General features: G+C 40.6%; 1 protein-coding gene and 1 long non-coding RNA gene across 5 annotated transcripts; one reads left to right on the top strand and one right to left on the bottom strand.

Annotated features, from left to right (window-relative positions):
* Nucleotides 1-12488: 12488 nt before the first annotated feature.
* Nucleotides 12489-100452, bottom strand: LOC139452509 (transforming acidic coiled-coil-containing protein 1-like). 4 transcript variants are annotated; one of them, XR_011652375.1, is made up of 19 exons: nucleotides 100335-100452; nucleotides 97592-99013; nucleotides 97112-97187; nucleotides 95823-96174; nucleotides 95586-95638; nucleotides 94667-94742; nucleotides 60036-60090; nucleotides 31460-31631; nucleotides 30796-31029; nucleotides 27558-27632; nucleotides 26318-26338; nucleotides 22213-22391; nucleotides 21277-21320; nucleotides 20230-20390; nucleotides 19658-19764; nucleotides 18516-18636; nucleotides 17777-17864; nucleotides 12754-15066; nucleotides 12678-12711 (listed from the first exon to the last, which is right to left on the bottom strand). XR_011652375.1 is itself a non-coding variant. In XM_071234013.1 (18 exons), exons 2-17 carry the CDS (start codon nucleotides 98941-98943, stop codon nucleotides 17799-17801), a joined length of 3144 nt encoding a protein of 1047 aa, XP_071090114.1. In that variant the 5' UTR covers nucleotides 98944-99013; nucleotides 100335-100452; the 3' UTR covers nucleotides 12489-15066; nucleotides 17777-17798. The 4 variants fall into 4 exon arrangements, 3 of the variants coding, with proteins under 3 accessions (XP_071090114.1, XP_071090115.1, XP_071090117.1); XM_071234013.1 differs by having other exon boundaries at nucleotides 12489-15066; XM_071234014.1 differs by lacking the exon at nucleotides 26318-26338 and having other exon boundaries at nucleotides 12489-15066.
* On the top strand, nucleotides 80987-101466 carry LOC139452510 (uncharacterized). Its single transcript, XR_011652376.1, has 7 exons — nucleotides 80987-81126; nucleotides 85817-85968; nucleotides 88784-89154; nucleotides 94553-94763; nucleotides 95741-96098; nucleotides 97356-97424; nucleotides 99968-101466. It is a non-coding gene; the product is annotated as an uncharacterized lncRNA (long non-coding RNA).
* Nucleotides 101467-106131: the final 4665 nt, after the last annotated feature.

Genomic DNA, 106131 nt, shown 5'->3' with positions numbered 1-106131 from the left:
GCTCGGAATCAGTATACTATGTCTGAGTGGGGTATTCGTGTTAAACTGCGGCATGGTATCTCAGTGAGCTAGCACTATAAATCGGCATCAGTCCGGACTAGTACAAGCAGCCACACACACACATACACGTGCATGCACGTCGCTATATAAGTGCAATAATCTTGGACGCGACGTTAAACCCAATTTCACCTCACCTCACCTTATTTGACTTTGTAGAATTTGTAAAAAATAGTTGTATTGAAGATGAATGTCACTTTTGTGTACGTCCAGCGCACAATGATTTAAGAGAAAAATCTCTAAATAAATATTTCCCCCACAATGCAGATGTTATTTTTAAAATTAAAAATCAGACATTTACCTGTTTACTTATCAAGCTGTGAAACTAAGAAAGTGTATAAATGTGTAACCTACCCCAGACAATGTTGCATTGGCCTTCTGCCTCATTAGTATCGTGAATTGATTGATCGATCGATCGGTCGGTCGGTCGGTCGGTCGGTTGGTTGGTTGGTTGGTTGGTTGGTTGGATGGTTGGTTGGTTGGTTGGTTGGTTGAAGTAAAGGTCCATATTTGGTGATAGGTATATACATGATCTGGAAAAAAATACTTTCATATTCACTTCAGTGTCTTAATAATTTACTTACCAATTAAAAACATTGACAATTGTGACTTATAACTCCATACTAAGTAAACATTTATATCAAAATAGAGAAGAAATATAAATACAACAATAAACTGTTCCCTGACCACGTCCTTTGATACAAATAAATGTATTTCGATAGAACAGTAGAAATATAGTCTAACAGAAACACTTCGTATTGATTCATTAGAAAGAAGCACTGCATATCCCCTTTGTCTTTCAATCAGATTCTTCTATTACTACTACTACTGCTGCTGCTGCTGCTACTACTACTACTAGCACTGCTACTACTACTACTAGCACTGCTACTACTACTACTAGCACTACAACAAAGACCAGGCTAAAGCAATTGAGAATACTTTTAACTGGTTATGTAGGGAAATAGTACTATGTCGAATAGTTTCTGAATAATTACAGAACGGTTGCAGCTGAGAACGGATATCTATCACTGAATGGCGGTTAACCCACCGCGATCTTATTTTGGCACGATTGACATTTCTGAAATTTCCAAGGTAAAAGCAATATATCGTTGTATCAAGAACCATGCTATATACTCTATCAACCAATCAGCCACGTGCCACACCTAGATCCTCTGCCGTGAGGTTCAGGTACTGTAGATGTATATACTTACAGATACAGTAAACTACGGTTATAACGAACACGCTTATAACGAACTTACGGATATAACGAAGTTACTTTTTTGGTCCCGACTATTTGCTGTAGTTATGCTGTATATATGCTTATAACGAACTACGGTTATAACGAACTAAAATTAGTAGTCCCTTTGAGTTCGTTATAACCGTACTTACAGATATTATTAAACACAAATCGCTCGGCGACTAATTAATGCAGTGTAAAGTACAAAACATTTACATTGCTAAAAAGTATTCAATTTCACTTGATACACACATTGTTCCAAATGTGGCATGTTCTGATAAGGATGCTGTACAACGCATTATGCTATCTACGCATGTTCCAGTTGCTGAGTCGGATTACAACCTATAAGGGATCATGGTTCAACACACAACATCATTACAGCCGGATGTGGACACGAGTGCCTGATCTGGCAGATTTGCGTCGTAGATGTCGTCCATGTCAAACAGCGTCGTATTTGTCGTCCGCGTTAGCCATGATGGTGTTACTAAAGCTGCAGCCTAGTTTGTGAAGGTCTTCGTGGGACAACCTGTTGAGTCAGTCGTGGTTGGAAGGATGCATTTTATGCGAACCATGATTTTCGTTACTTTGAGAGGGTAAATGTACTTTAAGAGAAACAATTGTTTATTGTGCGTATCTGTCAACGAAACCTCTAATTACGTGTCCTTCCCAGATTAACCTTTGATAAATGTGTGCTAAAATAACTGTTTATGTTCAAGAGTTGAGAAAGCCAACGGAATAATGATACAGAAATTACAGCATGGTGAGTCAACATGGTGCCAACATTTGAAATGCAGCTTTCAAGCCAATAAACGGGTTTAATTTATAAGCCTAATTCCTATTACAATATGGCATGAGTGAGTGATGTTTTATGCCGCTTTAAGCAATATCCCACCAAAAATAGGCTTCACACATTGCTATCATCTTCGGATCTGTGATCACCACCGAAGCCAGGACGCTGCGGGACACCTTCGAGCTGCTGATGCTGGGAAGGATGCTGGGGGAGGACCCAGGCAGCCATAGTGGCAGTTTGAATCCCTTCATTAACCCGTAGCTAGAATCCGGACTTTCTTGGGGCTCTATAGCTTTCCTGATAGGTAACTTACCTTATGGTCTTGTTGCCATTGGTCTGGGTTTTTTTTACGCCACACTCAGCAACAGTCGAGGTATATGAAGGTTGCTTGTACATAATATAGTCCGAACCAGACACTAGTGATTGATATTACGAACAACCTCCCATGCCCTTTGTACGATGCCATACACTCGACCAAGTCATCGAGCAAGATCACCCAGTCCATAATGTTGCCTCTGACCACTGGAAATAGATTGTTTGGACCTATTCTAACCAGAATCCTCTGTCGATGTTACCATTTAGAAGATATGAAGAAATTAATTTAAATTGAAAACACATTATTATTGTACATTGTAATGAAATGGAATCTTTACCGGCTTTTCTATGTTCGCAGAGGAACATGATCCACATTCGTGCAGTTTATTGATAAGAAGTTTATAAACGTAATTTCAAAATCTAATATTTGGTGAATAGTTTCCGTCAACGTTTTGTGTAGTCTGAGTATATTTTGATACCCTTCCCCCAAGCCTATTTAATTGTGTGTACTTTATAAATGAAAATGACAATCATCAAATATTTTTTTCCAAATGTTTATTCTAGTCTGTGCATATAATTAAAATAATAACTTTATTAATTTAGCAAGCAAATAAAAGGTTTGAAACTTAGTTTAACGGATTTGTCAAGGATTGGTTGTAGCCTGTGAATAGTATTACCGCCAGGGCAGTTTGTTACCTTCCCTGAAATATCAGTACTTGTGGGTAAGCTGATGACGAGGCGTGTTCGTTGTGAAGGCTTACATGTGCCTTCAGCGGCTCAGGAGCTGACGGATGATGATTCCAGTCATGGTGTCTCTGAGACTGGTCACAGGAATGTAATCCGATTTTAAACATGGTCGCCTTGGCAACCATATTGATATAATGTTTGCCCATAGGCCAAACATCATTGACATTCATTTGCAGTGAATAAATGGTATGCGAAATAACAAATGAGACGGGTGCATATTCACTGCTGGGCCTGTTTCCCAAACCAACATTCGGCTTCATATACCCTAATTCAACTTCAAATAGCCCTTTTCAGCTTCTCACACCTTCATTCAGTTTCACATATCCCAATTGAGCTTCACTTGCCCTAATTCAGCTTCACAAATCTTCATTTAGTTTTCATGCCAACATTTAAGGTCAAATAACCCCATCCACCTTCACACAACCCAATTCAGCTTCCCACAATCCAATTCAGCTTCACACAACCGAATTCAGCTTCACACAACCCCATCCAGCTTCACACTACCCCATCCAGCTTCACACAACCCCATTCAGCTTCACACTACCCCATTCAGCTTCACACAACCCCATCCAGCTTCCTACAATTCCATTCAGCTTCACACTACCCCATCCAGCTTCACACAGTCCCATTCAGCTTCACACTACCCCATTAAGCTTCACACAACCCCATTCAGCTTCACACAACCCCATTCAGCTTCACACTACCCCATTCAGCTTCACACAACCCCATTCAGCTTCACACAACCCCATTAAGCTTCACACAACCCCATTCAGCTTTACACAAACCCAATCCAGCTTCACACAACCCCATTCAGCTTTACACAAACCCAATCCAGCTTCACACAAACCCATTCAGCTTCACACAAACCCATTCAGCTTCACACAACCTCCACACAACATCATTCAGCTCCACACAACCCCATTCAGCTTCACACAACCCAAATCAGCTTCACACACAGCTTGTTTTACGGCATCAACTTCTTCTCTGGATGTATGAAACGGACACATATTGTGAATTACATTTAGGTCTAACTACTCTAAAATGGTAGGTCAACCCTAAGATAAAAGTTGGGATCTTTAAATCCACCTTGTCCATCCCATTCTCCATTGTTCAGATCTTTGTCTGCAGGTTGCCTTGTCTGTCAGTCACTAGTCAAACATGTAGAAGTATCTTCTAAGAATGAACAGAATCACAGAATTCGTTGGTGACCGACCCTTCTTCAGCCTTACAGTCACATAGTTAATGAACATGAACACACTGTACCATGTGCAGGAAGAGGGGTTCAGTTTCAACACTCCAGATCATGCGACAGCCAGGGTGTGCTTCATGTGGGGAATCAAACCCAAGACTTGATTTCTACTACCCAATTGTCCCTCCAGATCCTGGAGACCAAGAGAGTAACTGATAGGGCTCATGGGAATAACACTTGTTTGGTATTGTCATTGACATTGGTACTTATCTTCATGACGGTCATACTCCAGGACTTTGCTAGCAGTTAATAATTGTTATTTTTTATATCCAAGAACACGAAATGCCATCAATCTTTTGTAAGGTCCACTCTTAGGACTTATACAGATTATTATTGGTTAAAATATATATTTTCAGACTTTGGGAGATTCTCAAAGAATGTGAAACATAGATTGAAAGTCACGTGCTAATTGGAGTGTTTCTTTGTGTGCTTGTGGCAGTCATTGAGTGAGAGAGTTGATTTAACAATGCTGTCAAAAGCATTGTAGTTACAACAGATTGTATCAGCTTGAAGTGATGCAGGTCACATTCATTGATCACAGAAACCCACAAACAAGGGATAGTGCTGAAAGTCGTGGAAACTTGATCATGGTACATATAGCCTTCAAACCCATGGTCATGTTTCTGGCGGTGAATTGCGGCAACTTTGATGACTGGACCAACAATGCTTTCTGATGTTGAAAGAAGTACAACACATTGTATTGATCATAACTTAAACTTGTAAACAGGTTGAGAGGGGGTAGAGAAGGAAACGTCGGCATACATTCCTGCAACATCTGTGGTAGAGGACATCTTGGATCAAGTCTTCGATAGGCATTTAGAAGTTGAAGGTGAGGTGAGGTGAAATGGAGTTTAACGTCGCGTCCAAGATTATTGCACTTATATAGCGACGTGCACGTACGTGTGTGTGTTTGTGTGGCTGCTTGTACTAGTCCGGACTGATGCCGATTTATAGTGCTAGCTCACTGAGGTACCATGCCGCAGTTTAACATGAATACCCCACTCAGACACAGTATACTGACTCCGAGCCGACCAGTCCTTGTTTTAGCCCCTTAATGCCAAGCGCCAGACAGGGTAACAACAAGTACGGTCTTTTAACGTCTTTTGGCATGACGCGGCCTGGGATCGAACCCCGGACGCTCTACCATTAGACCACGGAGGCGGTCTTTAGAAGATGGAAGGACATGTAGACATTAAACTTTTATTGATAATAACTTCATTATTGTTTGTAACAATGTTTCAGGGTTCTCACCCCTTCATCAGGTGAATACTGAGTAAGTGTATTGAATTATGCTGTTACTCTTTATACAGATATGGAACACAATCATTCAAGGCCTTTTCAATGCTTTTCAAGGCTGCAAACTTTCATTTTCAAGGCTTTTTAGTAGGGTAAGAGCCTTAGTCTCTCAATATTTTATTAAATCCAGCATACTATATATTGGTTGTAAAACCTAAACAAAAGTGTGACCATCACATTTTCCAACAAGATTTATTTTTGGCACACAAATCTACCACTGTGATAAATCTTTCTTGAACATCTTTGGAACACATTTTTGTGTGCTTTAATACTTTCATAAACAAGTAAAAGCCATTTAGTACAAATTCAAGGCTTTTAGGCCTATGTGGGTGATTTTCAATGCTTTTCAAGGCTGACACTATAAATCAATGCTTTTCAAGAGGGACCTTAAATTTCAAGGCTTTTTACAAGCCTGTATGAACCCTGATAAAGTTTTATGTCTTCATGGTTACCTTGGATGCTGGTTTGACTTGCAGCAAATCCAGTTAAGGGCAACTCTCATCTCATGGAAAGCACATCAACACAATCAATAGGATAAATGCAGTTTATTTACATATGATATAACTGTTTATACAAGTTCCTATGTGCAAATAAATTAGATAATGTAATGTAATATGATGGATACACTTCATATCTCACCCAGCTCATATAGCACTAGCATGCCAGGTCTAGCTACAGAACTCAAGAACTCAAACCTAATGCTGATGTAACAAACACAAATAGAAACAAATATATAACAGAAAAGGAATATAATAACTTAATATTTTTGGTTAGCAATATATTACTTATTATATTTATTTCATCAATTTATTTTCCAACAGCTGTAACGTTTAGAACAAGGTTCCTGAAAAGTGGTATTTTATTTCTTCAGGTCAAGCTTTATTATTGGCCCACCTAGGCCCAAAATACACATTTATCACTTTTAGTGCAGAAAAATAATAACTTTTTTTAAAATTACCCACAACTAGTTTTTTCTTAACAATGAACATTGCTTGTCATGGTTGTATATACTGAATAAAAATCATGATAACATAAGACCAATTTGAATCAATTTAAAGCATGCTGATTCAAAACAAACTGAATTGTTTGTTGGTGGCCTGAAATATTGTCTTTAACAAGGTTAAATTCAAACAACATGTTGCAATCATCATCTCACAACCAAGGCCCAATACATATATTCCCAGTAAAGGAAAACATCCTACCATACTTATTACATGTTTTCTTGCATGTTATTTCACTCGAGTAAAACATTGAATTTATGTTTTCAGAAAAATATAGTATTTCATCACTGTATTCATAATAAATCTATAAACATCGACCCTTCCTCAACCCAGCCCATAGCCTCATAGCATGATCACACAGCTTCATAGCATCTTCATAATATTACATAATATTACAGTACAACAGGGTCCACTTGCACAAAGCGATCTTAGCGCTAAGATGATCTTAACTCCCATACTTTAACACAGGCTTACAATAGCTGTAGTGCTAAGATCGCTAATGGGCCCTGGTCTTCCATGATACAACTTGTAAGTAATATCTCACTAAAATAAAACCTTCAACTTTCAGATGTCATGGGAGGGGGGCAGAAAATTAAAAATTGCATATTTTAAGCAAAGTAAGCAACATGCCATCCATTCGTAAAAAAGCCTTAAAAAATAAAACCTATAAAAACCCTCAAAGAATCAGTTCTTTCATGCATACCCATCTAAAATAATCAACAGATCATATATCACAAAATAAATGCAATCATTTCAATAACTTCAGATCAAGAATAGCTAAAGAGGTTGATAAATATCGTTTCTCAATCTACAGGGATAGATTCATGATTTAACAACACTGATCATTGTAACCATGGTAACATTGCTCTGGGCACAAGATGATGACTAGTCCATGACGTGCATCAGGATGCCATGTTGAATGTAGATTTGATCACCGCATTGACATCTGTCTATCCTCGAAAGAAAATCAAGCTTAAATGAAAAAGCAAATGAAACACTATTTCTTTAAAAAGACACTCATGTGGTACAAACATTAGACATGATATAGGCTGTGTCAGTTTAGTTCTATCAAATAGAATTCTTACTCATCAACAAAACATTATTTTCTGAAATATCGCAAGGGAAATAGCTCCTCTTTAGAAACATTTTAACAACGATGTAAATTTAAACAAATAATTTGAAACATGAAACTAAATCATTTTTTTAGTTTATTGTTAGATAATGAAATATATATACACAAGTATAGTATATATTATATCATACATCATTATTTTGTAATATACCGTATTCGACGTAATAAGCGACCAGGGTGCTCTCAAAATTAGAAATAGGGGGCTTTTATTAGAATATAATTTTGGTGAAAGGGTCGAAAGTTCGCAAGTTTGACGGTTTCTGCCGACAGCTGTGTATTATACACGACAGATATATTTTTCCAGAATTTAATTGCCCGTAATTAAGGGTGCATATAACACACGAGTGTGTATTATACATGAATAAATGTACACAAAATTGTGTACATTGATCAGTCCGAAGGGTGTTAATTGGGATTGTTCACTCGCCAATGTATTGGCAAATATCCCTGTGCCTGCTTATGAGAGCAGGCGCTTATTACGTCAAATATGGTAAATGATTTTAATATTAAAGAAATTTCAATCAAAATTTAGATTTTTTTGTCAAATCATGAATTGGCAATTTATTCACTGTGTGAAATATTTAAAGACTTAATATCACGTGGGTTAACTGTGGCGCTGTACCTGATGCTGTGTGACACGGACACAACACACAGCTATAAACAGCATATATCACAGATGTGCACACCACAGCCACGTCACCCTCCGCTGGTAAAAATAGTGCAGAGTAACGGGAAAACACAGCAGGGGATTTTGTGTGCAGCGACACTGCTCTACAGGAATCAACACGTAACAAGGCAGGTCACACCAAGCCCTCACTCATATAGCTGGCAATTGGGAGCAGAATTTTTGAAACTGTTATATACAGAGTTTGAAATTAAGCATGAATGTCAGGGGGTCCATATCAAATATAATGTTAACATATGGCAATTAGGAGTAAAATTTTTGTAACTATTATTTACAGTATTTGGATTTAACCATGAATGTCAAAAGGTCCTTATCATATATAATGTTAACATATGGCAATTAGGAGTAGAATTTTTGTAACTATTATTTACAGTATTTGGAATTAACCATGAATGTCAAGAGGTCCTTATCATATATAATGTTAACATATTGCAATTAGAAGTAGAATTTTTGAAAATATTATTTACACTATTTGGAATTAACCATGAATGTCAAGAGGTCCTTATCATATATAATGTTAACATATTGCAATTAGGAGTAGAATTTTTTAAAATATTATTTACACTATTTGGAATTAACCATGAATGTCAGGGGGTCCTTATCATATATAATGTTAACATATGGCAATTAGGAGTAGAATTTTTGAAAATAATATTTACAGTATTTGGAATTAACCCACCATGTCAAGGGGTCCTTATCGCATATAATGTTAACATTTCAATATTTAGGCTGTCCCTAGATTCAAATAAAGAAGACGTCAAGGACCCCACAGCCTTCTTGGTTTGTCACTGAATAACTGCTACAACAGGTTCTGACAAAGTCTAGTTGGAATGACGTTTCTTTTAACGAAGATGCATCTGTTGCACTTAAATGGTGATTGTCATCTGAAAGGGAACTATTTTCATGGCAACACATTTTATATAACAGTTTTGAAATCATCATGAATTTGAATAGGTACTCAATTGATGTACAATGCTTGGATGAACACTACCAAACTGAAAGTAGGAAACAGCTCACTTTCATCTTCAGAGTGGTTCCATTGTTGTCAGTGATAAAAAATGTCAATGTGTCTACTTCTTCAAGCATCCTCATTACCAGACAGGGAAATCAAACAGTCATGTCTCTTCATATCAAGCATAGCATAGGTTCACAAATAACATTGTACACAAGAAACTAAAGGGTAGTGATAATCAACCTAATAAATTAACTACCCTAATCTTAGCTGAAACAAACTTTACTAACATCCATTAGCAACCCACACACCTTACATCATGTTCAATCATGTAAACTGTAAAAAGTTTTAAGTATAGATTCAGAAGTATTGTATTGATTATAGAAAATGAAGCATAACTGACTACCTTGATGGAAACATATAATTAAGACTTTGTTTAAAGGGGAAGTGTACACGCAAAAATCACTTTCTTTCTTTTTCTAAACAAAACGCAATTTTAGAATTAGTTAGTATCTGTGTTTGAAAATATACACTCATTTTTTTTCACAGTGAAAGTAGGAAGCTCACAATAGTGTGAAAGTGATATGCCGTTGTGAGGCCTTCGTTTTACGAGCGAAATAGGCCTGAGTTATCCCCCTTAGATTATGACGTAATTGGTGCCAATTCAACTGGGTCCCTGTCTATTCTCAACGCAAAAGTTATCAAGGACCAGTTTGCGGTAAAACAACATGGTCTACGACACACTCCGGCGCAGTGGTGACTCAGCATAACACAATTCTGGCTGGCATCTGAGAGTGCTAGAATCACAAAACTGTACCTACACCACGTGAAGCGGTTCTAACAAAGCATGATGACGTCATAATGTTTATCAATTGGCACCAATGACGTCATATTGCAAGGGGCATAAGCCATGGTGTTTTTGTTATGGAAATAGAACACTTGGTAAATGTGAAAAATGTAAATCGTTTTAGTGCAATAAATATGTTAATTAAATATGATGTTTTTATATTTTTGTCTATGACACTTCTATGTTAACACTTTTAATGTGGAAAAAGTACAAGAAAAAATGGTTCATTTCCGTGTGAACTTGCCCTTTAAGATTTGACTATATCACACACCACCAAGCCTGTATACAGAGTGACCATATCACACACAAGCAAGCCTGTATATAGAGTATGTACATGGCACAGTAGACAGAAGGCTGGACAGCACACCTGAGGTAATGGTACAGTCGTCTGGTGTACAACAGCTAATGAAGACAAAAGCTCATCCACTGGTTTGAAGTACTTCATGAATAAGAGATCCATCTGTAAGTTAGTCGTGCTGTAGGTAGTATCATCCATCCGGGTCGGACCCTTCGATACTAGACACGGTGGTATACAAGACAGTATAGTTGACCATCTCTGTGATGACTCAGACAGTGTTAGCTTATTGCATAAATATATGATGGTAGGGCTCGAACAATCTACTGCCTCATGACAAGTTTCTGACACACTTCGTTTCTCATGATTAATATCTGCCAGAAGGTTCACAACAAGAAACAGGAGCATTGTAAAAGTTCACTTCCGAGGACTGATCACAGCAATGCCAATCATCCAAGTGTCTTGACAACCTCTATAAGGAACAATGCTACCCATCCAGGCATCTTGATAACCTCTATAAGGAGCAATGCCACTAATCCAGGCATTTTGATAGCCTCTATAAGGTGCAATGCCACTAATCCAGGCATCTTGATAACCTCTATAAGGAGCAATGCCACCCATCCAGGCATCTTGATAACCTCTAAAAGGAGCAATGCAACACATCCAGGCGTCTTGATAACCTCTATAAGGAGCAATGCCACACATGTAGGCATCTTGATAACCTCTATAAGGAGCAATGCCACCCATCCAGTTGTCTTGATAACCTCTATTAGGAGCAATGCTACCCATCCAGGCATCTTGATAACCTCTTTAAGGAGCAATGCAACACATCCAGGCATCTTGACAACCTCTATAAGGAGCAATGCCACACATGTAGGTGTCTTGATAACCTCTATAAGAAGTAATGCCACACATCTAGGTGTCTTGATAACCTCTATAAGTAGCAATGCAACACATCCAGGCATCTTGACAACCTCTATAAGGAGCAATGCAACACATGTAGGTATCTTGATAACCTCTCTAAGGAGCAATGCCACACATGTAGGTGTCTTGATAACCTCTATAAGAAGCAATGCCACACATCCAGGTGTCTTGATAACCTCTATAAGTAGCAATGCAACACATCCAGGCATCTTGACAACCTCTATAAGGAGCAATGCCACACATGTAGGTGTCTTGATAACCTCTATAAGAAGCAATGCCACACATCCAGGTGTCTTGATAACCTCTAGAAGTAGCAATGCAACACATCCAGGCATCTTGACAACCTCTATAAGGAGCAATGCCACACATGTAGGTATCTTGATAACCTCTATAAGGAGCAATGCCACACATGTACGTGTCTTGATAACCTCTATAAGGAGCAATGCTACCCATCCAGGCATCTTGATAACCTCTATAAGGAGCAATACAACACATGTAGGCATCTTGATAACCTCTATAAGGAGCAATGCCACACATGTAGGTGTCTTGATAACCTCTATAAGGAGCAATGCAACCCATCCAGGCATCTTGATAACCTCTATAAGAAGCAATGCCACACATGTAGGTATCTTGATAACCTCTCTAAGGAGCAATGCCACCCATCCAGGCATCTTGATAACCTCTATAAGGAGCAATGCAACACATCCAGGCATCTTGACAACCTCTTTAAGTAGCAATGCCACACATGTAGGTGTCTTGATAACCTCTATAAGGAGCAATGCCACACATCCAGGCATCTTGATAACCTCTATAAGGAGCAATGCAACACATCCAGGCATCTTGATAACCTCTATAAGGAGCAATGCCACACATGTAGGCATCTTGATAACCTCTATAAGGAGCAATGCTACCCATCCAGGTGTCTTGATAACCTCTATAAGGAGCAATGCAACACATCCAGGCGTCTTGATAACCTCTATAAGGAGCAATGCAACACATGTAGGTGTCTTGATAACCTCTATAAGAAGCAATGCCACACATGTAGGTGTCTTGATAACCTCTACAAGGAGCAATGCCCCTTATCCAGGCATCTTGATAACCTCTATAAGTAGCAATGCCACACATGTAGGTGTCTTGATAACCTCTATAAGGAGCAATGCCACACATGTAGGTATCTTGATAACCTCTATAAGGAGCAATGCCACCCATCCAGGCATCTTGATAACCTCTATAAGGAGCAATGCAACACATCCAGGCATCTTGATAACCTCTATAAGAAGCAATGCCACACATGTAGGTGTCTTGATTACCTCTATAAGGAGCAATGCAACACATCCAGGCATCTTGATAACCTCTATAAGGAGCAATGCAACACATGTAGGTATCTTGATAACCTCTATAAGGAGCAATGCCACACATGTAGGTGTCTTGAGATCTGTATATACATACAGAGCAATGCCATGCATCAAGGTGTCTTGACCACCCAGTTGATGTATATTGACCTCCCTGCTGCAATAAACTCTATCAAGCTGATGTGGAGCCGTCTCATTGCTTGTACCTTATACTTCACATGGTACACTGGAACAAGCTTTTCATGGTCCCTATGTCTGTTGCTAACTCACAATGCATACATTCATTCCACATGGTACAACCTTGCAAAGTGCTGGCACCAGTGTCTGCCAATCAACTTGTTACATGACATATGGTAATTATGATCAAGTGTACACGCTACACATGGTACAACCTTGTTATGATACTGGCTCCAGTGTCTGATGGAGCCTGATACAACCCACATCCATTCCTATGGTACACAGGTACATGGTATATGATACATGATACAACTTGGTTGATGGAACAGACACTCACTGAACATAACGGGCTCACATGACACTGTTGTGATAGAAACTGTGGTCCTCAGGAGCATTTCCACTCCCTAACTCCCTGATTAAGTCCAACACTGTTACTCTTGAGAGGAATACACACATTGTCAACCGATCCTGATAATTTCCACAAGTAATCAAACCAAAGGAACACACACTTGAGGAAACCTAGAAGTTGTGGTCAAATGTACATGGTGAAAATGGACATTCCAAGTCACATCACAAGGGCATTATCCCCCCAGGATTCTGAGTCCCTCACACACAGACCAACTAATGATGACAAGACTGGGAGTCCTGAAGCTGCTGCTTGTGTTGATGTCAGAGTTGGACCGAGGAGAGAGACTCAACCATTACTTCCTTGATATGATCCACACAGAGTATTCCACACCAAGATCATTTCAGCATTATCAACTGGCCAGTCACAAGACACACCTCAGGAGAAACATGCTTGGAGAAACATCCAGTCAGTGATGACAGAGTACAAGACACACCTCAGGAGAATCCTACTTGGAGACACATCCAGTCAGTGATGACAGAGTACAAGACACATCTCAGGAGAATCCTACTTGGAGACACATCCAGTCAGTGATGACAGAGTACAAGACACACCTCAGGAGAATTCTACTTGGAGACACATCCAGTCAGTGATGACAGAGTACAAGACACACCTCAGGAGAATTCTACTTGGAGACACATCCAGTCAGTGATGACAGAGTACAAGACACACCTCAGGAGAATTCTACATGGAGACACATCCAGTCAGTGATGGCAGGTTCTGTGAGGGAGAATGGATTTACACAGCTTTAGCAATAGTCCAGCAGTATCACCAGGACCCATGCTTGGAATCAAACTCAGCATGACGAGTGGACACTTTAACCACAAGGCTACCCAACCTTTCCAGTCAACGATGAAGTAGAACACAACAGATGATTCCAACATGCCACACTTCTCACAAGCCATCTCTCCTACAGTGCAAGCAAGACCATAACTGATCCCACAATGTGAGACCTGTCTGTCTGCCACACTTCTCACCAAGCATCTCTCCTACAGAGCAAGCAAGACCATAGCTGATCCCACCATGTGAGACTTGCTGTCTGCCACACTTCTCACCGACCATCTCTCCTACAGTGCAAGCAAGTCCATAGCTGCCCATCTATGTCCCATCCTGGGTAAGCAGTAATTCATATAATTGCCTTATAATTTTCATGAACTTTCCATAAAATGCAATGATGACTCCACTAGGGCAATGTTCAGTGGCAAACCATTCTGGTTGAAAATTCTACACAACGTGTCAGTTCGAACATCCAAGCCTCTAGGCCATATTGGGTAGAAAAGCAGATACATACTCGGATGTTCCTGAAGAACCAGACACATCACATGATGGGACACACAAACTCTTGGCTGGACATGTCTGAAACGTCCACACTGTCTTCTCATGCAACACCTCCATGTAGACACACTCCACACAATGTTTCACCTCCACATGGAGCAGGTCCAAAGTAGATATGGCTGAAGAGGATGATAATGAACTCCTTTGGTGTCGATTCCAGACTATATATGACTGACTGAGTGATTAAGTACTTCCAACAGTGTGTGATCTATGTGTGATATGACAGCCCTCCTCCATACGGCAGCACCCTGTGGTTTGATTACATCTCTCTGCAACATACGAGTGTTTACATCTTTACCTCCAGTATTACTAGCAATCATGTATCAAAAATTGCAAGGAATGTTGGAAAGCATTAAAAATATCCATGTTAACATATTTTGTATAGTGAGTGAGTATTGTTTTACGCCGCTTTAGCAATATTCCTGCAATATCACATCGAGGGACACCAGAAATGGGCTTCACACATTGTACCCATGTCGGGAATCCAACCCAGCTCTTCGATGCGATGGGAAAATGCTTTAACAACTAGGCTACCCACCCCTATTTTGTATAGAGAGTGAGTGAGTGAGTTGGGTTTAATACCGCTTTGAGCAGTTTTCCAGTTATATCATGGCATGTCAGCTTAATGTGGGAGTAAAGACCGAAGTGATGCAGGACGGATACATATTTCACAGAATTCAAGACGATAAAACAGCATGAAGACGAAGATTATGATCAACAGTTAATCATTGGTTGTGAACATATAGTTTATCGTTACGATCCACTTGCCAATATCACATGTAAAGCTTAAATAAGTGGAAGAGAAATACACACACCAAAAACATGTCCAGAATGTTTGTTCCTGTGAGTTATAATCAATGGATTGATTCCTCCCTAATTGTATACAAGAGATGGAGAAACCACAGACATAATGTTATGCCTGACAGAGTTGCCTCCCTTCCCTAGTCAAATAAATTGTGTCCTTGCCTGTGGTATTACATGTTCTTCAGTTTCAACAGTGCTCAGTGCTACTAGTTGTTTGTAACCCATTCTGCCCAGATTTCAGTACAATCTCTTCGATCATCACCATACATGATCGTTATCTTTACATGCTTCATAGAAGCTAGTCAATTGTCATCTAAATTGGGTAAAGGTCTTGTAATTTAATTTACTTTTTAATCAGATATTTTGCAGAAATGCTGCCATGGGGAACAAGCACATCATTTTTGACAATCAATATTACCAATCAGTGTTTCAAATAAAGCATGGACATCAGAACCCAAATGTTACTGTGACCAAGTTAAGTTTTAAGTATTTGTACATATTAGTTACTGTTAGATATTTTCATCTTCCCGAGGCAAGTGAGTTAACTGACTGTAAAAGTCCAGTTTCCATCCTTGCCGAACTAGGCTGGTATTATGGAGTTACATTTTGGCTGGACTACTAGTCTATGCATAGTCCAATCAAAATCGCGAAATGGAAATCCGGTTCGTAAAGTATCATGCATAGTTCGGTCGACTGCAGGATTTGCAAAGCATGTGCACCACTAACTCGTTGTCAACAAATATTTTCTATATCTTTTCATGTTTTTAATCAAGGTGCTCACGTGATTTGATGCACTTCGCGATGTAAGACTCGTTTGACACAATATAGATCTTGATTATCGATCAGATCGTCTTGACTGGGCGCCACTGTTTTGTTTGAAGCAAATGCTAGTGATACGAGAGGTGGAATCTGATTGGTCCATAGGAGAGGCATAGAAAGGACATTACTCGTAACATCCACTGGTGGCGCTACGATCGAGCCCAGGAATTCCAACTCACTTGCCTCGGGAAGATGGATATTTTAGATGTTTCATTTCAGCTTTTAACTTTACATAATGTACACTACAAACCCTTAGTTAGAGTTATACAAGCCCTCAATACAATAAGCCTTGCCCTATTGTATTTCTTAAAACGTGTTAGATTAATGCATCAGTGTATAATTAAACTATAGCTGGTGGTTAATGTAAAGTCTGTATTTCAACCATCAGTACAGATGGTTGTATGTGGAATATAATTCATTTAAATCTAAACTGTATCATATAGCATCAATACAATATGTTATCTAGTTAAATACTCTATTACCAGTATAAACTTTACTGAACTAAATTATTATTTTAACCAGTGGTAGAAACTAACATTTTAGTTCACTACTACTTATAATGATAACATATAGCAAAACCCTTAAAATGTCACATTTCTACCTGTCCTTATGATACCTTAGCCATTGGGCAGTTTTGTAAGGACTACAGGACTAGTGCCAGTTTTTAAAGCTGATAACCATTTCCTAAACCTTTAACTGTATAAATGCGGTATGGAATAACATGTTGTTTTATATGGCCATTATTAGTAATAGTATTGTCAAGGTTTATTTCAACTTCTTATAGAATGACGTGACCTTAACCAACCCTTGAACGTGACTCATCGTCACACAGTGAGAGAGAGAGAGAGAGAGAGAAAGAGAGAGAGAGAGATTCACATAGTGTTCACAAATGGTAATTTTATATAGTTATTCAGAAATAGTTTACAACCTTATTTAACCTACCGTATTCGACATAATAAGTGCCCTCGGTGATATTTGCTAATGTATTGGCTAGTGAACAATCCCAATTAGCACTCCTTCCGATTTATCAATGTACACAAGACTTATTTATTTGCGTATAATACGCACTCGTGTGTTATATGCATTCATAATTATGGGCAATTAAATTCTGGAAAAAGGTAGCTGTCGCATATAAACAGTTCAGATTGTCAGCATAAACCACGAAATTTATCTTTCAACTCTGTTTTTTCCACCAAAATAATATTCTAATAAGAGCACACTATTTCTAATTTTGAAAGCGCCCTGGGCGCTTATTACGTCAAATACGGTATTTAACCTATTTAAGAATTTATTCATGCTGGTGCTTATGTGCTAGACCCCTGACCCCTAACAAGTCAGGCATGGGCAGGTACAGACCTCTGAGACGTCATGGACACAGCTACTCGACGCCAACTTTGGATATCAGCTCATCACAAATTGCTGTCAATTCCTGATTTTCCTTCACCTGTAATAAAGATGGATTTAAACAAATTACCGTATTTTATACACGAAACTGTCACAGCACATTAGAACAACTCAATTTCTAGATAACCAAGCAAATGTACTTGTGACATATTCTTTCACACCCATTACCTTTCAAGAATGTTGTTGCGTTAACATCTCACAGACCTCACTGAACAAAAAGTAAACGTAATATGTTGATGTGTGAGTGAGTGAGTTGGGGTCAACTCTGCAGTATTCCAGTTATATCACGGTGTGTCAGCTTAATGTGGGAGTCCGAAGTGATGCAGGTCTTACACATTTACCGCTTCGGTGAAACCCACGAGCACAGGTATGGCGCTGACTAATCGGTCATGCCTAAGTGATGCAACACAGAGTATTGCGGTGCCTTAGATGGCTGGGCCCCTAAAATGTCAATAAAGTTATTGTTTTCACGAAGAGCTGAGACAGTTTTACTTGAAACTTTTCTGTGAGGGGGAAAGTGTGGCCAAGGTTATCTGAGATATGTGTCAACTCCGGTGTCAGGAATGTCTTCAGCTCCCAACTATGTAACCTATTTGCCTTCTTTTTGTTTAATTATATCACAACACATGCAACGTTTTACAGAAGACAACTTCTCACTCTCCATGTCAACATATGTTTCTGAATGTCCCACCTTTTGTTCTAAGCTCTTTTCCAGACTTGATATCTGCAGTTCGGCCTTCTTGAGACCGGCCTGTAGCCGCGCCATCTCCGACATGTGGCCCTTCCTTTCCTTCTCGATCTCCACGTTAGCACTGCAAGACAACAACCAGTCAGTCAAGGAGTTTCGATAAGTCATGGTGTACGTGTCAGCACTATGGAAGTAGGTCAACAGTTAATCACCTTTTTGGAGCCACTAACACAAGCATTGTTCTGACATACCAAAGATCATAATCATTGTAATGTGGCCATTCCAACCCATGACCATCTACTCGACACTCTTCAAGCAAAGAAAAGATAGAGAAGGGACACAACTCTGCATGCAGTAGACAGCTAAAGGACATAACTCTGCATCCACTAGATGACAAATCTGCATGTGGAAACAGCGAAGGGACACTTCCACTTGCAGTTGACAGCTAAGGGACATAACTCTGCATGCAGTAGACTGATGGGACAACTCTGTATGCAGTTGACAGTGAAGGGACACAACTCTGCATGCAGTAGACTGATGGGACAACTCTGTATGCAGTTGACATTGAGGGGACACAACTCTGCATGCAGTAGACTGGTGGGACAACTCTGTATGCATTTGACAGTGAAGGACACAACTCTGCATGCAGTATACTGATGGGACAACTCTGTATGCAGTTGACAGTGAAGGGACACAACTCTGCATGCAGTAGACTGATGGGACAACTCTGTATGCAGTTGACATTGAGGGGACACAACTCTGCATGCAGTAGACTGGTGGGACAACTCTGTATGCATTTGACAGTGAAGGGACACAACTCTGCATGCAGTAGACTCATAGCCATTTGTTGGATAACATGTAAAAAGGGTATTTTGTTCAACTATTGAAAATTGCTAACAACCCGTGCACACATGGAAGATGTCTACTTCTGGGCAATGAACAGCCGGGTCAGATTATATTATTTGGACTGGTCTATAACATGCTAAAGTAAATCCTCACTATGTAATCCTCACATGAAATCATGATGAGATGTCTAATGAGAACAAGTCAGAAACCAGGAGCACACAATAATGCATTAACATTCGCTGATAATTCAATCATGAAAGCAAGTACAATGACATGGCAAAGATCCCCAAAATACTTACTGGTCCAACTTCTCTTCAGCTTGCTGTTTTAACAACTGTAACTTTTGTTCTGACTTTTTCAACTTTGCTTGATAATCTGACACACACTTTTTCAAAACCTCTTCATTCTGTAAACAAATTCAGTAAAGCCAAGTCACAACCTGCTATTCAGCACATCAAAACTGACAGCAAAACCTATGCTTGTTGTTACCAGACCAGATAACATGTTGCCAGTAGAATTTTCTAGACTAATAAAAAAAAAGTAACAAAAGGGTTAACATAAGAATAGTACTGTTTAATGTTAGTCCTTAGAAAATAACAATGAACTGGTGGACTGTCAACTTAAAACTTTAACTCCTGACCATTGGGTTTGCTATATTTCAAAACTGACCGTCCATCGGCAAAATAGACCATGTCGGACTGACTTGGAGGCGGGTTTTTAGACACTGTTAGTAATAAAACCTATCTTCTACTGACATAATTAGTCTCAGAAGTGGCAGCATTTCAGTCCAGTTTTCAACAATGGCTTTATCAATTTGGAAGTTTGTTAACTCAAGATTATCTTAATCAGTATGAACATGCATGGTTCCTACCTGTTTGAATCCCTCCACAACCCCTTTCGTCTTCTCGTAGCGCTGATGCAGGTTGGAGAAGGCCGTCTCCACGGAGTGAAGGTCATCAAGCACCTGCTCCTTCTCCCGCACGATGTCCTGCAGCGACTGCTGCGATGCGTTGCACGTCTTCTCCTTCTCCGCTGTAAGATACATGAAACATATAGACACATATGAAGACACATGTACACCCGTATACAGCCCGCACATGTGTATGTGTATATGACACATACATAACACATGTACACATACATTTAACACACATTTACAAGCATCTATACTACAAGGATGACACATGTACACTAGGGCTGTTACAATTCACTCGCATATTCGGTGAATCGAACCGTATCCATTCATGAATTGAATTTCGTTATTCATGGCCACTAGAATCGAATATTTATGAATATGCAATCATGTGCATTTACATACCCTGTACCTAAAAATATCCATAAGAACATATTATATGCATAGATGTCTTCAAAAGACAACACTCTCATAATATTTAATTTGACAGTATTGTGGTCACTGGTCATTGTTGCATTTGTGCAGGTACTAGTTCCTGGATAAGTGCAGTATATAAATGTATAATATATTAATAATTAACAAACCATGTCAGATAATTTATGTTGTTATTGTTTCACTGAATATAACAAATAATACATCAACTGCTGACTTGTTATTGTATTCGTGAATTGCTATTCGTATTCGTTACCCTATCTTCTTGATAAGAATCGTATATTCGTCTCATCGTGTATTCGTTGCAGCCCTAATGTACACTACAAGTATTAATCAAATACACCTACATACATGTGAATGAGTGAGTATGGTTTTACGCTGCTTTTTGGAATATACCAGCAATATCACGGCGGGGGACACCAGAAACGGGCTTCACTCATTGTACCCATGTGGGGAAACTAGTATGATCATTTACATCTGAAGAGAGTCTGTCGGATTAACATATCACTAACAACCATACCAGAACTTCTCAATCCCTTACTCAAAGTCAATCTTACTTAACCTTCAACTTACCTTGCAGTTGGGAAATTGTCTTTTCAAATTCAGAAACAATTGCTCTGTAACAGAACAAAATAAGCTTATAGTCACATGAAACATCTTAATTACCATCCACTATGGAATATAGCAACCACCTGCACTGCTGCCACAACAGCACAACACTGGGCCGGAAGATTCATTCATCAGGGTACTGGCAGTGGTCACAGACAAGCGATATGCATGGGGACAAGTTTCAAAATGTCCATATGTGTAAATAACATGTCAGCATTAGAAATAACACTAGTTCGAAAGTCCTTGCCAAACTGCCCAATAGTTTTGCTATATGTCCTCATTATAAGGACTAATGGATTAAACCTGTTAGTTTCTATTGCTACATGATGTTATATTCTACAAGGATTTGTATCAGGTGGATCCTCCTTGTTGTGTCCTCAAACATGTGGAGTGAGAAATGGGTATTTTAGCAATATATGGAGGCCAGTAAAAGCAAAGCAAGCCAGTTGTTGACAGCATTAGCAACAATCCCATCAGTTGGTTTGGTTGGTTTGTTGTTTAACGCCGCACTCAGCAATATTCCAGCTATATGACGGCGGTCTATATAATCGAGTCTGGACAAGACAATCCAGTGACTAAAGTCGGGATTGTTGGGATCGATGACATGCATCAACCAAGTCAGCGAGCCAGACCACCCGATCCCATTAGTCGCCTTTTACGAGAAGCATAGTCACCTTTTACGGCAAGCAGGGGTTGCTGAGGACCTATTCTACCATCAGTGTGGGAACGAGAACTAAATCTTCCGTGTCACACATCGTAACAACCCATTCCTCAATTCTCACACCCAACATGGAGGGACCACCCAATCCTCAAGTCTTAAACCAAACACCAAAGGATCAACTCTCTCCTCCCTTACAAGAGATAGTCAACATGTCCCAAGTGTTTCCCTGCACCACCTACTTCATTTCCTCATTGGTCTGCTTGAGTCCACGGTTATTTTCCTCGACGTAGCCCATCTTCTTTTCTCGGTCGCCCAGCTTCTTGCTCCACTCTTTCTCCTTCTGCAGCAGCTGGGCCTGGAAACTCAACTCCAGGTCCTGCTTCATCTTGTTCCAGTCGGTCTGCGAGTACTTCAGCACCTACACAACAACACTCAGTTAACTCCCTTGATACACCTGCAGAACACTCAGTTACCTCCCTTGATCCACAACTTGTCACTGGTCAAGTCTGACAGAACTGCCTGCACAGTCTGTACAGTCATACACAATCCATGAGCCCTATCTTGTTCCTTGTAAACATAATATCTGATGAGAGCACAAGCCTATTACCCATTTCTATCAAAAACATAGTTTACAATTACTGTCTAGCTCAGATCAAGTCTAATTTTGCTGTCTTTCACATATGAAGTGTGCAGTAAATGAGAATTCTGGATTACTTGACATAGTTCCATGGATAGATTGGTTGGTTGGTTTGTTGTTTAATGCCTCAGTCAGCAATATTCCAGCTATGTGACGGCGGTCTGTAAAGTATCCATGGATAGAGGTGAGGTGAGGTGAAATGGGGTTTAACATTGTGTCCAAGATCATTGCACTTATATAGCGATGTGCATGCATGCACGTGTGTACGTGTAGCTGCTTGTACTAGTTCAGACTGATGCCGATTTATAGTGCTAGCCCACCGAGATACCATGCCACAGTTTAACATGAATACCTGACTCAGACACAGTATACTGACTCCGAGCTGGCCAGTCCTTGTTTTAGCCCCTTAATGCCAGACAGGATAACAACAAGTACCCTCTTCTAACATCTTCTGGTATGACGCGTCTGGGGATCAAACCCCGTACCTTCCGCTCTCCAGGCGGACGCTCTACCACCAGACCACAGAGGCCCCCATGGACAGAGAATGTAGACTAGATGACTAGCATCAAATTGACAGATCTGTGCTGACTTGTAGTGAATAAGGAAATCAACTATCAGCCAGTGACACAAAATCTTCCCAATCAAGGACGATCTGATGCTGCTGATGCATGCCCTACCTGGATGCCCCTTCATCAACAGCAGGTTCAACCGTTTCTACTGATCACTTACAACCCCAACACAATGGCACAGTCAGCTCACATCCAGTCTAACATACATACATATACTGGTGTAAGCTGCTGACTGCCTTGTCAGTGTCAGGCATAACTAGAATCAAGGCTATTTCTTGCATAATTATCACTGATTGACTGTCTAATGATGCAAAACATGCATGCAGTAATTATGCAAAGTAAATGGTATAAGTATAATAGGAACATACTTGTGACATCAATCGAAATATCTTATACTACTTTCCCTTTGACTGATGAGAGTATCCAGACTTGTCTGTCCAAACAGGAAGTGTAAACTGAGAGACTTAGTTACTTTCCTGTGTAAATCACTGGAGAAGCCGGAAAAGTACTATTTCTTTGAAGCAAACTTCATTATAATGAGTGTTCTGAATTTTTGCATGATAAACATGCTGACATTTTGTCTCAAATAATCTAGTCTTGCAAATCTCCATTGATGATGATGATGATGATGATGATGATTATAATAATAATGATGATGATGATGTACAATAGCCTTTGCTAAACGATATATAGGATATATATATGTGTCATACACACCAGTGTTTACATCTCAGACACACAAGTATTTATATGTGTCATATACGGGACGTATTAATAAACATTGTGATATTGCTACAACTTACAATAATACTATATGTCCCTAACAGTAGAGGAGAAAAGTGTGTGTTTTAAACAAGTCCTCCACTCCCATGCAGACTAATCTAAAGCAAACAATGCATAAAGAAAGCATAAGAAAAAAAAAGGAAAAAAAATAAAGAGCAAGCAAATGCACAATATAAACTGTTTAAAATAAAATGCATAATATGAAAAATAGAATTACATAATCAAACAGATGGAGTACTCATAACTATTGCTCTAACATTTATCACGGCTGAGGACAGAAGGTTGCACAGCAGGTGGCAGGTTTGGCTTAACAACGTAACACAAGTAAATGTAGTTCCACCGACAACAGTCTACAACAAAAGTCTATAGACTCCATACAAATGCAAAAACAACAATTTTCATGGAGAGTGTGTGCTTCATCCAAACCACACGTCCTGAAACACAAGTGGGAAAAACCAAAATTGAAATGAATTAGTGGGATGCAGGTACTAGTGACGGGGAGGTAGGGGCGGGCTACCTACAGGACACACCCACCTAGCTACAGGACACACCCACCTAGCTACAGGACACACCCACCTAGCTACATCATTCTCAACACATGGGAGGGGGAGACATACAAATTCACTGGCTTCGAAGTACATTTGTTTGTTTGGTGTTTTATGATGCTGCATATTCCAGGGTGGGTATAACAGGGTGGTCTGTAAATCACTGAGTCTGGTGTTTTACTGACATATTACTGGCATATTACAGGTGTAGTACCAGCGTATTACCAGTATATTACCAGTATATTACCAGTATATTACTGATACATTACTTATACATTACTGGTACATCACAGGTGTAATGCCGGTGTATTACTGACATATTACTGACCTATTACCAGTGTATTACCAGTGTATTACTGATATATTACTGATATATTACTGATATATTACAAGTGTAGTACCAGTGTATTACCCACCTATTAACAGTGTATTACCAGTGTATTACCGACCTATATTACCAGTGTATTACTGATATATTACTGATATATTACTGATATATTACAGGTGTAGTACCAGTGTATTACCCACCTATTAACAGTGTATTACCAGTGTATTACCGACCTATATTACCAGTGTATTACCAGTCTATTACTGATATATTACTGGTATATAACAGGTGTATTTCCGGTGTAATACAGATGTATTACCGACCTATTACTAGTGTATTACTAATATATTACTGGTATATTACAGGTATATTACAGGTGTAGTACCGGTGTATTACCGACCTATTACCAGTCTATTACTGGTATATTATTCTGAGCCACGAGGCACGGGTGGCCCAACCTTCAAGATGCTGCAATTCCCTGTGCAGACTTGCATCCCTTGCAAACCTATCATTGTGGGTTAAACCCAACTCACTCACTCACTCAGTCTGTGTCAAAAACTTTTGAGTCTACTGGCTCAAATCCGTCACTTGACAATAATTGCTGGTATATAACCGGTATATTACTGGTACATAACTGGCATACCACTGATATATTATTGGTATATCAATGATATATTACTGGTACAGAAAGATTTATTCTGTTTTGTATCCTCAATGTTCATGTCTTGAGTACAATCACATGTCTGATTATAATGTCAGATTATTTGCAATACATCACATCAGGGCTCACAGAAGATACTCCCATGTGCCATCCCACAAAGTCTTCAAGATTTGTCCAAAAAGAAGTTTTAATATTAGCAAAAGCAACAAAACCACAATTCCACTATTTCTGCACACATCAAGCAGCACCATGTTATACGGCTACACACAAAAATACAAGGACAGACTTTCACGATAACTTTACACATGCTCACCATTCCATATCTATGTTTACAACCAATAATTTTTTTATAATCCTCTTTCAATTTGTTTAATAGCAACTGAAAGGTGATAACACTAAGACATATTACCTCATCTTAAGAAAACGTAAACTTTCTGGAAAACAACTTCGAGTTTATTCCACTAACCAAAAGTTGTTGTCCAGAAAGTTGTACATTTTCTTGATTACTAACCAATGCCAATGAAACATTTACCTCACCTTGTTTATATGAACACAAAAAAGCCACATGTCTTCAATATGTAGACTGAATTCCCAAACCCTTATAAAACTAGTTGTCAACAAACACAATGCAATTAAGTTAGTGGTCATTCAATGTTTCAGCTGCAAGCCAGTGTATCTGTGCTGCCTGGGTGCTTGCCTTCCCTCGGTGACCCTCCCCCACACACTACCACCTAGACACAGGGACAACATCGGCGGTGAGGGGCGGCGCCATCAACAACAACCACAACAACACAAGACAGGAAGTGAAACAACCGCATTACCTGGACACTCTCAGTTTTGCCCTTAAAGCCGGCGGGGAAACAAAAGAGATAGGTTAGTTCATGTGGTTCGGGAGTCATGTCTGGCGATGATGCAGAAGCGTGTCTAAATCCGAAATTACAAACATCTGCGGCCCAAAAAAATCGAAATAAAGAGTTTCACAGTACGACCAGATTAGTCTTAATATATTTGTGAATTTGATTTAATGTCATATGTCTCAAATTTGAATCACCAAACACTCATGTTGGGTATTTGACATAAGTCTTCAACAATTGATGACACTATTATATGTGCACTTTATGGTTATAACCCAATTTATTTTTATTTTCAATTATTGTTTAAGGCAAAACTAAAGACTTATGTCACATATTTCCTACATATGATATAACACAAAAATGTAGGCACCCAAAATAAATCCTGTTAAAAAAATAATACAACAGTCCATCAAAAGGGTTTGACAATCTTGTCCCATATGATCTTACTATTCAAATGATATCTTGTCATAAGTATGTAAAGCAGGATCTTGTTATTTCCATCATTTTAATTTACACATCAATCAGCATTATTCTTGTCAGTGGATTAATGATTTAAGCAAAATAAGGAAAAAAATATAATTTCATGTTTTAAAAAAATCATCAGGGATTTTCTAGAGGACGTAAGTTGACAGTGAGTTTCCCTATCATGCAACAACAGACAAATCATGGACAAATGAATATACTTCATATGATGCTATAATCATATACATTCAAGTGGAATTTAGGAAACGATGCTTGTACAGTAGTGTATAGAGGATGGGCAGTATGTTGGTTTCCCAGACACAAGACTTGCATATCAGACTGAGAGTGACAGACATCAGGCTCATTCTATGCAAACAATAATTACCTAATGTTCATATTTGATGAATTACAAGGACAAGTATAAAAAACCCAATTAGACTTGCCAATTGAACAATCTAAGTGTAAAAGCCAGATTTAAAAATATGACAAAATAATATATATTACGGTATATATTTCCACAAGCAGATATGAAGTTAAATTTAAGACAAAGCATCTGCATGCATGCTTCTTTTCCCATAATATTTAAGCAGAAAAGTAAAGCAGTAATCCAAAGATTTATCGCATAAAATTTCACGTTATGACAAAGCCTATCAGTGTTACAAAGACAGGAATGGTCTGTCCTCAAAGTTGGTGTAAAACCCTGTCACATGACTGTCACCTGACTGTCACCTGACTGTTAGCTCACCTGCACCAGCTGGACCACGGCCTCCTTGGTGGAGTCCCCCATGGACTGGTTCATGTCCGCTAACCCGCTGTCACTCTGTGAAGGGAGAACAGAAGCTGGTTAGTCCAAACAACACCGTGTACAGGAACCATGACAGTTAACACATTTCAAGATGATATGGGAGATGAGTTTACAGGACAAATGGAGTCGAGGAATGAGGGAGTGAGTGAGTTTGGTCTTAATATCACTTTGGGCAGTTTTCCAGTCATATCACAGCTTGACGTTGACCGAAAGCCCAAAGTGATGCAGGTCTCAGACATTGACCACTTTGGTGAAACGGGTATAGTGCTGACAAACCTAGAAACATAATCAGGGCAAACCAGGATTTGATTTGTCTGTTTTTTAACTCTGCACTCTCTTCAATATTCCAGCCATATGGCAGTGGTCTATAAATAATGGAGTCTGGACCAGACAATGCTGTGATTGATAACATGAGCATAGATCCACGCAATTGGAATACGATGACATGCATCAACCAAGTCTGTGAGCCTGACCACCTGATCCCGTCAGTCGCCTTTTATGGCAAGAATGGGTTGCAAAAGACCTATTCTACCACGGATCTTCATGGATCTTCATGGGTCAAATCAGAATTCAAACCAACAATCATAGGTTTCCAGCATGGCCAAGGGAATCAACTCTGCACAGAGAGTTGAGGTGCCCCGAGACAACAGGGCAAGTTGTACCCCAAATAACAACAGCAGCTGTACTTGATGCAATACATGACCCCTGACACTCGCCATGTTGACGAGCTGTATTTAGTTAACCTTGGGAATTACACTGAAATAGTGTCTGACAAAAAGCCTCGATGCTGCATTCCAAAGTTAGATACCTCTTTCCACAGCTGTTTGAATACAAAACAATCTCATTAAAATCAGATCTTACATCTCGCTACTGCTAAACAAAGATTTGAGGACATCCCATTACGGGTCACGTCAGAATGACCTTTCATCCAACCAATCACACCGTCTTACGAGATCCTGAAAGTGACAGTGGGAATGTGTTTTCTAATTATGCAACCTCGAAATATTTAACAGAGGGTATTCCAAACCACAGTTATGGGTTTTATGATTATATCCAATCTAGGCCATCTATAAGCCATTCTAGAATGTTGTTTTGGTCAGTTTTAACTTTTGTAATCGAGAATACGTCAAAATATGTTTTGAAGCATAGGCACCAGTTTGAAACTAGTGCCGTAAAGCTCAAGAAAGCTGCCTTCTGATTGGCTAATGTCGATTTCTTGTCAGTCATTTCATAGGTCGGTCAATGTCCATGAAAGGTCCATCTTACGTGGCCCGTAATGGGATGTCCTCAGATCTTTCGTTAGCGGTAGCGAAAACTAAGATCTGATTTTAATGAAATTGAATACAAATACACAGAAAGTGCTACCAGTGAGTGAGTGAGCAATTATTGCTTAAAGCCACATCAGCAATCTTGGAACGTTATACCAAAAAAACCATTGATATTGTGTGTATCTCCACTGTGGGTTGTTATTGAGTATTTGGTATTCAGACTCGGGATGACTTCACCTCATCTTGATTACACTTATAACACTTGTCATCAGTGATGCAGAAGTCACGGGGAGGGAAATGTGTCGGAGATTTCAGGAGTAGGATCCGATAGTCTGATGAAGTGGAGGAGGGCCTGAAGTAACGTCATCCAGGTGGAACACGTGCAATGTACACGGTACACTGCATCAAACTGTGCCTAGAGTTCTAGCAGCATGTACTTGGCTGAGAGTGAATATTGTCAGTGTTTGAGGACATAACTGAGTCTAGACAAACCAGAGCTAGACAGCACAATCCATGTCATTGGGGTACCATGAAACACATGCACACTGTATCTCATTCCACAAACAATCCTAGTGCTACGGCTGTTGTAAGTCTAAGTTAAAGTATGGGAGTTACAAGTCTTTGATAACGCAGAATCAAGTGACCACACAAACAGTGTACCGTAAGTGAATGGTATCTTATCTGTATCTCCACTGCTTATCCAAAATCAAATCCAACGCTGGTTGATCGAACATGCATCAGCCCCCGTAATCAGGGTTACAATTTGAGGAGAGTTTTACCTGACATCTCACGATATGATACATATCACGATACCGACAGACCATATCACGATACCGACATACCATACCACTGGTATCATGATGCTCCATACAAATAGTAAGAAATGAAGAAATCCCTGCAATACAAATCTTAAACCTCTGCATACAACCTTTTTTCTCTTGGAGGACTTTTTGAAATCAAACTTAAGACTAAATGCAGCGGGCGCGTGCACAGTTACCACTACATCCCCGTGCTCTGCCATGGTTACAGGTGTTGCTATGCTACCTCTGTCGTTATGCCATTGGTTCTTATTCTGTTTATAGCGTATCGCAATCTCACAAAATGATGATAAAAGTATCTTCTGTAACTACGTACCGATGACATCATAGGTATCGGTGAATCATTACAGCCCTAGTTACAATGATATACAATACTGGAATTGTTGCTCTCTCCGAATATCATGTGACAAGGGTCACGCTAAAGGACAAAATGGCTCCTGTCAAACACATAGTCGAGTGATCTAGATACACACATGTACCGATAGTTATATATATCATAGTGATATATTGATAAGTATAGTCTACAATCCCGATTACCAGGTGGTCACTGATAGAATGGGAGTCAATCCTCGTGCGAAAGGGGTTGCGTTGCCCTGTTGCCCTGTGCCACGTGACACCTGGTCAGGTTTCAGCACTGTAATATTGATATCCTCTACATGCTGAATTGCAAAATGACACATACTACTGACAAGATGTGTTATTAATTCAAACATTTAACGAGAGTTAATCCAGCAGCAGGCATATTGATTAGTGTACACACATTCATACGAAGGTTATAGGGTTAACCATACCAGGGCCCACTTGCACAAAGCGATCTTAGTACTAAGATGATCGTAACTCCAATACTTTAACATAGGCTTACAATAGTCTTAGCGCTAAGATCACTTTGTGTAAGTGGGCCCAGATGCCAACAAAACATACAAACAAGGGGAACAATCACACAGCTAACTCTACGAACTAAACAAGCCGATTAGCATGGGCCAGGCTGCATGGGAAGGACTGTCCCGATGTCACAGAAGCTGATGGCGGTGGTTCACACACGATGGGCGACCATGCTGCAGTACTAGGCATGCTGGGTAAACCATTACGCACATCATTATCTAGATTCATTTGTGTGTCCCCGCTGTGCGGTAGCAAATCGCCTGCATCTGCTTCATCAGCGTGGCACCATGGGAAGGCGTCTAGAGAATCTTGGGACAGTCCCGGGTTTGAGTCCTCTATTTCTGTGTAGTTGTGGATCTGCTCCACCCATGAGTCACCCATGGCAACGGGGAGTGAGGATGCATCGTGGAACTGAAGCTCGGGCACTCTCGTTCCAAAACCAAACTGGAGGGGCCCAATTAGTGAAAATGAATATTTGTCTCAAGTGCATCTTCATCCCAAGAAATCTTGGTAATGCCAATGAAGGCTACAGATATAGAGATTTACACATGGCTCGGAAACTCACTCGGAAAGTAGTCAATCATTTTTTCGGTCCAAAACTCAAATATTTACATCAATATTACAGCATGGAAAATACCAAAACAAATTCCAAACCAAAAACATTCCTAAAATGGTTAAAAAATTACTTGACACAAAAAGAGTTTATTAATGAATTAACCAAAGTCCAAAATATCCCTCAATAGCCAATAAACCTCTGATTCTTAGCCCAAGATATGAAATGACAGTTAGTACCAACAGGACAACTTGCAAGTTGACATAAGCGCAAGAGCTGGTATATACAGGACTATGTACAGAGTAGCCTCCCCTTGCTCACCTTCCCCGGACTACACTTGAGGATGTTGTCTACATTGTTGGTGTGAGTGGTCTCCCCTGCCGCTCCGTCCAACTGTTCCGCCAACACACGGGCCGCGGGATGTTTCTTCACCTGTCTGTTGCCAGTCTTCCCTGATGCAGGGGGAGTATTCAAGGACATAAGATCATCCTCACTGAAAAGATAAATTCATTCATTAAAGCCGAGTAACATTCTTCATGCTACTTTTATTCTAACCAGTTGTAGAATTAGAGGACCAGGTTCTGGCAAATTGGGCATCTCGGTAAGTTTGAATCAAGTCTTTCAAACCTGGGTCTAGACCAACCCACAGCTCCTCAAGTGAGATAGTTACCAGTTTTGGGAAGTGGGTGGAGTTAATATAGTACTGGCAATTATCAGAGCAAAGATATTCATATTGCTAATAGTAGTGTATATTTGCAAGCCAACACACAGAAAAAAAGAACGTCTTTTGACATCTAAGGCCCTTTGCAGCATCAGTAGGCCTGTAACTATGTTATGTAGGTATTTTTCATTGATCAATAATTCAAAACACCAAGTGAACTGAAGTGCCTGTTCTTTGGACAAAATGTGAATTGGTCTGGAGTTTGTTGTGTGAGGAAATATGTACCTGATACTATGACTCAACTTCAGTAACGATTACAGCATCCTAGCACGTCCAGTGATAAGCAAAAACATTGCTACTGGAAATACTTAGTCAACTCCCACAGGATGTCTTCAATCTCCTCTAATCTGACATCACATTTTTACACTATACAGTACATAATCAGATATATAGGATTTCTCTGCAGGGAAAACAACTTCAATTTCTTCCCATTTGTGCAAAGTATGAGTGAATGAACCGAGTTTTACTCTGCAATATTCCAGCTGTATAATGTTGGGGACATCAGACATGCACCCTCTGTACCCATGCAGAGTTTCCGGTGGCTGTCGGTCACCAGTCACTGACCGATAACATTTTAATTTGACAGACAGTTTGTTTCAGTAGTCAGACTTTTGACAGATAGAAATGCTAAACAAGTGTCACATGTGTCATAATTTCGTAAATTTAAAGTAAATAGTAAGGATTAGTCCTACTTACAGTATTGAGTAAATAACACTGCACAGCCATCAAAAGTCATGATTGAAATTGTGAGCAGTGTGTTGTTGCATCATACTTTCTGTATCATAAGGAAACGATGTCAGTAGCTATTATGACTCAGTCATGTGCTTTTCTTCTCTCGAAGTTGAAAGACCAGATCGTACAAATTCATCCGATCATGAACGGTATTGCATTGATTTGTTATCGCTCATCTTTTTTAACTTTCAGACTTAGTGACTACTGCCACTGACTTTTTACATTTCCAGGGTCCGAGTCATTGACCTATACAGGTTTTTGTGTCAAAATCAGTACCATGTGGGAAATGAACCCAGCGTTCAGCGAGAGCAGTCAACACTTTAACAACTGGACCACCTGGACAGTTCTTGATCAAATACAATCATATGAGAACAATATTCAAGATAAAAACTTCTACAGGCTTGAAGATACATCTGAGAAGTGGTGTGACATCCTACTATTTTCCCTGCAAGTGAGATACTATTCACACAACATGAACATCACACAGCCACTATAACAGTTCACCACAAAACAGAAGTCCGTCTCACATTCCCTGGATCAGATTCTTTCCCTTCCACCCAGCCTTTACTGTAATGCTATTGCTTTGAATGAAGCAAGACTAGATTTTTCACAGGATTATAATCTTCCATCTCAGTCATTGCCTCCTTTTCAATTTAAATGTTGTTGCTTGTTACTATAAATATAATATATTTTCAGAGACTAAGGGTTAGTCTGAAGGACAGCATCCCTTTGGTTTACCTGATGAGGAGTGTGATGACAGACATAGTTACAAGTCGTGCTGTCGGAGACGATGCCAGTCACAAGGAGCTACTATACCAGTCCTGTAGAGCGGTCGGTCAGTGTGCCGGTGTCTGACCCAGTGACAGTGGTCAGTGACAGGCTGGTCATGTGACACAGCCGGAGCCTGGGGCTTACATAACTCAGTGCTTCATTCAGGCAGTTCATGCAGAAAATGTTAGGTAACTTAGATATTACCAGTCATGGCCTCATGGACACCCAAGAAATATGTTATAATCAGGTGATCTTCTATTTTATGTGCTTTATCTGAAGGTTTCAAATACTGTTTATTTGCCAGTTAATATTTCCTTAAAGAGGAGTGAGTGAGTATGGTTTTACGCCGCTTTTAGCAATATTCCAGCAATATCACGACGAGAACACCAGAAATGGGCTTCACACAGTGTACCCATGTCGGGAATCAAACCCGGGTCCTAGGCGTGACTTGCGAACGCTTTAACCACTAGACTACCCAACCTCCCCTATTTCATTAATGAGGAAATAATGTGACTTCAAATCTTAACTTTACTTTAAGCAATACTGAAGCAATTTACAGCACAAACACCAAGAATGGACTTTACAAATGATTATAACCCACAGGGGAATTGAACGGTGGTGAACACATTAACCACTAGGCTACCCGCACACTTCAGAACTATAGAGGGTTAATATTCTGGCATTAGACTAATATTTAGTATCTGAAAAGAAAAGTAATATATGATTTGGTTAATATTTTATAATATATAATTTTTTACAACAGGTAGGTGCCCAGAGATTCACTTCTTAAAATGAAGACATCTAGACTTGCTGAAATACTATAGACACATTGAAACTGTCTCGATACTTATGTTTCAGGGTCTGAGGCTATCCTGGTATATTAATAATGGTCAGTGGGCCTGACTAATTGGGCTGGCTTGGCTGTCAGACTTGAGGAGTTAGTGACCAGTCCAGCAGAGCCACCACCCAGTGTTGGCAGTGGACCGTGACAATCTGGACATGACTGAAGGCTGATTACATCGCTAACCTCCATCACAGATATAGCTGGAATATTTCATAACTAACTAATTAGGAAGTTGAACTGATACTGAGACTGTAGACTTGAACCGATGTTCATAAAGAAGTTGAACTGATACAGCGACACTGTTAGCTTGAACTGATGTTCATTGAGAAGGTGATCTGATACAGCGACACTGCTAGTTTGAACTGATGTTCATTGAGAAGTGATCTGATACTCAGACACTGTTAGCTTGAACTGATGTTCACTGAGAAGTGAACTGATACAGCGACACTGTTAGCTTGAACTGATGTTCATTGAGAAGGTGATCTGATACAGCGACACTGCTAGTTTGAACTGATGTTCAATGAGAAGTGATCTGATACTCAGACACTGTTAGCTTGAACTGATGTTCATTGAGAAGGTGATCTGATACAGCGACACTGCTAGTTTGAACTGATGTTCATTGAGAAGTGATCTGATACTCAGACACTGTTAGCTTGAACTGATGTTCATTGAGAAGTGATCTGATACTCAGACACTGTTAGCTTGAACTGATGTTCAATGAGAAGTGATCTGATACAGCGACACTGCTAGTTTGAACTGATGTTCATTAAGAAGGTGATCTGATACTCAGACACTGTAAACTTGATACTATGATTAATCGTTCATTGCATGGTGACTGTAAAGTTGCTGGCATTTAAATTATTAAAATGATATTGCATTTCTTTTACATTTCATTTTACCATGACAACAGCCATTATTGTAAGACAACTTCATGGAAAAAAACTTTTACATTCAAAACAAACTAAAAGAGAGAAACAGATAGTTGAAAATTGTGAAAAATAATTAAAGATGATTGATTTTCCACATTCATCACCATCATCACAACCCAAGCTTATTGCACTTGTTATTTATGACTGCCCAGAGCACTGTGTCAGGGTAGAGGAGAGAACTTGACACCCTGAACTGAGACAAGCATCAAAATTGATTTCTACTCAACACTCAACAGGCTCAATTAATTTTCTCCAGAAAAGGCCATTTCAATATTGCCATATTTCTCTATCTGAAGCTGCTTGCTACTAGCAGACTTACGCTAAAATATATAATCTTGATAGAAACTGAGAGCTACATCCAAATTGAAAAGGAGCTCCAGTGAGATGGGATATTCCTGAAAATGCCCAAAATCTAGACTTGCTTTTGTTAGGACTATAGCATTACAGTAAGAGCTGGATGGTAGGGAAAATAATATGGTTGAGGGACCGTGAGACAGACTGAAGCTACACGCTGTGCCAGTGGATGTGACTTCAGCCGCAAGGAGAGGAATAACCGTGCTGGCGAGATAATATTAAAGTCCCCAGTCAAGATGAAAAGAACTTTCAGTCAGAATTTCCTTGTACGAATATACCAGACATATACTAGTTTCAGCAACACAAGCACAAGACATATGACTGCCATTACCTTATAATACCTTTATTTAGACCCAGAAATAAAGTTAATAATCTTATTTGAAAATATAAATCTACAAAATAAAATCCAAATGGAGCCCAGAACGCAGCTTCATTGCTGAGGCTATCTAGACTTGCAAAATGATTTTAGACTTGAGTAGATTCTTTTTATAAATGCATTTTCTTGGGTCTGGGAGACAATTGTAGGTGTCTAAATTCACCAAAGTAAGAATGCATCACATATGTACATCTGACACTGCAACACAGGACATGCCTACCTAGATCAATTCATTTATTAATCATGTTATTTCTTTATAAATTTTCAAAAATTATCAGTTTAAAATTTTGCAATAACCCTTTTTGACAACCATTCAGGCCAGCACATCCTTAATGCAGAAATTTAAAAAACAATATGCCAAATCTGATTGGGTATCATTTCAAGACTGATTCCTGGTTTGAAAAAGTGATAAGTGAATAATGATTGCTTATTTATGTTTGATCCTGAATTTAGAACAGGAAATTATAATTTAATAGTTCATTCTTTGTCAGTATCCTTCATGTAAATAAGACTGCCTCCGTGGTCTAGTGGTAGAGCGTACGCCCTGAGAGCAGTCCAAGGTCTGGGGTTCGATCACCGGCCACATCATACCAAAAGACATTAAAAGATGGTACATGTTGTCACCCACCTGGTGCTTGGCATTAAGGTGCTAAATTAATGTGTGGTTGGTTCGGAGTCAGTATACTGTGTCTGAAAGGGGTTTTCACGTCAAACTGCATCATGGTATCTCAGTGGGCTGGCACTATAAAATTGGCATTAATCCTGACTATTACAAGCAGTCACACACACACATCAGTATATTAGTCGCACATCAGTATATATAGGTACAATAGTCCTCACCTCATGTAGATAACAAGAATTAAATTAGCAAAAATAGCAAATGATATCTGTGTTGTCATGATAGTGTTCAACATAAAGGAGAACCACGGGGATCCTTAAGTTTTGCTCCCTTAATATTATTAGAATCAAGTTACCCCCTTAATTCTAGACCCATGAAGATTCCGGGCTAGAATAGGTCTTCAGCAACCCATGCTTGCCGTAAAAGGTGACTATGCTTGTCGTAAAAGGCGACTAACGGGATCGGGTGGTCAGGTTCACTGACTTACTTGATGCATGTCATCGATCCCAATTGCGTGGATCGATGATCATGATATTAATCACAGGACTGTCTGGTCCAGACTCAATTATTTACAGACTGTCGTCATATAGCTGGAATATTGCTGAGTGCGGCGTTAAACAACAAACCAACCAACCAACCTCAATTCTAACACTCAACACAGGGTTATGACAAGGACTCCTCGACTTACATGCTTTATAAGTAATAGCATTACCACCCTATTAATATCAAGAGAAATGAACTTATATGATTGGAAATATCATAAATTTATGATCAATTTCTTGGTTTGAAACTAAAAGCAAACAATAATCAATGACAGATTAATTGGAACAAGAGTACTATGGACGTCTTCCTTAGTGGTTGAGATGGACTCAGCCGCCTCTGTAGACTTACACTGTTTACTTTCACAGTCTAGCAGTCACAGATCAATTCACTGTAAATACAAAGAAGTGGAGGTGCAAAACCTAATTAGATTTAGTGGATCTGTAAGTTTGATAAAGGGAATGGCGGCTTGTACAGCTCATGAATAAATACCGTATATGACCGCAGATATGGAAACATGTAGGAGACCATTGGCATCAACTAAGTCATCAAGCCTAACTTTTTAATCCATAAGTCACCTTTAACAACAAGCAAGATTCCTCTGGGGGACCGACTCAACCCTGACTACACTCAGCCAGGCTGTGGTTACAAGAACATGGAACTGCTATAAACCATCAACAGGACACGAGGGTGAGTCAGTGAGGATGGTTTTACATCACTTTTTGCAATATTCCTGCAATATCATAGCAAAGGACACAAGAAACAGGCTTCACCAGCTGCATGCGGATGGGAAATCGGACCCAGATTTTCGGGTTGAAGAGCAAACGCTGCAACCACAAGGCAACCCCACCGCCCCAACCTGTCATGGTATCCTTTGAAGGAATACTTGAGAGACCTCTGAGTACTTGAGTGTAGACAAAAGTTTCATTACAAGATATTCTCCGACAACAATCAGGTCAGATGAAAATGCAGATCAGCATCAAGTCTAGGTACATACCATTAACAAAACATAGGATATCAATGCATGATCGGCATCAAGTCTAGACATGTACCACCAGACATGAAACTACAAGATCAACAAAAAGTCTAGGTACATACCACCAACAAAACTTGGATATCAATACAAGAACTGTATCAAGTCTAGGTACACACCTTCAACAAAACAGAATATCACTACAAGACCAGCATCAAGTTTAGGTACATACCACCAACAAAACATAGTTTTACTACAAGACCAGCATCAAGTCTAGATACACACCATCAACAAAACATAGACGTCACTACAAGACCAGCATCAAGTCTAGGTACATACCCTCAACAAAACATAGACGTCACTACAAGACCAGCATCAAGTCTAGGTACATACCATCAACAAAACATGAACTTTACTACAAGAACAGCATCAAGTCTAGGTACATACCCTCAACAAAACATAGACATCACTACAAGACCAGCATCAAGTCTAGGTACATACCCACAACAAAACATAGACATCACTACAAGACCAGCATCAAGTCTAGGTACATACCCTCAACAAAACATAGACTTCACTACAAGACCAGCATCAAGTCTAGATACATACCCTCAAAACAACACAGACTTTAATACAAGACCAGCATCATGTCTATGTACATACCCTCAACAAAACATGAACTTTACCACAAGGCCAGCATCAAGTCTAGGCTGTACCCCCAGCATACACAAGGATTTCACTGAAACAACAGCATCAAGTCTTCAGCAGTTCCGTTACACAATCAACGATTTCTTCACACCATGGATTGTCAGAGGCATGTATTTCCCCACAAGTCAGTATTCCAGCACATATTTCTGTCAGCTGATCTGCCGGTTCCTCATTCCACCAGCAGCAGCACAGACAGACAGGCAGGGAGGATGTGGAGGCAGGCTGAGCGGCTGGGGCATCTCGCCTGTACCTGGTCCTGTGTCTGTGAGGGCATCTGCTGCTTCACAGTCAACGAGGGAACGACTGGCAATCATTAAATGAATCACACATCCTTGTTGAAACCTTACATAAATTTTTCCTGAACACCCTACTCATATTCTCATTTCTGTCGAACACATAATGACGTAACAAGCAATCAATTATGACTTGGAATAATGTTTACTGAATCCATTAATTTTTGTCCCACATAACACTAGGTAATCATGTTGCTAGTCACTTGAATAACCTTGTTACTAACTTGTAGAATCTTGTCGTTACTAACTTGAATAATCTTGTTACTAACTTGTAGAATCTTGTCGGTAGTTACTTGAATAATTTTGCTGTTACTAACTTGTAGAATCTTGTCGGTAGTTACTTGAATAATCTGTGTTACTAACTTGTTTAATCTTGTCCTTAAGTAACTTCATAATCTTGTCCCTAGTAAATTGTACAGTCTTGTTCTTAGTAAATGTGATCAATCGCGCCACAATTACTTCAGCTTCCTGTTAACAAGAGCATGAATAACAGCCAAGGGTCCCCTATCTTAATGAAGCCTTATCCCCAGAGACACAGTAGTGCGACAGCCACTGACAAGGGTCTGGCAGATGAAGTGGGAAGTAGTTAAACTCTGGAGAGTGTTGAAGCTCATCACCAGACTGTCTTAATCACTGCACCTGACTAGGTTCACACATTGCAGACACCTGATACCGACAACAGTCCTGGGGGGGACAGGGGAGAGTTGTAAACTGGACATTGATGACACTCTCAGCTACCAGACAGCTTTGTATATCAAACTCTAAGAGATGATTAGGAAGAAAATCAGACAGGAGTACCTCATGAAATCATGGATAGTTTGCAACATTCAGTCCTAAATTTCTTGTACCTAAACTACCCTTTTCACCTTTGTATAAAGTTGGTTTATTTGTTGTTTAACGCCGCACTCAGCAATATTCAAGTTATATGACGGCGGTCTGTAAATAATCGAGTCTGGACCAGACAATCCAGTGATTGAAAGCATGAGCAACAATGCCCGACATTAGGTTGGTACCAGTGATTGAAAGCATGAGCAACAATGCCCGGCATTAGGTTGGTACCAGTGATTTAAAGCATGAGCAACAATGCCTGGCATTAGGTTGGTACCAGTGATTGAAAGCATGAGCAACACTGCCCGGCATTAGGTTGGTACCATTGATTGAAAGCATGAGCAACAATGCCCCGCATTAGGTTGGTACCAGTGATTGAAAGCATGAGCAACAATGCCTGGCATTAGGTTGGTACCAATGATTTAAAGCATGAGCAACAATGCCTGGCATTAGGTTGGTACCAGTGATTTAAAGCATGAGCAACAATGCCTGGCATTAGGTTGGTACCAGTGATTTAAAGCATGAGCAACAATGCCTGGCATTAGGTTGGTACCAGTGATTTAAAGCATGAGCAACAATGCCCGGCATTAGGTTGGTACCAGTGATTGAAAGCATGAGCAACACTGCCCGGCATTAGGTTGGTACCAGTGATTGAAAGCATGAGCAACAATGCCCGGCATTAGGTTGGTGTGATGACATGCAGTCAGTCAAGTTGAGGTTTGAGTCTGACAACCTGATCCTATATATAGCCTCCTATCACCAGCCAGAGAGTGCTGCTCACATATTCTAACCCAGTCTCCCTGGGTGCATCATGATGACAGGTATTCACAGGGGTAGAAACTAACGTTTTTAGTCCACTTTTTAAGTCCTTATAATGATAACATATAGCAAAACCCTTAAAAATGGCAAATTTCTAGTAGTCCTTATGATACTTTAACTATTGGGCAGTTTGGCAAGGACTACAGGACTAGTGCCAATTTCTAACGCTGAATTCAGCCAGTATGTGATTTCAAATCTACAAAGGGATTTAATTGGATCTATCTATAATTGAGTCTAGGTGACTCTGAGTAATAAATTCTGGGCGTCTTCACTTGATTTCCAAGAACTTTATCATTGCACTTACATAAAAGCATGTTACACATGTAAGATAAATTGAAGAAAGTCACACACAGAACATGCAGTGTACAGTAATTTTGATAAATTAAATGCTTCAAACAGCTAAATAAATTTGGCAAAATTATTTGTGTCCAAATCTCAATTTGTATGCATGTAGGACACAATATTTTGTGTCCAATAAATACTGCTAAATATGTTTTTTAAGTAAAGTAAACTACGGTTTTAATGAACACAAAGGGGACACTAATTTTAGTTCATTATAACCGTAGTTCGTCATAAGCATATGTACAGCAAATATTCAGCAAATGGCCAGTACAATAAAATAAGTTTATCATATCCGTCAGTTCATTATAAGAGTGTTCTTTACAAACATAGGTTACTGTTAATTGCCAAGACCTCTCAGTACTGATGTTGCCCCTGATCGAGGAGTGGCTCAGTTAGAGAGGCAGCAGAGACTCTACTCTGTGTGACATGACTTTTACAACCACTGGGGCAAGTCGACTGTTTCATAATGAGAAACACAAGGATATATTTGTTTAGTGACTCAGAATATTTAAGTGGATAGCTCAAAAAGAACAAAATAATTCAGATTGACTTTTCGGGCATGTGGACCCACAGTCACCAGTATTTGCATTATAATTGCTATGATACTGATAGAAACCTTTGACTTATAAGACACAATAAATGTTCACTCCTGAAGAATTATTACTGTAATGAATCTAAAAACTAATGTATTTGTTAATTACACTCAGATTTGGTAGCAGTCACAATGAGATCATGTACATAGGCTTGTCTCAGGCCCTGTCAATAACAATGTCCTACTGCACTAGATAGAGCTGCCCAGTGCAATACATTAGACCCCATCAATCATACACTGTCAGCACAAATCATGGCTAAAAGTAGCCTGCAATCTACAGGGCTCAACTAGCAACCTCTAATCAAAAGGTCATTAAAATTCCACGCCTGTAAACGACACCCCCCACATATATACACCTGAGAGAGCCCCACTGAATGACATGCCTTTCTGCTGGCTATTACTAATTGAAGGGTCATTAAAATTCCATGGTGCCAACCATCAACTGCTCTACACATATCAGCCCCATAGACCCCAACATTACAGAAAAATAGCTGGCCATCGTTAGTTCAAAGAGTCACTACAAATCCCTGGTAGTAAACAATGGGCGACACTTATGCATAATAATAGACAGCCCCCTTACATGTTGATCAGCGACATCTCAATGCAGTAATCAGATACGATTTGTCAGACGATCCACTACATCAACAAACAGTCAAATCATGCACATTATACATCGCCATAACCGATCATCACACAACACGATCATCAATACCTGAACCCTGTCGCATTGTTTATGCCGATATATTCCTGGCAGCATTCCACTGTATTCACCAACACCTACATTGTGAACATCGGAAACATACACCATGGTACATCCATTCACCATCCCAGCGGTTCACCAGGCAACTACAACAAGATCCATTCAGCTCCAACTAGACACAGGGCTGTGTAAGGGACCCACCCTGGATGTCAGCCAGCCATGCATAAAGCTCTACTCTGTTACCGTGTGGGTGGTGGTCCTGTCGGTTCGGTCTCCCCACCCTGGTCGAGCACAACTCCCCTCCCTGCTGCCACCATACATTGCTATGCTGGCTTACCGTGGATGAGTCAGGGATGGAGATGGCAGAATCAACAGTACTGTAGGCTGATGGCCGGCGTGCACTGTAGCTAGCCATGGAAACTCTCTCCATCTTTATTGATCAGGCCCAGGAACATTCTCCTGTTGTGGGTTCACCAGTTGCTGGTGGTGTAGTGTGTGTGTGATCGGTGTAGTAGAATCATCCTGCCCTTCATCCACTCATGGGTAGACTGGCAATGAAGTGCTTGTCGATCCGGATAATTTATTGGGCCAGGGGCTCATTTCACAATGGGATCGTTGCTATGACTATTGTAAATCCCATACTTTAACATAGACTTCCGGCAGTCAATGCGCTAAGATCGCTTTGTGGAACAAGGTCTGGTGGTGCTACAGCTTACTCCCACTGGGACAACATAGACAGAGCAGTCTGGATCAATGATGCATACTCCAACACAACAAATTCACTCTTTGACGATAGATTATCCGATCACCTCCCTGTAAAATTCCATTTTAACTGGATAATCTATGAATGTGACGTTTTTCCTCCTTGACCAGCATCACAGTGGGAATCTCTGCTTCACATTAACTAGGCCATTGACACAATCAAATTCAAATGAGTCACTTGATATATCCAAAATATGAAAAGTATGCACATTTCAAAGGTCGTGATTAAATGTCACTTCAAGCTGTAATAGAAGTATGCACTTTTCAATGGTAATTTTTCAAAGGATAATCTATTTCTGAAACATTAACAATTATTTCTATCAATAGCTGAAAGAGTCACTGCAACTTCCGAAAAGTTATAATATTGGACGGAGGATATCAGTTATGGTGTTACAGTGTTGCGTTTTCCTGTAACTTGTTACTTGTAGCACGGCTGTACAATAACTAACTGCCTCACAGCTGGGGTATAACGACACAATCAAGTGATATTTCCCACTACTTGAACAACACACACTTCAAAGGTCAAAACAGAACAATGTAGCAGAGTATAAAATCATTCCTCCACCTAAGTAAACCAACAGCCCTCCTTTAGTTTAATCAATCAAGGGCCCTCGTCCCAGTTTAGTAAACCAAAAGCCCTCCCTGTATTTCAGTCAACCAAGGGCCAACTTCCAAGTTCAATAAACTAACAGCCCTCCCTAGGTCAGTAAACCAAAGGCCCTCCCCTTAGCTCAGTAAACCATGAGCCCTCCTTCGTTCAGTAAACCAACAGTCCACCTTTAGTTCAGTAAACCAAGAGCCCTCCCTAGTTCAGTAAACCAAGAGCTCTCCCTAGTCCAGTAAACCAACATCCCTCCCTCATTCAGTAAACCAACAGCCACCCCCCCCCCCCCCCCCCCCCCCCCCCCCACACACACACACACCCCTGAAGCTCAATAAACCAAGAGCCCTCCTCAGTTCAGTCAATCAACAGCCCTCCGTAGTTCAGTGAACCAACAGCCCTCTTTTAGCTCAGTAAACCAAGAGCCCTCCCTTGTTCAGTAAACCAAGAGCCCTTCCTAGTTAAGTAAACCTACAGCCCTCCCTGGCTCAGTAAACCAAGAGCTCTTCCTAGTTAAGTAAACCAACATCCCTCCCTCATTCAGTAAACCAACATCCTTCCTTCAGCTCAGTAAACGAACAGCCCTCCTCAATTCAGTCAACCAAGAGCCCTCCCTAGTTCAGTAAACCAACAGCCCCCCTTCAGCTCAGTAAACCAACAGCCCTCCTCAATTCAGTCAACCAAGGGACCACCCTAGGTCAGTAAACCAACAGCCCCCCTTTAGCTTAGTAAACCAAAAGCCCTCCTTTGGCTCAGTAAACCAACAGCCCTCCCTAGTTCAGTAAACCAACAGCTGTTCTAATGTTCAGTAATTAGGTGAGAAGTGTCTGTCATTGTATTACACCTCTGACATAGTGAGTGAGTGAGTGAGTTGGGTTTAATGCCGCTTTTAACAGTATTCCAGTTATATCACGGCGTGTCAGCTTCATGTGGGAGGAAAGCCCGAAGTGATGCAGGTCTCAGACGTTTACCACTTCGGTGAAACCCAGGAGCACGGGTATGGTGCTGACAAACCTAGAAACATAATCGGGGCGAACCGGGATTCGAATCCACAATCATAGGTTTCTGGCGTGCCCAAGGGACGCAACTCTGCACAGCGAATCGCGGCGCCTTAGACGACTGGGCCACCCGTGCCCCCACCTCTGACATAGAGCAAAGTCCAGCATTCAGTCATCACCCCCCTCTCCCCTACCAGGTGCCCTCCTTCTGCACACACTGTGTAGTCATAATGTACACCCCACAGACTCATCAGCTCATTTAGCCATACACCATCACTTTACCATCATGTTTTACAGCTAACTGCACAATATAACATTAATCCTTGAAACAATGTTACACATAAACATACACAGGTTACTAAAATGTTTTAAATTGTTTCATAAAAGAACATTTATAATAAACTGATGACATTTTGTAAGCAGCCATGTTACTTGCTATGCTAACGTGCTGCAAAGAAGCTTAACTTCTGTGTGTTCAAGCCACACAACAACCAGGTTTGCTGCAGCTTCTTCACACACAGATGTCTATCTACCAACAGCCGTCAAGTAGAAGGCTTGTGCCCCTAGCTAACTGCCTATCTGAACAAGTAGAGTAGATTCTCTCTGAGAAACAATATCTATATGTATCTGAAGGGTCCTTGAGGTGAGCCTACACACTTCCTATCACAAGATCCATGAAGGTCCGATTAGAATAGCAACCCGTGCTTGCCGTTAAAGGCGACTATGCTTGTCATAAGAGGCTACCAACGGGATCGGGTGTTGAGGTTCACTGACTTGGTTGATGCATGTCATCGTGTCCCAATTATGTAGATCGATGCTCATGATGTCAATCTGCGGATTGTCTGGTCCAGAATCGATTATTTACAGACCGCCGAATATTGCTGAATGCGGCGTTAAACAAACAAACAAATCCTATTACAAACTTTTTCAAGGTTTTCTACACCTTATCCGACTATGTGGCTGGTTTATGCTGACAACAAACCTGTCCTGCCCATGTCCTGCCCATATCCTGCCCATGTACTGCCAATATCTCACAACACTTACTTCAGGATCAACAGGACATCATACTTTCACTACTAACACCTGTGCAATTTCTCAGGAAACAGTACCCTGCAATTAACACCATATAAATACATTGCAAATGATTCCATGTCATTTGATTGGCTTACCAAGCAATTATTTTTTGCATTATGCTTCCATTAACCTAAAAAATATGCCATCCCACTTGCAGGCAATATGAGGGTCCTGTTAAGTAATGAAACGATGTATTGTACTGTATGTTTTGATATTTACTTTAGAGTCTGGAATGAATCAATGATATGTGGACAGTGGTCCTGATTGATGGATGAAATTACAGACAACCATAACTGTTCTTCATGTACTGTAGGTGCAGTGAATATTATTGTTCATCCCTTGGGTTGGTTGGTTGGTTGGTTGTTTAATGCCGCACTCAGAAATATTCCAGCTATATGACAGCGGTCTGTAAATAATGGAGTCTGGACCAGACCATCCAGTGATTGATATCATGAGCATCGATCCACGCAATTGGGATCGATGACATGCATCAACCAAGTCAGCGAGCCAGACTACCCTATCCCGTTAGCCGCCTTTTACGACAAGCATGGGTTGCTGAAGACCTATTCTATCATGGGTCTCATCCCTCGGGACGCAATATATTATTTTCTGCGTCCAATCTCAACATTTGTGCATACTTGCATGACGCACATTTGTGTGTTGTGGAAAACCCTAATGTCACTGATTTTGTTTCTTTGTCTACAGTTATTTTGAATTACTGATGAAATAAACATTCTGAGAAGTTCTTATTGTTGACTTTCATATTTATAAGGATTGACTTCATTACTTTTGCACTTATGGAGGTGTGAATGTAAAACACGTTTCTTAAATTCATATCTCCAAAAAGTATTGAAGTCAATTCTGAACTACCTGTGAAATATCTCAGGTTTTGTTTGTTTGTTAGTTTGTTTGTTGTATAACACTGCACTCAGCAATATTCCAGCTACTGTAAACTACGGTTATAACGAACACGCTTATAACGAACTGACGGATATAACGAACTTACTTTTTGGTTCCGACTATTTGCTGTAGTTATGCTGTATATATGCTTATAACGAACTACGGTTAAATAACGAACTAAAATTAGTAGTCCCTTTGAGTACGTTATAACTGTACTTTACTGTATATGAAAGTGGTCTGTAAATAATAGAGTCAGGACCAGACAATCCAGTAATTGACATCATGAGCATCAATCCACACAATTGGGACACGATGACATGCATCAACCAAGTCAGCGAGCCTGACCACCCAATTTTGCAGGTGATACCCAGTGCACTAATACTAAACTACCACCCTATATCTTCCAGCAGCACTTAAGTGAAGATGAACCACTTTATCTCAATACACCCTCAACACAAACTCCCGACAAGCACTATCATATTGCATACCCATAGGGCACCTGCATCCCTCGACTAACATTTAGTCTATGAAATCTTATATTACACAATACCCGTCTCGACTCTAAAAATAAGAAAATAATTTTCCCCATGCTGATTTCATAGAATAGAGCAAGCTAGAGCTGGCTAGACTTGCTTTTGTATACGTTTGTAGATTGTTTCTTTTTTCATAAAATAAATATATTCCACAGTCATGGTGCAGGACTTCTACATCCCCTCTGATCCCTTCACTCTCTCCACCTTCCATGACAGTCACTGCAGGTTATCACCCCATATAGCATCTACATCCCCTCTGATCCCTTCACTCTCTCCACCTTCCATGACAGTCACTCCAGGTTATCACCTCATATAGCATCTACATCCTCTCTGATCCCTTCACTCTCTCCACCTTCCATGACAGTCACTGCAGGTTATCACCCCATATAGCATCTACATCCTCTCTGATCCCTTCACTCTCTCCACCTTCCATGACAGTCACTGCAGGTTATCACCTCATATAGCATCTACATCCTCTCTGATCCCTTCACTCTCTCCACCTTCCATGACAGTCACTCCAGGTTATCACCTCATATAGCATCTACATCCTCTCTGATCCCTTCACTCTCTCCACCTTCCATGACAGTCACTCCAGGTTATCACCTCATATAGCATCTACATCCTCTCTGATCCCTTCACTCTCTCCACCTTCCATGACAGTCACTCCAGGTTATCACCTCATATAGCATCTACATCCTCTCTGATCCCTTCACTCTCTCCACCTTCCATGACAGTCACTGCAGGTTATCACCCCATATAGCATCTACATCCCTTCTGATCCCTTCACTCTCTCCACCTTCCATGACAGTCACTGCAGGTTATCACCCCATATAGCATCTACATCCCCTCTGATCCCTTCACTCTCTCCACCTTCCATGACAGTCACTGCAGGTTATCACCCCATATAGCATCTACATCCCCTCTGATCCCTTCACTCTCTCCACCTTCCATGACAGTCACTGCAGGTTATCACCCCATATAGCATCTACATCCTCTCTGATCCCTTCACTCTCTCCACCTTCCATGACAGTCACTCCAGGTTATCACCCCATATAGCATCTACATCCTCTCTGATCCCTTCACTCTCTCCACCTTCCATGACAGTCACTCCAGGTTATCACCCCATATAGCATCTACATCCTCTCTGATCCCTTCACTCTCTCCACCTTCCATGACAGTCACTCCAGGTTATCACCCCATATAGCATCTACATCCTCTCTGATCCCTTCACTCTCTCCACCTTCCATGACAGTCACTCCAGGTTATCACCCCATATAGCATCTACATCCCCTCTGATCCCTTCACTCTCTCCACCTTCCATGACAGTCACTGCAGGTTATCACCTCATATAGCATCTACATCCTCTCTGATCCCTTCACTCTCTCCACCTTCCATGACAGTCACTGCAGGTTATCACCCCATATAGCATCTACATCCCTTCTGATCCCTTCACTCTCTCCACCTTCCATGACAGTCACTGCAGGTTATCACCCCATATAGCATCTACATCCTCTCTGATCCCTTCACTCTCTCCACCTTCCATGACAGTCACTGCAGGTTATCACCCCATATAGCATCTACATCCTCTCTGATCCCTTCACTCTCTCCACCTTCCATGACAGTCACTGCAGGTTATCACCCCATATAGCATCTACATCCTCTCTGATCCCTTCACTCTCTCCACCTTCCATGACAGTCACTCCAGGTTATCACCCCATATAGCATCTACATCCTCTCTGATCCCTTCACTCTCTCCACCTTCCATGACAGTCACTCCAGGTTATCACCTCATATAGCATCTACATCCTCTCTGATCCCTTCACTCTCTCCACCTTCCATGACAGTCACTCCAGGTTATCACCCCATATAGCATCTACATCCCCTCTGATCCCTTCACTCTCTCCACCTTCCATGACAGTCACTCCAGGTTATCACCCCATATAGCATCTACATCCCCTCTGATCCCTTCACTCTCTCCACCTTCCATGACAGTCACTCCAGGTTATCACCTCATATAGCATCTACATCCTCTCTGATCCCTTCACTCTCTCCACCTTCCATGACAGTCACTCCAGGTTATCACCCCATATAGCATCTACATCCTCTCTGATCCCTTCACTCTCTCCACCTTCCATGACAGTCACTCCAGGTTATCACCTCATATAGCATCTACATCCTCTCTGATCCCTTCACTCTCTCCACCTTCCATGACAGTCACTCCAGGTTATCACCTCATATAGCATCTACATCCCCTCTGATCCCTTCACTCTCTCCACCTTCCATGACAGTCACTGCAGGTTATCACCCCATATAGCATCTACATCCTCTCTGATCCCTTCACTCTCTCCACCTTCCATGACAGTCACTCCAGGTTATCACCTCATATAGCATCTACATCCTCTCTGATCCCTTCACTCTCTCCACCTTCCATGACAGTCACTGCAGGTTATCACCCCATATAGCATCTACATCCTCTCTGATCCCTTCACTCTCTCCACCTTCCATGACAGTCACTCCAGGTTATCACCTCATATAGCATCTACATCCCCTCTGATCCCCTCACTCTCTCCACCTTCCATGACAGTCACTCCAGGTTATCACCTCATATAGCATCTACATCCTCTCTGATCCCTTCACTCTCTCCACCTTCCATGACAGTCACTGCAGGTTATCACCCCATATAGCATCTACATCCTCTCTGATCCCTTCACTCTCTCCACCTTCCATGACAGTCACTCCAGGTTATCACCCCATATAGCATCTACATCCCCTCTGATCCCTTCACTCTCTCCACCTTCCATGACAGTCACTGCAGGTTATCACCCCATATAGCATCTACATCCTCTCTGTCTCCAGCTGGCTCCACTCGCTGCTAAGATTCAGCAGCTGCACCCTCACACATACATTAACATATGCTCAACCCATTGACTGTGTCTATTTTAACTCTGAACTACAAATAACGCCCAGCACAAATCACTGACTTCAGTCCCCAGTCCCCAGACCCCACCATGGACAGGTTCAGGTTTGTACAGTACTGAATGTCCCACATGATTACTTCATATTGCATTACTTATTTAATAAAACATCAATTTGTATTATTCTTCCTCAATGAAACTGTTGAAAAAACAACCTTCAAACTTGAGCAGCTGACACATACCGTATTCTACGTAATAAGCACCCTGCTCTAACAGGCGCCCACGGCGATATTTGCTAATATATAGGGTAGTGAACAACCCCAATTAGCACCCCATCCGATTGATAAATGTACACAAGATTATTTATTCGTAGATAATACATTTGTTATATGCACCCTTAATTATGGGCAATTAAATTCTGGAAAAATAATATATGTCGTGTATAAACGTTTCAGGCTGTCAGCATAAACCACGAAATTTACGATTTTTCAATTCTGTTGTTTTTCACCAAAATAATATTCTTATAAGAGCCCCCTATCTCTGATTTTGGGAGCATCCCGGGCGCTTATTATGTCAAATACGGTAATTAGTTCTGAATGTCTGGTCCATAATCAAATATATTCTTCCAATTTACTTCCGAGTGATTGTAGGTTATTCCACAAACTCAGATGATAACTACTGAATCAACTACTGAATCAATACAACTGACAATAATTCAAGACATCATGTCTCAAGTCTTCAAAAGGAAGAGAGAGTGGTTGTGGTTTTACGCCGCTTTTAGCAATACTCCAGCAATATCACGGCGGGGGACATCAGAAATGGGCTTCACACATTGTGCCCATGTGGGGAATCGAACCCGGGTCTTCAGCGTGACGAGCGAACGCTTTAACCACTAGGCTACCCAACCGCCCCCATAAGGAAGAGGATATATGGAAGTCAACTTCTTTATTATGAGGAACACAACCTTTCAGAGTATATACTTACTCCTTCATCAGGTGAAATGATGAAGGAATAAGCATATATTCCAAAACGTTGTGTTCCTCATAATAAAGAAGTTGACATCCATAAATTCTCTTCCTTATCATGTTTCAAGATCCGACAAATGAAAAACATTTATCTTCATTTCTCATTCTGCCTAATCATGCTCAACTCAACTTGTGTAAAAAATTGTTTAAAAAACAAATCACTCTAATTGTGACTTTGGATATTTGAATTATCATTCAAGATAATGATTGGACCATGATTCATGTTCACTCACTTGAAGCTCCCACAGGAACACGACTTGCGACTTAATGTCACACAGCAGAATCTGACAAATGTCAATCTTGGCGCAAAACCTGGAGTCAATTGCTTCAATTACTCCATACATAATCAAACTTCCAAAGCCTCTTAGCCTGTGTCAAATCCCTTAAATCTGATGTGGACCCCACCCACTAAAGTGAGAGGTAGAGGTCTGGGAGGGCCCCTGCTTCTAATCCTGCCCACTGAGTATATCCAGGGAAGTATTGTCTGGTAACATGATATTTATTAAAGTTATTTACAACCCCCAAACCCAACCCAACCCCAAAAATACAAATAATTTACATTTTTAATATATGTCCACTTTTGTCTATGTCATTGACCAAATTTGCTTTTTAACATCCAGAACAACAATATGTATAAAAAGTCAACACATCAATTATTTGTATAATCCCTTGTCACTGTGAACACAAAAGCCTCTAGGACAAGCATCATAAGCTGGGAAATTAAGATGTCACTGTAATAAACAATCAAGATACCTCTAGGACAAGCTTTACTTGGAATAAAATAAATGTCCGCCAACACAATGTGGTCACCTCTAGGACGAGCTTGACTAGAAATACAAATGTTTGTCCACCCAAAACACAATCCGGTTACTTGTACGACAAGCCTAACTAGGAAAAAAAATGTATCCATCAATACAAAATCTGGTAACCTCTAGGACATGCTTTACTAGCAATATACTGTGAAACCACTCAATACACAATCTTACATCTTGGGCAAGCTTAACTTAAACAAAAAAAATATGTCCATCCAATACACAATCTGGTTACTTCTAAAGCAAACTTACAAGGAAAACAATATGTGTCCATCTTATACACAATCTAGTTACATCTAGGGCAAGCCTATCTAAAAACAAAAAAAATATGTCCATCAAATACACAATCTGGTTACTTCTAAGGCAAGCTAGCTTATCTCTTGGACTAGCTTAACCAGGAAAACACTGTGTAATAAATACACAATCTAGCTGCCTTTCTAGGAAAAGCATAACAAGAAATATAAATTATGTCACCCAATACACAATCTAGTCTCCTTGAGGAAAAGAGGAATAATTTTTGTGTCCACCCAAACCATCTTCATTGCTGACATAATAAAGTTAGCATAATGCTGTCTTACACATTGCATACAGACCCATATATAAAACTAAACATCAAAATAACACAATTTCTAATCTTAAATCTGACACTGAATGTATTGTCATGAAATGCTGATACAAGGTCTCAAATGAAAGCCACTTGCATATTTCCCCAGTTATGTGATGATTTAAAGAGTTGGACGTTCATGTTTAACCAAACTAGAGGAATATCTTAATTCTGATTTTGCCCCTTAAATAATCACCTGCGTGTACACTATACAATGCATCTGGTCAGGAACACCATTGATCAGAACGCCTAAAAAATTGTTCATTATGATTCATGCTTGGCGTGCAAGTGGATTTGCTCATGGGGGAGGCTATTAAAAGATGGAATTACTGGAATCTGATTGGTCTAATGCTGCTGGAAGTAGCTGAGACACACAGCATCACTTGATACCCTTAGGGAGCCAGGCAGCAAAAACCTGAATTTGCTGTCAGTAATATTTCAATCCCACATGGAATTCTATCCAGTTATGAATAGGTCTTTAGCAGCTCTATTCAGTGTTATAGATTTTATCAAAAGCTTTGGGCTTTCAGAAAGTTATTTAACTTAATTAGATTCACTTTAAGAGTTGATTGTAAGGGAAAGGTTTAATACACTTTCTCCTCATCTTCCTCCTCTTGGTTCATGCTGTGCCAAGTCTGAAAGTCCTTTATGGAAATGTAGAGTCCAATAATGGGTGGTGTGTGGAGCGGGGCTGGGCGGGGCGGGGCGAGCGAGTGAGTGAGATGAGGTGAAATGGGGTTTAACGTCGCGTCCAAGATTATTGCACTTATATAGCGACGTGCATGTACGTGTGTGTGTTTGTGTGGCTGCTTGTGCTAGTCCGGACTGATGCCGATTTATAGTGAATACCCCACTCAGACACACTATACGGACTCCGAGCCGACCAGTCCTTGTTTTAGCCCCTTAATGCTGAGCGCCAGACAGGGTAACAACAAGTACCATCTTTTAACGTCTTTTGGTATGACATGGTCGGGGATCGAACCCCGGAACTTCCGCTCTCTGGGCGGACGCTCTACCACTAGACCACGGAGGCGGACGCTCTTCCAGTAGACCACGGAGGCGGTGAGTGAGTGAGTGAGTGAGTGAGTGAGTGAGTGAGTGAGTGAGTGAGTGAGTGAGTGAGTGAGTGAGTGAGTGAGTGAGTGAGTGAGTGAGTGAGTGAGTGAGTGAGTGAGTGAGTGAGTGAGTGAGTGAGTGGTTTTATGTTGCTATATTCCATTTGTTTGTTTGTTGTTTAACGCCGCCACATTCCAGAATATCCCAGCTATATGACGGCGGTCTGTAAATAATCCAGTTTAGACCGACATTCCAGTGATTAACATCACGAGCATCGATCCATGCAATTGGGAAACAATGACATGCATCAACCAAGTCGGCGAGCCTGACCACCCAATCCTGTTAGTCGCCTCTTACGACATGCCTTGCAAAGTAATGTGGGAGGAAAACCTGAAGTCATACAGGTCTCAGACATTTTCTACTTTGAAACCCATGAGCATTAGGTTAATGGTGCTGACAAACCTAGAAACATACTCGGGATGAATGGCATTCAAACCTACGATCTTAAGTTTCTGGCAACTCTTGGCTCCTTGGAACCAAAAGAATACACCTTCTGCTCAATTCTGTATATACACATAAAAGTTGGCAACTGTTGACAATTTTTTGGTGTTGGCAAAAGAACAGATATTAATTAGATCATCCTCTTACGTTAACATAAACGTTCACATTGCAAAATATACACACATTGCAAATTTACATTTACATTTGCACCTGCTCCAGACATGGTGCAAATTTGCTCCTGGTGTAAATATAACACATGAGTAAACGTGTATACTCACATATGTATTTTTACACACGTATGCATATACACACACATATGTACAGAAGCGCATGTGAACGGGGCATTAGATGACTTGGCCACCCTTGCCCTCCTTCACACTTGAAGCTGACTCTGTGATAGTACTGTTATATGTTGTCATTACAGTCGTGTCCCTTCACTCATCATGTAAGACAGGCAGGGGTCATAAGAAATCGCTTCTGTGTAAGACAGGCAAAGCATGCCTTTATGAATATTTCATCACATGAGCATTGACATAAATGTTTCCTTTTATGGGAAGTGAGAAATACATAGTTGTGAAAAACAGTTAGCAGTGCCTTGATGAAGTAGCATGGCTGACTAGTCTGCTGCATGTCTAATCAGGTATCACACTCTTCTCACTGGACATACGATAATATTATGTTGGGGAGTAACAGGCAAGCGCCATGATGTAATCTCCACCCACAATCACAAGTGCCCAGTCTTGCAGTACAAATTGTCCATTTTATAATAATTTCACAGTTCACAGAATCTTTATCAGAATTTATAGTTGGTGAGTTTGATTTGGCAGGGATTTTAATAACCTACAGCGGGGTCACTAAAAGAGGGCTTTATGTGTGTTCAGATGCATTATAATTTAAATAAGGCAAAAGCCTTAATAACCAGATGGCTTCCCCAACACCCAGAATTCATAAGAATGTCAATCTGTATAAATCCTCAGTCCTGATCAGGTGTGTGTATTTACTTCTAGTACTATACCACATCACTTCAAGCGCCATTAGTCAAAATTTTGATTACCGGTATGTGTTTCCTATTTCAGCCCATCCAAATATTGTTGGCGTTGTTACATTTTTCTTTTCTTTGAAAAACGGCACTTTGCAGTAAATTAGTAAAAAACTCATTCAAAATGAAGATGCATGATGACTGACTTATCTATAGTGAAGCGCAACAAAATTACTCTGGCATTAACATGACAAGAAAAGGACTCAACCAGGATGGTGACTAAAAGTATGGTGCAACTCGCAAAAAAAACAAGAAAAAAGGTTCAGGTTAGGGACTCCATATTAAGGTCAATCAAAAAACCAGAAGCAAACACATTTTTGTTTTTGGTCCAGCTAGCAACATGACCAACATGTAGTCCCTGGGAGCAGTTATTGCACGAAAAGGGAGCAGTCATTTATTGAGGACTCCCCTGAAAAGTCCCTTTAAACGCCTTCACTGATCAACTCTATTACGATACTCACTCTTCATTGTGACTTGGATCCTAAAGGATCTCATAAATATGCCAAGCCAATTACATGCAGCCAATGCAAGTGCTGAGCAGCCAATAACTGTCTTTACCTATCATGCCTATTCCCCTATCAGATCTTGAATAAGACTGCATAGTTTAATGCTTTCTCTGGGGAATGTCAAGACCACAATGAACACAGTGCCTGAGCTGACAAGAGGCTAACCCGAGATTGTCATAAACAGGTCGAACTGTACCCAGTAACACCTCTAGGTACAATGAGATACTGTTATGAAGTTTCAATATACATTTTAATATACAGCGAGGAGAGGTTTACACTATGTCTTCAGCCAACATCATGGAATAGGAAGCACATGGACACCCAAATAAGGCATTGTGGTAGTGTTTCAGATTGCAGCACACATGTATTGGGAAAATGTGCCTACAGAGTGTCTAGTTACCAGAATTGCATAACAGTACATAAAATATCAGTGTTACTAATCAGTGAAGGCCTCATGTGACATGAGTTATTGACAATGTACAGCTAGGTATTCCTGTATCCAACTACTCAAAATCTTCCCGAGACAATAGAGTTTTAACCTGCTTTAACTGCTTTAACCACATCCATCCACCACCCCTTTAATACACAGGATACAATACATCAAAAACACGGGAGGTGAACTGCATCATGAAACCATGGCGATGACATAAAGGAAATATGGAATCGGTCAAGGTTCTGAAAATCCCAGACAAAAAATGCAGTAAAATATAATGAAAATTTAAGCATCAGGTAGAACAGAAAGTTCATGCCACTACAGTGCTCAATTCAGACCGCAAGAAAACTTTCAGCTAATGAATCTTTTCAATCTACATAATTCTGACAATAACATCTTCGGAGGACAGGATTAATACATTTCATTGAACCTTGAACATGTTATCATACATAACTTTTGGAGAATAAAAAATATTCCAGAATATTTAATAAACAAAAAAATATTAAACACCGTCCAGTTTCTACGTATATGTATGCAACAAATTCAATATGTTTAAATCCAATCTGTAAAAGAGATGCAATTAAGGTATAAAGTGTTGATTAAAGAAATGAATAATAAAGAATGACTAGGTACAATATTTGTGTAGCACCTTTGTACATCAGGCGGTGCTGTGCGGACAATTGCTCTACATGGCATAGGTATCCCCCACAGATATGACCAGATGACTCCCATGCTTCATGGCGGCCAGACGGGCAGGTGGGAGGAGCAGACGTCAACAACAGCAGAGGTCAACACGAACAGATGTCAACACCATGGACAATCAAAAACAAAAGTTGCAGATCACATACTGATGGTAGCTGCCATCACAACTAATAATTGCATGTCAAATTTTGATCAGAAGTCACATCAAAGTCTGTCACAGTTGCAGCAGACGACTTGTTGCTGGCTTTCGAAGCATATTGACCTCACAAAGGTCTGTCACGCACACGTTTCTTAGACATTGTATCGAAATATGTGGAAATCAATACACAGTTGGTGTTAATGCAGAGTCTGCAGACGGCATTCAAGTCTTAAGATTGTCACTCTGCTTTGTCACATTATTATCCTAAGGTCGATCCATAGAAAGACAAAACATCAGCAGACTGGCACCAGCTTATCCTGTCTAACCACAGATTCATTCCATACTGAATATGATGATCAAAACTTTGTCCAAACAAGCTCAGCTGATATATCACCCAAACACGTTAATATTCTGTAACCAGAGCAACAAAGGATGACACAGTCACAGCAACTCGTCTGTGTTTGCGAGATGAAATCCAAACATAAAACAACAGCCTCTGTCACCCTGACCTAACATGTGACACACCTATATCTCCGCGTCGTGGAAGGTATTCTGGAAATAATCTTCCACTGCATGCAACAAGGCTATCGATCCAGCATCTCCTGTCACCAACAGCATCTTGGATGTTTGTCCAGCACAAAGCTCACAAACTACAGTGAACATCTTGCCATTATGTTCTGAAAGCCTCACTCTATCTGTCAAACGCATGCTTAACTTCATCAACCACATGTCTCAACATCCTCCCTACTTGACCCAACAAATTCTCACTATTCAAGGTCATAGAATTGACATCAAACCCCTTGACAATACATAGCAAACTGGACACACGGTCGCTGCTGATGAGACAAATCTGAGGGGTGATGAAAAAATAGATGTAAATGTTAATTATAAATTGTTAATTGTTTCTTTCGGGCTTCATCCTGCTTTGGTCCACAGTATGACAAAGAGCACAATAAATTCCAGTCACAACTAACACAGGACAAAGGGCAGGTTCATGAAATAACTACATCAAAATATAAATCCACAAGAATCCTTCAAACAGAAGAAGTAGGCAAAGTATCCCAAATTCTTAAAATCCAGACAAAGACTGACAAAAATTATATTCCACAGAAACCAAAGTATCTCTGAAACAACACATTAACATTGACATCCGCCACTACGCAGTGGACATCCTGCACAATGGTGCTGTGTCCTTCCTTCCGTGAAGTAGAAGGAAAAGTGAACTATCCTGTCTGTGGATAATATTTATATTCTGGGTCAGCATGCAATGTGGTGAGGTCAAGTGTCACATGCAGGTTCACAGTGCGGGTGGTGACGGATGTATACACACATGGTCCAGCTGCACTCACAGACACCCAGATGAGCTGGCATCACATTGGGTCATATCATATAATACCCTTGACTGTCCCTCCACCCTGGTGACCTGATGATACACGATGATACACGATGATACACGATGATACACAATCACCCCGCCACAGGTCCCGACATTTAAAGCAGTTTTGAAGTACACTTGACTGACACTCTTCAACAACTAGATCTGATGAGCCTCTCAATCTGGTGAATATTGTTCACATCATTTTATCCATTCCATATCAACTTCAAGACATAAATAATCACTGATCTGTCAACCGTTATGAAACACTGAAAAAGAATTAACCTGATCTACGCTGATTTGATCGAATCAAGTCACTTCAATTCTAACAGGACGTTGATGACAAATCTTCCTTATTTATTTAACTTTTATTGAGGTCATATGACCTTTAATGTGAAACTCATACCGTAGTGTCCCAGAAATATGACCATCTTCAAGCATTTATTAGACAACCCCTATGTTGCCTGGTTGAGTAAAACTGGCCACTTTGCAAAAATGTTGCTTGATCAGTGAGTCATGAACATGACTCACTGGGACCAGCCAAGTTGACCAGTAACAATTAGCGTCTCACTAGTTTGATTAGGGATTTTAGAAGTATGTTGTCAATATGTGAACACAGTATTTGATATGTATAGGTGATCGGTCTCACGCTATGTTCGAATGAAAAGGTTTCGGAAACATGACATGACAATGGAAAAGTTTATGTAAAACTAAGAACCGTATTTTGATGTCACTAAATTTGTGAGACAGATTTTCAAAACATTTAACCTGATGTAGGTATGTCTCGCCATTAAATAACATATTTCCCTCTTAACTTTGATTTGTCACATTGTGACCTGTTTCTTTCTGCTTTCTAAAGTTTGCAAGGGTTCATCATATCGAACAAAGGTCAATTTCAACCAATGAATTCATGCCCAATGAGGTGATAATTTGCATAAAGCATAAATCCAACACCTCAATAACAAACACGTATGTAAGCAATCTCTATTCACTAAAAAAAATGGTGTTCTAACATTCTGTTCTTATGTGTAAAGATCTTCCCGATGCAAGGGCCACCAGTCAATATTCAGGTTAAGTCCCTTCTATGTCCCGACTTTTACAGTGTGTTAACTCCCTTGGCTCAAGAAGATGATGTAGGAACCTCAATATTGTAACTATTGCACGTGCTTATGTATGTAGGACTGCGGTAAAACAATTCCCAATCAGACATATTGTTCCCAACTCTTGAGACCTGCAGTGGGTACCCGGGTAGGGTCGGGTAATAGGGGGTGGGATACCCAGGTAGTAAATTTGGACTCGTCCCAGCCCTAATACCAGAGCATATGGTATTATTTTATTAAGTAAAATTCTGCTATGTTCTTCGTCTGTTGACTTAATTTTTTTTAAAACATAACTTTGGATATACAAACAGGACCCATAGGCCTATACCTGTGACACTACAGCATATTGTTACATCATTCTATTATCTCAAATCTACATTATTTTTCAGGAATGGAGATGTTTCTTGTTTGATTGTTCAGCAGTCAGCAACAGTCCAGCTAGTTCAGGTCAATAAGAATGTAATAATCAGTCACTGAATATGCTGTGTTTTCAGGGCAATCAGGCTGTAATATTTAATAGCCAGTGACTGAGCATGCTGTGTTTTCAGGGCAATCAGGCTGTAATAGCCAGTGACTGAATATGCTGTGTCTTCAGGTCAAAGAATGTTACATTCTGCTACACGAGTATGCCATGTTGTCAGAAGTAGTTTCCGCGTGTGACTGCAGTGAGGATGGACTTACTTCCCTGCAGCCGACTCCTCCTCCGCTCCTTCTGGCCCTCGACACTTCTCTTGCTCTGGAAATAGAAACAGCTTGAGTCAAGATGTAGCCACACAATCACACAAGACAATCAGTGTCATGGTTCACAACATGAAGATTTCACAGCCTCATGTTACGCTCAATCTGCTAAGCTGTGCTCATGCATTTTCAGCGTGCAGCAACACCTGCTAAATAAGTCAATAATACCTGGGCTAACAGTTACATATCATTTCAGAAAGATGAGCACACATACAACTATCAAATTATGCATGTTTATGAAAATCAATATGACAAGCTGGCTCGACTTGTCAACACAAAAATATACTAAGAGTGTGAAGAAATGTCTCCTGACTTAATGCACAGGACCATGTAACTAATAATAATAAACAAACTCAAAGACGAGGTCGTCTGCAAGTTTGTTATTATTTTAGTTACATGGTCCTATGTTAAGTGGTCGATAACATGTACATACCAGTGTTCAAAGTTTAGCATGGAAGTCAAGGAGTCCTTTGCATAATCCTTATGTTAAAGCGAAATATATATAGGCCCTAAGAGACTCAAACACCGTGGTAGGACACATGAAAGATTGCAAGGAACCACTATGAGTGGGAACACTATAATACCATGCATTCATAAAACAAAAAAAAACAATGACAAAAGACTGACAATATTGAAGGCAGCAACTTCGAAAAGTTTTAGCTTGAAGTAGTCTGGACAATGCACAGAAGTAGAAAGTATACCCTGTACACAGTTTGACCCGTCATTGAGTCGAGGAGTGGTCGGAACAAACCTGAACAAACTCGGCCTGTATCAATCTATACACCTGGTGACAGTTGGTAGAATCAAGACTGATTCAAACGTCAAAGAAACCCATAGAAGCACAACCATAACACCTTTCTCCTATCATCTCAACCCAGCACATACCTGTCGTCACACCAGCGGTATGAAGAGATGTTGACACAGAAGGTGTCTCGGACTCTCCCCCAGTAGATAGGTAAGCATGTACCTACAGTGCACACCCCACGTGACAGACGGAGTATGAGGACTCCACAGCAAACATGCTAGCTAGGTCCACAACACACAGCTCACCGACCACTGGCCCCTGATCAACAGCACTTACTTCAATCATTCAAAGGGGCACAAAAGAAAGTGACAGCTCTGTAAATTGGCCAAGTCGGACAGTAGGGGCTGATCTACAGAATCAACTTCTTCGTCTACATTGACTTGTGGAGAGAGTTTGGATTGACATCACAAAAAGAGTGAGTGCAGAGAGAGGAGAGTGATGGGACACTGGTGTAAACAATGCTCCTCTGTGAGGTGTTGCCAACACCAACGTTATCAACCCCTATGGCCTTGTCTGACACTGACTGGGCACAGTAGGACCTTGAAGGCATCCAGGGTTCATTCGTCAACAGTCCTAAGGTAATTACTTACAGATCTTAAAAACCAGTGGAACAAAATTGTTTTGAAATTTTAATATTTGTTTCACAGATATTGACACAGGGATAATTCTAGGGTTGGGCCTTGTGCTTTTAGCCCCTAAATTTGAAAAAAAGGCCCATATTTTCAAATACAGTGGGGCATTTTAACATTGTGCTGTATGGGCAAGTGTAGGTGTACCTGGCATATTTGAAATTTTCACATAAAGGGCCCATGTCAGAAAATTCCTAGCGTGAACCCTGAAGACATAATAGTGATAGAATAAGAAAATAGTTAATAAAGATTACTTCCTTCTTCTTTGGGGTGGGGTTGCATGATGAAGATATTGATGTAATGGAATGTGTTGTCACATTATATATGTATCTTAATACAGTGTTTCTAACCCTGGTCATATGTAAGAATTGTTGTCAAGGCTGCCATATTGTTATAGGATCCTTGAAGATTTAAATACTCCAGCAAAAGGTATGAGCCTGTTGGTGAACCATTGTGATATGATTTATGATATGATCAGCCTGGTTTCTGATTAGTTCATGTTCTAGGACACTGACTCATTGTCATCCAAAATGTCCTAAAGATGGTTTTCAAGTTTATTAATGATATAAAAGAATGACCAATCAAAAAGTGATAAATGATGTAAATGTCCACAATGCCATGAGTCCCCATGAACATTAAGGTATGATACATACAGAATAACTACAGAACCTGATGCTCGCTATTTTGTTCAGTCAACCTGGGTCTGCCATATTTATACACGCCAACATGCCCTCCTTATGAAAACAGGTATGATAGTGTACCGATGCATGACCTCACAATATCATACTTGCATCAAGAGACAATTTGAGCTGTGTTGAGCTTATTGAGTGTGTGAACATGGTCCTATAAGTACACAGGGTTAACAACCACATTTAACAAAATGACTAGAGTTAACACAGTAACCAGAGCAACAAGGTTTAACACAGTACCCAGAGCAACAAGGGTTCACACGGTAACCAGAACAAACAGAGTTAACATAGTAACCATAACAACCAGCATTAACATAATTAACAGGGCAACCAGAGTCAACACAGTGACCAGAGCAACCAGAGTTAACATAGTAACCATAACAACCAGTGTTAACACAATTACCAGGGCAACCAGAGTTAACATAGTCACCAAAGAGAGTAACCAGAGTAATCAGATTTAACACAGTAACCAGAGTAACAGTTAACAAAGTTAAAACAGTATCTCCAAGCACTTTCATGATTCCTATCACCGCTATAATGAGTAACTGAAACAGCTGCATGATCTAGATTCAATGATTCAAAGAACCCCTTAAGTCAAATTCCGGGTCCTAAAAGAACCTTTCAGTCAACAAGGTCCTTAAACAACCGCTTCTGTCTACTCCAAAGCCCTTTACTCCAAGAATCCCTGAGGTCGCATTACTGTAAGAACCCCTTCAATCTACCCCAAAGCCATTTACTCCAGGAATCCCTCAGGTTACTGATTACTGCAAGAACCCCTTCAATCTACTCCAAAGGCCTTTACTCCAAGAATCTCTGAGGTAACATTACTGTAAGAACCCCTTCAATCTACTCCATAGCCATTTACTCCAAGAATCCCTGAGATTACATTACTGTAAGAACCCCTTCAATATACTCCAAAGCCATTTACTCCAAGAATCCCTGAGGTTACATTACTGTAAGAACCCCTTCAATATACTCCAAAGCCATTTACTCCAAGAATCCCTGAGGTTACATTACTGTAAGAACCCCTTCAATCTACTCCAAAGCCATTTACTCCAAGAATCCCTGATGTCACATTACTGTAAGAACCCCTTCAATCTACTCCAGAGCCCTTTACTCCAAGAATCCCTGAGGTTAAATTAATGCAAGAACCCCTTCAATCTACTCCAGAGCCCTTTACTCCAAGAATCCCTGACGTTACATTACTGCAAGAACCCCTTCAATCTACTCCAAAGCCCTTTACTCCAAGAATCCCTGGGGTTACATTACAAGAACCCCTTCAATCTACTCCAGAGCCCTTTACTCCAAGAAACCATTAAAAATTAATGCAAGAACCCAAGTTCATTCAACTTCAAACCTCCTTTACTGCAATTGAACCCCTTCAGACTTTTTTATTTAACCTCCTGACTAAAAAAAATTCCAAGTGAGTAGCCAAACCTGCATGAACACTGACCTTACATGAAGCAGTGCCCCCGCCTCAATCAAGTCATGTCCCAGGTACAAAACCCCTACAGCCGGTGTAAACTCCATAAGATATAAAGTACCCCCAACCCCCGTCTACAGGTGTGTGTAACGTGATCCCCTTTTGTTCCACCTGAGTGACCACAGCCAGGTATCTGCACCAAAGGTCACAGATATACTCCCTTACCTGGCCCATAAATGTCTCCATTCACCCCCGACACAGTCATACAATTGTGACAGGGACCTGACAAACACCTTGTAGAGGTTGGATAGTACCTCAGGTGAATGTACACAACCTTGACCTTCTAAAGACTTATTGCTAGACTTGATATAAGATATCAGGTACACCTCTCGCAATGAATGCAACAATTAAGGGGATCAAAAGGAACTTCATTTCAAATAAAACATAACTATTACAAGCTACTAAAATTCAATTTTATTGTAAAGTGATCAATCTGCCATTAAATCTAACCCCATCTGGGAAATCAACCTGGTCAGTTTTCAGCATGACAAGCTAATGCATTAACCATTAACCTACATCCAAAAAACATGCAGGGAGCCTATGTTATTTGTCCAATGCCATTTGGATGTCAAGGGTTAATAATGACATATTATGTGTTGCTTGACAGGACTTTTATCATGTACAGCAAGCAATATTAAAACATTGCTGATAACTCTGAGCGGCTTAACTCCTATGGCTTGTTTACATTAACTAAATTAAGAGATATTGTGGGCAGTAATATTTATAATCATATCATTCAAATATGTGTCTGGACAGTATTAAGCTGCTAGGCAGTGACAGTTTTTATTATATCATTTAAATTAAACCCACTGGGCAGTAAGTTATAACTATATCATTCAAATACGTTGCTGAGCTCCAAGAGTGATTGAGTGCGTGTTTGTTTGCACTCAGCAATATCTCAGCTATATGACTGCGGTCTAAATAATCGGGTCTGGACCGGACAATCCAGTGATTTACATCATGAGCATCGATCCACTCAATTGGCATATGATGACATGCATCAACCAAGTCAGCGAGCCTGACCACCCGATCCCGTTAGTCGCCTCTTATCACAACCATAGTCGCCTTTTACAACAAGCATTGGTTCCTGAAGACCAATGCTACCCCGAATCTTCACCGGTCCGTGAGTGAGTGAGCTGTGTTTAACCATGCTTTTAACAGTATTCCAGTTATATCACAGCATGTCAGCTTAATGTGGGAGGAAAGCCCCAAGTGATGCAGGTCTTAGATGTTTACCACTTCGGTGAAACCCACAAGCACGTAAATGGTGCTGACAAACCTAGAAAAATAATCGGGGCAAACCGGGATTCGAACCCACAATCAAAGGTTTCTGGCGTGCCCAAGGGAAGCAACTCTGCACAGCGAGGCACAGCGAAGCGCAGCACCTAAGACGACTGGGCCACCCGTGCTCCCCTAAGCTGTAAGAATGGATTATGTACACCTATCATTCAAATAAATTGCTGGACAGAAATAGTTATACTTATATTATTTAAATTAAAGATGATGGTCAGTAAGTCATAATTACATCGTTCAAAAGATTGCTGAGCAGTAATAGATATAATTTTGTCATTCAAACAAGTATCGGGGCAGTAATAGTTATAATTATATCATCAGTCAGGTAGTGCTGCTTTAAGGGGCTAATTAAATGTCAAATAAATATGTAGGCAAATTTCAGGACAAACTGACAGATCCATTTATTATTTAAACAAAAAACATAACTACAAAACTCTCCAAACTAGCTGATGAAATGAGCCCATATCACTGAGTGCACTTCTCTAGATGTGCTGAAGCAGAAATCTGAGTTTTTTTCCTAGTCTCCATTTCCCTGTGAATGAGCAGTTCCCCAGCTGTCACAGACTGGATTCAAGATAGGACAAAGATAGATATTGATACTTTCTTTATTCTCAGGAGATCAATGCATCTGGCACAGTGCTGTCAATACCTTCATCTGCAGAGCGCTAGCATGGACATTTAAGGGGCAAAACATCTGATACACACTCAGAGAGAAATGCAATCCACTCCTCCGCCTGACACTCATCCTTCTGCCGAATCAAATACAGTTAGTCATCACCAGACCTCAGACGAACTAGTCGCAACTGTCCAAACCTCACATCCATAACCACATGGCAGGTATGGATACCCACTTGCACTTTGTCATAAATTTACTACAAACGAACATAAAAGAAAGTAGTCCTTTGGGCTCTCTTGGTTGAAGAATGGGTCCCCAGTACTTTCTGATTGTTGTAAACTTGTGATTGGGTGGTGAGGCTGCATGTCACTCTCCTACCCAGAGTTCCTTGCGGATAACCTAGACCCTCTGCCACAGGCCAGCAAAGTGTGAAGATTTGTCATAGTTTACACAATCCATTTGACAAATTGCATATGTTTTTTTATCGGTTTCATTTTGAAAGGTATACAAATTTAGATAAACACATTTCAGGAAAAGTTAACATTAATTGAGAGAACATAAGACGTAAAAAGCTGTTTACATTTCCATAAGTATCCCTTGTATATGTATACAATGGTTGTACGCTCCATTAAAGCCCTACAGATAGTTGATGAAATAATCACATTGGATGTGTAAAGATATATTGTCATGGTCCTCACTTGTTTGTTTGCTTGTTTGTTTGTTTGTTGTGTAACGCCGCAGTCAGCAATATTCAAGCTATATGAAGGCGGTCTGTAAATAATTGAGTCTGGACTACTGACAATCAAGTGATTGATATCATGAGCATTGATCCATGCAATTGGGATACGATGAAATGCATCAACCAAGTCTACAAGACTGACCATCCGATCACATAAGTTGCCTTTTGCGACAAGTATAGTCGCCTCTTATGACAAGCATAGTCACGGGTCTTCGGCGTGACTGTAATTGTTGAACAAGACATCTGTAACATGATTTGATAAAATGCGGACAGTTGCAAGACATTGGAGCACAGACAAAATGAAAACATTTGATTGATGTCTCTACTTCAAGACTGTTGTAGAGATTTGTAATCTGGATTTGTCTTTACTGCTACTTTTACCAAATAAAAACAGAAATTAAGGGAGATAGAGTGGTAAGCTAATTACCCTAGACGGTACACATCCCATCCAAGGTGAGGCCAGCAACTCATACGTGGGAATCAATAAGTTACTGCACCAATACGTATCGTGTTTCGAATTACTGCATTAACAACTAGCTCTCTCCCCCAAGGAGCCTTCAACAAACAGTGATGTACTGGTTTAAGTTATTGACTGTATTGATTTCAGAATGATACTGACTGTACAAGACAAAATTATGATAATGAATAAAAATTGCAGCATTCATCAGTTTTGAAAGACTAGAACACTTGCACAAGTCTCTTAGGCAATAATTATTAACTTAAATCATAATTTCTAGATTATGTAAATAATAAGAACAAGTTGTCCCTTTAAGAGACTGGAGTTCTTCCTGTCCACATATCTAAACTTGCCTTTTATGAGGATAGGATTACTTCACATCCATGGAATTATCTTTCAAGGAGCACAAGTGTTGCCAAACACTTTTTTAGAATAAAATCTAAAAAGTGCAAACAAAAGACAGAGAGCAATATAATTTAAAGGTGAACACCCAGATCTCCATATTGTTTGCTAATTATGCCCAAGTATTGTTTTAGGGCATTCAAGAAGAGAAATCTATTGCAGACTAATATATACCTTCAAAGCAATTGTTTCATTTAATTCTAAACAAACCCATTCTTCTTCCTTGACATCATTGTTTTGCATTTTCAGCACCTTTCCAATACAGTGTTATCTGTCAAGACTGGACTTAAGCCAGATCGGTCTAAAAATTACCAAGTTAAATTACCATTGTTATCTCGTAAACATGTTGATACCTATAATGATGCTTTTAGAGTTAAAATAAAAGTAAATACTGTCTCCCATCTTGCATGTTCAAATTGTTGCTATACTTCCGGTGCCATCCAAGTTAGGAGCAGACAAATTCCTCTGCATCCCTTTAGTATCATATCATCCTCTACTAAGACAATAATGAGAGTCACACACAATGCAGCACTCTGTACACAGACTCATCGCAACTCATCCCCTAAGGCACAGTAGAGTAGCCTAGTGGTTAAATTGCTAGCTTGTCACGGCAAAGACTCGAGTTCGATTCCCCACATTAATAACATGTGAAGCCCTTTTCTGGTGTCCTCCGCTATTGCTGGACTATTGCTAAAAGCGTCGTAAAATCCTACTCATTCACTCGTCTTCTAATAAGATAATAATGAGTGTTTGTCCCACGCTGATGCATCACTCAGAAGACATGTTCTCGGAATTATTCAAGCAGTTGCACTGCTGTGCTGAGGTCAATTTTCAAACTAATAATGAATCTAAACAGAGCTAAAAGCCCAGATAGGATTGCCCTTTAGTTCAACATTCAATATCTTCACACAGAGAAATGATTGTCACATATGGGAAAAACAAAACGATAAACAATATCTGGTGCATTGATTAAGCACACTGAAGCATGTGGCTTACAGTGTAAGAAATACAAGTACCTCTGTATGTAAACTGTCAAACCTTCTACAACAATACAATACTAGCATAGACGCATAGATTGAACACATAAACCTGTGCCTGAGACTAGAGTACCTACAGAGTTACTTCCCCTGATACACCACCAAATCTGCTGCACACATCCAGCCTGATCCAGTCAGGGTGACCATTGACTGTGCAGGAGACAACATGGCAATAGGAAGTTATCTCATCATCTTATATATTGAAAAGAATCTTAAATACATTTTTATAACAATCAGTCAGTATTCTGGAGTTTTACCAAACTGAAACCTTAGGTGACAGAGGTCTTGTGTTCATCTGCGGTGCCCAGCTCAACTATGGTGAACATATCACTAGACTGTACTTCCCTTTAAAAAATAATGTCATTCAATTATCGACATCATTAAGTTGCGAGTGAATGTTCGAATCTCGAGAAATGACGTCATGATAGAACACTGTCTCATCGTGAAATAAACCACGCTCCATTCTTCACTGTTCTTTGCAATTTATCGTGTAGCTATCTTATATTACAAGTTTGAATGAGAGTAATATTAACCCACTTGCAGTGTTAGAATTCGGCACTAGTCCTGTAGTCCTTGCCAAACTGCCCAATAGTAAAGGTATCCTAAGGACTAGTAGAAATTTTCCATTTTTAGAGGTTTTGCTATGTTTTCATTATAACTGTTATTTTCTAACCCTGACTTGTCATGAATCATGACACAAAGATGATGGAAAGAAAGGACCTCATACTCATGATAATGTTTGTATCTAAATCAATCGTTACAAAATGATTTAATGTGTTGTCAGTTGTGAATGTTGAGGGTTCACTCTAGGAATTTTCTGACATGGGCCCTTAATGTGAAAATTTCAAATATTCCAGAGGTACACCCACACTTGCCCATACAGCAAAATGTTAAAATGCCTGATTGTATTTGAAAATGTGGGTCTTTTTTTAAATTAAGGGGCTAAAAGCACCAGGCCCCACCCTAGAATTATCCATGAATGTGTTATAACGATAACAGCACAATTGTGTCAGTAGGTTGAAAGACTGCATAAAACCAATAGGTTCCAAACAATGACATAATCCCTCATGATAATAATTATATTACAGGCATTTTTAAAAAAAGCTGATTTCTAACGAGTGAGATCAACTGACAAGAAGACAGGTTATAATTTCCCACTGTGTGCACTGAAAACAATTAGCAGGAGACTGGTCAGGTGATGTGAAATGGGTGATGATGAATTGTGAGATTTTACGTGCACTTTCCAACACGATCCATACGTGAAATTGGGTATACGTCACGTTTATACAGGGACATGTGAGTGAGGAAGGAATGGGTGTGGGTGGCGGGATGTGTGCTAACACACTGCGATACCATGCCTCAATTGTAAGATGAATACCCCACTCAGACACAGTATACTCCAAGCCGACAAGTTCTTGTATTAAAATATCCCTTTTAACCTTTCCTCTCTCCGGGTAGACACTCTATCCACTAGACCCTCTATGGCACATCCATTACCAGGAGACAATGGTCTCATTGTGCCAGGTAACCGTGATACCTGCATTAATAATTGACACAGCCCCCACCTGTCGACCTGGCCCCAGTCAACAGCAACTGCTTCATGCTCAAACAAAGGAAGTGCAGTACCACTTAATGAAAACGATCTGACCAATTAGCTTGTCAAAAACACAAAAGAATTGTCTAAGGTTACCCTAAGCACACTAAATCCAGATTCAAACTCTTACTCCTGGATTAACCAACACAATTACATTCCACAGATTCACAGAAACCTGTAATTCATTGAAGACACAAGTATGCATGTTTGAAATAGTCAAATACTGTTATACTGATTTTATTTTGATGGTACCAAGGCATCACATTTTTATAACCCTTCCTTTTCAAGAAAAGAAATTTAGTGTTCAAGACATAAATTTACTGAATTTGAAAATTATCGGTCTGTCCCAAACACTTTGGAGGCTATTTGCCCAAACTTGGTGAAAGCATAATTTTCTGTAGATTATTTTATTTTTAGACTATTATGAGCTGAGATGTGCTTAACTGAATTTCACTAGACCTGGGCTTTGGACTTGTGGCTATAAAGTCACAGACTGTAATATATCTTTGATTAACTTTAAATGCCCTCCCTAATTACAAAATCAATTTAACTGGAACACAACCTTTCTTCCACATATATCTTGAAGCACTATCTGCAGAAAGCCAGGTTTTTAAAGCACTTTCAATTGGAGTCGATAACGGAAGCAGACACTGGTATCTGGTTAAAGCCTGAAATAATCGATAGATCAATTATAGCAACAGCCAGTATGTTAGACTGAGCTCAGACAAAATAGTCTGGCTATATCCTGATACAAGTCGTTGACAGACAGTATGTTCAACATTCCTGGCTCACCGCTATACTGCTTTCTCAAACAGCACAACACATGATTGCATCTTGTACTGCCTGGCAATAGGAATCGCAAAACATCTTTCCCAAACACAATCAAATCTCAAACATAGTTTATATCACAAGCTGTGACCAATTTATATGTTTGTCCGAAGTTGACATTTTCTATAAATGACAATATCCTGTACTTTTGCATAGGCTGTAGATGGAGCCACGCTTGAAATAACACTGACATAACAAACCACTAGTCACGGTTGATGGGCACTGAAAAAAAACATAAACTCGTTCATGCATGACATGAACACTTAATTAAGGTCCACATAACAGGTGATGAGATGACAACAGGTCTGCTTCGCACCTTCACAACAACAGATTGTCAATAACACACCCTGTGACATAAAACCCGCTCACAAGGCAAACAGACATGACAAGGCTATTATTACGACACCAACAATTACCTTTGTCCATAGTCATTTTAAATCACCACAATGTCCAAAAATAATCCAATATTCTCAGTCCATTTTTCAAGAAGGTTAGTGTCATAAATATCCCTGGCAGGTCCGCACATCAGTGTTGGCTGTGGCCTTGTGTGTAATCACAGGTAGCTGGCTGTCAATACCCGGCCGACTGGCCGCGACAATGGATTATACAGGCAGGCATGTTCGGACACAGCCAGTACATGCACCCCCCAGTTCCTGTCTTTGGAGCATGCTCAGAGCAGAGATTACCTATATCACAAGATCACAGCCAGGGGTTCAGTGTCGAGGACAATTATTCAACAATTGGTGAGTAATTGTTCTAATTTTGGGGGATTCAACATGTTTCTGGGAGATTGTGTGTCTTGTAGAAGGGAACCTGAATGGCATGTTGATCTGTGTGAGGGAACAAACTCCTCCGTTTACATGTCAATATTTACAATTTTTCACGTCCTGTATTTGAAGTAGAGAGACAGCTCTGCATTGTGTCTTAGCTGTGCAAGCTACCACGGAATATCGGCAAGTAATTGACACAGTGAGAGGTGGGGACAAGCTACCATGGAATATCTCCCAGATAATGACTTGGTGATAAACTACTGAATCTGATTCTTTGTCACTGCCTGTCTGTAGCATCATCATTGTCACTGCCTGTCTGTAGCATCATCATTGTCACTGCGTGTCTGTAGCATCATCACATGCAGCAGTGGGTATTACAGCCCTTCTGTCACTGGCTTTGGATTAAGAAATGTTTTGATAATATTTCCCATCAGTGTGCAAAGAGCAATGTTAACTTGCCGCTGCACTACTCGGTATTTTCAAATACCAGCACTGTCACTACTGGACAGAAAGGCTAGCAACATAGCTAAGGTGTCAGGGTAGATGTGTTTCTTTCAAATAGCTTTTCCCAGTGTTAGGGCTCTCACTGTGTTCCACCTGTGTTACAAGAGCCTTGAACATGTTGAAAGCAGCATAGTGAGTGGGTTTGGTTTTATGTCGCTTTTAGCAATAGTCCAGCAATATCACGGCGGGTGACACCGGAAAATGGGTTTCACATATTTACCCATGTCAGGAATCAAACCCAGGTCTTCTGTGTGACGGGCTAAGACTTTAACAATGAGGCTAATGGATAATGTATTGTATTTGATTTTTCAAATTCTTAAAATGAAAGCATCTCGTCCCCCTCTGCGGTCATATCAATCCCAATAGCCGTCTGCCAACACTTCTTCAATAATCTTCATGCGATTCTGGGAGATCTCAATATCCACGCAGACATCTGTCACAGAAGTATTTGTATTTTTATGACCTGTTTGATCATATAACAGCCTGTTTACACTTTTTATCTAAGAATAATAATACCCTCCATCTGTTTAAACTAGAAATAGATTGGTTCTCGGGCCATTACTGACGTCCACAGAAAGTCCAGCAATATCACTGATGTGTCAGGGTAGATAGATGTTGACCAGCACAAGGAGTGGGTGAATGCTGTTGTAAGTAGCAGTTAGCAGTATTCCACCTATATCACATGACTAGGATATAACTGAGTCTTGCCAGGCAGTGGTTGATAACATGAGGAAGGCTCCACTCAGTCGATATCACACTTCGTAAGCACCAGATCCTCATTAATCAGCTCTCATTGGCATTGGGTACAGAGATTGCCCCAGGGTATGAGGTATGTCCACAAGCATGGAGTATGGAGGTTGCTTCGGAGTATGAACGGATATGATCACAAGCATGGGGTAGTGAGGTTCCCCCGGAGTATGAACAGATATGTTCACAGGCATGGGGTACGGAGGTTCCCCGACGTATGAACGGATAAGTCAGCAAGCATGACACGGCACATAAAGCACAACTGCAAACATGGCTAAGGATTATGTTTCATGTTCATTAACCTAAATCATAAAATGAGGTCAATGCAAATATGTACTTCACCAAAGGCCACATTTTAATACTTGCCAAACATCCCGAGTTACATCGCTAATACTAGTTAATCCAATAAATAATCTGTACTTACAGGTTTAGCATGTGAAGCAATTCGTCCGGCAGCAGTATCTACTGCACACACATATCTACATGTATGGCAATGTAGACACAGCCTGCAACTCTTAGCAATAGCCTCTAGTCTGAAGCAAGTGTCTAGTACAATTCTGTTTGGATTAGTTATAAAGCTCAGCAAACAATATTAACATAATAACACTAAAATCTACTGCAAATGGAGAAGAATTTCCAAAGTTATTGGCACAGGCAGTAGATAATATCAAGATGCCTAAAATATGGCTTTATCTGATTGATTATAGTCAAAGATTTCAGTTGTTTTGCTTTTTCCCTTTTAATGCAAATAAAGAAGAGAAATGAAATAAACTTTTGATTGAACATAAGATCAGGATCATTTCTGTCTGATCACCTTAACTCGCTCCTCACAACACATCTCTTCTATTTTGTGTGTGACACTGAGGTAACTTTAGCACAGGATATAAGGGCTAGATATTAGGTTTTGATTTTATCTTTGTGTGACACTGAGGTAACTTTAACACAGGACATGAGGGCTAGATATGAGGTTTTGATTCTATCTTTGTGTGACACTGAGGTAACTTTAGCACAGCATATAAGGGCTAGATATGAGGTTTTGATTCTATTTTTGTGTGACACTGAGGTAACTTTAGCACAGGACATTAGGGCTAGATGTGAGGTTTTGATTCTATCTTTGTGTGACACTGAGGTAACTTTAGCACAGGACATTAGGACTAGATGTGAGGTTTTGATTCTATCTTCGTGGGACACTGAGGTAACCTTAGCACAGGACGTTAGGGCTAGATATGAGGTTTTGATTCTATCTTTGTGTGACACTGAGGTAACTTTAACACAGGACATGAGGGCTAGATATGAGGTTTTGATTTTATCTTTGTGTGACACTGAGGTAACTTTAGCACAGGACATTAGGGCTAGATATGAGGTTTTGATTTTATCTTCGTGTCACACTGAGGTAACTTTACCACAGGACATAAGGGCTAGATATGAGGTTTTGATTTTATCTTTGTGTGACACTGAGGTAACTTTAACACAGGACATGAGGGCTAGATATGAGGTTTTGATTCTATCTTTGTGTGACACTGAGGTAACTTTAGCACAGGACATTAGGGCTAGATATGAGGTTTTGATTCTATCTTTGTGTGACACTGAGGTAACTTTACCACAGGATATAAGGGCTAGATATGAGGTTTTGATTTTATCTTCGTGGGACACTGAGGTAACTTTACCACAGGATATAAGGGCTAGATATGAGGTTTTGATTCTATCAATCAATCCAACAATGTAACAATTCCCTGGTATAAGATGATAGCTTTAGACACAGGCACTGTGACTGGGGAAAAATAGCTAGGACAAGTTATTTCATAAGGACAACTTGTTTATAAATAATGATGTTAATAATGTTAACCAGCTGGTGCTCCCACAAGCACTGAAGCATTAGAAACATGCCTGTTATGATCAATGCTTACAATTGTTATATTTCCTGCACAAACAAAGTATCTATGGCAACTACAGACTAATGAAAGCCTCCTTCACTTAGCTCCACAGTTTTAAACTGTTTACCTATGGGATAAACCAACAAAGGCTAATCTCCCAGCCACCATGGCACACACGTTTAGCATCCTAACATGTCATGACCTTATTCAACACTGCCTGCTCCCAGCCTCGTTCCACACAGCCTCAGCTCCAGACCTTATTCCTCACAGCCTCATGTCATGACCTTATTCTCACAGCCTCATGTTCCAATCTTATTCCTCACAGCCTCAAGTCCTGACCTTATTCCTCACAGCCTCATGTCTTGACCTTATTCCACACAGCCTCATGTCCCGACCTTATTCAACACAGCCTCAGCTCCAGACCTTATTCCTCACAGCCTCATGTCATGACCTTATTCTCACAGCCTCATGTTCCAATCTTATTCCTCACAGCCTCAAGTCCCGACCTTATTCCTCACAGCCTCATGTCTTGACCTTATTCCACACAGCCTCATGTCCCGACCTTATTCAACACAGCCTGCTCCAGACCTTATTTCTCACAGCCTCATATCATGACCTTATTCTCACAGTCTCATGTTCGAATCTTATTTCTCACAGCCTCATGTCCCGACCTTATTACTCACAGCCTGCTCCAAACCTTATTCCTCACAGCCTCATGTCATGATCATATTCCTCACAGCCTCATGTCCCGACCTTATTCCACACAGACTGCTCCAAACCTTATTCCTCACAGCCTCATGTCATGACCTTATTCTCACAGCCTGCTCCCAAACCTTATTCCTCACAGCCTCATGTCCCGACCTTATTCCACACAGCCTGCTCCCAACTTTATTCCTCACAGCCTCATGTCCCAATCTTATTCCTCACAGTCTCACGTCCCGACCTTATTCATCACAGCCTGCTCCCAACCTTATTCTACACAGCCTGCTTGTGACCTTATTCCACAAAGCCTCACATCACTACTTCATTAAAAGAGCTAGATACCCATGGAAGAAATCATTGAAAGAGCTAGATACCCATGGAAGAAATCATTAAAAGAGCTAGATACCCATGGAAGAAATCATTGAAAGAGCTAGATACCCATGGAAGAAATCATTAAAAGAGCTAGATACCCATGGAAGACTTTGTTATAATTAAGAGCTAGATACCCATGGAAGAAATCATTAAAAGAGCTACATACCTACGGAAGAATTCATCATAAGAGCTAGATACCCATGGGACACTTCATTGTAGAGTTAGATACCTTGGGAGACTTCATTTTAGAGCTAGATACCATGGGAGACTTCATTTTAGAGCTAGATACCATGGAAGACTTCATTTTAGTGCTAGATACCATGGGGGACTTCATTCTAGAGCTGGATGACATGGAAGACTTCATTTTAGAGCTAGATACCATGGAAGACTTCATTTTAGAGCTAGATACCATGGAAGTCTTCATCATAAGAGCTAGATACCCATGGGAGACTTCATTTTAGGGCTAGATACCATGGAAGACTTCATTCTAGAGCTAGATACCATGGAAGACTTCATTTTAGAGCTAGATACCATGGAAGACTTCATTTTAGAGCCTGATACCATGGAAGACTTCATTCTAGAGCTAGATACCATGGAAGACTTCATTTTAGAGCTGGATACCATGGAAGACTTCATTTTAGAGCCTGATACCATGGAAGACTTCATTTTAGAGCTAGATACCCATCGAGGACTTCATTCTAGAGCTGGATACCATGGAAGACTTCATTTTAGAGCTGGATACCATGGAAGACTTCATTTTAGAGCTAGATACCCATCGAGGACTTTATTCTAGAGCTGGATACTCTAGACAGATATAAGATAAACACGCTCCTCAAGCCTTTAGACAGTAAAGTAGAGGTGTAGTGCAATTTTCTCACGAGCCTCTAATCGTCCAAAACTCGAGACAACTTCCCCTCGCCTGGGGTTACAAATACAGTTATCATGACAAAATATCTTGAAACATAAGTGACAAGAGTTTTTACCACCTCTGTTTCTAGATTAACTTGTTTCACAACCCATCCATGAGGCATTAACTCCTTAGGAACATACAGGGGAACACCTCACTTAGGAGGGAACATGCAGGGGGACACCTACACACAGGAGGGAACATGCAGGGGAACACCTCACTTAGGAGGGAACATGCAGGGGAACACCTCACTTAGGAGGGAACATGCAGGGGAACACCTACACACAGGTGGGAATATGCAGGGGAACACCTACACACAGGAGGGAACATGCAGGGGAACACCTACACACAGGAGGGAACATGCAGGGGAACACCTACACTTAGGAGGGAACATGCAGGGGAACACCTCACTTAGGAGGGAACATGCAGGGGAACACCTACACACAGATGGGAACATGCAGGGGAACACCTCACTTAGGAGGGAATATGCAGGGGAACACCTCACTTAGGAGGGAATATGCAGGGGAACACCTTACTTAGGAGGGAACATGCAGGTGAACACCTACACACAGGAGGGAACGTGCAGGGGAACACCTCACTTAGGGAGGGAACAAGCAGGGGGACACCTACACACAGGAGGCAACAAGCAGGGGAACACCTACACACAGGAGGGAACGAGCAGGGGAACACCTACACACAGGAGGGAACATGCAGGGGAACACCTCACTTAGGAGGGAATTTGCAGGGGAACACCTCACTTAGGGAGGGAACAAGCAGGGGAACACACACAGGTGGGAATATACAGGGGAACACCTACACACAGGAGGGAATATGCAGGGGAACGCCTACACACAGGAGGGAATATGCAGGGGAACACCTACACACAGGAGGGAATATGCAGGGGAACACCTCACTTAGGAGGGAACATGCAGGGGAACACCTACACACAGGTGGGAATATGCAGGGGAACACCTACACACAGGAGGGAACAAGCAGGGGAACACCTACACACAGGAGGGAATATGCAGGGGAACACCAACACACAGGAGGGAATATGCAGGGGAACACCTACACACAGGAGGGAATATGCAGGGGAACACCAACACACAGGAGGGAATATGCAGGGGAACACCAACACACAGGAGGGAACATGCAGGGGAACACCTACACACAGGAGGGAATATGCAGGGGAACACCTACATACAGGTGGGAACAAGCAGGGGAACACCTCACTTAGGAGGGAATTTGCAGGGGAACACCTCACTTAGGGAGGGAACAAGCAGGGGAACACACACAGGTGGGAATATGCAGGGGAACACCTACACACAGAAGGGAATATGCAGGGGAACACCAACACACAGGAGGGAATATGCAGGGGAACACCTACATACAGGTGGGAACAAGCAGGGGAACACCTCACTTAGGAGGGAATTTGCAGGGGAACACCTCACTTAGGGAGGGAACAAGCAGGGGAACACACACAGGAGGGAATATGCAGGGGAACACCTACACACAGGAGGGAATATGCAGGGGAACACCTCACTTATGAGGGAACAAGCAGGGGAACACCTACACACAGGAGGGAATATGCAGGGGAACACCTCACTTAGGAGGGAACAAGCAGGGGAACACCTACACACAGGAGGGAACATGCAGGGGAACACCTACACTTAGGAGGGAATATGCAGGGGAACACCTCACTTAGGAGGGAACAAGCAGGGGAACACCTACACATAGGAGGGAACATGCAGGGGAACACCTACACTTAGGAGGGTTGGTTGGTTGGTATGTTGTTTAACGCCGCACTCAGCAATATTCCAGCTATATGACGGCGGTCAGTAAATAATCGAGTCTGGACCAGACAATCCAGTGATTGATATCATGAACATCGATCCACGCAATTGGGATCGATGACATGCATCAACCAAGTCAGCGAGCCTGACCACCCGATCCCATTAGTGGCCTTTTACGACAAGCACAGTCACCTTTTACGGAAAGCATTGCTATGGTAGCTGTGAGGCTCTGTGTCTTTTCCCCCCAATCCCAGATTACACCACTGCTGTAGAGATGATAGCCCCAGGTTTATCTGCTGCGCACTGCAGCAGGATGCACAATGTAACACCTGACATTTGGCAAGGGAGCTAATCTCTAACACCAGCCACTCATGTTGGTATGACATTTCCAAGAATTGAATTGTACCTAGCAATTGGATTTAAACCTTTCTCTCATGACCTTTACGTGTACAAAGCATTGATGATTTTATCCTGGGTGACAGTTGAGTACTACAGCTGACACCATAAATAATACCCTAAATATCTTAAAAGAAATATACATGAATTTCAAGACAAGGACATGTACATGACAAAGATCTGTGTCTGAATGATTGTCTTTTTATGCAAAGAAATGTTCTCCATACATATCTGTCCATCTCTCTTGTTTGCTTAACTTATATATAATACTCTAGCTCTTGATGAAAACATGTTTGCCAATGTCCAAGACATCTGCCTGAATAGACCTACATCTAGTCTCTGAAATGAACATATCTTACAGAAAAAAACTTTTGATAAATTATCCTAATACAAATTCAATAAAAAGGATCCCAGAGACTCTCTTCATTTTCAGCTACTGCAGTAATCTAGACAAGCCGAACATCATTGACTTGCATGGGCTATATTGAATATATTTGTTTTAGGGTTTGTATGACTCATGGCTGATGTCAAAGGTATTCTTCTGTCAAGAAAATAATTCCTGTAATAAATATTTTTCCTGTACGTCATGATTCAGGAGAGTTCTGAGAACAAATGTTCATTGACTGTGTTTCTGTTATCATTGAGAAGCAGTGTGTTTTCCAACTGTATACGAAACTAATATACTGGACAAGTATACCTCATCAGTCTGCAACTCTATCCATTAAGTCCAAACTTCTTTTGGTGTTGTAAGACAAGCTGAGGTGGTGAAATGGGGTTTAACGTCGCGTCCAAGATTATTGTACTTATATAGCGACGTGCATGTACGTGTGTGTTTGTTTGGCTGCTTGTACTAGTCCAGACTGATGCCGATTTATAGTGCTAGCTCACTGAGATACCATGTTACAGTTTAACATGAATATCCCACTCAGACACAGTATACTGACTCCGAGCCGACCACTCCTTGTTTTAGCCCCTTAATGCCGAGCGCCAGTAAGGGTAACAACAAGTACCATCTTTTAACGTCTTTTGGTATGATGCCGCCGGGGATCAAATCCTGGACCTTCCGCTCTCCGAGCGGACGCTCTTAACCACTAGACCACGGAGGTGGTCTAAGACAAGCTGTACCAGTTGATCGCCAAGGAATAAAGGTGGCAGGAGACGTTTGGGCACAGAAATTATGATGACATCACATTAGCTGCATGATCTTTAACTCCGACCCTTGGGTCACAATGACATGACCTCACCCACAGTAAAGTGTGGAGAGTCATCTGTTCCAGTACAGCCCCTGTGGCAGTATAGAAACAGGGAATTTCAAACAGGGAAGTAGATCACAGAAATTATGAAAAAACACAACCAGTTAACAGAGAAGTCGAATGACATCCATTACAGGTATTTAAAATATCACTCAATCATCATCAAATTTTACGAGCTGTGAATCAAATGTTTTTCTTTAGTCGGAATCTTAGCTGTGTCTATACTTAAATAAACTTGGAATACAAGCATTAAACCTGTGGTGAATAGAGAGTGAGTGAGTTGGGTTTAACGCCGCTTTCAACAGTATTCCAGTTATATCACGGCATGTCAGCTTAATGTGGGAGGAAAGCCAGGAGTGATGCAGGTCTCAGACGTTAACCACTTCAGTGAAACCCACGAGCACGGGTATGGTGCTGACAAACCTAGGAACATAATCGGGGTGAACCGGGAAATATGCTACTTTACTATTGACATAGATGATATTGAGACATGTCATACTTTCACAAAACCCATAGCCAACAACTTATGAAATAATTTATGTTTATTTTAACTTATAATACAACAGAAAAGCTCCAGTTCCGTCCCAACTAAGATGAAGTAATATTTTCATGTCAACATATCAAAGCAATTAGTCCCATTCAGCCCCGATCTTGACACACATAATATCCCTATAAAGAGTTGGGTAGTATATATTAAATATCCATGATACTTGCATCCACAGTGAACACCTTTTGATGCTCTGATCAAGTAGCAAAGAGTGGCTTAACTACCCTACACAGCCATTATTTCAAGTTACACATGATGAGAATATGATGCTTTTCATCAAACCACATACTCCCTCCTCACAGCATCACTAACTCAAGCCAATATACTTCCACCATAAATCCACAAATCAGCATGCCGGCAATGATTCATGTCATCGTCTGCAAACCAAAACTAAGCATGTTCTATTTCAGTACACCCCGTCCATTTTTTCAAAATAAAATTCTTTTACTACAGAACAGCTGGTTCCATGTCAATCATGACCCCGACCCTCCTGGCTGATTACGGAGTGGGCGTGTCCAGCTCCCCATGTGCTCCTCACTTCCTGGTTGTGGCTGCATCTGGAGGGAGCATCCATCTATCTCCCTCCTCACCAGCAGGGTAAGTTGATCGTTCCTTCCTGTCTCAGCCTAGTTAACCCATGGTACGTGCAGAATGTCCTCAAGCTGTGGAGTTTCTCAATATATGCAGCTATTATCAGTCTATGCATGCCATCAGGACGACTCTGCATGCATTGAATGTATGTCCCCAGACATCCCTCCCCCAACCCCCCACAAGGCAGGCTATTTAGGCCTTGCTAACACTACTTGCCATGAATAGTCACACTGCTGTACTGAGTGAGTGAGTGAGTTGGGATTAATGCAGCTTTGAACAGTATTCCAGCCTTATCACGGTCTGTCAGCTTAATATATATGTGGGTCAGAAAAGCCTGAAGTGATGCAGGTGTTAGATTTTTACCACTTTGGTGAAACCTACAAGCACGGGTATGGTGCTATCAAGCCCATAAACATAATCAGGGCGAACCAGGATTTGAACCCATACGTTTCTTGCTTGGCCAAGGGATGCAACTCTGCACAACAAATTGCGCCGCCTTCAACGACACCTTGAAAGACTGGGCCACCCGGAAATTTTTTCTTTAGCTTAAATTAATTATTTTTAACTGCATTGGAAATTGCAGTGTTTCAGAGTATGGTGGCAATTCTAATCCATATCTTTAGATTCTAAACAGTCTGGTTTTCCGATTGTTTTGTTTTTCAAATTTTACAAAATCCCTATCCCACTGAGTCAACAGGAAACCCCATGAGGGAGTAAGTGCACATTATCACTGTGCCAGCTGGTCCATAGCTATGGTTCACCATCCTAACAGGAAGCCATCTTCACATGGTCTGACATGACCCACAGGAACTGTGTCACCTGATGGTACAGCAATGACACACAACAACCCGCCACAAGCTAGAAATCATTCACTTGCTGTCAACACAATATTGCTTTTGAAAAGAAGCAGCTCTAAGCATGATCCTGATCACTATCATTATTTTTACATACAGGTTATCAGATCTTCTTCTTGTAACCTGCAACTCTAAGAGAGGGGTAATCCATCCAGTCTATTCAAGTAATGCTATATTTTGTTGTGTTTAACCCCTTATTTGACATGTTTTCTCAAAGTAAAATCCTAGGAAATTATCTGTCTCAAAATAAACAGAGGGAACACCTGACCTTTTGTCTACTGTGCTACAGCCTACTGTCTACTGGGTTACTGTTACTATCAGCCCTATATGACATAAACACTTCACCTGGGTTACTAGATCTACTATCTGGGGTCAGCCCTTCATGACAAACACTTCACCTGGGTTACTAGATCTACTATCTGGGGTCAGCCCTACATGACAAACACTTCACCTGGGTTACTAGATCTACTATCTGGGGTCAGCCCTTCATGACAAACACTTCACCTGGGTTACTAGATCTACTATCCGGGGTCAGCCCTTCATGACAAACACTTCACCTGGGTTACTAGATCTACTATCTGGGGTCAGCCCTATATGACATAAACACTTCACCTGGGTTACTAGATCTACTATTTGGGGTCAGCCCTATATGACATAAACACTTCACCTGGGTTACTAGATCTACTATCTGGGGTCAGCCCTACATGACAAACACTTCACCTGGGTTACTAGATCTACTATCTGGGGTCAGCCCTACATGACAAACACTTCACCTGGGTTATTAGATCTACTATCTGGGGTCAGCCCTACATGACAAACACTTCACCTGGGTTATTAGATCTACTATCTGGGGTCAGCCCTACATGACAAACACTTCACCTGGGTTACTAGATCTACTATCTGGGGTCAGCCCTATATGACATAAACACTTCACCTGGGTTACTAGATCTACTATCTGGGGTCAGCCCTATATGACATAAACACTTCACCTGGGTTACTAGATCTACTATTTGGGGTCAGCCCTATATGACATAAACACTTCACCTGGGTTACTAGATCTACTATCTGGGGTCAGCCCTACATGACAAACACTTCACCTGGGTTACTAGATCTACTATCTGGGGTCAGCCCTACATGACAAACACTTCACCTGGGTTACTAGATCTACTATTTGGGGTCAGCCCTATATGACATAAACACTTCACCTGGGTTACTAGATCTACTATCTGGGGTCAGCCCTATATGACATAAACACTTCACCTGGGTTACTAGATCTACTATCTGGGGTCAGCCCTATATGACAAACACTTCACCTGGGTTACTAGATCTACTATGTACATGACACTTAAACTTGGTTATTAGATCTACTATCTGGGGTCAGCCCTACATGACAAACACTTCACCGGGGTTATTACCGTATATCGCTGTGTATAAGGCGACCCCACGTATAAGACGACCCCCCTGTACACGCCTTAAAAATCAACCCAAAATCCTATACTCCGTGTATAAGGCGACCTGGAATGAAACACATCACAAGTCTGACTGATATACCGGTAGAAGATTTAACGCGCTCTTGCCGACTGTAGCGTATTTCGCACACGGACATCACAAATTAGTTAGTTAGTTACTTTGGAGATTGAATGTGCGCTTTCCGACTGATGCGTATTTCGCACACATCACAAGTGCGCACACAAACCTTATATATGCAATAAAAATATGTTTATCTTGCGTTGTTTTTTTTTCTACAATGATAGGTCGCGTGTGTAACCTGGCACACGTCGCCATTTTGTGTTTACACGGTACGACACCAAATTGGTGCCCGTAAAATAAAATTCATTTATGAAGTAATAACATATAAGAGACAATGGTGAGTAATTTAATCGCCAATTAACTATGTTGTAACTAACTAGGCTTATGTTTGCTTCACATTCAGCGTTTTTATTCCACAATCACTTGTACACACCGTCTCCAACACTTGTTAATACAACTGTAAAAACAGCGGGAATTGATTTCAGCTTCACCGGTTATCACATGTTAGGTCACATGTGCAATATGCAAATGATTACCGGTACTTCCGGCTCTCTACTCACGGATGTAGATTGTTTTACCGTGTCAGCTGGTTTGACAATCTGCATCGAGGAGAGGGTCATTTCAACTTTATTTGCAGAAATTATTAAACTTTATTCAAGGAAAAGAGATACAAATCATGTTTATATATGGAAATAGTTATTTGAACAGTTATTTAGGACGAAATGCGAAGTTTTATTGTCAAATGCTGGGCTGGCTATCGGACGCCGGTTGACATCGCCAGTGGAAAAAAATGTGAGATCTTCGACTCCGTGTATAAGACGACCCCCCTTCTTAGCCCCCTCATTTTAGGTACGAAAAACTCGCCTTATACACAGCGATATACGGTAGATCTACTATCTGGAGTCAGCCCTACATGACAAACACTTCACCTGGGTTACTAGATCTACTATGTACATGACAAACACTTCATCTGGGTTACTAGATCTACTATCTGGGGTCAGCCCTACATGACAAACACTTCACCTGTGTTACTAGATCTAGTATGTACATGACAAACACTTCACCTGTGTTACTAGATCTACTATGTACATGACAAACACTTCATCTGGGTTACTAGATCTACTAACAAACTCCTAACAAACTTCTTATATGCCATCTTGATGCCCTCACAATCAGAAAAGCAAAAACATCCCACATATCTACACATCATACTATAAGCTTCACTTGTGTGATATTAAATCACACATGCAAGCAATTTCTACAAAATAATGAATATAAAAAATACACTAAGAGGCAAACATGATACAATGCATGACAATAAACAGGAAAAGATTACCAGGGTTTAAAATTTCTTTTGACAAAGCTAGGAAAACTCCCCATAAAAGCATCTGAACACGAATCAGGCCCATCAAGAGTGACAACCAAACGGCACTATCACCAAGTGTACTCTGCTCTCCAGTTCACAATACAAGTTTCCACATTATTTTCCAATGTCCCTTTCAACATAGCAGGCATTAGCCTGGCAGCCAGCAACAGTTGTCAAGGACATAAACGGGCTAGCTGTCATCAACTGGCAGTCAAGTATATAAGTTCAGAAACCCAATCTTCCTGCTGGGGCTAATGTGTTTCCATATGCTCACTTAGCACAGGGGCAGCACTCCAGGACAAAGAAACACTCACTCAACATGTAGTGTCGTTGCCTTTGTTGTAAACATTGTTCCAGCAAAGTTCACACACATCAGTTATGAAAAACATGTGTAGTCCTAACTAATACCCATATCAAACTCAAAAAAAGAATTGACACTATTTGTCTCATAGTTGCACAGTAGATACACAATCCATCGATTACAACAGCATATGTACAATCTTAAATTATTGTCAATCGTGGTCGATCATTGTCTGATTATACAGTAGTACTGTACAAAATATTTTTTGCGATCAGCAATTCCGCATACACTACTATAACCCATCAATCACTGTAGAGGAGTATGCTGATTTTGTGACAGACACAGACCTGGCAGTGTAAACAGGGCTTCACACAAAGGAAGTCAAATTCATCCAATAACAAAACCAGTGACTACGCATGAAAGTATTTAGCAATAATTTGTACCATATACATAATAACCCAATTTTCCAAATGTCACCGACCCGCTATGAACAAAGAAGTGAATATTACAAGCATAAAGAGATGATCGAGGCTTATACCCCGCACGGCATACCTACAACACATCAATAGGATTAATAGGTTAGCAAGCCACTAGCAGTGGTTGACAGGAGTTAACTCACTCGCACTTTCATTTCCCATTGTACAGTGACCACATAGTGCTCCTGCGTTGGTTCAAGCAAATCTTCCCGACTCCGTGCACCCAGTAGCTGTGGCTCTTATTCCGTGTTACGCTGGTCACACCCTCGGCTGTACACAGCCAGGAGAACAGCTGGAGAACTGGGCAGCAGTGGAAACTAAGTGAGTCATTTTGACATTTTGTCTGTCTCTATAATACATCCCGGTCTTGTAATATAGACTCGGAGGATCTCCAGGTCAGCCCATCCTACACACAAGACTTGGCACACGGCTGAAGGTCTGAATGTCAGTGTGTTCCAGTGTCCCGGATTAAAGGAACTGTCAATTGATATGGTAATCTGCAACAGTTGTCATCAATATACACTGTGTCACATGCCTTCTAGAGGACTCGTTCACAACCGCTACTCCATACTTGGTGGATAACTGTCGTATCAGCCACTCCACACTGTACAACGCAACATACTCGCACACATGTATAACAAAGCACACTCGCCCATATGTATAACACACATGCCAACCTGCAGAAATATAATTGTTTCCATACCATTTGGATAACCCCATGAGAAATAACTCACAAATTTGATGGAAATTATTTTAAAATAATAATAGTAAATGATGCGTGACCTGGCTTACAAATATGCATATGTCAGCTATATTGATCTTTTGTTGACTATGATCCAAGTTGCTCGTAAAAAGTGTAGGAGGCATGAATAACTGTTGTTGGTAGGTTGAGGCAGGTGCCCTGGACTATGTAACACAATCAGGTGAACGGGCAACTATATATAACATGCTTTTAGGAGGCAATGGTACCTCTTTAGCTCCAACTGAGTAATTACTTACTCTAACAGTAATTTGAGTTTTTCGGAGTTGTCTGATTCAGAAATGTCTGAACACATACCTACATTCACTTCCTTTTGAAAGAAAAGACTTTAGATTTATTACCTGTTGGTATGGATATATATCCATTATCTCTGCAGCTGTCTGGATAAATTTATTACCAGTAAGGATATATCCTATATATCTGCCCTATCTTCATAGATTTATTAATGGTTAGGATATAACTATATATTTACCTCTGTCTTGATAGCTTTATTACTAGCAAGCATATATCTATATATCTGCACCTATCTTGATAGATTCATTACTGGTAAGGATATACGATATATATACACCTTTCTTCACAGATATATTACTGGTAAGGATATAATGACATATTTATTTACACCTATCTTGATAGATTTATTACTAGCAAGCATATATCCATACATCTGCACCTGTCTTCATAGATTTATTACTGGTAAGGATAAAACGATATATTTACACTTATCTTAAAATGTTATCAGTAAGCAGTGTTAGAAATTGGCACTAGTCCTGTAGTCCTTGCCAAACTGCCCAATGGTTATGGTATCATAAGGACTAGTAGACATTTTCCATTTTTTTAAGGGTTTTGCTATATATTATCATTATAAGGACTAGTGGACTAAAAATGTTAGTTTCTACCGCTGGTAAGCATGGTAAGAATATATCCATACTATGAATTCAATTGTAAATGTGGAGTAATGAGAGCCATTCAGATGTTTTAAAGGAAATGCTTGCAATATTAAAAAAAAACTGAATTTGAATTTGTCTGTTAAACTGCCATCTTTTCATCAATACCACAACAGATACCAAATGCCCTTGGACATAGTTTGGTCAACTCAATAATCAAGATAATTTTTGCAATAAGTGGATAACTACAAGCTCATCTTCAGCCAATCAAAGAACACATCGCCTCATTCATGTGCATGTACTTGACATGAATCAGGGTGTGAGACGTTAATGCCATTCTGCACATCTTGGTCAAATATAAGATGAGGTTTCCATATTCCAAACAAACTTCAACCTCAGCCAACCAGATCGCAGATACCATTAACTCCCAAAGTTGTTCCATAATGCCTGACAGAGCCTGTCCCAGGTGTAGGAGTGTTAGACATCGCACAGCTTCTCCAACACTGTTACACTGTTACAGATGCATGGAGTGAAACCAGTGCTTCATGGGCAATATCATCTACACACTAAATCCTCCAGTACATCATCATCCATTTTGAGTACTAAAAAGCCCAATTGTAAAATGTTTTCACTTTAACAACCTTATGAAGCTAGTGGATTTTCTGTGCATCAAAACAAAACAATATATTGGACTTTCTGTTCCAATAAAGTATGATTCATTTTAATGGAAGATAAATACATTTTACAAGGAAAAAAGTCCTTGCACAGGGATTTATCTAGATCTGCTCCGTCAGGCTGATAATTTGGCCCCAGATCTGAAGAAATTGTCAGAAAAAGATCCCAAATTGGAAATTTTATTGCCAAGGTATGTTATAATAGTAATAACTAACGTTATTGCTTTTGCAGAGGTGCCCTGCATTTCCCTGATAACAGGCCAATATACAAGAGCCTTTCATGTTCAGTTTTGCCATTTTTGCATTGAATGAAATATGAAATATCCCTAAATTTAAGACGAATCTAATTTTTTTCCTATTCTGTCTGCCAAGGGCGCTTTAGTTTGAAAACCTAGATATCTCTGTTACATCCTTGGCATGCTTGGTTGTTAAATCTTCTGAAGATCGGGAATTTTGGCAAAGTTTGTGTGTAATTAACACCCTGCACTTTTTACATATACATACAGTTCCCTCAGTTCGGAACAAGTCTGAACCTTGTGTTCTCTTTTTTAATACAAAACCTAATGCATAAACTTTAATTTTCTGCCTCCAACATTGTATCTAATCAAGGACAGTACCAAAAGTTTAAAGCATTTGTTGGCAATCTGTCGCCAGGGCTTGATGTACACAAATGTCATTAATGACACGCTTCTCCACACAGACAGCATGTGCAGCCAACAGTGAATCATTGCACCTACATCTAATATATATTTAATGTGGACGTATATTTTCACCTACTTTGACAGCTGTGACATACAAGTGCACTATGTTTTCAGGGGCATCCAGCATCAACCATCATGGCGGCAAGATCAGAAACCACTGACAGCCAAACCCAATGTGTCAATACATAATAGGTCCGGTGATGACAGTCAACCTCAAATTCCTGTCATCATGGCAGTCAACACAACCTTTCTGTGTCACCATGATGGTCAACCCAACTCTCTTGTGTCACCATGACAGTCAACCCAACTCTCCTGTGTCACCATGACAGTCAACCCAACCTTCCTGTGTCACCATGACAGTCAACCCAACCTTCCTGTGTCACCATGACAGTCAACCCAACTCTCCTGTGTCACCATGACAGTCAACCCAACCTTCCTGTGTCCCCATGACAGACAACCCAACCCTCCTGTGTCACCAGTCACAGGTAGGTAAATACCTCATTTTGGAATCGGGGAACAATGACAATGTTCTCAGCCAGTCAATGAGACTCACACCTGATACCCATCCTAGTCAGCTAACATTCTAACCTGGAATCCCAAAACTGTTTGCCATAGACAGGGATAGGGCTTGTTTTTGTTTCCAGAACCACATGCCAAACCTCATGAAATCCAAAACAACACAAGCCACTGCAAGCATGAAGTCAGAGAAGGCAGTAGGGAAACACACAAACTTCTGCGAAGAAATAACGTGTTTTGGAGATACACATGTCATGCTTGTATTATGCTATCAAGCTTAGGAGCAATTGGTTAGCCTCGTGGTTTAAGCGCTAGCTTGTCAAGCCAAGCCCCGGGTTTGATTCCCCACATGGGTACAGCTTGTGAAGCCCATTGCTGGTGTCCCCCACTGTGAGTATTGCTGGAATATTGCTAAACGCAGCGTAAAACTGTTCTCACTTGTTATGCCCGGAAGCACGAACCTGTGTCTCAAAATGTCAGGTAACAAAGGGGTGTCAGAATAGTCAGTTTTTAGGGAGTAGATTTTGTACTTATGTCAAATCCAGACTTCCAAAAACTTAAACATAAGAGAAACATCACAAAAAAATAATTGGTGAATCGACTCTGAAGACAATTGTTTTGGTCTTTAACCTGATAGAATTTTTTTACTGGCATTTGCAGTACCTATTTATACCTGTCATGTCTATTTTGTTAATACCCTGGATTAATATCTTCACAACAACCACTGGGGCACAGCAGAAGCCTATGATCGCGGGTTCGAAACCAGGTTCACCCCAATTATGTTCTAGGTGTGTCAGCACCACATTAAGCTCTAGAATACTGTTGAAAGTGGCGTCAAACTTAACTCGCTCACTATTAAGTATTTCATGCAATTTTGTTTACATTAATTATGGCGTAATCGCGTTTGAACTGATTGGTAAATCACATCAACTCACCATGAACTCGCCTTGAAATGAACATTAGTCGTTACTGATACAAAGTCTTTGGTCTTCCTATCACTGTATTGAAATTTCTTTTCAGTTATGATATTGGCCATGACATAAGTATTTTTAAAACTAAATCACCGATAGATTGGGGAAAAAATGTGTGAACAGCTGATTGCCATTTCCGACTTATTTTACGAGACAAATACACATGTAATCTAAATCTCTGCCTATGAAAGATTGTTCTGCATAGAGCACACAAATACCACTGAATTTGTAAATCATTATGTCTAGTGATATCTCTTAATGTTTAGCGAAAATTACATGTTTTCATTGAACAAATTTGAAAACACAAAGTAAGCACACAGACTCCTATTGCCACCATGACCATCAATCAAGATGCGCTGTAAAGCAGTGTGAATGAAAAGGGAAGTAACTGCACACTATATTGGATCGCATTGTTTTTAAGTATTGTAGCATGTCATTGGCAGGGTCGTGTGTTCAAGACGCAGAATATTTAAGGATTTTTTGGGGGGAGGGAATGGAAATAAAAGCGAAACATGCACCGTTTTTGTGAGGATATGGAGGTGCCTGAGAACCAAGAATGTTTTTAGGCTAACCTAACTGTAAAATAAGAAAATTGGTGTACATTTGATAGTGCAAAGTGACACACATTCACAGATAACTATGGAGGAATAAAGGAAATCACTAAAAAACAGTAAAAGATAATTAAAGCAGCGACAGAAACTAACAGTTGTAGTCCACTAGTCCTTATAATAACATACAGCAAAACCCTTAAAAAGGGCAAATGTCTGCTCGTCCTTATGATAGTTTGGCAAGGACTGTGGGACTAGTGTCAGTTTCTAATGCTGTAAAGGATACTAAACAAGCTTCCTGTTTCATATCACAATTATTTCCTGAGTGGAATAATGTTTATTTCAAAATAGGACACACACTTGATATGAAGTCGAAAGAGCCGATGCGTCATCATAATCACGACATGTGTATGAATACAACATGTACAACATGTGCTAAATATAAACATAGAGCCGCATCACTTCCGGCATACAATAACCATCCCTTTCTACAATATACTGGAAATTTGAGCTGATGGAACTTTTGTCATTACATAATCACCTTCAGTTTCCTATTTGTGATTAAACATCTTCCATCAATATACATTGAGTGAGTGAGTATGGTCTTACACTGCTGTTAGCAACATTCCAGCAATATCACGGCGGCAACAGCACAAATGGGCTTCACACACTGTACCCATGTGGGGAATCAAATCTGGGTCTTCAGCATGACAGCAAACACTTTAACCACTAGGCTACCCCATCGTCACCAATGTACCTTGAGGAAACAGCACATTCTATTTTGTATACTCTGATTCAGTTGGTATTACAATCTCACCAGCATTGGTAAGTTATCTTTAACCTGCTTGACCCGTGAAAATTCCGGGGTAGAATAGGTCTTCAGCAACCCATGCTTGCCGTAAACGGTGACTATGCTTGTCGTAAAAGGCGTCTATGCTTGTCGTAAAAGGCGACTAACGGGTTTGGGTGGTCAGACTCGCTGACTTGGTTGATGCATGTCATCGATCCCAAATGCGTGGATTGATGCTCATGAAATCAATCACCGGATTGTCTGGTCCAGACTCGATTATTTACAGACCATTGTCATATAGCTGGAATATTGCGGAGTGCGGCGTTAAACGACAAACCAATCAAAACAATCAATACAAATATTTTCGATTTTCAAGTGAAAAAAACATCAGTTGAAACTAGAGTCAGTAAGTACAATTTGTTATCCCAGACCTAGTTAAAATTCTGCTCACATCTGCCCATCTGGTCTGCCTAAAACCACACAAAGTACAGTAGGTCAGTATTTCTATTTATGTATTTACGTATTCCTATTATAACTATTGATTATCAAGGGCCTGATTGATTCTCTCTGTTCAGACAGCAGGTGTTTCTAAATTGAAGCGTATTGACGTATCTAGACCTAGAGAATAACATTTTATATGAAATTTGTACGTAATTGACGACACATTAATGAACCTATGCAAATGTGGCATTTGACTGGCTGACTAAGTAGGATGATTTTGTGTGTATATGTTTCCATAAACAGAAAACAATAGGCCACACCCACTAATGGACTACGGTTTCCTGATTGGCTGAAAATAGTGTGGACAGGACTTTTGTCGCCTTATTGCACTGAACGATGTCACTGATTTCATATCATTATCTACAGCTTTTGTGTTATGATTAAATAAGTTATTATTGTTGAGTTGTATATCTCAAAGAATTGACTTCAAAATACTTCTGCGTTGATGGAGTTTATGCAAATTAACAGTGTTTACATCCTTAAAAGAAACAAATATACTGAAATCAATTCTAAGTTATTACTGTAAACAAACCACAAATGAGTGAATCAATCAACGTAGTACCAAAAGGCCAAAGTTCACATATCATCCCATCAGATTCCATGGAAGAGTAAGGAATACTGTGAGTTCCCAGTCCACACAGTATGGCACATGGTCCTACTCAGTGTTCACATCAATGAGAATGTGTTCACATCAATGGGCAAGTGTTCACATCAACATGATTAATGAGAATGTGTTCACATCAATGGGCAAGTGTTCACATCAACATGATCCAAGAGAAAGTGTTCACATCAATGGGCAAGTGTTCACATCAACATGATCAAAGAGAAAGTGTTCATGTCAATGGGCACATGTTCACATCAACATGATCAAAGAGAAAGTGTTCACATCAATGGGCAAGTGTTCACATCAACATGATCAAAGAGAAAGTGTTCACATCAATGAGCACGTGTTCACATCAACATGATCAAAGAGAAAGTGTTCACATCAACGGACATGTGTTAACATCAACATGATCTGCTTGATGTTAGAGAAAATCCTGAAGTTAGACCATTACCCATGCACAAGTACTGGTACGCTGCTAACAAAACAAGAATCACAATCAGGTTTAATCTGGGATTTGAACCCATGACTATAGAATTCTGGCACCACTAAGGGGCATAATCTTGCAAAGCAAATTGTGCCGAGAAAGACAAAGGAGCCGTCTGAGTCTCCAAAAGCATCACAAGATTGGTGTCTTTCCTTGAGAGCTTCCAATGTTCTTACTTCTGTCTGACAGGGGAAAATACAAAGCAGATCTTAGACTTCTGGAGACCGATTCTTGTCCTCCATTATATGCATAGTCTCCATTAGCATAGCCTCAACAAATAGTGCAAACAAAGTTGACAATGTTTGTGTGGATGAGAGCAGCTCCTAAAACCACTGCCACAACATCCGAGAAGGTTTACCAGTGATTGTAACACTAGGGCGACGACTGTGCTAAACTACCCATCCTTCATCCAGAGACATAAGGATCCAACTGCACAATACAAATCTACACAGGGATTTAGCATGGATTCCAAACTATCATCTTCCCGAGGCAAGAGAGTTAACTGACTATAAAAGTCCAGTTTCCACCCTTGCCGAACTAGGCTGGTATTATGGAGTTACATTTTGGCTGGACTAAAGAGTCTATGCATAGTCCAATCAAAATCGCACAACGAAATCAAAATCCGGTCCGTAAACTGTCATGCAGATTTCGGTCGATTGCAGGATTTACAAAGCATGTGCACAGCAAACCCGTTGTCAACAGATATTTTCCAAATCTTTTCTTGTTTTTAATCAAGGTGCTCATGTGATCTGATGCAATTTGCGATGTAAGACCCCTTTTATCACGATATAGATATTGATTATCGATCAGATCATCTTGACTAGGTGCCGCCATTTTGTTTGAATCAAATGCAAGTGATACGAGAGCGGGAATCTGATTGGTCCATTCCAGGAGAGGTTTAGAAGGGATATAACTCTTAATAACCACTGGTGGCGCAACGATCGAGCCCAGGAATTCCAGGCTAGTTCGGCAGTAACTTCTCTTGCCTGGGGAAGATGCCATATGTGCCCATGGCAGGCAAATTTGCCAGGCAGGCAAAAATATCATTTTTCTGTTCTTATTTTCTGTTTCAGAGGCATTTCAACATTGTCATTTAACACTGCATTCACTGCAACAATGTAAAAAAAGCATTTCATGTTCTTCATCCTTATAAGTCCAGTTAGCAGCGAAGTGTCCATCACCTCCATCAAACCGCCACATTAGTTGCAACTATCATTTGCATGAATTGAGAAGTTTTTATATCCATTTGGGAAGTGTCATTGACTTTTTCTGCAGACTTCACACTAAGTAAAGCCCTCTGCACCAGTCTAGATAAATTCCTGCAATATCATAGCAAAACACATAGGGATTTGTGGATGGTCTGATAATAATCATTGTGATCGACTGACAGTATTAAAAAATGAATGCCACAGTAGCCATGGTCTGTCATGTCTTGTTTTTTTATAGTAAAAATGAGTATTATTTTGTAGATACCAAGAAGAATAGCTTGTGTAAGCTGGACGAGATGGTAGGGTACACTACCACTCAATCCTCTCATCCCAAAACCATGTCAGTGACAAGATGCAAAGAGTTGTCTCCCTTACCTGGCTCAGCAGCTCCCTGCACAAGAGGATCAAACTTGACAAACAGAGACTCACGGCCCAGATCCGACTCTTTACACTGGAGGAGAAGAGAAGCCAGGTTAATAACCCTAAGTAGCCCTAGCTAGTGTTTCAGTGGAAGTAGTAACCCCTATTAAGTAGCATAGAGCACAATAATTGAACAAAAGTATTCTAATGGTAATGGTAGTAGAAGTAATAGTTTGTGCAATATTCCAGGTATATGATGGCTGTCTGTTAATAATAAGTCTGGACCAGACAATCCAGAGATTGACATCATGAGCATTGATCAATGCAATTGGGAAAGTTGCCTCTTACGACAAACACAGTCACCTCTTATCGCAAGCATGGGTTGCTAGTGATACGAGACCTATTCTAACCGGATCATCACGGGGTAGTAGTAGTGGTAGTAGTAGTAGTAGTAGTAGTAGTAGTAGTAGAAGTAGTAGTAGTAGTAGTAGGTGAGGTGAAATGGGGTTTAACGTCGCGTCCAAGATTATTGCACTTATATAGCAACGTGCATGTACGTGTGTGTGTTTGTGTGGCTGCTTGTACTAGTCCGGACTGATGCCGATTTATAGTGCTAGCTCACTGAGATACCATGCCGCAGTTTAACATGAATACCCCACTCAGACACAGTTTACTGACTCCGAGCCGACCAATCCTTGTTTTAGCCCCTTAATGCCGAGTGCCAGACAGGGTAACAACAAGTTCCATCTTTTAACGTCTTTTGGTATGACGCGGTCGGGGATCGAACCCCGGACCTTCCGCTCTCCGGGCGGACATTCTACCACTTGACCACGGAGGCGGTCAGTAGTAGTAGTAGTAGTAGTAGTAGTAGTAGTAGTAGTAGTAGTAGTAGTAGTAGTAGTAGTAGTACTATCGTTGTTTTTATATTGCTTACCGCATCTCCGCCAAACTTATCCAGCATTTCCCAGGTTGCCTTGTCACTAAACACTGAAACAGAAAAACAAACGGTTAAAAAAACCCATAGAAGGTATGTTAACATACAATCTTGACTAATAGCTCTCATACATAAGTTATCCATCTCTGTTGCAGTCAGTGAGACTCGTAGTACTCGCAGCAGTGTTATGGCGGGGTACAGAGCGTGTGGAATGGGCAAACTTGAATACAAACTCACCATCAGATGCAGGAACAAAGCCTTCATTGTCACACTCCGGCATCTCCCCATCTTCCCCTGCACCAAAGTCATGGACCATCTCCAGGCTATCAGCCATCTGATTGGCTGCTTCTTTGTCATGTGACTTCAGACCCTGCACAGCAGGCAGCTGTTTGGCTACTTCTTTGTCATGTGACTGCAGATCCTCCTCTACAGGCAGCTGATTGGCTACTTCTTTGTCATGTGACTGCAGATCCTCCTCTACAGGCAGCTGATTGGCTGGCGGTGGATCAGAAGGTGAGTCACTCGCTGCTTCAGTAGTGTAAGCTGCTTTCATTGCTGGAGCAAAGATCTCATCATCGTCTCCGTTATTCTGAATACAAAAAACTTCACATGTCAAACAATTGGACAAAATAGCTGTATCATAAATATGTTGACTACTAACAAATGATCGCTGTATATCACTCAACATGAATATCTGATGTTATTTTGTAATGAACCATCTACGAACATTTCCGAGTGAGATGAGTATTTGATGCGAACCCACAAGCACCAGTATGGTGCTGAAGGACCTTCAGTAATTATATGGGCATATTATTCGAACAAACCGGACCAAGATCAGACATGAAACTCTGCACGGGTAGGTGCAGAGCTCCAGATAAGTTTTTGGTGTTGTGGGTATTTTACACATGCATTTTAAAATCATTGTGTATCAGTAATTCTATCTGGGTATTCAAATTTCTGTTACGCACTAGTTTTTACACATGTGGGTATTTAAGTTAAATATTTAAAATCACTATTCATCTAGTCCCTGCAAACTGGTGTCGTGTGGGATCGAGAGCTTTAGAGGACTCAAAAATACCACGATACTTCCACGAAAAAGTGTGATGGCAAATGATCATGATGTAACTGTCATCGTGGAGTTTGGCAAGGTTGACAGAATGCCCGTTTATAATTTCAAAATAAGTTGCTGATTTGCTAATTGAATATGCAGGGTTACTTAACACTATTTTGATGATACGCACATGTTTTATTTTTGTAGTGTATCTGTAATGTTCGTTGCGCATTTGATAGGCTTGGATTTTATTTTACTGCGCATTTCTGCATTTTTTATGCGTATTGCACGCAGATACACAGCTTATCTGGAGCTCTGTAGGTGGCAACCTGTAGATCATACACAGATACATTCCATTTAAATAAGGGTTTACTTACTTTCTAGGCGCAATATCAGATATTTATTGTTCATAAAATTGCTGGAATATTGCTAAAAGCAATAAAAAGCACTCACTCACTCACTCACAGCCACTGACCTGAACACCAAAGTTTTGAGGTGGCTTCAGTCTTGATTTCGGCTTTTTTAAGGTCTTCTTCACTCCTGGCTTTTTCCTAAACAAAAAGACAAGCAATCAAGTTTCTGTATTTCTTAATGTCAAAGAGGTAAAAGCTTCAATACAGGTCTCATAGACTTGATCACTTCTGATTCGTATGTTTTCTCTTCTTAATTTCATGTTTGTACACGTGATGACACGTTCAAATGAATGATTTTCTTCCCAGTTATCAAACATGTCAAGAAGAGTGAGTGGGTGAAAATTCAAAGAAGTCCCAGCTGTGATCAGACCGGAGGTTAGTATCATTCTATTCAGAACTTGAAAATTATCTCACAATCAAAATCACCCCATGATCACTACTGCAATCCCTGTTAGGTCAGTTATAAAAATTTAGGACAAAGAGAGGATCATCAGATGTCTTTGAAACTGTGTTACAGAACACTACTAATGCTAACAACTCACTTGGGTGATGAGGAGGGGGAGGAGGACTCGTGTGAGGTGGTGGAGCTGTCCTGGAGAGGTGCCTCTGTCGGGACAGTGGAGGCGGTCGACTCATCCTTCTCCTTCACTTCCGACTGACTCCTCTCCTTCTCTGCACTCGCATCCCGATGCCCCTCCACATCCGCCTTTACTTCCTCCAGTTTCTTCCCTTTCTCCTTCTTCTTCACTTTCTTCTTCTTCTCGGTCTTCTCCTCAACCCCTTCACTGTCTGCTAGTCCTGCCTCTTCCTCCTGTTCAGGGTCATTCACCACAGATGTTTCTGAACTTTTCTCAACGGGTGCCTGATCTAAAACTGCATCTTCTTTCTCTCCAATAAATGACTGCATCTGAGATGGGGGAACATCATCCTGGTCATCAGGGCTGGCAGGCGACTGAGATGGTGAAACAGCAACAGGCTCATCAGTACCTGCAGGCATCAGAGACTGGGGCGCAACATCCTCATCAGTATTGGCAAGTACCTGAGGACAAGATGCAGCAACAGCTTCTTCAGGATTTGCAGAAGACTGAGATTGGACACCTGTGTCAGGTTTATCAGCACTGGCTGTTGTCTGTGGTGGTTCTTCAGGACAGACTTCCTCATGTGGTACTTCTGTTGCATCATCAAACACTTTCTTGGGTGGGATCATTACATCTGCAGGTGGATCCAAACCTACAGGAGCTACATCTGCAGCTCCTTCAACAGACTCTAGCTCCTGTTCAGGAAGATCTTGACCTAACATGTCTGAAGCACGAGCTGGTTCATCCCCAGTAGGTATATCTTCCTCACCTGGACTGCCCAGCCCTTCCTCAGTGTGAACAAGGAGATTCAGTGGGTCATCACATGCACTCACAAACTCCCCTGAAGTGCTAAGGGGATCAATGGATGCACTTTTTGGAATCGTGTCCAACATTTCAGAACTATCTTCCTGTTCCACACTGCCTTCTTCTGCATCACACCATTCATCCTCCAGGGAACCGTTTGACACATTAGCATCAAGGTTAGCTTTCTCCACGTTCAGTAGCATATCATCTGCTATCTTCACATCATTATTGTTCTCAAACACAGGAGATCGAGGAGGTGAATGAGCCATCTTTGATTTGGACTTAAAGGGATTGATTTCCTCCTCATTACCACCAAATCCATCTGATCGAGGTGGAGAGTTTGCGATCTTCTTACGAGGCTTAAATGGGTCATTAACAGGAGGGGATTGTCCAAGTTTAGTTTTGGATTGAAAAGGATTTGAACCTTCATCAAAGTCTTCAAAGTTAAATGTGTAACTACCCTTGGGTACAGGTAGAGGTGAGCTATGATCTCCAGATGCTGGGTCAGACATTGTGGGAAATGATCATCTCATGAAGAAATATTTAGAAGGTCTGCTTGAAGTTCCGAATGTCCCGGCTTTTCTGTAACAAAAGATAAACAACTTTATTTGTTTCCCTTATGTAAAAACATGTCTTACAAATTTAATTTCAATGACTGAAAAGTATAATTTCATATTCTGATCATGCTAACCATCCTGACAAGAGCCTACATACTTAAATTGATTTACAATTCTTTCAAAGTTAACCTATGGGCTATATTTAACATGGTATATAGAACAATCTTCAGGCGGTTTTCAAACAGATATCGATCAAGCATTTAGAAATCTAAACATTTGCTCAAGAAATGCTTTGATTTTGACAAAACTGAGTTCATCTCATTCTTTCTACCTATATTACCACTGAACACACAAACATTTGAATAATGTATACCCAACATGTAGGGCTGGGACTTTGAATATGCTCAAGAGGGTGTGCAAGAGAAGTTGCAATAGTAGAAAGTTGGTTGGTCGGGTGGTTTGTTGTTTTACACTGCACTGCAATATTCCAGCTATATGACGGCGGTCTGTAAATAATCGAGTCTGGATCAGACAATCCTGTGATTTATATCATGAGCACCGATCCACGTAATTGGGATCGATGACATGCTTCAACCCAGTCAGCGAGCCTAGCCACCCGATCCCGTTTGTCGCCTCTTACGACAAGCAATGTTGCCTTTTACAGCAAGCATTCTACCCCCCCGAATCTTCACGGGTATAGTAGAAAGTAACGTGAAGCATTTATTAGCCAAAATAGCATATATATAGTGATGACACAGAACACAGAACAAGTTAAATTAAATTGCTGAAATTTTACTAGATCTCAGGAAACTATTAACAGTAGGCAACCTGAGCGGGGCTTGCGCCATATTCTATCCCTCCTGAAGCGACATGCACCCCTCACTGCCCATTATGCATCAATAATCCAGCGATGTGTGTGTGATGAAGAAATGCACAATCACTATACAACATATATAATTCTGATTCTGTTCTTTTACAGATGAATGATACATCACTGACACGACTGGTGGTCGTCAACTATCATCAGGCTGATGACACGAGTCAAGAATTGATCATCCAGCCAACAACAGCTGAGGACGGCGTCCAGTATTTCTCATTCACGGTCATTGATTAGAGCCCTGTAATAACTTCACGAATGAAAAGGAACACAAGGGCCACATGTTGCCCCTTTTCTAAAACATATGGGGGTTTAATCAACAGTTATAAACATGATGGAATTCTGACAGGTCGCACCCAAACATTCCATCACTGTTGATATATTTGACAGCTAGATCGGCATTAGTGGTTCCTCTAATTGTATAAATGTTCGTTGTTTAGATACGTCGTGATTGAACGTTATGGCTTACAGTATTCAGGAACTCTCAAATGGCGCTTTTGTTTTCATCGTTGAGGAATTTACCAAAAAAATACAAATCTTCTCTGCATCATTTGATGATTTGTCAGCCACCAGTACGCGAGAGTGATTAAGGGGAGGCAACTCTGTCGGTTGACAACATTGAAGTAGCAGTAAAATCTCAACATGTCAAACTTAATTCAGTGAGTATGGTTTTACGCCACTTTTAGCAATATTCCGGCAATATCACGGCGGGGGACACAAGAAATGGGCTAAACACAATATAACCAGGTAGGGAATTGAACCCGGGACTAGCGAACGCGTTAACCACAGGGCTACCACATTGCCCGTCAAACTACAAAGGACAACAATTTTCTGGGAAGTATAAACGTTTGACCAGGGACTAACGAAGATTTCCTGTTACCACTTTGGTGAAATCCACGAGAACGGGTATGACAAACTTAGAAACATTATCGGGGCGAACCGGGATTCGAACCCACGATCATAAGTTTCTGGCGGCCCAAGGGAAGCAACTCTGCACAGCGAATTGCGGTGCCTCAGACAACCGGGCTACCTGTGCCCATCCATGACATGAGTGTCACACAAAGACGTACATTTTGAAAAAAAAGAAAGTCATACGTGTAGCGAGGTATGATGCATGACACATGTCTCATCTACCAGTTGTGTTTGGAGCTTATCGAGTATATAACTTACGCTCGATAACTTCTACACACCAATAGCTTTGATACGTGCTGATGGGACATACAAATGAATAAATTCTTGGGTTTTTACTACATTTACGTTTTGTATTTGTATCACTATATCATATTGTATTACACATTAAGTGCCAGGAACAGTTACTGGCACAGTTTACATGAATATTGCGAGTCACTGGGGGGTAAGTCTGGGCTGTACAGTTAAACCACCCACCCTACAGCCCAGACTTAGGCCCCAGTGACTATTTCCTGTTCCGGCAAATGAAATCTGCCCTACGTGGAAGACGCTTCCAGGATGGCGAGGACATAAAGGCTGCCACAGAGGCGTGGTTAGAGGGCCAATCTGCGGATTTCTATAAAAGTGGTATTAAAAGCTTGAAGGACAAATGGAATAAGTGTTTTGAGGTGAATGGAGATTATATTGAAAAATAAAAGTGCAAAAGATATTATGCGTCTTGGTCTCATATTGAAGTTGCAAAACTTATTGAACGCACCTCGTATGTCAGCGAGTGACTGAGTGTACACACGTGGATGCCCCACTCAGACATAATATACTGACTCCGAGCAGACCAGTCCTTGTTTTAGCCTCTTAATGCGGAGTGCCAGGCAGTGTAACAACAAGTACTATCTTTTAAGTCCTTTAGGTAGGACACGTCCGGGCATCGAACTCCAACGATCTACCACTAGATCACGGAGGCGGTCGTCATTGGCAATGAATATTATTTTTTTTAACGACAGCTATAACTTCTTGTGGTTTGTACTGCTTAACGCCGTATTGGTAATTTGAAGCTTTCCAACCGAGAATTCCATAGTGACACCGGTATTAATAATGCATGGGAATATATACGTGATATCGTCCCTTAGCAAAGGAGTATCAGATCAATGTGAGAAACACGACCCCACCAATTACACTGAGCCATCATATCGGTCCGACCGCCTCCTTGGTCTAGTGGTAGAGCGTCCGCCCGGAGAGCGGAAGGTCCGGGGTTTGATCCCCGACCGCGTCATACAAAAAGACGTTAAAAGATGGTACTTGTTGTTACCTTGACTGGCGCTCGTCATTCAAGGGCTAAAACAAGGACTGGTCGGCTCGGAGTCAGTATACTGTGTCTGACTGGGGTATTCATGTTAAACTGCGGCACACACACACACACACACACACACACACACACACACACACACACACACACACACACGTGCATGCACGTCGCTATATAAGTGCAATAATCTTGGACGCGACGTTAAACCCCATTTCACCTCACCTCACCTCATATCGGCCCAAAGTTAGCAATAAGCGCGTGAGTTTGATTTCACTAAGCTTTGAACAGTATTTCATTTTTATCACGGCGTGTCAGCCTGGTGTGGGAGGAAGGCCCGAAGTGAGACAGACGTTCACGCTTTGGTGAAACCCACGAGCACCGGTATGACAAACCAAGAATTACAATCAGTGAGAACCAAGTTGTGAACAATGCTCTGGGATGGTGGCTCATTAGAGAAATTAACTCATTAGAGAAACCTCCCGTTAGAGACATTTTGTACAGCTTCCAAAATAAGCTCCCGGAGCCGCTCTTTATTTTGAAATACACTTGTAGAAAGAAAAAAGTATCGCAAGCTTTGCTTGTTTTCTAGAACTAACAACTGTGTGACCCTTCTTGCTTGTGTGAACTTTTACCAAATACTTTTGATGCAATATCTGTGTACAAGTTAAGAAATAAATCAATACCACTCAGTATAACAAACGTATTTAATCAGCCATTATTTCCGTCTGCTGTAAAGTTGTGTAAAAATTTGCCCCTATCAATAAGTGAGTCCAGTACTCAAGGTATTTCAAAACCAAAACCAAAGTACAAACTAAATGTTTGCTTTCTTACTTTCCCAGTGGTTTAAGTAAGGACACTATGGTGGGAATATTCTTAAAAGAGGCAACACATGTTTCAATGCTAATACACATATTAGTCGTTATTATTGATAGGGGTAGCATATTCAACATTATGGAGTAAAAGTAACCAAACAAATGCCACTTGCAACAGCAACGACGTCAATTGGTGAGGGAGTTAAAATGTAACGTCGCGTCGGCATTATGTCAGTCTTATAGCGACGAGAACAAGTTGATATATACACAAGTGAGTCATGAATTAAAGTAATATTTATAAACAAATTTGTCAAACAGTTTAAAACACGGTGCTAATAGGCCACCAGTACCCAATGTTAGGCCACCTCGCTCGGTATCATGGGACTTAAGGTGCTTCAGCGTCCTGCACGGTACCCCAGCACGATTTACGTCATCACCTTAGCTACTGGTGGTTGTGCACAATTTTAGCCAATATAAAAAATCACCCAGCAATGTGTTGCCTTCAAAAACTGGTTGATGATAGTTACATCGATTGTGATTGGAATTACGTGTCTCACAGGGAACAATCATTTTACGTTACTTTAACGTCATGGATAGAGCCTTCAATAATGTCAGTTGGTAAAAGCATCACACCAAAACGAAAAACGAGTAATTAATCATTCACATACAAATTAAAAACATATTATACAGACCAATTTCTTTCAAGTGACTTAAGATGAGATGCCAGCTCACACGGGAATAGAGATCTTTCTGGTTTACCGTTTGATCATGTGAATCCCTTGCAAGTCCACACAGTTAAGCAATAAATGCCTAACGGCGAACCTTTCATCACAAGGGACACACTCAGGAGGTTCGCTCTCACCTGTATATTCGTGGGTAAACCGACTGTGGCCAATACGACATCGTCGTAAAGCGACCTAATCATGTCTTGACTGACAACCCAGATAGGTAAGACCGTTTGTTGGGTTAAATTCCCACCCGGGTGTCCCACCTCTTTTGCATGAGATCCCGAGGATAACTTTTGATGGTTGGTTGGAAATAGCTGCGCGGGATAAGGAGTGGAGATAACGATCTGTCAAAGCATCGGCTTTTGGGTAACCATCAGACAACGATGTCACATTGGCCAGTAGAAAGATCAGTATATGGTTCTAAAATGTTTTGGATAATAGGTCGATATGATGAGACACTTTTAAGTGCCTGAAGGCAAGACAATGAATCTGAAAAGATGACATTTTTGTTGTTGGTTTTGTTGTTTAACATAGGTCAAAGCTGTCAATATACTTTGGCCTCAGCAGTGAAACTTGAACTATTATCTGGGATTCTTAAGGAGACAGTTCTGGATCCAATGACAGTGGCATTACAACTTTGCCATCATCTTTCGACCCATCTGTAAAAATGAGACTCATATTGGTTTATATTCTTGTGGATATACGAAAGGATATGTTTCGGACGTTTTTTAACTTGGTGAGAGTGAAGTCTACCTCTGCCTTCACCATCTGCCAGGGAGAAGGCAGAAGTAAGTAGGGTGATGTTACATTTAGATCTATTTTATTTGCAGTGATGTATGGTTGAATTCTGATTCCATGTAGTGGAACCAGGTTTAACAGATTACGAAACAGGTTTTCATACTGAGCGTTGACAACGCAATTGTATGCTGGGTTTGAGTGATAGGAATGCAGTTCAGTGATGTATTGCTGTGATAGTTTAATGCGGCGTTGTTCGAGGGAAGGTTCATAAACTTCTACATACAAACTGTCCACAGGAGAGGTCCTTAAAGCTCCAAGAACAAGCCGTAGGTCTTGGTGGTGTACAGAGTCTAATTTTCCAAAATTGCTTATTCTGGCTCCACCATAGACAATGGAACCAGAGTCAAGTTTAGAGCGTATTAATGACCTGTAAACCTGTAGGAGGGTTGTCTGATCACGACGTCAATTAGGTTCTACCTTGTCATCATAGTCACACACAGTTTGTTAGTGGCATTCTGTCCTCTAAGGTCTACTTTCTAACATCACCTGCCCATGGGTACACTGGGTAATGTAAACTAAATATTTGTGAGAATTCGGGATTGAACGTTTCATGAATCTCAATTTGGACATAACTTTTAATTGATGTTTGTAAATCTGAATATGAATGTCATTAATTGGTTTCCACATTTTAATAAATTAGTGCCGCATCTGACTTGCATCAGACTGTTTTTTAATGTCTGAATATATGATTGCTATATCACTCATGGCGTGGCTATGATGAAACAGGGTATACCAGTCATTTCTTTTATTTTGACCATCCTGACAATATAACAGGGAAGTAGGGTCTGGTACAGTGACTCTCCAGTCTTTGTTGTCAGAGGGCATCTTGCCATTTGTGTCAAATGTGTCTTTTGCTGACTCAGTTGTTTATTACAGTGTACTGGTGGGGTTACCAGAGCACCTCTCCATTTTGTTGATTTGGTTTCAGGTTTATTGAAAGTTGGTGTCAAGAAAAATGTCCCAGGTCTAGAGTTTACTTGCTTTTTGGGAATGACTTAGCTGTGTCAATATGTTGGTCCATTTAGTTCTTAGCCTACCGATTTCTAGGGTTAAGCTTAACGTTTCAGTTTTGGGATCAACAAGTAACACATCTGTCATGTTTTATGAATTATGTGGGGGCACGGGTGGCCCAGTTGTCTAAGGCGCCGCATTTCGCTGTGCAGAGTTGCGTCCCTTGGGCACGCCAGGAACCTATAATTGTGTGGTTTCTAAGGTACACCCTCCCGCCTACCTATAATTTTGATAATTTGTAATTTTCCAATTCATAATAATGTTAAAAATCTCTTTTGGTCTCTTTGGTGTATAAGAAACAAATATGGTTCAATTGCGAAAGATGACTTTATAGTGGAGTAAAAATCTAAATTTGAATGTTCATTTAACTTTGAAAAAAGAGATTGAACACAACAGTCTTTAACTCTTTGTTGAAATTCTAAGAGAAATAAATCAATATTACCGACACTTTGATTATTCCATACATAATTAAAACCATATGAATAAAGTAATTTCTTAACATTTGAGGCCCATATAATTCTGTCATGTCATAACATTGCTTTGGATATCTAGTATCCCGCATACATACAAGATTACACCAATACGTAATGCTTCTGGTGAATGAATCGAAATATATATTACATCGACCACACTCACTTAAAACAGCTGCAGTAGTAGAAGATTTGCCAGCACCTAGAACATTTTTACAATATTAACATGAAACTG

The sequence above is a fragment of the Haliotis cracherodii genome, unplaced genomic scaffold, assembly GCF_022045235.1.
Source record: "Haliotis cracherodii isolate W230 unplaced genomic scaffold, xgHalCrac1.p SCAF_9, whole genome shotgun sequence".
In the NCBI taxonomy this organism is placed as follows: Eukaryota; Metazoa; Mollusca; class Gastropoda; order Lepetellida; family Haliotidae; genus Haliotis; species Haliotis cracherodii.
This window is presented reverse-complemented; position numbering and strand designations above follow the sequence as displayed.

What these genes read in the sequence shown, in the direction of transcription:
- LOC139452509 (XM_071234013.1), bottom strand. Translation starts at nt 98,943, where the DNA reads ATGTCTGACCCAGCATCTGGAGATCATAGCTCACCTCTACCTGTACCC. An exon ending in TCCCCCTCCTCATCACCCAA is followed by an intron (nt 97,188 to 97,591) that starts GTGAGTTGTTAG and finishes CTTTTTGTTTAG; the next exon opens with GAAAAAGCCAGGAGTGAAGA. An exon ending in TTGTGGAGGGATTCAAACAG is followed by an intron (nt 19,765 to 20,229) that starts GTAGGAACCATG and finishes ATTTGTTTACAG; the next exon opens with AATGAAGAGGTTTTGAAAAA.